Below are 121896 nucleotides of genomic sequence, written 5' to 3' on the forward strand. Positions count from 1 at the left end.
GCTCTGTCTGCTACCTGTGGCAAACATTCCATAGGTTCATCATCAGAGATCTAGGAGAATACAATACACTAAGGAAATATCAAGAAATCATCCCTCTTTCCACTACTATACTGTATATAAACAACCAAAAAACACACCCCACTGTTTCTCACATTGATAATGTTACAGATAGGCCTCAACTTTGACTGTAATGGAGACTGTCTATTATGGTCATAAGTTGTGACAGTTGTAAAGTATGTCATCATGTGATTGACCCGATTTTACCATTTTTCTGTGGCCATTGTTGAGCAAATTATCATGACTATTAAATGAATCTGCAGTTGTTAAGTGAACACAGTGATCATTAAGCCAGGGGTGTCCAAACTTGGGAACTTTAAGACTTATGGACTTCAACTCCCAGAATTCCCCAGCCAGTCCACAAGTCTTAAAGTTCCCAAGTTTGGACACCCATGCATTAAGCAAACCTGCTGTTCCCTATGGGGCTGTTTTTGACAACAACAACAACAACAAAAACCCAGAAGTAAATGCCATTTTTCCAGCAAAAAATGTTTCAAATTGTGTCATGAGACCATAGAACACTGCAAATGGCCATAAATGCAGACCAGTTACTGGGTGCCCATAATGTGGTCACTGAAGGAATGGTTGTTTGTCAGAACTTCGAAACTGGATTGTAAGTATATTTTGGGCAGTTTGTTGTAACTTTGAATGATTGCTAAGCAACTGGTCATTTGTTGAGGACTTGTCTCTAAAGCGTTTCACCATAGTTTGAACTCTATGGAAGGGATTGTTTCCTGCAATCCTGATTAATAAAAAACAAATAACTTGATTGTAATCATAAAATGTAGATTTTCATTTTTACTATTTATTATTGAAATTATTTCATGCATTATTTCATACATTATTTTGCATTAAGAGCACAGTGGTTAAATGCAGTATTGCAGTCTGATTCTCCCCACTGCCAGGAGTTCAATTCTGACCAGCTCTAGGTTGACGCAGCCTTCCATTCTTCAAAGGTCGGTAAAATGAGGACTCAGATTGTTGGGGTTAATATGCTGACTCTGTAAACTGCTTAGAGAGGGATTTAAAGCTTTATGATCTGTGTATAAGTGCTATTGCTATTATTTCACCAATTTGATTACAAATTAAGGGAGCCAAGGAAAAGAAAGAATCTGAAATAGGTAAGGGTAATAGTATATGAGCAGACCCAGAAACTTTAGAAGAGAAAAATCTTTGGTGGGTAGGAAAGAAGCATTACAAATTTGGCATAATTTATGGTGTGACATGCAGTTGAAATATAACTTTATGGTTATGCAGTTAAAACATCTCGTATACATTTACTGAAGACTATCAATTATCTCCTCCTTCCATCCCCAGTCAGCACATGGAAATGATTGCACAATCTGATGAAATTTAATTGAATTTAACCGGAGTAGCTTTCATGAAAGTATCTATAGGGTTACAGTTCAATGTGGTACAGAAATGGTAAGGGACAACTGGAAAAGGGAGGCAGAAGGAGGGAGTACAGAAAGAGGCAGATTGGCAGAATAAAAATATAGATTTGAACTGCAGATCTTGATCTGAGTGTTAGAGCTTTCAGCAAAGCTGTGGGCTAAGGTCATCATCTCCAGAGAAAAGTTGACACCTGTGATACACAGTAGTAGCTGTTATTTTGCACTACATGAAAGGATGAAACCTTTTGTCATGCAGAGGCAAAGATGTTTTTAAAAGCTACATGACAGAGAAATCTAAACTCTCCTCCAACAAGGACCATCTTGATGCTAGAAAATGTTCTTGAATATTAGCTGGTTTTGTAGTCATTGAAGTGCACTTACACCGAGATCCTCTAAGAAGTTTATTTTTTAAAACAGGAGGTTTTGTTAGGAATTTAATACAGGTTTTTCTGTGGCAGGTTAGAACAGAGGGAAGAGTGTAATTCACAGGAAGATTTCCCCCCCACACCGTTCCCTGTTTTCACAGTGAATATTTTAACATTTTTCTAGCTGTCACTTTTGTAGTAACATTCTTTGGCTCACAATTCACATCATCTTTAATGTATATACTCCAATACGAGTTTTGCACAAATGAGGTTCTCAGTTTGACATGAAAACTTGACATGAAGGCAACATTATGACTGCACTTGAAGAAATACTTTCTAAAGTAAGAGGTCTCAAAAAAAATTGAACCATAGATAACATTTCAAACTAAATGGAGTTTAAAAGTTTGCTTCTAGAGCAGAAAGTCTGAATGATTTTATATTTTGATAAGGAGAGATTTAATACTCCTTCTGTGTCTGTAACATTTATCTAATTATAGGGTAAAATACCTGTTCCCTGATGAAATGGCAGTCATGGACATCCATTGGGGGTGAGGGAGGGAAAATGACAAAGCATATATGACGATGTCTGCATGCAAGTACAACAACTTACAGGCTCGAATCTGATGTCAGGTCTCAAATACATAATTAGGACATGTACATTAGAATGTCACCATGCAGGCATAGTCATTTTGGTGTCATGATGTGTTATGGAAACCATAATCTACTCCCACAGACTGATATTCTCAGATACCCACTGGTGCTCATATCTTTAGGGGAACCACTGAAACATATAAAATGTCTTTTCTACTGAATCAATCTCATGATAGAACTAGATAAATGTTATCTACAGCAGAGGCTCCAGGGTTACATGGAACCAGAGGTGGTATTCAGCCGGTTCTCTCCGGTTCGGGTACACCGGCAGCAGCGGCTGCAGAACGCTCTGCCTACCTGCTCTGACATATTGCACGAGAACTGTGCAATAAGCAGAAGGTGATGCGCATGCGCAAATGCGGTGCATGCGCCCACATTTGCAAACCAGTAGGGAAGGTAAGTGAATCCCACTGCTGCATGGAGCCCTTAAATGGTTCAAATTTGCTCCTCATAAAGAAACTTAAAAAACTATTACCCAAATAATACCCTATTTTGGGCATAGTAGGCCTCCCTGCAGCCTCCTGGGAGAAAAAATGGGCCACTGGGGCGCACCACATCCCCCACGCCCCATTTTGGGCCAAGTAGACCTCTCTGCACTTCCCTGGGAGCCAAATGGGGTGTGTGGGGACTCCTGCAAGGGGCAGGGTAGGAAGAGGCAGGGCCAGCCAACAATTTAACAACTGGTTTGTCCGAACCGGCCCGAACTGGCTGAATCCCACCACTGATTTTATCTCCCTTCCCTTATTCTTTTTCCCATCTTGAAGCTTTCTTCAAGACTTTAACCAACTTCTTTTCTAAATCTTGTAAAAAAAAAATCTTATCCTGGTAAAAACCATATTTCTATCGCTTATCCAGCTCATTTTCTTGACATTTGTACCTCCACTTTAGTTATTTTGTCTGTCTTATAATGCTTTTTATTTTTTATTTTAAAAAAAAACCCGCTCCATTAATGTTCTGATATTTCTGCATCAGGCAAAATTTGCTTCATCTCTTCATTTTCTATATCTTCCAAGATGTCCTCTTTCACATCAGTAATTTCCTCCTTAATGTTTTTAGGGCATAGTATATTCATAGAAGCATGAGGATGCTATTTTTGACCCCACTCTTTAAAAATCACATGAAGTATTTGGAATGTAAAAGCATTTCTGTTATTTTACAAATTCCAATGCTGATCAAAGACACAAGACAGACTCACTTTTAATTTTATTTTCTCTTTATTCCTGGAATATTTAATCACCTCTAGGGCTCTGTTTCTATAACATCAACTCTCAAAATGCTGTTTTGACTGAAGATAATAAATAACTTGGTTTCACAAATCTACTGTTTATTTATGTAATTATTTCCAAAATCTTTTAGAAAAAGTCCTAATGTTCTATTATTCAAAGTTTGTTTGATCCCTTAATTTATTTATACCTTTTTAAAACCAGATTCTTATTTAGCTTTTTTCCATTTATTTCTAATTCTCTACATTCTTAAGCTTGTAGTTAATTTTTATTTTATTCAGGAACAAAGGAAAACTTACCAGATAGTGTTTAAAACAAAATCCTTATGGTCATTGAATAGGTAATTTTCAAAAATGATTATAAAATAACTGAGCTCAATGTTCTTTAAAACAGCAGTCCCCAATCTTTATTATGGGTTGGTGGCCTGGTGGTGGGGGGAGGGGAGAGGAGAACCAGCCTGCACAAATCAAGCTGCACACTGGCATGTGCACTGGTCTGCCAATTGTACATGTTGAGCTGTGAGTGCATGTGCGCCAGCTTACTGCTTGTGCAAGTTGAGCTGCAAGCAAGTGCCCACCAATTGTGCAAGTTGAGGTGTGCATGCGTGCATGCTGGCCCACTGATTGCACACGTTGAGCTGTGTGCATGGGCACTGACCCCACACTTACACAAGCGAGGTATGTGCATGTGTGCTGCCTCCCCCCCACTCACACAAATTGAGCTGCACACATGCAAGTCAAGCTGCTTGTGCATGCACTAGCCCACCACTCACATAATGGGTGTGTGCACATGCAGGCACCAGCCAACCCTTAGGCTCGCCAACCTTGGTTCTGAACTGGTAGTGGCCCATGGGCTGCGGGTTGAGGACCCCTGCTTTTAAAAGGCTTTGATGTACTTGAAAGTATGATGGTTCCTTTTGCCTTATGGTTCTCAAACCTACAGGAAACTGCTGTCCTGTAGTCTCCTGAGAGGAAGCCATCTGGAATACAACTGAGTGACTTCCCTTCCTCCCCTTATTTGGAGATTTTTCATAAGACCAATTAGTCACTGGTCCTTCGGTCTTAATCATGGTCATCATCTCTGCTCATTCAGAGATGTTTTAGCTCAATATTCCTCACCCTGAACTCACTTGCGTATACTTCTTTTCCTGGTGCTTCTGGCATCCAACCAGGTTAAAATCTGAATTTGGGCAGACAAATAATATGTATGTCTTGTCCGTGCAAGCTAACAGTTACACTTTGAAGTTTCGGATAGGATTGCTTTCAACATTATCTATATTTGAGCTACAACTGAACTATGACTTTTGTCATTGCTGATCCTTGTTGTTACATCTTCATTTGTCCTCTCTTAGTAAGGAGAAAGAAAAGAATAATCTAACTACCAGACTTGGCCTCTTTTTCTGACAATAAAGCTACAGTGTCTTAATGACAGGGAAAGCAAATGGGAAAAATTGATAACATTGGTAATAAGAAGACTGTCCACTCAGTGAATGTGTAATAGGCAGAAATTCCATAAATAACTCTACAACCATATTTACATTGAAATATACATGCTATCCATTCAGTACACGTTATTTTTGTGAATCTTTTGTTTTATAACAATCAGGGGAAATTGCTTGTTTCTTGCAGGAGCAGCATGGTGGAGGAGATGAGTCTAGTTTCAAGTAAAATTTTAATTAATTAATTTGTTTGTCAAACATGTACAAGGTAACAGGTACAAGTAGGAACATAAATATGAACAAAGGAAGTAGATGCAGATAAATGGGGACAGTAAGACAGGGACGGGAGGCACACTGGTGCACATATGCATGCCCCCTTTAAGGACCTCTTAGAAATAGGGTGAGGTCCACGGTAGACAGTTTAAGGTTGAAGCTATGTGGGTTTGAGGATGTAACAATGGAGTCAGTAGAGCATTCCAGGCATTGACCACTCTGTTGCTGAAGTTGTATTTTCTGCAATCGAGTTTGGAGCAGTTTACCTTGATTTTGTATGGATTGTTTGCGTGTATTATTGTGGCTGAAGCTGAAATAGTCTTTTACAGGTAGGACATTGTAGCAAACAATGTGTACTATGCTTAAGTCTGACCGCAGGCGGCACAGTTCCAGATTGTCCAACCCAAAATTTCGAGCCTGGTGGCATAAGGGATTCTATTGTGAATAAAGGAATGGAGTAATCTTCTCATGAAATACCTCCGGAGTCGCTCAATCGTATTAATGTCTGATATATAGTATGGGTTCCAGGTGGACGAGCTGTATTCAAGAATTGGTCTGGCAAAGGTTTTGTATGCCCTAGTTAATAATACAATGTTACCAGAGAAGAAGCTTCGCAAAATAAGATTAACAACTTTTAATGCCTTTTTGGCAATGCTGTTACAGTGAGAAAATTGTACAGAAAAGTTCTAAAGTCATACATTAAATACTATGTTAAATATTTGTTGAGCTTTATACTGATGTTCATTCTGTCTCTAAAAAGTTAAGTAAAGCAATGAAAAAACTTGAGGTTTTTTTTCAATAGCAGAGGATATTTTAATTGCAACATGTGTGAGGGTTTTTTTTTTTTTTTTTTTTGCTTATAGGATATTTAGGAAATCTAGTTATTCTGGGGATGTTATTTTAGTTGTTTTGGCAGCTGCGAAATATAATCCAAAAGTAGTCTGTTTCTTTTTCTCTGCAATGTTACTGAATGTTCAGTATCTGATGAGGACGATAGATTTTAAATTCAAAAAGGTTGATACCTAAGTGGGATCATTTCCCAATACAGTCCATTGATAAGGAAAGAGATAATCATAAAATATCCCTGGTTTAGATGGTCTTAAAAACTTCTTATTCGGTACAAATCCATGTCAGCTTCCTACCCACAGATTAATATAGCATAGTTTAGACTATAAGTTAAGTTACAAGCAATAACAAATGACGTATTCACAAAGCAAAAACGTTCAGGTAATGGAAACAGATGGTCAAAGCCACAGGCTACAGAGTTAAGTCAAACACCTGATGCCCACATATGTGGTATCACCCTTATGCCATTTAGAAAACATTTATCCACTTGACAGCTGGGAAATACCAAGCTTGGGACAAAGTCCTGGGGAGTTGGTGAATCTGTGACACAAAATTAAGCATAAAAAGAAATAATCACCCCCTGGGCAGTAAAAATGCTGCCAAATTAAAGTGAAGTTAACAGCTTCTTTGCACCAAAGCTATTTTAAAAATGCCAATAGTATCAGTTGAACAGAAGTGTTTAATAAGTGTCAGGAATTCAGCAGGAATAGAGAGGAATTGTAGTTCCTTTACTCCCCCCCCCCCAAAAAAAAATCAATCCGCTGGCCAGAGAGGTGCCAGAAGAGTGATCTTAGGACTAGGTAGGCCCCCTTGGTCACCGACTAGGGCTCTTTAATCTTATTTGCCATTCTTTATTCTAAAATGAAAGCTATAATCTGAGGATGCAGGACTATGGGCAGCCACAAACCCCACAACCCAACCAAAAGCTGCTAGTGAATCAAATTTTTTGATGCAACAAAACTGTCCAGTGATGATGCTAATTTTAGGTTGATGTTTTTTTCTTCTATAGCAGGGGATGACAACCAGTAGGTTTCCAGAAGTCACTAAATGATAAGGCCAAGAAGAACCAGCATGGCCAATGATGAGAAATTCTAGCAATTGTAGTTTTATTTAGAAAATTGTAGCTTCCCTGCTCATGTTTTGACAGAATATATTAAAACTTTACTTGTTGATTTTCAATTAAAAATAATGTTGCATTTTATCCAAGATATTCCAAACTGTATTTTAACTATGTAATAAAATTGTAATACAGTTTAAGCTGCTATATAGATTTGTAATTTCTAGCCACAGAGCTACTATATGAGTTTTCCCATGGTCTGTCCATCACACAAGGTATTAGGTCAGCAGTCCTGAATGTCTTTTTGGAAGAATTTAGCAATTGGCTAAACAAGGAGCATATCTTGTCCATATATTTTAATTTAATCATTTCTTCTTATTATAATTTAGAAAAATGGCAACAAACCCTCCCAAATGTTTGGACAAGGTTGGAACAAATGAAACTATACATGTTAGAAACATCTATTAAATTATCTCATTTGGAAAGACCAACCCATCCCACCCCTTAATTTCTTCATTGAAATTTCATTTCATTTTCTTTTCTATTTTTGTTTATTATGACTACCAGAATTTTCAGGAAAGCAAAGCAAAGTCAGATATCTTATCTTATTTCCAGACAAATGAGTTGGGGCAAATATAAAGAATAGAGACATTTTCTGAAGCCATTCAGTACCCACTCCAACCTCTGGTTAAATAGTCCAAGACTGGATGATTTCAGCAAAGAGTCCTGAAGCAATCTAGTCCGGAAATGTCCAAACTGAGATGAGAATTATTCTCTTTTCTCCCCCTGCACGGGCTGAAATGCTTCTAGGCTGGATAGTATCAGGAATTCTCAACAATGGCTGGGAAGGATGAACGAAGACCAGGAACACTGATAGTCTAAGTGGGAAAGAGATGATAGGGTATGCATTATCAAATTATTTCTCCCATAACTGGTCAGAAATATTGATCTGCTGGAAGAAGATATAGGTCATGCCCAATCAACTCACCTGCATGAGCTGGTGAGAACTGTTCTAAAGTCTGTAGAGATTCTCAATTATCCAGGTCATGGTTGTCCCAAAGGTTCTTTTTCAGGAGGCAACTGGACTTTCTTGTTTTTTCTTTCAAAATTTTTCACTTCTCATCCAAGAAGCTTTTTCAGCTCTGACTGGATAGTGGGGAATGGAAGGATTTATATTCCTTGCAGACAGCTGGTCATTTGCATCCTTTTAGAGGGTCATTAAAGCACTTGGAGGTTTATCTGTGTCCTCAGGGTCACCTGATTAGTGCTCCAGGTTCCTGTAGTCTGCAATTTTTTCTCTGGAAATCCATTCCTAGTCTCACACCATTCAATTTCATCCCAAATTGTATAGCTAAAAGTCTGTAGAGATTCTCAGTCATCCAGGTCATGGTTGTCCCAAAGGTGTTTTTTCAGGAAGCAACTGGACTTTCTTGTTTTTTCTTTGAAGACATTTCGCTTCTCATACAAGAAACTTCTTCAGTTCATGTTGATGATTCTGAAGCAAGGAGACTGCATGGTTGCCTCCCTCCCAAATGCCAACACTTCCAGATAGCCTAAGGAAGGGAAAACAGTTATGGAGCATGCATTGATTCCTTTTTCCTCAGGCCATCAATGCATAAACCAGAACACAACTCAACTCAACTCCTCTTAGTGTCATTTCTATATCTTCTACAGGGATTGTTTCTTACTTTCTAGTTTTTTGGCGCGGATGCCTGAACTGCAGCATAAAACTTTGGAAATCAACATAGACATATGGGAACACCAAAGGAAATGTAGGTAAACAGGTGGACCAAGCATTTTAAGGATTAACAACATTTGTTTCAAAGGAAATTGTGTTAACATCTTATCCCTATCACTCTCCCAAAACATTTTCTAGTGTACTTGCAGTAAACATGCTGGCAGGCAGCCTCACTAGAAACTTCCCAACAACCCACTGAGTTAGTAGCACAGTCTATTTCTTAAATATGATCAAATGAAAAACAAAATGTCTTACACTTCCCATCCAATTAATGCAAGTGAGGACATCTTTGGTTTTCCAGATCTACAGTTCCTAGCATCCGTGGCGGCTAAATGGTTAGAATGCAATAAGTGGTGGTGCAGTGCAGTAATGGTATCCTCTTTTCTTCACCACTGGTTTGGTAGCGGGAGCATGCATCTGGGCATGTGCCAGTGGTGGGATTCAGCCAGTTCACACCTGTTCGGGAGAATCGGTTGTTAACTTTCTAAGCGGTTGGGAGAACCAGTTGTTGGAAGAAATCCTATTTTGTTTTTTTCCACTTTACAGGGCTAATCATGTAAGGAAGGCAGGAAGGAAACATTCTGATGTGGCTTCTAATCTAATCTTTATTGCCCTGCTTACAGAAACTGCCTCTCTGGTTAACCCGTATTAAATTGTAGCAGCTAAGCCGAAGCCCCCATCAACATGAGTGATGTTGAGTTGATCACGCCCACCCAGTCACATGACCACTGAGCCACACGTACCCAGCTGGTCATTAGGGCAAAGAACCAGTTGTTAAATTATTTCAAACCCACCACTAGCATGCACAGAATCTTCTGGGCATGTGCAGAAGATCTGTGATGACATTTGGGTGGGTGGGTGGAGCCTTATGCCGCCGCCACTACTGGTTCAGCCGAGCTGGTGCAAACCAGCAGAATATAAGTTCTGGTGCAGTGGTTAGAAGGCTACTTCTGCTGACTGCCAGCTGACTGCAATTTGGCAGTTCAAATCTCTCCAGGCTCAAGGTTGACTCAGCCTTCCATCCTTCCGAGGTCAGTAAAATGAGGACCCAGATTGTTGGGGGCAATATGCTGACTCTGTAAACCATTTAGAGAGGGCTGTAAAGCACTGTGAAGTGGTATATAAGTCTAAGTGCTATTGCTATCCCTCCCATTAGCTATCCTGACTAGAGCTGCTGGGGGAAAGGAGGGATAGGGTTTGAAAGTATTTAAAGGACCACCAGTTTCTCATCCCTGCCTTATGCATATTCTAAACATATAGTTTCATATCTGAATCCATGAAGGAATGAACAATGCAACCAACTGCCTTTTTGCTGTGTTTTGCAGACCTATAGAAGAAGCTGCCCTAACACACACACACACACACACACACACACACACACCAATTGCAAATTTGCTCATTGCAAATTCCTGTGCACATTCAATTTAAATGAAACAGACACTCCTACATGCACATCGTTTCTCCCACAGAAGTCAATGGGAAACTGCTTCCTTGTTGTTTCGGATTGGAAAATTGCCTTTAAATTTTAATCAGAGAACAGCAGTTGCTATTGTGGGATATGAATAATCGACATAGACTTCTGCTCCTTTATCGTTGCCTGAAAGTTATATTGGAATATGGTGGCTGTACTCCAGTACATTAGACTCAGTTCCACAGGCAGGCAGAACATTTTCCCTGTGTTGCTGCCATTTTCCCTTCAGTCCGCCTATTTCCATGTCATTATTTCTGCTAGCTCTAAAGAAATACATTTTGAAATGTGTCTTAATAGTCATTATAATTCTTGGCCAGTTTAAACATTAAAACAGAAACATCTTTTCTACAGTATGAGTTGGCAACTAAATGCAGATTAACCAAAAAATTGCAAATGAACATATTTAACAAGCATCACTCATTCTCAGAAAAGAAAAATTGCCTAAACAGATGTAAAAAAAAATGATGTGGGAGGAGATGGTAAATTGCAGCTGGCAGAAAATATAGGAAAATAGATTATTTTAATTGTACGATGTAGCTAACCAATACAAAGCAGCAAAAGTTAGTTTGGGGGGAGGGGTGTGAGGGTTGCGTTTTATTAATACAAAGCATTGGATATTCAGAAGAGGATAGTGAAACAACAAAACTGCCTGCCAGACAGATTTTCTATACAGTCTGTGGGATGCTGGTGGGTATTTCTTTTGTTAGATTTTATCATGTTTAGTCTCCCTTTATTTCTACATGAAATGTGTAGTTACCTTTTGCTTTTGTAATATAGATTTTGGTGTTTCAATATTAGTTATATGTTATTAACATATACCAAGCATACAACCATGTTGATGATAACTTCACTTAAGTTGGCAACAGTGGTAGGATTCAATTTTTTTACTACTGGTTCTGTGGGCGTGGCTTAGTGGGCATGGCAGAGGAAGGATACTGTACAATCTTCATTCCCTCCCGATCAGCTGGGACTCGGGAGGCAGAGAATAGATGGGGGCGAGGCCTTTCAGAGGTGGTATTTACCGGTTCTCCAAACTACTCAAAATTTCCACTACCAGTTCTCTAGAACTGGTCAGAACCTGCTGAATACCACCTCTGGTTGGCAAGAAGCAGAAGGATTCTGGTAAAGATATAGAATCATTGTGAAATATATGAAGGTACAGGCAGAGAAATTGATATGTGTTGTCATTTCCCTCATATTGTTTTTAAATCTTCCTCTTCTGTAAATCAAGGGATCTTCAAATCTTTTAAGTCCTTTCCACTAGAGATAATTGAAACAGAACGGGGTAAGACTTGAGGGGTTCCCTCAAAAGAGCAATTATTTATTTATTTATATGCCACTTTTATTATTTTTAAAAATAACTCAAGGAGGCAAACAGATCCAACACACCTTCATCCTCCTATTTTCCAGACTTCAACAACCCGGTGTGGTGAGTTGGGCTGAGAGAGAGTGACAGGCCCAAAGTCACCCAGCTTCCTTTTATGGCTAAGGGGTACTAGAACTCTGTCTCCTGTTTTCTAGACTGGTGTTGTTAGATTGGGTAATGGATAGGCACACACAGGCTAACGGTAACAGCAGCTCTTTATTAAGTACAACAAGTGAGAACAATCCAGCGAAGGTTGAGTCTGACAGCAGCCCTTTTATAGGGAGCTGTCAGACCCTTCGACCAATAGGATTAAATCTCTGTTCCCGCTGGAACAGAGGACCTTGGTGGAAACCACTATAGTTAAAGCAAATATCTAACAGATGTCTTAGCCAAATCCGACATTTTCTTTTCCAATTGACCTCCGAGCTTAGCTTCTCTCTACAAACCATCTTCCTCCTTTCTTCTGGCTCTTTTGAAATATTACTGAAATCTCAGCAACCCAAGCCAACATGATCAATGGTGAAGGATCTGGGATTTGTGGTGGACAAATATTAGAGGGTTACAAGGTCTTTATATATATACCACAGCAGCAAATTCCAGTGGTATGTAATCATCTTTGGAAGACTATTATTTCCAAAAACCGACTGAAATATATTATGGAAGGGAACTCATTGGTTGCTGTTTATTGTGCTAATGCAGTGATCTTTTAACAAGATGTGACCTGGAGATACTCGGCTGAAACAGTAAACATGAACCATTAGAAATAAATATAAGAATCTTACATCCTGTTCATTTGAGGTCATTTGGGGTCATTTCTTATTTCTGGTTAAAACTCATGAATGTTAGAAGGGGAGGGAATGATAAATAACAGATAAGGAATACCAACTACTAGAATATGAAAGAATAGGAGGGGAATATAATTAGAACAACTCTGATTTTGACCTCTCCAATAGTTAGCTAATAATACCTGTGAATTCCTAGAATACAAGTGGTATAAGCAACAAAAACATGTCAGATAGAAAAAGATAATTTTCCTGAACATTCTTTCAGAAAAGCAGTAGAAACCACTAAGGCCGTGATGACAAACCTATGATACGCATGCCACAGGTGGCACATGGAGGCCTCTCTGCTGGCACATGAGCCGTCACCCCAGCTGAGCTCCATATTTTTTGGAGTATAAGACTCACCTTTTTCCCTCAAAGAAGAGGCTGAAAATCTGGGTGTGTCCTATACACTGAATACAGCATTTTTTTTGCCTCCTGAAACCCCGTCTCCTTCACCAAAATGGCCGTGCATAGCTTGTAGGAGGCTTTCAGAGAACTCCTGGGGGCTGGGGAGGGCAAAATGATTTCCCCCCCCCCCCAGCCCCCAGGAGCACTCAATAAGCTTCCAAATGCTTTTCTTTTTGACAAAAAACAGGCCAATTTTCATGAAAAATGGGCCATTTTTAAAAATTTGCCTCTTCAAAACCTTGGTGCGTCTTATACTCCGAAAAATATGGTAACTATATACATTTAACAGGAAGTGCCTCACAGGAGCAGATAGAAATAAATCCTAGCGATGCAGGGAATGCATCACTGAACAATGGAGATGAATGCTAGAGAGGAATAAAGCAGCTTACAAAGCAGACATAATACATGTAACAATGTAGGCATGCAGGGGGGAAATCAGGGGGCAGCACCCACCCTGCATCCCTTTTTTGGTTCCAGGAGGCTTCAGGGAGGCCTGCTAGGCCCAAAATGGGGCCGGGGAGGGTCGTGCATGCATGCGCAGGGGTGGGGGAAGCGCAGGGGCTCATGTGCGCATTGTATTATGGATGTGGGTTAAGGCATTTCACTAGCCTAGCTCAGATTAGTCTGTAGCCCCAGTAGTGTTGAATGCTTTTTCAAATGCTATTAGAAAGTATTCGTTTCTTGATATAATGCTGTGAACCCAGTAATTGTAGTCAATATTAAGTTAGTGATTCTCAGCGTTTCCTTTTTGCTATTTCCTAGCTTAAAATTAATTCAAATATATTTCATTGTGCATTTATAACATCTCAGAACTTAATGGGCCTTATAATTCAAGGTATTATTATAACAATAGAGTAGTACATTGCAAAACTACAATTAAATATTTCTATTGCTTGTTCAAATGAAATATGATTTAATTTGCAATTAGCTTTCCTATCACCAGTTTCTTCTGGTTCCAATTCAAGATCCATGTAATATTTTTTCCAGGTCATTCTGCTATTTCAGGTTCTTTTTAGAAGTCAGTATATTCAAGGATGCATGGTTATATTCAGGAAACCTGCAACTAGTCATTGCTAACCTACACCTGAGCACAAAGTACTGTCAGCCAGTCAGTGATCAGTTGCTGCGAAGATGCATGCTGTATTGTCCTATTTCCCCTCTTGAAAGAAATAAAAGGGAAAATTAAGAAAATTGGACCATTGCTTCCTGCTATCTTGTCTTCTTTTATCATTGGACTCTCAGAGAAAATAGTCACTTCCATTGGACTTACTTCAGACGATATTTGATCAATTGAGAAACAGATTTTTCAATCACTTCAGGCTAAATGTATAGCTTTGGAAAATAAAATAGTTGGCACATTTGGGAAAAAACTTGTAAGCTCTGTAAGGCAAATATCTGGACATGCAAAACAAGTTCATTAGAAGATGGGAAACGTGGGAGAGTAAAACAGAGGTCATTGGTATAAAATGGGAGAGAAAATTGGATAATTTGGCTCTACTAGAATTGAGAAAGAAATAATTTTGTTTGAGATTTAGTTATGCCAGAAAGCTCTGAAGAATGTATTAGAGAATTATACAAGCTTTGATTAGTGTTTTGACTAGTGTTTTAGATTTGAAGGAAAATGATACTGAGGCAGAGATTGATAAAGTTTATGCAATAAATTCACAATGTGCAAGAACAAGAATGTTCCTAGAGATGTTTTGGTGCTGATCGCTGCCACCGCCGATCACCGCAGTTTGCCACATCTACCGATCGCTGTCGCCTCATTTGCTGCTGATTGCTGCCGCCAAATGGCAATCGGTGGCAATTGGCGGCAGTGATCAGCGATAGGCAGCAGCAGCAGCAATCCCCACTACCTAGAACAGCTGATCAGTGGTATTCCGGGAGGCCGATCCAATAGCTCAGCAGAGAAGGCGCCAGCGTTCCCCGAGGAGGGCAGCAGCACAAGGACGCTAGTCAGAAGAATACCAGATGGATTCTGGGAAATAGAGGCAGATTATTTTTTCTTGTTTACCTCCTCTAAAGCTAATATCCGTCTTACAGTCCGGAGCATCTTATAGTGCAAAAAATACGGTAGTTATTCTAAAAGAAATTCTTATCAGACCTCAGCATAGAAGGAAATACTTGACTTACTATCTGGGACCAGAATTTCCATTGTTAGCAAGGTTGCTGTTAAGTAATTCAGGCCCAATTTTATGACCTTTTTTGCCACAGTTAGTAAGTGAATCATGTGGTCATTAAGCAAACCTGACTTCTCCTATTGACGTTGCTTGTCGAATGCCAGCTAGGGAAGTTGCAAATGGGTGATCAGATGACCTTGGAATTCTGCAACCATTGTGAATACTTGTCAGCTGCCAAGTGTCTGAATTTTGATCATGTGACTGGGGGGATACTGTGATGCTTGCAAGTGCAAAGACCAGTTGAAAGTCACTTTGACAGCACCATTGAACACTTGCTAAATTAATGGTTGTAAGTCAAGGAGTACCATTTTTGATTGAAAAATTAAATCAGAAAAAAAGATTGTGTTTTGCTGGGATAAATTTGCAGTGATCATTTTTACTTTTAAACGCAGAATTTTGACCTTTCAAAGGGTAAGAAACTTTTGAAAAAATATAAAGCAGAGTTGGAAGAAGAGCAAACAGAACTTTCAGTAGAGTTTTCAGAATAATTAAAGCATATGTGAAAGGACACTCAAAAAGGACACTGAATGGAACAACTAATACTGATTTTCTAAACTCTTGGCTTGACTATAGTTTACAAATGTCTTATATGGAATATAAATAGAGCAAATGCTCCCCAAAAGAGAAAAAGAATCCTATTACTTAAAAAATTGAAACAAAATATAATTTGCTTAGAGGAGACTCACATTAGGAAGAAAGATATAAAATTTGATTCATAAAAATTTGGATGAATAATTTATTTCAGCAGGATCTTAAAAAAATGAATGTTTTGTTTTTGTTTAATTAATTCTCAGCTAAAGTCAAAACATTTATTGACTGATAAAGTGGCAGATTAGTTGTATGAAACCTGTGAGAAAAATACTTAAACCATTCAAGGTAAGTTGCAAATGTCATCATTTTTATTTGACATATTAGGCTTGTGGAGAATCTTTTCTTTTGGGACTGATCCTTGGATAAAAGGATTTATCCAGAGTGGAGGAATGGGTGTGAAGATGATTGAGATGGCTAAGTTGATGGATTTTATTAAAAGACAGAAAATTGTCTAAGTTTAATGCTGATTGGAAAGTCTTTTTTGACTTTTTGCATGAAATTGAAAAAAATGATATATGGTTTTGTTGATTAGAGAAAAGAAGATTATAAAAATATAAACAATGCTGTAACTATAAATAAGGGATTAATTAACATTTATAATAAATAAATATATAAATTAACTTCTTACTTTAGTGCTGGAAAAGAAAATTGGAACTTATTCTTTTTATTTGTTTGTTTGTTCTTTATTCTTTATTTGTTTTAGGTTTGCTTCTGTTTTTTTCTTCTCCTCTTTCCTTTCTCTTCTTTTTTATTATAAATAGTAATTTTGGTTAGTTTTAACCTTTCCTCTTAACATTTTAATAAATGCACATAAAAGAGAAAGAGAAGAGGTACAGTAATTTTAGAGAAGGAAGTACATTTACAATTATAAAGGTAAAGGTTCCCCTTGCACATATGTGCTAGTCATTCCCGACTCTTGGGGACGGTGCTCATCTCTGTTTCAAAGGCAAAGAGTCAGCGCTGTCCGCAGACGTATCAGTGGTCATGTGGCCGGCATGACTAAACGCCGAAGGTGCACGGAATATTGTTACCTTCCCACCAAAGGTGGTCCTTATTTTTCTACTTGCCTTTTTACGTGCTTTCGAACTGCTATGTTGGCAGAAGCTGGGACAAGTAACGGAAGCTCGCTCCGTTGCGTGGCGCTAGGGATTCGAACCACGAAACTGCCAACTTTTCACTTGACAAGCTCAGCATCTTAGCCACTGAGCCACCGAGTTACAATTGTACTTTATGTATAATTGCTATAAAGAAGATTGGGAACCCTTTCTTTATATCTTCTTTCTTTTCTATTTTTTCTTTTTCTTCTAGCTTTCTCTTTTATTTTCACTTTTTCTTTTTTCTTTTCTTTTAGTTTGTATTACTTTACTGTTGTTTTTAAAACTTTAAATAAAATTATATTGCACTGAGATAAGTTCCAAAGTTACAATACATACATTTCCCTTTTTAGACATTTCAACAATTAGGTCATCTTGGATCAATTTCAGTAGCAACTATAAATATCCTTTGCTTAAGTGTGTTAGTTCATGAGATATATGAATTTTCTCACCTTTATCCAGCCTCAGCCAAAAGATTATGTTTTCACAAACCCTTAACTCAATTTTCTCATAACTAAATAAAAGGACCCTAGTTACTTCTACTGGAGTGAATTTTTAGAAGACATAAAGACCATAAATATCAGATTCTGCATCGTCGCCTTTAAAATTGGAATATAAGGCTGTTTATACAAGCCTGGAAGTTCATGGTTCTGCTATTGTTAATGGATTCTCTGTTTTATGTCCTGCTGAACAGCACAGAATAGCAAAACATCAATATACATACACTCTGGCTTTGACTTGAATCTCAGGTCATTCCATTATCCTCAGTACAATATTGTTGTCCTAATGGAAAAGACAAACAAAGCAGGGTACATTGGCAGCTGAATCTCTCTAAAGAACTGATTTATTGTTACTGATGCAGCATGTGATACTGAAATATTGTGTTGTGATTATAACTAATATTTTTTCATTCTTTACCCAAGGAAAGCTATGCCCCTGACTCAAAAAAGAAGAAAAGTGAAAACTCAGTAGGCTTTCCTAAATACAAATGAATATCCAGTTTAACACGGAGAAATAAAACTTCATTCATTTTAGGTTGAATTTAAGGAATAAATCTATTGACTGAGTTCTCTGTATTCTCTATACAGAGTTCTGTATTCTACAGAACTATTTTCAGTACAGTATTTGTTCTTAGTTGAATATTTAGAGACAGATATCAATGTTGTCTCATATGAGGGTGAAATGGGTGAAATTAATAGGGATTATATCCAAAACCAAAATAAATTAAAATACGCAGCTCTCGACTATAACATCTTAAGCGACTTACTACTTTAGAGAACTACTGAAGTCCCACAGTCAGTTTGGATTTATCCTACTAAAATTAATCACCCAAACCAAACGTAAGGTATTCACTTGAAAACAATTTATGTTTACACTTAGGAAATTCTTACTACCTTGATCTTAAATTCAAAACCCTTCCTTATGATTCAGTTCCCCAAAATGTGTCCCTACTCAGTTTTAAGACTTGAAGCTAATGTTCCAAGCATTATATCTCAGGACTGACTCGAAGTCAGAACTCAAAATCACGGTCTACAGGAACTGTTATCTTTGCTACTATCAGAAAATTTACAAGTGTCATTGACATCAAACTTGCATGAATGAATTATTTAGTCTTGGTCTTTCTAATTTAGGACAATTAAACCTTGTGGAGGGGTAATCAATGGCAAAGGAATGAATTAGGATAATTTATCATCAGAATTATCTCACTTGAATTTTATCTGCAAATGTTAGACGGCCACAAATCCTCTTCTCCATATTTATAAATTCTAACCAGAGGTGGGTTGCCTCATTCTAACCAGTGGTGATTTGGCCTGGGTCGCACAACCAGCAGCAACCCAGGCTGGCCACGCCCCCCTCTTCTGCCGTTGCTGGCATGTTTCTGGGCATGAACAGAACAATTAACAGTCAACTACGCATACACAAACAATGCATAGCAGGCGTGCACGTGAGCATGAAGCGAACCCGTACCAACCAGTACAGGACCCCCCTGATTCTAACCCTCAGGGGTCCTAGTGGTTCCAGAGAGGTTGAAACTGTTCCCTTCAGAATCTCTTATATGATGTCCACTCTTCTCTGTCCAATTACTTCCAAAGTTGAGAACCGTACAGTTAAATCTTAAACTCATTTTTTTTAAAGAACGTTAAGTCTTTATTCAATCTTAGTTGCCAAAAACCTTTGTTGAGTCATACAATTGCACAAGATATGTTCCTTAACTGTTTTATGTTTTTTTTAATACTGGATTTTCTGTAGCCATTTTTTCTTTATTTCTAATGTTGGTTAAAGAACAAAAAAATTGATTTAGTCAAAAAGTGAAGACATGGGGCAAAATAGCTTGAGTATAAATGGTGAAATTATAAATGTTTAGAAACTTTTCTTCATTTAAGTTCCTCCCATTTCTAATATTGATGCTATAGTACACAGCATAGTACATAGATCATTAAAACAATTTAAATTAAAAGACACCAGATGCAAGCTTAAAATTACTGGCCAGAGCTCTTAGTTAAAATTTAATGTAGAATAGTTTTGTCCCCAGACTGCCATTGAATTTAATAGGTATACAGTAGGTGCATATTGTATGTATACAATTTAGTTATGATATATTCAACCATGTGTTCCGGTTAAAGCTGCGCCTTTGCATGTGTAAGCCCAATTCCTATTAGATACACTTCAGGTTTTCCTTCTCTGGCAGGCAGAGCAGGAAAAATATGTAAGTTTGGCTTAGCCATAATATATACAAAAATTTAACATCCAGTTCTCATGAACCAGACTTACATATATTTTACATGTAAGAGTTTCCCAAACTTCCTCCAATTCTTCATTTCTGAGTATATGCAGATGTATCTTTGGTGTCCTATTTAAAAATACTGCCCACGTCTTTTTCCTGAGAATTTCTATCCATGGGATTCTGTCTAGGGTTTCTCTATGCTTGTTGGAATGACCTTTTCTGAAATCTACTACCCAGTCACATTAATTCTCCAATTTCTCTTTCAATAGTATTTTGAATTCCAAAATGACATGGTTACTACCTAGTTCCAAAGTTTCCTTTACTTCCCCCCCCCCCCCCTGGAACCAGCTCTTCTCTATTATTTAGATCACATGTAGGAAAATCAATCCTTCCTCTCGTTCACCTTTCTGAAAACGAAACATTACAGAACTTTAGGAAAGTTGGCTGAATTGGTCTGGGGAGTCCCACATTATCACGTTTCTCCCCCCTGCATTTATAATTTGATCGATAGGAAATTTATCCATCTCTTATGATTAGGTTGGTTATCTCTAGCACATTAAATTGGTCTATGTCTGGTGATTAAAGGACCCAAATGGCATCCAGAGAGAGCTGGAGGTTATTTTTGAGAATCTGCTGCATGGTTCAACAGAGGCTTTGGCCGTTATTTGGAATGCAGTTGAGGCTTGGACTGGATCACACCTTGCATCCTCACTCTTCCCATGAATCCTGTGGAACTCTGTGGAAGAACTGAGGGAAATGAAATGGGAGATGCCTAGAGCAGGGGTCTCCAACCTTGGCAACTTTAAGCCTGGTGGACTTCAACTCCCAGAATTCCCCCAGCTAATTCCCCCAGTCAGGCTTAAAGTTGCAAAGGTTGGAGACCCCTGCTGTAGAGTGTTGTTTAGGTTAATGAAAGATGAACTCAACCAAACATAAGTATGAACTATTAGGATCTACCTTGTGGTGGTAAGAGTGGCAAAGTGTCAATATCTCTCCACCCTTATTGCATCTAGACAGCCATTCAATGGCCATGTTTCAAGCCATTCTAGACAGGGGGACTTTCTAGATTTATCCACATTACTGTGCAATGAATGAATGTTCAAAATCATCTCCAGATACTGTATGACAGGCTTGATTTAGATTCTGTGTAGTTGCCTGAGGCACAGTCTTATTCTGTTATCTGGGAATGGTTTGAGCCTGTTGGGACTGAGAAAGTTAACAGGTTTTTATGATTGTGAGGTCGGCCACCTGCCCATTAGATCCAGGCCTGTCCTGTTTGGCTGAGGCTGCCTCTGTGCATGTGTGTGTGCCTGTGTAACATGTAGTTGGACTTTAGTTCTCCTCCTCATAAGGAGGCATTGGTTCACCCTTCCTCAAACCATTTTTGGATCTCACCATGCTGGACAATTTTTATCCAGAACCCAACCTCCCTTTTTTAGGGATGGTTGGGAGAGCAAGTAATTGCACAAACTATTTCAAGGGACTCTGGATTATATAAATGACTTTGAGTTGGTTTCAGGCTTGGGCATGAGACAGAAATGGCACTGGTCATGCTTTTGGGTAATGTCTGGAAAGAGCAGGATGGGGGTAGTGCATCACTCCTGGCTCTGGCTGATTTCTTCCAAATGTATCTTTCAAATACATTCATCCTACCACATCACATTTTGGGCAGCACACCTTAGCTTGGAAATACATAAACCATTATCCAAAAAGCTTTCTTTGGTATGATCTTTGTAACCAATTGTTCATTTCCAGTATTGTTTTTCTTTCACCAGAAACGGGTGAAGACAAATCACCTGTTGTTAGATTGGGTAATGGATAGGCACACACAGGCTTAACGGTAACAGCTCTTTATTAAGTACAACAAGTGAGAGCAATCCAGCGAAGGTTGAGTCTGACAGCAGTCCTTTTATAGGGAGCTGCCAGACCCTTCAACCAATAGAATTAAACCTCTGTTCCCGCCAGAACAGAGGACCTTGGTGGAAACCACTGAAGTTAGAGCAACTATCTAACACCTGTGATCCAGCATCTTCACCCTCCTGCCCATCGCTTCACATCCCCTTCCAGTTTGAGTCTTCTTGTTCATGTAAAAAAAAGTCTTTTGTATCACTTCTTCTCATTAGATAAGACTGATAAGTGAAACTCATCATCCTATCTCCCCATCCACAGTTTCCTAATTAATATTACAGTGCTATTGGGCAACCATGAACCAGTGTGATCTTTTAAAAAAAAAGAATAGAAAAATAGAAGCAGCTCCTGTACAGTATAAACCCAATGACCAACCTATGGCACACGCTGGCCAGCTGACTTCGGCCTTCTTTTGAAGCCATTTTTCATTTGAGATCATTTTTTGAGGCCTTGAAGCCTCCGGAGTGTGAAAAACCGGACCTATGGGCAAACCAAAAGTTCGGGGATGGACTTCCATTTTGGCCGTAGGGCCATTTTTCGCCCTCTGGAGCCTTCAGGAGGCTTCCTTGAATCTTCCGGAGCACAAAAACGGACCTACAGAAAAAGGCTCGTAGGGCTGATTTTTGTTCCCGGGAGCCTTCAAGGCCTCCTGAAGGTTCCGAAGGTCAAAAATTGGCCCTACAGACAAACCAGAAGTCACAATTCCCGAACCTCTGGGTTCCCTGCAAGTCCACTTTTCGCCCTCTGGAGCCTTCAGGGAAGCTCCTGAGGCCTCTGGGGGGGAGGCATGGGGGTTGTTTTCACCCTCCCCAGGCTCCTAGAAAGCCTCTGTAGCCTCGGGAGGGAGAAAAAACCATGCCAAAAGTGGGGGGAGCTTTGCTGGTCACGTGCATGGGGGGTGTTGTTGCTCGCATAGCATTATGGGTATGGCACACCTCCACACGACCCCCCCCGAACTCGCTCCGCTTTTGGCACGGGAGTTTGCTGGTATAAACCAATCTACTGAGGAGAGTGCATTTTGTTGCATCACGTCCCATTAAAAAATCTAATGGGTCATGAAGGTCTTTGGATGATCTTATATTGCTTAATGTGAAGGATACTATGTTAAGAAAAGTGCTGAATTTATTCATAAAGGGAAGGCACCCAAATGGTGCCTATGGTGGCACCCAAATGTTGGAATGCCAAGCTTGGTGCATTATTTTCAATAACGCATTAAAATGTTCCTGTCTGCAGTCACATTTTAAGAAATTGAAAATGAAAATGAATATGCAGTATATTCATCCTTGATTTTAGTTGCTTTGGAATATAAATAGTGATTATCCCAGATTTCATTTTAGAGTTATACTGTTTTGTAGTTTTCATCTGCACTCCTATGGGAGAATTTGAAGGACACACATATAAATTATAATACAAAATAAACCTATGCACTTTCTGTAAAGTTAACAGAATTCCAAAACAATACTTTTTGATTCCTTGAAAGCTGAGAACTGTCAGTAATCAAAGGTCGCCACAACACTGTTTGTAAATCTTGACGTCACTCCTTTTGTGGTCTCAAGCAAGTAATTAGTATGATTGCTGCTCTTACAAAACGATTTGTCTACTCACAAAATGATTTTTTTAAAAAAAAACACCACAGACATTTGATGAGAAGGAACCCCCTTTCCAGGACGTAGATTTTCCAATTTGATATTGTTAATAGAAGAATTAAAAATGGAATCAGCCAAAGGGAGATGGTAGAATCAAGGCCCTGAACAACATGCCACAACATGGACACAACATGGCAAAGTTATACAGGCTGTTGCACAATAAGTTATTGCATCCTTAGTGACTGATGGTTTTTTTGATGCTCATTTGCTTATGGAACTCTATATTTAAAAGCTGTTGTAAAATATATCTATTTACCATTTTAAGGTGGTTTTTAAAAAATAATTAATGCATGAAAAATATTGTATTATAAAGATCTGCATTAAAAGGCTCGATCTGACAAACATCACATCAAATAAATTTATTCCTTTCATAAACTCCACATTGGACATATAATTAAAAGCAATTTTTAAAAATAAGAAAGTTTCATAACATGAGTTGAAACATTAATATACATGGCATTAGAAAGCTTTCAATAACGTAAAACACATAATAGCATTCTCCTCATGATGTGGCAAAGAGGATATTGTACTTCACATTTGAAATAATTCATTTTCATGATCTCTGCCCTGTTGCCCGTAACGCCAAGGAATGTTCTTCTTATGCGTGATTTGAAATAAATTCAAATAGGTAATGTTATACAATATTTTACAATAGTACTGAATTATTTTAGTTTTAAACAAGGAATTAATCATCACATTAATGACTATGTGTTTTAATGATTCTGAATAAAAAATACGGACTGTTTTGTATGCCAACTTTCAAGAAGTTTTTGTTTTAATTGCTAAATAGTTAACCCAGATGAGGTAGGAGATACATGGAATGGTAGGAGATACAATAGTTTTAGCTATTTGGGTTTTATACACTCTGCCATCTTTTTCTTTTCCCATTTGTACTACAAGAATAAAAGGAGGAATGCAGAATATAGTAGGAAAATATCCAACTAAATTAGAATAAAGCAGACACTATACCTTTCTTGTATGAAACACAATTTATTGATAAGGGGGAAAAATAGCAAGAGTCTGTTCTGAAAACTTATAAGGAAATAGAGCAAATTTCTACTAAACATTAAAACAAATAGAAGTAGACTCAGTATACTGATCTGGATTTACATAAGGGAGGTAACTGAAAACTAACTACAGGTAATTCTTGATATACAATCATAATTGAGCACAGAATTTATGTTGCTAAGTGAAAAAATTGTTAAGCGAGTTTTGCCCCATTTTGTGACTTTTCTTGCTACATTCATTAAGTGAATCGCTGCAGTTGTTAAGTTAGTAACACAGTTGTTAAGTGAATCTGGCTCCCCCATTGACTTTGCTTGTCAGAAGGTCACAAAAGGTGGATCACAGTGACCCCGGGACACTGCAACGGTCATAAATATGAATCAGTTGCTTCCAAATATAAATCACATGACCATGGGGATGCTGCAATGGTCATAAGGGTGAAAAATGGTCTTAAGTCACTTTCTTCAGTGTCATTGTAACTTTGAATTGACCATTGGCTAAATCAGGGGTGTCCAAACTTGGGAACTTTAAGACTTGTGGACTTCAACTCCCAGAATTCTGGGAGTTGAAGTCCACAAGTCTTAAAGTTCCCAAGTTTGGACACCCCTGGGCTAAATGAACTGTTGTAAGCCGAGGATTACCTGCAGTCGGTAAAATAGGATATTTATCAAAATAAAGCAGTTGCTTTTTGCAATGAATTTATGGTAGGGGAATTATCAGTGAGAGAGACATAGAGGGCCAGAAAAAGCCTTTTTTTATGCACCGTGTAGTAGAATGAATGTATTACAGAACACTTTAAAGTGCATGAAGACTAGAGATACATAGTCCCCTGAATCCTCTTGCATAAAGCCTTTATAAAACCACATAAATCATAATATGAGTTTATGAATTTGCAGTCTAATCTGGAATGCTTGGCAACCTGTAGTAAAAACGAGAACACTACATATTTCAAACCATACATTTGCATGACCACAGCAGTGGTGGGTTACGACCGGTACGCTCTGATATGGGTGTACTGGTGCCTGCCGGGAGCACCAGGTACCGTTCTGGTAGGGTGCTCCGGAGGGCCCACCCGCCCACACTCCTTACTGGTATTTGAAGTTTTCGGAGCTTCTGCGTAGGTGCACGGAGCACACAACGCCTGCGCAATGCTCCACCAAGCAGCTGGAGCGTCGCAGGTGGTAAGTATACATGCGCGCACACTGTGTGTGCTCATGTGGTGGGCACGGGCCCCGTTGCACCGTACTGGTTGCATCGGGATCCGGAACCACCACTGGACCACAGGCTATAAAAATGGGGGGGGGGGAGGGGGAGGATGATTTATCAAAACTGTTATAGGTTGACTCCTAGCTTTATGAATATTAAAGGACTACATTCAACAGTATAGAACTTGGGACTTATGCAACTAATATTCAGCTTGGCCCTTGCATTTAAAAGTATTTTAAAGAAGATGAAAAGAGAAAAAGATACGTGGACTACAATACAGATCAGCAAAGAACACAAAGAATTACAATATATACAGCAGATTTACTAACAGCAAGTGGGTCAACGGGACTTTTGTGACCATCTGAATTTGTTGAAAATCAACCTTGTATTTAGGAATAAAAATTAATTTTTATTTTTAAAGAAAAAGGAATGTTATACTAAGAATATCTGTTCACTTAAGACCACATCCACTCATATTTATAATATATAGGCATAAATAAAGCTTATACAAATTGTTCCTTTTAATATATTTCTTTGTGTATTTATCATAAAAAAATCTCAAAATACAGTCATGCAAAAAGTAAGTACACCCTATTTATTTATTATTTTTAACTTTTTCTACATATTTCCATATACATACAGTATATTTCATTTTCACTTTAACAATATTGATAAAGGGGATATCCTACAACAAATATCAAACCTCATTTACATTTTGTAGTTCAATGTGTAAGTTAAATAAATATAAATTCAAATTTTACATGTGGAGAAAGTAAGAGCTTCCCTACATTTAGTACACCCTCAAATATTTAAAGTTAAAAATGGCAAATGATTAGAAAATAATTGGAGAGGACTGGGAGGAGACTCTTCCATTTAAATCCCAGATATTCTGTTTGATTTGCTTTTCGTTACTGAAGTATATGGTATCATCACACTTATGAGGCATTCATAAAGATGGTTAAAGATGCCTGCAATTTGGCAGTTCAAATCTCACCAGGCTCAAGGTTGACTCAGCCTTCCATCCTTCCAAGGTGGGTAAAATGAGGACCTAGATTGTTGGGGGCAATATGCTGACTCTGTTAACAGCTTAGAGAGGGCTGTAAAGCACTGTAAAGCAATATATAAGTCTAAGTGCTATTGCTATTATGTGTCTGAAAATGGATTTCAAAAGATCAACAAATATGATTTTATTGTTCAGAAGATTTGTAGGTGGAAGAGTTTTTAAATAACTGGCAACATAGCCAGATCAGGCTGTTTCCACAAGTTCAGCTGACAGCAGAATTCAAGATGCTGAAAGAAACTTCTAAGAACCCCAGAATTTCATTGTATGACATACATGTACCTCTTGGCATGATTGATCTCAAAGTACACGAGTGCACTATTATTTATTAAATTTGTTTGCTGATTATCTCACCAGGAGGTGATTCTGGGTGGCTTACAAAGTTAAAAAGAATAAAACTATACAAAAACATGTATGTAACAAAGAATAAAATATTATAAAAATACAAATTATCAGCTCTAATTAAAAGATAGGGAGGAAAGTAGTAGGATGAGCAAGGGTGGTAGTGGGATATTTTGTTAATCTGTCAACCACCTCCAGTATGAATTTCCCCCATTGGAACCCTAGGCGAACTGACAGAATCAGATCTTCAAGCTCTTATGGAAAGTCAGGGCGATAGAAGCTGACTTCACTCTGGGCCACACAATGTTCCAAAGGGCAGGAGTTAGAGCAGAGAAGGATCTTCTCCTGGACCTTCCCAGGTGGAATATCCTGGCTGACGGGGACTGCAGCATGCCTCTTCTGCTGGCGTTGCAGGGTGGAATGGGAAGGGTGCAGCCAGTGCAGCTCACAGAACAGCAGTGCAACATGGGCCACTCTGGGGGTTCCAAAAGCTGCCTGTGCCACTACATTGTGCACCAGATGTAGCTTCAGAATGCTCTTTATGGCTAGTTCCATGTAGAGCAGGTTGTAATAGTCCAAATGTGAAATGATGAGGGCTTGAATGATTTGAGCACAGGGACTCCTGATCCAAGAAAGGCTGCAAAAGGTGCACAACCTGGAGCTGTGCTAAGGTTCTTCTAGCTGTGACTGCCACCTGCTCTTTGAGCAGCAGTCATGAGTCTAAGAGAACTGGAAAATTGCAGACCGGGTCTCTCTAGGATAGTGCCACCCCATCCTAAGGATGTCAAAGTCCTGGTTCTTGGGGCTCCAAGCACCCATTCAGTGTTGCCAGAGTTCAGCCGAAGCCTATTGTCTCATCCAGCACCCAAAGTCTCCAGGCACTGCAAGACAGCAGCAATAGTATCACTTGGGTCACTAGGGGTGGAGACAGAGTATCATCAGTGTACTGATGCTACCTCAATCCATGGTGATGGATGACCTCACCCAGCAGCTTCATGTAGATGTTAAAAAGGAATGGAGACACCACTGAGACCTGTGGCATATCCCAAGAAAGTAGTCATGGGCTAGAACTCTTATTCCTCAGTATCACCAATTGTGACTGGTTTTGAGAAAGGAGCCAAACCAGTGCAATATTTTGCTGTCCAGCTCCAACTCGGGACCTGTCTCGTTCAATGACGTTGCCCACTTTTCTGCTAAAGACTCTACTATTAAGCAGATTCTGAACTGGGTGTGGAGGGGGTGGCCCAAGGGGCCTGTTGGGGCTGAATTTAAAATGTTTTTTACTAAACGAGATGAGTTATTGGTAATCAAGGGCTGTTTACTGTGGGGGGACCGGGTAGTTGTTCCAAGCAAACTGCGAAAGGCAGTATTGGAGGCATTACATGTGGGGCATCCTGGCATCGTCAGGATGAAATCCTTGGCTAGGAGCTACATCTGGTGGCCTAACATGGACAGGGAGATAGAAGAGTGGGTGGCTACGTGCACTCCGTGTCAGGAATCTAGACCAGCTCCCCCAGAGGTGCCCGCTAAGGAGTGGGAGTGCCCTCAGGCAGCCTGGTCTAGGGTGCACATTGACTTTGCAGGCCCCGTTCATGGCCAAACATTCCTCATAGTTGTGGACGCATATTCAAAATGGTTAGAGGTAGCCCTGATGACCTCTACCACGGCAGAGGCGGTCATCAAGGTGCTACGGAGACTTTTTCCACGCACGGCCTGCCCGACATCTTGATCTCAGACAATGGGCCCCAATTCACGGCTATGAAATTCGAGACCTACTTAGCTAGCCAGGGAATTCGGCATGCCCTGGTCGCGCCATTCCACCCGGCTTCCAATGATCAGGCAGAGAGAATGGTGCAATCGGCTAACGAGGCCCTCGCCAGAATGGGCCCGGGTGATTGGCAAACATGGGTTGATCACTATTTACTAATCCAACACATTATGCCAAGCGCTGCCACGGGGAGAAGCCCCTCTGAGCTTCTCATGGGTCGCCGTCTAAGGTCCCACTTAGACCGGCTACACCTAAACTACTCTGCCACATCGCCCACAGACTCCACAAGCAAGATTCGGAACTTTAGCATAGGGGATTCAGTATATGCCCACAACTATTCCGGGGGGACTCTGTGGATTCCTGCTACTGTGATAGGCATCACCAGGCTTCGCTCTTACTTATTAGAGCTAGAGGATGGTAGAAATTGGAGGAGGCATATTGACCAACTCCGTGGTCGCCTCTCCCACTCCAATCTTAGGGCACCAGACGAAATTCCAGAATGAAGCAGCCAAGGCCCTACCCAAAAGAAGCAAACATTCACTCCTTCCACAGGCAGCTCAAACCCGCAAAGTCCAGAAAACTTATCTGAATTTGTTGCAGGCCCACAGCGAGCTCCATGTGAGCAAAGCCAGGGAACTCCAACCGCGGCCTGGGGTAAGTTCCAGCAGGTTCCACAGAGTGGAGCTGGAGAGCAGACAGGTCCGCCGACCTGCCTGAAGAACCAGTTCCAAATGAACTGCGCAGGTCTGGTAGAGCGAAACAAAGACCCGCCTACCTCAAGGACTATGTGACCAATAGGAACATCCCGACCAAGAGGGGAGGGGTGTTAGATATTAACACTAGCTACTATGGTTTCCACTCCGGTCCTCTGTTCCGGCGGGAACAGAGGTTTAATCTGATTGGTTAAGAGGTCTGACAGCTCCCTATAAAAGGAGAGCTGTCAGACCGAACAGTTGCTGGATTGTATATACTTGACTGTTACAATAAAGAGCTGTTGTTGCGTTAAGCCAGAGTCTGCCTTCTAATTGCCCTATCTAACAGTTAATGATAACGAATGTTGCTGAGAGGTCAAGGAGAGCAAGGATGGTTGTTCTACTATTAGAAAGAAGCAAATTAGATCTACATGAGATGTGCTACATAGGAAATCTTTACTGTCCAGAAAGAACATTAAGTCAAGACTAAAGTTTGCTCACAAACACTTGATAGGCAAAGACCAGGATTTATGGAACAATGTGCTCTGGACACATACAAGCCAAAGATACTTTTATTTGATTACCATAACAAAAAAAATATTTGGCACTAACCAAAGATAGCATTTCACCAGAAGAATCTAATAATGAACTATAAAGGGTGCTTGAGGCTGAAAATCAGGACCTGGGCAGCTCATCACCACAAAATCCACTATGAATTCTTCATTGTAACAAAAGGTGTTTGAGAAAGAGCGTTGGTCCTTACCTGAACGCTTCTTTTCAGTAGCAAAGGTGGGAGGGGCTACAACAGGGTTTGTTACAGCCTGATTGGTCCAAAGACTGAGGGATTTTTCTTTAAGTATCCTCCTTTCCCTCTTGGCTTCCAGTTCCCGAGGTTGAATGGAAAAGCTGATAGTCATACGTAAGGAAATAACCATACAAAAAAACAGAACATAACAGGCAACAAGAAGCATCGACCACCCCGAACCCTGAACCTGCTCTAGGGTGGGAAAGTAGCCCCTCCCACCTTTGCTACTGAAAAGAAGCATTCAGGTAAGGACCAACGCTCTTTTTCCAGTAGCTTTGGTGGGAGGGGCTACAACAGGGACATACCCAAACTAAGTCCCAGGCTGGGTTGAACACTACGGGGGAGGGGGGTCGCTACCTGTTGAAGCACCCTACGGCCGAAGGCCGCGTCCCCTGAAGCGAAATGGTCTAGACGATAGTGTCTAACAAATGGCGAAGGGGAGGCCCAAGTGGCTGCCCTGCAAATATCTTCCAGAGGAGCCCTGGTAGCCCAGGCGGCAGTGGTAGCCGCCCTCCTGGTGGAGTGGACAGTGATACCCTGGGGTGGAGTCAGGTGCACAGCCTGGTAGGCTTCCGTGATGGCCTGACGGACCCACCTACCAATTGTGGCTGAGGACACCCTAGCCCCCAGGGACCTGGGCAGGAAGGCCTCTGACTGTCTAAACGAGGAGGTGCGCCTGAGGTAAATGCGCAGTGCACGTCGGACATCCAGACGGTGCCAACTGACCTCCCGCTCGTGGACAGGAGATGGACAGAAATTCGGCAATATGACCTCCTGTGACCGATGGAACACGGAGTTGATTTTAGGTAGGAAGGCTGGGTCCAGCCAAAGGACGACCCTGTCCTGGTGAAACTGGCACAAGTCCTCCTTGGACGATAAGGCGCCCAATTCGGAGATGTGTCTGGCCGAGGTGACGGCCACCAGGAAAACTACCTTCAGGGTAAGGAACCTAAGATGTACTTTCCTCAGGGGCTCGAAGGGGGCTCCTGTCAGGGCCCTAAGGACTAGGGCCAAGTCCCACGTGGGAAACCTATGAATTGGGGAGGACACAAATTTGCTGTGCCCTTCAGAAAACATTTCACCAAGGGCGACTGGGTTAATGTCCCTCCAATGGGGAGCCACTGACAGCTGGACAAGGTCTGCGAACCATGGGCGTCTTGGCCAAAACGGGGCCACCAGGATGACTATGGCCCCCTCTAAAACTATCTTCTTCAGGGTGCCCTGGATCAGGGGAAGGGGAGGAAAGGCATAAAGCAGGCTGGGAGGCCATGGGCACCTGAGGGCGTCCGTGCCCTCCGCGTATCGAGCTGGAAAACGGGAAAAGAAGCGGGGAAGTTGCGAGTTGCTCGGGCTGGCAAACAAGTCCACCAGTGGATCGCCAAACTGGAGGCAGATCCTGTGAAATATCTCTGTGTCGAGCTGCCACTCGCCGTGATCTATTGTTGCCCGGCTCAGCCAGTCCGCCTGGTGATTGGCGACGCCCAAGATGTGTTCTGACAGGATTGAGTCCAGGTTCCTCTCCACCCATATGCCCAGCTTCTGAGATTCCAGCCACAGCCTTCTGGAGTGTGTCCCCCCTTGACGATTTATATATGCTTTCGCCGCCACGTTGTCCGTCAAGAGGAGGACATGTCGATTGGAGATTGAGGCCCAGAAATGAAGAAGGGCCAGGCGAGCCGCCTTCAGCTCCAGCCAATTGATGTTGTGGCGCAGGTCGGATTTGGACCATCATCCCTGCGCCAGGCTGGACTCCATCACCACTCCCCATCTGAAGAGACTCGCGTCTGTCGTGATGGTAATGCGGTCCGGCTCCCAGAACTCGGCCCCGCAGTTTAAGGACGGGGACAACCACCACTTCAGGGACCACCGGAGGTCTGGCGGAATCCGGATGGGGCACGGAGAGTTGCTCAGTTTCCGTCTCTGGAATGGAATGAGAGTCCACTGAAGTGTCCTGGAGTGAAGACGCGCCCACGGCATGATCCTGATGCACGACACCATCTTGCCCAATAATTGTGCTAAGGTCAGGATGGAAGCGGACCGACTTGAGTGGACGCGTCGTGGGAGCTTCTAAAGACTTGATAGCTGGTCTGGAGAAAGCCGAACCAGACCCGATCTTGAGTCTATCACTGTGCCCAAATGCAGGATTGTCGTCGAGGGTGAGAGATGGCTTTTGGGAAAGTTGATGGAGAAGCCCAGGGATTGCAGCATCTGAATGGTGGTCTGTAAGTCTCGTACTGCTTGAGACTGGGACTGAGCGAGGACCAGCACGTCGTCGAGGTAGCCTCGATGTAGTCTCACCGGCCTTGAGTGCAGGTGAGCCGCCATTGCCGCCAGGACCTTCGTGAATGTGTGGGGTGCTGAGGCTAGGCTGAAAGGAAGACCCCTGTATTGAAAGTGCTGACCCCCGTGTGAGAAATTTGCGGTGGGATGGGTGAATTGGAATGTGCAAATATGCTTCGGTTAAATCTATTGAAGCCATGAAATCTCCCCGTCTTATGCCGAGAAGGATCGATTTGAGGGAGGACATTTTGAAATGGTAGACTAGGTAAGAGTTGAGACACTTCAAGTCCAATATCGCTCTCCATCCCCCGGAGCTCTTCGGGACAATGAACAGATTGGACTACACGCCTTGACCCCATTCCCCCCGAGGGACCGGTTCGACTGCCCGAATTTCTAGCATATGTTGTATTGCGAGGAGCATCAGGTGCCGTCTCTCCAGATCCCTGGAGGGGGGGAAAGTCCTGAAGAGCGTCGGGGGAGGGGCGAGGAACTCCAGCCGGAGTCCCTCCCTGACTGTCGCTCTGACCCAGGCATCGGATGTTATTCGATCCCACTGGTCCGCGAAGGACGCCAGGCGGCCACCTATGAGTAGACTCGGGTTTGAGTCATTTCCCCCTGCGGAAGGGATGCCCCCCCCCCACAAAAGGGCCATTTGGATTGGCTCTGGAACCTGTTCCTATCCTGATAGTAAGGGCGTTGGCTCTGCCTATCATACCTATAGGGAGTGTACCTCTGTTGTCGGTAATCCTGATCCGACGCTCTAAAGGAAGAGGGCCTACGGTATGAGGATGGGCGGATGTCCGACTTCTTTGTGTTGGAAGGAAGGAGCTTTTTCTTATCCTTGTTTTCAACAAGGATAGGATCTAGAGAGGTCCCGAAGAGGTTGGGACCCGAGAAGGGCGCCCCCGTCAGACTCCATTTGGACTTGTTGTTCATTTGCCAATTTCGGAGCCACAAGAGCCTCCACACCGTCACAGAGGTGGATAGAGCTCTGGACGAAAATTTAATGGAATAGAGGGTGGCTTCCGCCGAGAATTGGGTGGCTGAGATAATTTTGGTGAGGTTTTGGTGAAGACGCTCATCCTGAAGTGGTATGCGGTCCTGCAATTGCCGGAGCCACATGACCGTGGTGCGGTTAAAGTAGGAGGCTGCCGCGGCTGTTTTAATAGCCCAGGCAGAAGCGTTGAAGTTTTTACGCAGAGTAAAAACCGCTTGTCCTCCGGTTTTAGTTTGTCAGCCACATCGCCCGTGACTACAGAGGAAGCGTTGGCCAGCAGGGCGACTGTAGCGTCCACTGTGGGCATCTGCAGCGCTTGCACAAAGGCATGATCCATGTTGTAGTAATGCTTGTCGTTACCACCCAGGTTGGGCAGAGAAGAAGGTCTAGCCCACTGATTCTGAACTACCTTCAAGATCCGGGCATTCCGATTCCCAAATAGAAGGCTCCGAGGGTTTTAGCCTCGCAACGAGCCGAATCGGATATCTCCAAGAATTTCTGCTCCTGCTTCAGCCGCCTCGCCGACTGCGAGCGGCACTTGTTGAGGAGCTAATCGACGCGCGGCAGCCCTTTGAAGCCGCGGCGAGTGATCGGCAAGATAAGCGCCGCTGCGGGGCTTTGAAGCGGTCGCAAGGCTCCACGCAGCGCGAAAACACCGATCGAGAGCTCTCCTTCAATTACTGCTGAGAGCCTCAGGGAAAAAAGTGCCTATTTATTTACTAGCGTGCCGATTGCAAGCTCCTGAGGAGCCACCGCTCTCAGGAAGCTCCTGGGAGCGCAGGAAAAAACTCCCTGCTCCCTCAGTGAGACAATCAGTCTCCAAAGTTTTAAGGCAATTTAGAATATCCAATTAAATTAATAATACATACTAATAATCAACCTCACAGGAGCCATAGCTAACGCTTGGACCAAAGACTGAGGGAACTGGGAGCCAAGAGGGAAAGGAGGATACTTAAAGAAAAATCCCTCAGTCTTTGGACCAATCAGGCTGTAACAAACACTGTTGTAGCCCCTCCCACCGATGCTACTGGAAAATAATGTGATATCATCTTGCAGAAGACTGAAAGTCAAGCATAAGAGAAAGAAAGAAAAAGAGAAAGAAAGGAAGGAGGGAAGGAAGGAAAGAAAGAAAGAAAGAAAGAAAGAAAGAAAGAAAGATAGGGAGGGAGGGAGGGATGAATGAATACTGGAATGGCCAAGTCAAAGCATAGATCTAAATCCCACTCAGATGCTATCAGGTGATTTGAAATTTGAAACAGCCCAAACACGGCACAGGTGAAAAAAAATCTGCAAAAAAGTAGGGAAAAAATTCCTCACAGTGCCAAGCCTGAAAGCCATCTTTTCCTTTTCGGACTTTAGGCCTGCCACACTTTCTATTATTCTATTATACATTTTCTATTATGGGACAATGGGAGGTGGGATTATATGGAGTTGGGTGATATGTAGTCATAACAAAATTCTTTCTAGAAAGCCAAGGTCATCCTTTGTCTCTACACCTAGCCGGAACTGGATGGGTGGAAACTGCCAGTGTGGCAGGAGAAGATTGGACCATGTGATGGACTTGTGGGTGTAGGGGCAGGATCTTGAACTTTCAACTGGGTGGGAAAACCTGGAAGCTTTCAGATTCGGGTTTTCCCAGATGTGCCAACATGGCTCTCTTCATAAATTGGAACTTTGAGGAATTATTGGTCTCGGACTCTGATTTACTTTTGGATGCTACTTGGAACCCTGACACCCAGGCAATGTCAGGCAATAGTAAATGATTGATTGAAAAATAGTTAAATTGAGGTTGTTTCTGTCAAAGGGCTCTACCAGGTACAGTATTAGAGCCACAGATGTACTTAATATTTTTCATAGAAGAAAATGGCATATCTTTTAATTTTCTGGTGAAAAAAAATGACTGCAAAGTCATTTTTTTTCTTTTTAAAGTTCATTTAAGCCACCTTTATATATTATTTAAATTAAGAAAAATATTGATATTTCCATATATATCTTAGAGAAAACTTTACATGGGGTGTACTTACTTTTTTCACATGACAGTATAGATTGAGAATGCAGTTGTTTTTAGAGAACAGTGAACAAAAATTCAAGAAAGAAAATCATACAATCTATCATGCATTACAAATATTTGTATAAGTGGTCTCCTAGAAATCTCTTCTGTGACCTTGAGATACTTTCAAACATCCCAGTGCTGGCTTGGCTAAACTTTTTTTTAAAAGTGGGGCTGGAGTTCATCAATTTTTAAGGTGCGGGCAAGAGGATTGGCAAATAAATACATACATACATTGTTCTGGAAGGAAAGGAGAACCCTTGAGCAATCCCCACTTCAGCAAAACTGAAAACAAACAAACAAAAACCCTGGCCCAGAGGTGACAACAGCCAATGTATCAAGATTGTGATGTCCAAAAGTAGTCCCTCATGATGTTTGGTCTCTATGCAAAAGAGCATTTTCAAGATCCTCTGAGAAGTGCAGCACTAAAGAGAAAGTGGACCAAGAATGTCGTGGTTTTTGCTCTCATCCATCTGTAAGGAAGGGAAAGGGGGAACCTCACGTGCATACACTTACTTCTCTTTTAAAATTACTACAGCTGCTGTGACTATAAAGTTACATCAGGTAAGCCATTACAGCACTTTTCCAAACATGCAGAACAACTAATTTCCTGATTTTATTTCTCTTTGAGTAGTGCATCTTCAAGGCCACGGTGTATCAACAAAAGTCTCTCTCCACTTGTTTCCATATCCATAATTGGATTCAATTACCGCATAACCAGTGCTGGAAAATAAAAAAAACAAAATCCTTATTCAAAATATGAGTTTTCTTCTTTTCTTTCTTTTTACAGCTACGTTGAGCATCTTGCTCATGAATTACTTTTATACCTCCAGAATAAAAGGAAAGGCGAAAGGACAACTGTAACATTGTCATTTCATAGATAACTCTCTATGTAAAATTGCACAAAATTTTCACAATTATTTTCAGTCTCCCCAGCATATATTTAAATACATTTCTCATGTGTGACAAGATAAAAACATACTGGATCATCTTGAACGATAAAAGGAACAAAGGCTCTTTGTTTACATTTAGGGAAGGTTTTTGCATCTAATGCTGAGTCATGAGTCTCCTTTTTCAACCAGATTAAATGTTTGTCAACTTTCACGGGCAGCATTCGGCAACCTCAATAGATTATTATAAGAATTTAAAACCCAATGGGCATATACGTTATTGCATGATTCTTTAGACTCACCAAATGTATTTAAATTAACTATAAAATTAGATAAGGACTGTGTTACCAAATTTGAGTAAATAAATTTATTTTTTGACTGAATCTAAAATAAGAATTTGCATGTGGAACAAACTGATGAAACACTTATCATTATCCAACTGATTAATTGCTTGACTGCATAAGACCTAATTACTTACTAGTTAGGCCACAGTGAAAGATTAATTAATCTCGATCCCCATGTAATGACTTTAGTATAAAATAAAAATCAATGAAGTCTGAAGTAAATAGTAAGTCAGAGTGGAATGCTGCACACACAATATGAACATTTATTCAATTATTTTTTCCTTTCAGCTGATTGATGGCAAATATGGCATTCCCTACTACTATTAAGCCAGTAAAGAAAAATACATTTTACAGATTGTGTGCTTGAGTCACTGCAGTCAGCTTCATAGCTATAAATTAGTGAAATGGATCTACGTTACACAGATCTTACGTACATAAAAAACAAAGAGGGATACAGTCATTTTGATTTATATATCTTTGTTTTTTATGTCTGTATATTTCCATAGTACACAGGTTTGTCTTGCAAACACGACTGGTTATGTTACTGAATTTATTAATCAAAATGGCAGGTTACACCAAGTAGAACCCACAACTTAAAATTAAAATGTAAAAGGCTCCTATTCATATACAATTACCTAGTCAGGTTCTTTAACCTATGATATTCCTTTCACCTCTGTATCAGTCATCATATACATTCAATTCTTATTATTATGTGTTTGAAATCCCTGTTCTCCCAAACCCTATAAGTTTTCAAACTTCTTCAAAAGTTGGAGTAAGTCTATTGACATTTCTCCCTTTAAATATAGGTAGCTCGGTTTTGGTCTTGAAAGGCATAATATTCAGAGAGTTAGTTTCTTCTAAAATAAATAACTTTATTTGCTTTAGACAGTGTTCCTTATCCTTTGCAACTTTAAGAAGACCAGACATATCTTAAAGTTGTTAAAGTTCAGAAACATTGTTATAAGACATCAGATCTGATTTCAAGTTTTAAAAATATAATGAAAATATTGCAGAGGAGAGATTATTAATGTTTTCCTTTAAACATACAACTGTATTGTTATAAATAACTTTGAGGACTATGACAAGAAGTAACAATCAGCACTGCAATATTTGCTAGCATGAAGAATTAACTTCACACAAATAATTATACAGTTTAAGTTTTGGACAAATCTTTTCCCCAGTGCAGAATTTCCCCAGATACCAACTTCACAATTTTTCTATTGATTAAAACATACTAAATCTTTAAAAATTGCAAAAGCTCTGAGGTTGTGATGTTCTGACTAAAATCCTTTCAAATCCTTTTTTTTGGGGGGGGAGGGGGGATCCAAAGTTTTGCACTCTTTGGTGCTATATTGAGATCTTAGCTATTTTAAAATTACTTTATTTTATTTTGAGGCCCCTTTCCTGCTTGACCATGGATAGAAGTAGCATTGTTAGCCAAACATTATATCTAATGTGATACAGCCTGGAATACTTCAATATATCTAAGAATTTATATTAAACCTAACAACATAAATTTTCTCTGTCCAAAATGGCAGTAAACACCCCATCAAACTGAACCATTCGCCTCAAATTCCTTATATATTCTAAAGACTTGGGAATTTTTTCTTTACACTAGTTTAGGAACAGACATAAGCACTTCAGCATTATTTTCATGTGGAGTTTTGAAATTCAAGAGTTTACAGACATATTGGGAGATAATTATGTTTTCTTGATATGCCAGAGGGACAACAGGGACACTTACTTTAACAAACATATTTCTGGAGCAATTGTGTCAAAAATAACACTGAACAACAAAGATTTTGCTTCCTGAACACTTTTGGGCATATCTAAGATTTTTGGCAGCTAATCACATACAGGTGAAACTCGAAAAATTAGAATATCGTGCAAAAGTTCATTTATGTCAGTAATGCAACTTAAAAGATGAAACTAATATATGAGATAGACATTCTTTCACATTACATGAAAGAAATGGCTACTCCAAAAGAATTTGGTTCTAGGCCAGAAAAATGTGAACCACTTGTTGACTCCAAAAAATATATTTTGGCATCCTCTTCATATAAAACGTGGACTGAAGAAAAAAAATTGTGAAAGTAATGGAAGGTGCAGGTTTTCGTTATTTGAAACAGATGTTTCCATGAATAACTGATGCTAAGATTAAGGAAAGTATTTTTTGTTGGTCCACGATCTCTAATGGAAAACAGTTCGAAGATCTGTCAGTAGCGTGAGCCAAAATCACCTGGAAATCATTCGAAGATGTTGTTGAGAATTTTCTTGGCAACTGTAGAGCACCAGACTATATTCAGTTGGTTGACAAGTTTCTTACAGCATACAAGATTGTAAAGTGTAACATGTCACTGAAGATTCATTTTCCGCAACTGAAATTCATCATTGCTGGCTGACTATTGTTGGATACTGCAGTGAAATGCATCAGACACTTAGTACAAGTGAAAATTAGCAGCAAAACACTTTTAGGCTGTTGAACTCGTGCAGTATGTTGGAAAAATTATGCAATTAAATAAATTATAGTCAATAAAAGAATTTTATATTTGTCAAAATTACTATGATTTCAAAATCATATTTGTGTTCAGACCTGAAGGGGGTCTAATCATAACCATCAAAAGATTTTCAGGAAGCAAAACTTTTGAAAAAAAATGTGCAGTGTAATATGCGCCAAGATTCTGAAAAATAAGAAGAGCAATAGTTTGCAGTTCATTGCTGCTGCACATTAGAAAAGAAACAAGGCCTATGGTTGTGAGATATAGGAGCGTAAGTCATAATGTAAAGTCCATATCATAACTAAGCTGACAGCTATTCATGTCTTATTGGGATAAGACTACAATACTAAATCATGTATTCCAAATTCTATTTTAGAAGTATGTGGAACAAAAGAAAATGTATGTCATGTTGACAAAAATGCACCCAAAATACAGACAATGGCTACTCACCATCATCATTCTAACATTACTCCTTTTGCATCTTTTGAAAAAGCAAGCAAAGAGTTAGTAATTTGTCAAACAAGAACAGAATAGTTCAAGCATGCCATCGTTCCAGTGACGTGCGGTGAGGTTTATGGCTGGTGAGGCTGGTGATATCATCAAATTATCATCATGAAGGGAGGACTGTGACAACTTTCTCACTCTGTGTGTGTCTGTGTGTCTCTCTGTCTGTCTGTCTGTCTCTGCCTCTCCCCACTCTATCTCTGGGCAGCTCGACGTGATTAAAGCCGTTCTGCTCCTCCTTTGCGCTTCTTGCCCACGGGCATGCGCTGCCCTCTTCTCTCTGATAGAGCCCATCCGCAGGGGGAGGGATCCCCCTCGCATTCCTCATCTTCTCGGATGGGCTCCGGACCAGCGAAGCTGCTTCCTCCTTTTTAACCAGGCGGCTATCAGAGAGAAGAGGGCAGCGCATGCCCTTGGGCTTGTGCAGCAGCCAAATCCTCGCCTCCTGTTCTTCGGCTGCTGCACAAGCCCAAGGGCACGCACTGCCTGGTGCTTGCTGAATCCTGTCAGAAAAGATGGATTTCTTCCCCACCCCAATTGGAACAGAGGTGGCTGTCAAAGCAAGGGGCCGCCCTGCTGCCCCGTGCTCTGCTGGGAAAGTCTGGGGAGGTGCTTTGCTGGTGGCCAGGCCATGCCACAAGCTACTGCTGCCCTGCCGCCCGTGCTTTGCTGGGCAAGCAAAATACCCCAGGATCACGGTGGTGGGGACAGCAACTCCTTCCGCTGCGCTGTGGAGAAGAGCCACAGGAAGGAGGGGAATGGGACCACGTGTGCAGGAGGCTCCTCAGCACCAGCCTCAGATCAGCGCAAGCTGCGGTCCTCTTCCCCTGCACACGTAATCCCATTCCCCTCCTTCCTGAGCCAACATGAAGGGAACCGTGGCTGCGCTGATCTGAGGCTGGCGCTGAGGAGCCTCCTGCACACGTGGTCCCATTCCCTTCCTTCCTGAGCCAACATGAAGAACTGCCTCCTGCACACGTGGTCCCATTCCCCTCCTTACTGTGGCTCTTCTTCGCAGTGCAGCGAAAGGAATTGCTGTCCCCGCCACCGTGATCCTGGGGTATTTTGCTTGCATGCGCAAGAAAGAGATGAAAGAGAAAAGGGGAGAATTTTTTTTCTTTTCATGATGAGAGCGGTGAGGCTCTGCCTCCCCTGCCTCCCCTGACTGCACGTCACAGCATAGTTCCATGTAACATGAAAGGAATGGAAGCACCAGCGTTAACAAAAATACCCCTGGATAATCCAAAAACAATTAGCATTCCTCTTGATTTTACTTCAGCAGAAGTGCTTTCAAATCAGCTGAACCAAATAAGAAATTGGATATCCAATAGCAAACAAAGAAAAAGAAAAAAGAAAAAAGCACAGCATAATCCCAGAAATTCATGCACCCCATGCAAAAGGCAGGGTAACATCTACCTTTAAGAAGAAATCTGCTTTCACATTAAGAGACTGATTCTTTTGGCCAAGCAACATATACGGTCACTATCCCATTTATCCTAAAAAAATACCATCCAGTAGACATACCAAAAACTACTGCATCGCAAAGCATTTAGTAACACCAGAAGATCACCAGTGATTTGATGCCGTGATTCATGTTACATTATCCTGCATCCATGTCTATTTCTAAATGGCACCAACAATCATTCTCTGATGTCAATCAAACCACCAATATCAAATCTCCCAAACTAGACAAAATTACCACCTACCATTAAGGGATTCTTCAACAGCTTTCTGTAAAATATTTAAAATACATAAAGCTTTCAAGTCTAGTTTGGAGGTCCAAAATTTAAACAACTCTAATTGATATATACAATAAATAGTGATTCTATAAAAGAAATAAAAGAGGCAGCAAAACATTAGAAAGATTAGTGACAGGTTTGGTTATTTCCAGGCTATAAATGATGACATGCCTGCTTCAGAAGTACTTCAGTGGCAATAGCTTCTCTTTGCAATTTAGCAGTAATGCAGAAAACAAACACTACAAAGAACAAGTAGCTGTATTCAGCAAGATCGTGTCTGCAATGATAACTGTGGAATACATTTCATTTAACTGGTAGCAAACTGCAAATCACAGAAACAAGCTGAACAACCAAATATTTCAAACACATCATCAAAACTTTAACAAAGATAGTATCAGTTATATTTATGTCAAAATATTGGAATACAACAGCATTACTGCTTTATCGGTGCCCTTCCCCCCCCCAAAAAAAAGTACAGTTAAGGAAAGGGAGGTGATGACCTCATCAGGAATATACAAATGCTGTAGCTGAAAACTACCAATATGCACCCCTTTTTCTTTTTCTTTCAATATGTTCATTATTTTTTTAATGACATCACTAAAATGCCCCCAAAATAATCTAGATACCAAAATAATAATCTTAGGAATGCTTTATCTAACCACATTCATTTTGGCCAGGCACTAACTATTTAAGCTGGACTAAAGTTTGTCTATGTATCTTGCATGGGACACAAAGCATAGATCTCAGTGCCTAATTTCTATTTCTATTTTTTTCCCAGCCTGAATCAATCCACTGGCCTATTTGTTCATCTAGTCCAGTAAAGGTTGGTAGTTATGTATTTTCTACTTTCTAGTCTAAGGCTGAGAGTGAGTGACTGGCCCAAAATCACTCAGTTGGTTTGTCTGGCTAAGGGAGGACTAGAACCTGGGTCTTCCCAATCTTAGTCCAGCATATTTCCCACTGTACCACACTGGCTCTCAGAGAGATAATAAGTTATGTTGGTATATTGATAGACAAGACATGCACAAACACACATGCTTTATGCACACAGAGAAAAAACTGTGTCTTTACCAGTTAATGATTGTATTTAAACGTTTCTTGTTTTTCTGATTACTGAATTGTACAGATAATTTAAGAACTTTCCAGAAAAAGGGCACACAATAGAATAAGATATAAATCATTTAAGAACATCTGGTTAACCTAAACCAGGATGCCCACAAAAACTGTATTAAAAGGATTTGTATTGCAGATTATATTTTCATGTATTGTTAGAAAACTAGTAACAATAGACTAGAAATCAGGTTTAGGAATTATTTCAAACTTAACGAATCTAAAGATTTGGCCAATACCATTGTAGACGTGATACCATGCTATGGTTAAAGCAAGCCAGAAGAGATGGATTCACAAACAGGTGTAAGAAATGTATAACCCAATTTCTGTTCTGCTATTTTAAAGTTAACTTCTCCACCATGTCTGAGTGCAAAACTCGACACACCCACAACAGTGCACTGCACATTACACACCTGCTTTAAAGAAAAGAGCTAGAAAACTCATTTGTTGCCAGACTAATAAAGAAACCAAGCCAAAGAGTGGCTGAAGTTTGATGACTGAATTACAAGTAGTCCTCGACTTACAACGATCATAAAATCTGCCCATTTTCATTTGTAAGTTGTGAACTTGTAAACTCTTGTGACCAACCCAATTTTGCAATTTTTTTTTGCAGTGCTCTTAAAGTGGATGTTGTGATCACAAACCAACTGCCAGGGTTGGTAAGCAAATACCACGGTTGTTAAGCAAACCAATGATTTGTTACAGGTTGGTTTTGTTGGAAACCAGAGGTAAATGCTGTTTTTCAGTACAAATGCAAAATTCAGTTTATATGACTGCAGGATGCTGCAACTGGCTATAAATACAGAATGGTTTCCAAGTGCCTGACATGCAGTCACATGTTCATGGGAGAGACTGGCGGCCATCGGAAAGTTGGAGTCATAAATATCCGAGGAAGCCTATTGTAACCTCAAATGGTTGTTTGTTAAGAGACCAGTCATAGGTCAAGCAACTACCAATATTAAAAGGATTTGTAGTACAGCTTATTTTTTCATGTACTGTTGGAAAACTAGTAACAATAAACTCAAGTAGCACACTGAGTTACAGAAAAGGCCTAGAACACCCTACCTACATTTTATTAGACACGGATTTGCAACAATGTTCACAGGTTCTTCCTACTTTCCATGCATATCAAAGGGAAAGGAGCATAATAAAGGCAGCATCGATGAAAGACAGTAGAGATGGCATCAGTAATCATCTCAGGCAGCAGGTACTCTTGGGAAATTTTGCATCGTAATTAATTAATTAATTAATTTCTATAGCCACCCATCTCAATTAATAACTCTGGATGGCTTACAATTCCAAATCTTGTGATTTCATGAGGTCTCATTAATAACCAAACAATGTTGTAATATTTCAGACGGATCTTTTTGTTTCTGGATGGCCAGTTTAGCACACCTTCTGAAGCTGTCCATAGATATGCATTAACCATCACTATTGTGCAGTCATGCTGTCACCTATAAATCATTTCTAGGAAAAAAATTTCAATATAGTGGAATATGCACATCTAAAGTTGTAGTTCATAAAGATCTTGTAGTATAGAAAAGTACCTATTAGAAAGCAAGAAGCAAGGCTTGGGATCCCTTTGGACATGCACACAATTATTTACTAATCACTTCATAGTATGATACTGACTTTCTTCAATCATCCAAGAATTTATAGGGGATCACGCAAGACAATAATTCACATATAACATATTTGCATTGCCTGTACCAGTTATCCAAAATTTAGCAAAATATCTATCTTAAAAATGCAAATGTTCATCCAAATCAACATAGCAGTGAATCTTTTAAATGTGTTTAATAATTAAATTATGAAGTGGAGATACACAGCAGAAAAAAAGAAATATAGGGAATTAACCCAGAAATTGATTTAATTTGTTAAATTCTATTTTAGTCAGATGCACATTTCACTAAACTCTTATTTTGTCCAACTTCTCTGTATTAGTTTAGCTACTTTTTTGATTTGGCCACTGACATGCCACCCAAAATTGGCCTCCAGTTAGACTGGGATGGAGTGGGGGATTACATTAGGCAGCACTCTTAGAGAATATATATTGGTTTAGCTATTCATTCATAACTAAGCATGAATAAGTCAACTGCAATTCAATTTGGTTCAAACCCTAAATTAATTATCACGACTGTATTTTCCCAGCATTTTTGGATTTTGTTTTCTAAATGGCATTTCCTCCATAAACGGTATTTTAGTTTTTTATTGTTTTAATATAAAAAGAAAGAAGAAAAGATATAAAGAGACTGTAAAGAGACTGTATAATGACACACAGAGGAAAAAAGGAGAAAGAAACCAACTCAAATGAGTCCACTGGACTTGGATAGCTTATAGATTCAAATAAAATTGAATGAATGAATGAAATGTAATTAATCTATTACATGCAGATAATAATTCAACCTAATTTTAAATACCTCATTAAATCTTCACCATATGGAATAATATAATAATACTGATCACCCATTGACAGAACATCCTGATTCCAGTGGATAACTGTTCAAGCTGCAAGTCAAGTTTGCATTTTGCAGTTTCAATATGAAACAGGGTAAGAAAAGATATTGCCAGAAAGACTTCTTACAGTGTAGAATGAAAAATGTGGAAACCCAGGTTTAATGATTTCCAAGATAGCTGGTACTGACTTGATGGCACATAATCAGTAAAGATCCTTGAAGAAAATATAGATAGCCAGTTGCTGACAACACACAGTTTTCTGTGGGTTTTGCTATCTACCAACCTGCAATTATGAAAGCTCAGCATCTCATTACAAATTTCCCCGAGCCATGTAGACACCCCAAATACATTAATGGTAAGCTTACCCTTGGAGGCTGATGATCTTTCAAGTTGGAACCTAGGTTAAAAATATAGAACACATTTTCTAATTAGATAACCAAAGCACAAATATCTAATCACTTTGCATGGGTGATATCATCAGAATTTAAACCTAGTGTCTCATTAATTATTTTTAAATGAGGGTTTATTTCTATCTTTCAGTTATTACAATATGACATCCTTCATAAGCTAAATTAAGGTGGGGGGAAGTAAGAAGCAAGCCACTGCAATATTAAGGGAAACTCTGTATAGTTGAATTGCCTAAGACAGGAATGAGACTTAACTGAAAACCAACAAACTCTCCTTCTACAATCATTTTTCTAAAACATAGTTTGTTGTTGTTAGTTGTGAAGTTGTGTCTGACCCATTGCAACCCATGGACAATGTTTCTCCCAGCCTTCCTGTCCTCTACCATTCTCTGAAATCCATTTAAGCTCACACCTTCTGTTCATTTTCTTGTATCTGGAGTATAAACACTGAGTCACCTTACAGAAGACATAGGAAGAAAATTGGGCAACTGAAACCATTCTAATAATGGAAGATGTGATACTGGGATACAGGAATTGAGGATGATCCTGGAATTACTATCTAATCTGACCACATGAAAGAATTATTTCCTGGTACAGACTATAGTAAATCTATAATATCCTTTACCTCTGATCTCCTAGAATTCTAAGCATGCAGATAGAAAATAAATGTTGTGTTAAAATCGTCTCAACATTCTAAGATCACCCCACATATTTTGTCCCTTTTTGGTGTTTGCATGAAAGGGAAAAGAAGAATTTTTGGAAGAAAATACAAAGTTGCTCTTTAGATATGAGAAATCTATTAATACAGTAAATACTAATTACAGACATTGTACAACAGAACTGCATGTGTGAACTGGTTTTCAGGAATACACCAAACAATGCTTATTGTAGACTGTCATTCTTGATTTTTTTCTCTCTGTTGATTGAAGTTTGTTTTTTCACACTATAATTTAATCATTTGATTTATACAGTATTTTCCATTAGGTGCAGCTATTTGTAACAAAACAACAGGATATAAATATTTTTAAACTAACCATGACTTCATTCCAGCTGGCACTACATATAAGGGCAAAAACTCTCTACATCAAAGCTGACTCAAATCATTTATTATTTAATGCAGTTTTAGATTGCTTTATTTGTTATTTCAAAGCAGCCTTTTATCAGCACTTTTGTACACTAAAATCTTGCTGTTTAAATTAAGATATAATAATGGGACATCAAAATTAATTCTACTGTAGAACAAAGGGCCACGTAAAGCGAAGCTCTGGGATTTGTATGCAAGATAATCAGATGTGAGCCATCAATTTGCGTTCTCTGAAGCTCCTTTAAACTGTGCCACTGAAATTCAATAGCAAAACGACAATTTTATTGGATTTTTAACTAACTGCATTTAGTTTAAACTGTTTTAAACTAAAATAGAGTTTGTTTATTTATTGATTGGACTTCTGTGCTGCCCATCTCAATAGTCCAGTGACTGTAGCCAGTTTACAATATAATAAAAGTTAAAAAGTGCAAAAATCAATTTAAAAAGAGTACAAATTAATAAAAAAAAATTAAAACCAAAATTATACACAACCTCGGGGAAAGACTCTTCTCTGTCCTATCGGGCACCCCTCAATGAAGAGGACCCTAGGAGGGCCACAGGCCAAGCAGCAGAGCCAGGTTTTTAAGTTCTTCTGGAAGGCCAGGAGTATGGGAGGGATCTCACCTTTGACAGGGGAATATTCCAGAGGGCAATTATATCATGGATTATATCATGGGTAGAGTTATTTCATGCATGAGCAACCTTGCCCTACATCTAAGATTCCAGAGTACCTATGGATTGCACTATATACATTTCCTGACAACTCTTCCAATATTATTTGATGTAATTTTCTCAAAAATGGCAAAACAGGTTTGGTATCTTAAGCCATTCAACCTTGCACACTGAGTATGTCCTTCTAGAAAAAACGTTTGGATTTCATTTGATTATTCTTCTGGTTTAATATTAGTACTCTAAATACCACACTGTCCTTTTGCTCTGGTCACTATCCTATTCCCTCTAGCCTTAGCCAACATGAGGGAAGCTGATCATCTGCAACAGTACTCATTGCAACAGAGAGTACTAAGATAGAAAAGATCAAGTGGCTTGAACAAAAATAAAGCAAGTTGCAGTACTTCTGTCTGCTGACTGAATGCACAAATGTATTATAATTATAATTAAGTTCCTAATGGGAAATATATAACTTATAAGTTGTAGGGTTACTATTAACCCAATATAGTACACCTTTTTCTCTTTGTACTATAATAGAAGTAAAATTAGGTACCTGATACACCTTTGGAAGATTGTAGCATACAAATCATATATGATGAGATATGCCTGTCACTGAAAAACATGCATAACAACGCAATGCACCAATAAATTAATGCAAAACATATACTAAAAAGTAACTCTAAATGTAACGCTTGAGTAGATAATTCTGGACTCAAATACTTCTCTGTATTTGATACAACTCAGGATTAAACAGCCACTATTGAATAGTGTTTGTTTGACTTTTACTTGTTTAAATAGTCACAGTCATGCCTTCGCTTATATTTCTACCTAGCATGATCTGTTCTCTATCTATGCAGCAGTGAAGATTTATGCACAATGAAAATCATCATTGTCTGAAGTAACTATTGAGGATGAAAGCTCCAGTCACAGCAGGTTCTTCATCATACATATTACAAACATTTTCTATAGGCACAAATTTAAATATTCTATGAACAGAAACAGAATGGTTGAAATTCACACACTAATCCAATATTTTAAATATGGCTTGCTAAACAGGCCATAGTGTCCCAGTCTACACAAAATACTATGATGTTATCTCATGACAAAACATAGGCTAATAGCACATTATGCTTAGCACTGTATCTGAATCAATTAAAAATAGTAATTCCATGCAAAGTAAAGAAATAATTTATGGCGTTGAATACAACGATAATACAGCAGTCATCTTCAATTTTTTAAGATACTGATTATTAGACCATTGGATAAATGTTCACAATCAGCTGATCATCTATACTCCTCTTAATGATGTTGAATCCTCCTTTAATTTTGGCAGCTTTTAATTAATTTAAGTCATAAATTAATACCATAAATGCCATAATTTTTACTCTTTCACTCTAATCTATTACAAGTTTCCTAATTTTGCCCTACTTGCTTGAGGCTTCAAATATTCAAATGTAAAAGTATGGCATAAGTAATTTAAAAAAATGAAATGTTCCTGATAAGGGGTATATTAAAGCATATTCCAGTTGTGGATCATATGAAATATATCACATAACTGTTAATTCAGCTAAAAGTCTTAAGTGCTGTTGTGGTGTTATTGAGTCTGTAACCAACCAAACAGTTCTAGACTACCTTTCCCAATAACCAAGGCTACATTTTCTAACTGCATGTTCATTAAGCAATATCTTTTGTCAGAAGAAACTTAGCTAAGTAGCAGAAAAAGCATATATTAAGTGTGATTTATTCAGATAGTTATATGCCTAAGCATAGATATATGATAATTATTTAAACTAAACTAAAAAAACAACAACCACGTGACCCCAGATGATTGACTGGATTTAATTGCTGTATATGTGAATTGCATACAGGAGGGGAAAAAGTAGGGTCTGTGGACATTGATTAAAAACAATAACCTTGTAAATATAACATATGACCGATGTGCCACGATAGGAAAGGCCACACATCGTATTAACTTTCTTCATTCACAAACAATACTATGATCCAAATATTTGTTTTGTTAAAAAAAAAGATTGAATAAGAATTTCTTTTTAAAAATTGATAATTTTCTTAACTGAATACTTATATCTTATGCCTGTTGTGCCTGTTCCTCACTGTTCAGACAATCACTCACAGCCTAATCACCTCATAAATGGGTAACTAAATTTGGTCCTCCACATCAGGCTTTCTGTAAAGGCCACCCAGAAGCTACAGCTGCCTCAGAATGCACGAACACCCACAATTATAAGCCTGCTCTATTATGCCTATGTGATGACAGAACTGAAGTCCAATTCCAGGTGACAGTTATTATATAAAAAGTCTATTATGACATATAGTCTGGATATTGATGCTGAATGTACTTCATTGGGTTATAGCTGAATGTTTCTGCTCAGTGTGATTGGGCAGAGTGGGATGCCTTCAATGAAACAATATCATCTATTGGGAACTAAGAAGTGCGTTCTTCTCTAACAACACCTGCCTTCTGGAATAGCATCCCACCAGCTGCCACCGTAATGACATTCAGAAAATCTCTGAAAATATGGCTACACATCCAGGTATAGAAGTAATTGAGTTGGATGTTGTGCCATTACACAGTTTGCCTTCTGGATGCTGATCATCTGTTTATGTTTTCTTTTTGTTGGGGTGTGTGTGTCATAATTGGTTGTTTTTTTTAAGAAAAGTAACCTACCCAGAATAATCTGGGAGCAAATAATCTTAGTATGAAATAAATGAGCAAACGTTTTCTACAGAAATTACTTACCAATAATAATAATATAAATTAAGCCAATTGCTGCTACAACACTAATAATTGCTAAGCCTGCAATCAGAACAGCTCCTTGTGTCGGCTGACATGCTGTTGAGAGAAAAAAAGGTGATCATTTAAGTTAGCGGTGAAAGATGATGAGACGGAAGGCTGGTACTTTCACCAGCTCTGAACAACACTGTATAGATCAGGGGTGTCCAAACTTGGGAACTTTAAGACTTGTGGACTTCAACTCCCAGAATTCCCCAGCCATCTGCTGGCTGGGGAATTCTGGGAGTTGAAGTCCACAAGTCTTAAAGTTCCCAAGTTTGGACACCCCTGGTATAGATGGTTTGAGTGTCCACATACTTTACATTTTTCAGACATGATAGTAGAACATGCAAGGACATGTTGAAATTATACACATAAATGAGGCTTGATTTTTTTCATGGCTTTGCTATACAAAAGTTAGGACTAACAGAATTTTATTTTTATTTTTTTATGGCAGAACAGTTTGTGCATGAGTCTGCTTAACCTGTATAGGGAAGGTTGTATCAGTTAAAACAGTTACATAACAATTAAACACTTTCAGTTGCAAGAAGCAACCCACAACCCAGAGGCCTGGCAGGCATATCTGGAATTTTAAGAGAACTCAAACTCTTGCAAATATATGCCATGAAGGAAGCCTGACATGCATGACAAAATGTCTGTCATGGTAACATATCTGTTCTCACAAACACTGATTCATCAGATAGCAGGATACAGTAGTCCACAATAGTGAACAAAACTGTAAGCTCAAAAATGATGCTATTTAAATCGTATCAAAATGCTTCACAGTTCATATTATACAGAACTTCCATATCTGGGCTTCAACAAAAAGTGCAATAATCACTAGGTGGCAGCAAAGAGAGTTTGATCTGTTATTTGGAAATTTACAGCTCTGATATGGTAGCCCCATATTAAGGCAGTATCTTTATTTATAGCTTTATGTGTTATATTTGTATATCCCACCTGTTACACAGGCATTCAAGGTGGGAAACATGAAAGCAATGCAAAAGATATAAAATACTAATCTTGGTCAAAAGAAACAAATCGTCAAATGTAATATTTTTGTCCTCTTTGGCAGCTCCTTAAAGCATCCATGTCTTTTCCCAGAGTTGAGTATCAGCTGCAAACAGCTGCTGCAGCAAAACCCCAGGAAAATCTATGCTTGGCTTTAGAAGATGCAATGGATGCTTACATGCAGGCCACTGTGCAAAGTGCCTTTTCCCTCTTGAAACTGAAGCCATGCACAACCATAGCACGTAGCAACTAGAAGGAAGGGAGGAAGGGAGTGACGGAAGGATCACACTGAAATGGGTTAAGAAGGTAGGAAGGAAAGCAAAAGGGGGAGAGGGGGAATAAAATGAATAAAGAGAAGGTAAAGGGGGATCATTGGGCAAGGAAGGGGAAAAAAACAGAGACAGCAAGCTACACAAATTAAGCTACAGCTAAGCTAATCTTCAAAGATATTCATTCTTTTTAGCAGTGATGCTTGCGATAATTTGCACTTTTGATTTATTACCTTCGTTTCAAGACCATGGAAGATGATGCTGAGCTGCAAGGGCCAGCATTCTTTCCCATGCTAACTAGGACACTGGAAGTCCAGAAGCATTTGATATGGGTTGATAATATCTGAAAAGTATTGAATTTGATATAGACATATAGCTATGCTTTGTTGTCATTTTGTTTTAGTTTGTGACAGCCACAGTAGAAAAGTTAAGTAACTTCTTCAGAACCAAGCTGTAACACATATTATTACTTTGATAAAGTACAGAGTTTACCTGTCACACACAAAGCAAATCCAGCCACAGCAATTACATATCCAAGTGCTTTCAGAGCTAGCAAAATAACTGCAAAAAGTGGTTGCTTCTCAAAAACTAGGGAAAGAACAATAATGTTACTGAGAAAAGAACATATTCAGAAACAAACGACAAACAGAACAAGTCAGGATCTTTTAAAAAATAATGTAAACTTGTACAAATATGTCTCTGGTATCAGGTATGAAGCAGATAAAGATATCGAGATGGACGAATGAAATAATCCCAGGGTAACTTTTTTTATGTGCAATCCCAATTATTTTTTTCTTATGTTCCAATTGTATCCGATTCTCAAAGAGTGCCAGGAGAAGTCCCTAAGTTTTCTTGGCAAGGTTTTTCAGAAGAGGCTTGCCATTGCCACCTTCTTAAAGCTGAGAGAAAGTGACTTGCCCAAGATTACCCAGGTAATTTTGTGCCTAAGGCAGAACTACAACTTCTGGTCTCCTGGTTTCCACCCTGATGCAATTACTACACCAAGGAGGCTCTCACAACTCTCAGTATAATGTAGTAGAACAGAATTTGGATACTAAAGGCCAACAAACAATGCTGGCTGGCACAGGACTATATGCTAGGCCACAATGACTTATGGCTCCATCTTCTACTGATGCAAAGATTTCTATATTTAAAACGATTGGTATTGGTAGTTTCTAAGCTTTGGTGCTCTAAGCTAGTGCCTACTTGGCCTTAATGCCAACCCCGACCACAAGTACAGTCCATAAACAGCCCATCCGTTATAGTACATCTACTTATAAACAAAAGTTTTGTACATTTTCTCCCACTGGGTATTTTTAGCTCAAATTCTTCTCTCCCAAAGGACAGTAAAAGATCATCACTTCAAGGAAAGTGATACTTTGATAGATCAAAGGAATCTCTAACTGATGGTTTGACATATCAACCAAAAAAAAAACCCAACTCCTTGGCTATGTCACAAATTGGTACTCTGGTACCAATTCAAAATTCTGAATCCTTTCCTCCTTCTCCCCAAATGTTGTCTAAAACTCAATGAGAATACTGTTGTTCAGTACCAATAGATCTCTACTAATTCTATGATTTATTTCCCTTCTGCATTCCCCCTGCCCCTTCAGCGTTACATTTAACTTAGTCTCAAAAAAGAAATACAGTGATCAAATAAATTAGAAGATTCTTACCTGATGTGAACAAGAAGTATAAAAGAGGCACTACGATGATTGCAGGAATGACAATGAGGCCAAAACCAGTTTTAACCAATGTTGTATATTCACCTGGATGAGGTCAATTTTTAAAAAAATCAATTCAGTCTTTACTGTCAAGCTATTATGTAAGAATACTATTTATATTAAGAATAACTGCAATGGGAATCACAATAAATAGACCATCAAGTTTAAGCCAAAGGATATTTCTGCTTTTCCCAAGTTTTTATTTTATTTTATTCCAATCATTCCCCACCATTAGCCATACTGGCTAGGAATAAAATTGCTACATCTGAAGAAAAAGGTTGTCCCTTAGCTCTGAAATGTGCAACTAATAAAGCTACAGTTGGAAAGTAAGAGAGGGAACAAATTTGAGTTATGACTAAATATATACCTTCATCAATTCATATTTAATCCATAGAATTTTTGGATATGTCCACTAATTATTAGTTCTTAGCTAGGATGCAATATTAACATTGGAAGAGAACATGTAAAATAGCTTATTATAAGAGTTTCATCCTTGGAAATAATTGTGATGATTGTATTCTAAAATTAGCAGAAAATTATGAAGGTGACCTACTTAAGTGCCTCCCGGGGGGAAGAACAGCAGAAGAGAAATACCATTTTCCTGTTAAATGTTTACCCAATAGTAAGGGGAATGTATCCTACTAATACAGGATGAAAATATTCATGCAAATATTTTTAAATGACAAGAATTAATACTGGACATGCTTCATCTATATGAACAATTCTATATTTTAATAAAGGATTTCTACTCTTTCTAGTCTCAATTTTGGCTGTTTATGACTGCAAATTAGCTGAACAAATAACAATGCATTCAAGATTCCATTTATTTTATATTTGTGGTGATTTATTAAACAAGAAAAATAAAAATGTATGTTTTGTATAGTAAGGTAAAAATCAGCAAGGGCAGGGAGAGGTACCATGACCAAATATTTCATGCCCTCAGAGTTACCTGTGTTTTTATAATATTTCTAATAAATAAATATTTAATATGTAGCAAGAATAATATATACCAAATATATTCAAAAGATATGTTGAACATATAAAACCAGGACAGTTACAATAATAGAAATAGAAGTAGTAATTTAATCAGGGTTAGGAATAATATCTTTAATTCACTTGGTGACATTTTGAATCTTTCACACATTAAATTGCCTGTTTTTATGTAAAAACTATCACATACTGGCTATTATCAAATTCAGTCTTGCTATATGTAGCTTAAGGCCCAATTTAGCTTGATGGAATACATTTATTTATTAAAATTCTTACCTCGGGCATACAAAATGATACCAGTCACAGACAAAAGTGATAATAATAGTCCTGTAACACTTAAGCCAATTTTCTTTTTTACTGGGATGTCAAACTTTGTAGCTAAAAGAAAAATAGAAGATAAAAACAACAATTAGAGACTAAACGCTTAAATAAATACATGGATTTCAAATTATGCTTTTGAACAGCATCAACTGAATATGAATGATGTATGTTTATATAACTTTGTTTAGATTACATTCCCATATTATTTATTTATTTAGACCCAATGTTCCTATGGTTTTACAAACTATAGGAAAAAACATGAGAGCCCACACAAAAATCAATGTACACTTCCAATCTGTATATTTTTCTATTTATTTTCCTCTAAGGAAATGATTTTAATCTAGTACACAATATATTTTTGCATAATATGCTTTGATTTAAAATTTAAGTCAGTTTAGAAATTTATCCAGAGGTGTGGAGGAGGTGCAGGGGTCTTTCTTTTCCTGGAAATGCTCTAAAAGAAGCAGCTGGGCAGGCATCTGATGGGGTTGCTGTGACCTGAATTTCTGCACTGAGCAAGGGCTTTGGACTCAATGGCATGTATGGCCTCTTCCAACTTTATTTTTCATCCGCTTTGCAAAATTCTGAAAAGCATGGATTTAAATGAAATCCAGGTCACACGTAGGTTTGGGAGGTGCAAATTGTGTATCTCCAGCTTTAAAACAATCCAGAATTAATTTTGTAAGGCAAAATAACTCTTACACTGCCAGAGATCTAATCTTAAAATATCACACATAAGGAAGATTAACAAGAAAACAATTAAGACAACCACCTAAAAGAAAAGATAGGCGGGGGGGGGCACCACACTCAAAAAACAAACAATTCTTAGGCGTGCCTGCTCTTTGGAAGAGTACCCCCCCCCCCGAAAATTCTGTATGATCCCAATCTTGCTGTCTGTTGGGAGAGTACTAAAACCATCCTAACTAAAGCTCTCACAGGTTCTGCTGTGACATTAATCACTGCAACTATTTAATTGTTCCACGTTTTATCTCTTTTTTTCTTGGTGTGGTTATCTTTTACACTATTCTTTCCATTGATTTTTTTAACGTCTCTGGCAGAAATCCTGGCAAGTGGGCAAGCTTTAGAAATTGATTAAACAATAAAAAATAAATACATTCAGCTTCCCCATTTATTATCCGACACTTAGCATTTCCAACTGAAATCGTCACATAACCTAGGTAGCAGTCATGGAAAAACTTAAAACAAAAAAAATACAATTAAAAGCCAATTATCTAGGAAAATAGAAAAATCATGGAAAATAGAAAGGTCTTGACCCAGCACTGAACAACGCCAATGTGCGTGCTAATGAAACCTTTCTGGAGTGGGGATTCCACCAATGAGATGTCACTTCAAAAAAAATCCTAGGTTCTAAAGGCCATTAGAAACTACGTAAAATTCCAACGCCACTGTACTTGTCATTAAATTATACCTCTCTTGTCTAAATCTAGGTAAGGCTTATCTGCTAGCTAACACTTGTTTTGGTTCTTATAATCCAGCAAGATGCAGTGTATCAAAGCTAGAAAGAAAGACAAGGAGAGCCAGTCTTAATGTAGGCATCAAGCTGTTAAGTGTGTTAAACTTAAAAAAAATTAAACAAGTTTGCAAACAATTTATTAAGAAATTAATGCAAAAAACAAGGAAATATAATGATCTTGTTTATTATTTGTATGGAATGATAGCAATTGCAGTAAATATAATGAGCAGCTATGACTAATGATATAATGAAAACATAAAAATATATAATGATCAATTTATAATCATGAGTAATAATAATAATAATAATAATAATAATAATAATAATAATAATAATAATAATAATAATAATAATAGATCTACAGACACACTCATGATTTGTGACTGATACAGCTGCAAAGGCTGTAACTCTTTAAGTAGTTCATAACTCTTGTACTTTAAATAGTTTATAAGCCATTGTGCTATTCCATTAAAGGGAGGAACTGAGATCTAGGTTGGGAAAAAAGAGTCCCTCCTCCCATCTTCATCCAGTCCAAACTACTGATCCTGGGATACTGTAGAAGTTTATTGGTTTGACTTGGGATTTGGATCTTCCACCTAAAAGCCTTGGGAGAACAATAAAGCTGCCAAAAATACAAAGGCATAGGTGCTTACCTATTTTTAAACAGTTCCCCCCCCCCCCTTAGCTTTATCTTTGCTTCCTTTACTTGTCTTTCTGTTTAATTGTCTGATCTGTTTAACGTTTAAAGATTTCTAGGTTAAAATATAATATAAAGTTCCTATAAATGGATCCACAATGGAGCTTGTTTCATCACTGGTATTTACTTAATTTCCTGTAAACTGCTTCTAGTACGTGAGTCACTTGCTCTTTGCAAGCAACTCTGGATTTTTTATGTTGTCATGGTTATGATTACAGGATCAAAGCTACAATAACTTGTACTTCCCTCAAATAAAGGCAGCTCTAGTTACAAGATGTTAATATTGTGAAATTTACTTCAACTGAATTTGGTTGGAACTGTGAATGTTAATAAATACCTCAGACTAATTTACGCTGGTTTGAATGAAATATTGCATAAGGCAGACATACAGTAGTACAGGTTAATTTAAAATATTTATTTTCTAAAATATAAGATTCGTATTGTTACATATGAGCTTCAACTACAGTGGTTTCCACGAAGGTCCTCTGTTCCGGCAGGAACACAGGCTTAATCTCATTGGTTGAAGGGTCTGACAGCTCCCTATAAAAGGTTTGCTGTCAGACTCAACCTTCGCTGGATTGTTCTCACTTGTTGCATTAAATAAAGAGCTGTTGTTACCGTTAGCCTGTGTGTGCCAATCATTACCCAATCTAACACTGGCGACGAGGATGGAATTGGAAGGCAACTAGGTGAACCAAAACAAGAGCGTAGCAATCCAACAAGTACATCCAGCCCGGAGCTCAACGCGGCTTTGAGCAGCCATTTCTGAGCGGCAAACATAAAATGCCCTCAGAACACAAAATGTACAATCAATAAAGCGTTACAACAAAGCGCTTATCCTGTACAGCACTTACTACATTCTCTAGGCCCCAGCAAAGTATTCGCTAAATTGGACATTGCGCAGGCATACCAAAAATTGCCTGTAGATGGCGTTACGGTGGAGGCCCAAACCATTGTGATGCACAGGGGTACATTCAAATGTCACCGCCTGCAATTTGGTGTTAGTATTGCCCCTGGACTGTTCCAAAGCATCATGGAATGGCTTTTGCAGGGGATTCCAGGAGTCGTCCCCTATTTCGATGACATCTTGATATCGCCTGCAAATGAGGTGCAACTTTTCAAACGTGTACGAACTGTTTTGGCTTGAATTAGAGACAAAGGCCTCCGTCTCAAGAAAGAAAAATGCCAAATTAATGTGCCAAGGGTTGAATTCCTAAGGTACCTAATCGACGGCTCTGGGATTCACCTGACCTTGAAAAAAATTAAAGCAATTCAGGACGCCCCTACATCTCGCAATCAAACCCGAGCTACAGGCGTTCCTCAGGCTCCTTAATTTCTACAGCATCTTTCTTAAACAGAAAACTACCGTTGCTGAGCCCTTATACCATCTTCTGGCTGAGAATACAAAGTGGTCCTGGGGCAGAGCCGAAGCCACCACATTTGCCACGGTAAAAAGACTTCTCTCACTGGACACTTTCCTGGTGCAGTACAGCCAGACCCTGCCACTGGTGTTGACCTGCGACGCTTCATCGTTCGGCGTCGGAGCCATCTTCAGCCACTGCATGCCCAACGGAACCGAGGCTCCAATAGCCTTTTACTCTAGGACCTTGTCCGCTGCTGAGCGGAACTACAGCCAGCTGGACCGTGAGGCTTTGGCTGCAGTGGCCGGAGTAAAAAGGCTCCATGAGTACCTATATTGCCGTGATTTTGAACTCATTACAGACCACAAACCGCTACTGGGCTTAATGGCTGGGGACCGTCCTACCCTTGTGTCATTATCACCGCGGATGACCAGATGGACCATCTTCCTTGCTGCCTACTCCTACCATCTCATCCACTGACCAGGCTCCACTTTGGGGCACGCTGAAGCTTTGAGCCACTGTCCGCTGCCAGAACTTCTAGCTGACCCTATCCCCGAGATGCTAGTCCTTCTCATTGACTGCCTAGACATTGGTCCTGTCTCGTCCAGTGACGTTGCCCGTCACTCTGCAAAGGACTCCACCATCAAACAAATTTTGAACTGGGTATGGAGGGGGTGGCCTAAGGGGACTGTTAGGTCTGAATTCAAAATGTACCATTGTAAACGTGACAAATTGTCTGTTGTTCATGGCTATTTGCTGTGGGTCGTTGTTCCACCCAAACTGCGCATTGCAGTATTAGAGGCTTTACACGTAGGGCATCCTGGAATTGTCAGGATGAAGTCTTTGGCCAGGAGTTACGTGTGGTGACCTAACGTAGACAGGGAGATCGAAGAATGGGTGGGTACCTGCACACTGTGCCGGGAGTCCAGACCAGCTCCCCCAGAGGCACCCACTAAGGAGTGGGAGTGACCTCAAGCACGTGGTCTAGGGTGCCCATTGATTTTGCTGGCCCAGTTTATGGCCAGACTTTCCTCGTAGTTGTGGACGCATACTCAAAATGGCTAGAGGTAGTCCTGATGACCTCAACTATGGCAGAAGCGGTCATCAAGGTACTTTTCTCCATGCATGGCCTGACCGACGTCCTGGTCTCTGACAATGGGCCCCAATTTATGGCCATGCAATTCGAAACCTTCTTAGCAGCTCAGGGAATCAGACATGCCCTGGTCACGCCATTCCATCCGGCCTCCAATGGCAGAGAGAATGGTGAGATCTGCAAAGGAGGCCCTCACTAGGATGGGCCCAGGAGATTGGCAAACATGGGTTGACCACTATTTGCTAATCCAGCACATCACATTCAGTACCACTACAGGGAGAAGCCCCGCCGAGCTTCTCATGGGTCGCCAGCTAAGGTCCCACTTAGACCAGCTACACCCAAACTAGTCTGCTGCATCGCCCCCAGACTCCACAAGTAAAATTCAGAACTTTAGCATAGGGGATTCAATTTACGCCCACAACTACGCCAGGGGAACTCTGTGGATTCCTGCCACAGTGATAGGCATCACCGGCCCTCGCTCTTACCTCCTAGAGCTTGAGGACAGTCGGAATTGGAGAAGGCACGTTGACCAACTCCGTGGCCGCCTCTCCAACTCCACTCTTAGACAACCAGAGGTAACTCCTGCACGAATTAGCCAAAGCCCTACCCAAAGGGAGCAATACGCCACTTCTTCCACAGGCAGCTCAAGCCCGAGGGTAACGGGGAACTTATCTGGTTGTGTTGCAGGCCCGCAGCGAGCTCTGAGCGAACCGGCTCTAGAAGCTCCAACCGCGGCCTGTGAAAGTTTCCAGGAGCTTCCACCAAGCGGAGCTGCGAAGCAAACAGGTCCGTCCAACCTGCTCAAAGAACACCCTTCGACTGAACTGCGCAGGTCAGACAGAGCTACTCAAAAGCCCGCCTACCTGTGTGAATACGTGACCAGTAGGATTGTTCCATCTAAGAGGGGAGGGGTGTTACATACTAGCTTCAACTCCAGTGGTTTCCACCAAGGTCCTCTGTTCCGGCGGGAACAGAGGTTTAATCTCATTGGTCGAAGGGTCTGACAGCTCCCTATAAAAGGGCTGCTGTCAGACTCAACCTTCGCTGGATTGTTCTCACTTGTTGCATTAAATAAAGAGCTGTTGTTACTGTTAGCCTGTGTCTGCCTATCCATTACCCAATCTAACATGTATCACTTATTTAAACAAAGATTTTAATTTGAAAGAAAGACATAGGAAAATCAATATTGCCACTATATGGCGTTCACAATTTTTTTTTGCAATGTAGTTCAAATTATGAAACATGTTTTTTCCTATATTTTATACTACCAGATTATTGCTTACTAGAGATAACCTATCCAAACTCCCTTGACTAACATGATTTCCCCAACAGCTATGTAACTCTGCCTTTTTTACCAGCAAAAGCAAGGCTTTTTAAATGGACTATTCTAACTAGTGGTTGTTAAGGTCATGTAGCTCCTAAAGAGAGGTATTTGGAATTACCGAACACTATTACCAACCATTCTTATTTTTGCCAGAGGCTCTTTTAACAAAGTGGCAGATACATTTCTATTCTAGACACTACAATTTTAGATATTGCATGAACCAGGAGACTCAGCACGATTTTTGATATGTAGGAGAAAATACACCTTATAAATCAATATTATCGTTGTAGCTGTTGCACAAGGCGAAAAAACACAGCATGGTTTTTGATATATAGAAAGCAATCAGTTCTAAAGAACAACTTTTAACAAATGAAAAGCTACTAATATTTTTTTTCTACCACCTATTTTTAGATGTTTTTCTTGCCTTTATAAATTCTTATAAATGACTCAAGGTGGCAAACATAACTAATGCTCTTTTCTCTTCCTATTTTCTCTGCAACAGCCCAATGAGGTGAGATGTGACTGGCCCAGAGTCATCTTTTATGCCTATGACAGTCTCCTGATTTCTAGCCTGGTATCTTAACCATTGGAACTGGCTTTTTTTTTTTAAGAAATGTTTGAAAATTAAAGTGATATGGAAGTGGTACCTAACACCAGGTAAATTAAATGAAATAGATGGTAAATATACCAATATTTGTTGGAGGTGCAAGAAAGAGGTTGGAACATATAAACATATGTGGTGGGATTTTGATAGTGCACAAAAAATATGAGACATAGTATTTAAAGAAATTATACCACTTTTGAATATAAATGTAGATATGTCCCTGAGGATTGCATTACTGACTGGTGGAAAAATGGGATATAAATGAAACAAAAAAGGAATTAATTGTAAATTTGATGATGGCAGCTAGATTAGTGATGGCTAAATATTGGGGACGAAATTGGAATATTCAAAGAAATGAGTGGTGTAATGAAATTTGGAGTATGGTAACAAATGATAAATTAACAACAGAAATTAAATTTAAAAAAGGGATGATTAAAGCAAACAATATAATGAAATATGAGGGGATTTTATAAAAATAATATTAGTGAAGGGCAAAGGAAATAAACCTACTCAAGAATATATGTTGTTTTGGAGGGCACAAAGGCACAATTAGAATATATTGTATATCTTTTAGTTGTTATAGAAAAAGAAATATAAGGAAAAATGTTCTCGGGGGAGGGTGCACTATAATATTTGTATTTTCCCCCCTTTTTGAATTTAGCTTTATATGTACTATGTTTGCATTATTTGTATTTAAAATAAAAAAAAATCTTAAAAAAAGAAATGTTTGAAAACATTCAGTTTTGTTTTGATTTACATAATCAGTGAGGCATGAAGTAAGGCCAGTAGGTATAGAGCTAGCATCTTCAAGAAAGATTATACTGCACAGATATAAGAAAAATATAAAGCAATTAAGATATTATACAGTTAACATCATAATTAATAAACCTAACAATAAATATTATAGCAAAATAATTTGCTACTGCCTTGGATATGAAGATTTGTGACTCACATTTTAAATTTCTTTAATGTCTACAAATGATTGTATTAGTGTGTTAAGATATTTTAAATGGTCAAAGTAGTATAAATACAGTAGCTTTTTTAAGAGCTCCACTTATGAACCAAAAGCAAAACGTATCTTTTTATTTTAGATTTGTTTTATAATATTCTTAACATACTAAGTTTTCTGTACCATTTTGTGCTCCTAGTGCAGTACAGTGTACCTACTACAGTGCAAATAAAATTAGTAAAATAGCCAGCACGGGGAAATGTATTATAATTTAATTTGTGTGTCACCCATCTCACCACAAAGTTTACAAATATTTCTAAGTAAATTGGAGAAGGATATTATTTAGTAAGTAAAATAAAAAACTTGTTCTTTCTCATACAGTATATGCTACCAATTAGAAATATGATTCAGTATAGGATGAAAAGTATATTAAGATTGGCCATAAAATTTTCACTCAGAGAAATGAGTGAACATTTCCAACAATTGGGCTTGAAGATTAGCTTTATTTTTTCTTTCTTTCATCACCAACCTGATTTAAATGATATCTTTCATTTTGATATTTGGAGTTAATGCCACATTATTCTACTTAATCTCTATTGATTCCATATAGATATGAATGATTACTATGATTTTTGCCATCGAATCAGATTTGACGCATAGGGATTACGTAGACAAATGTATGCAGTTTTTAGACAACATTTTTGGAAGTGCCATTGCTATCTATCTAAGGCTGAGAGAGAGTGACTGGCCCCAAAGTTAACCAGTTTCTAGTTTCTGTGCTTATGACAAGACTAGAACTCTGGCTTCTCCACTCCTATTACCCCTTTAACGGCTGAACCAACCAAGCTCTCATGAATATGGTTATTCCATCTTTAATAAAAATTACCACAGGATTTACAATATAAATCTGTTTACAAAATAAGCCAAAATTATATTAAGGAAGACATTCTTACTTAATGTTGATAAAATGATAACATAAACGTAAAAATGTATCTAAGATTAAAACAAAAGAGCTTCAAAGTAAGTTCTCTTAAAGAAAGCATTAGGCCAGGGGTGTCCAAACTTGGGAACTTTAAGACTTGTGGACTTCAACTCCCAGAATTCCCCAGCCGGCTGGGGAATTCTGGGAGTTGAAGTCCACAAGTCTTAAAGTTCCCAAGTTTGGACACCCCTGCATTAGGCATTCGACTGCCCCCACTCAACACTCTTTCAGAAGGCACTGAAGGTTCTGTCAGCAGACCAGGAGAACCCAGAGCAGGATGGAGAACATTAAATTGTATGAATGTGTGTTGTTGCTGGGGTGGGGGTGGGGGGGTTATTATTTTAGCAATTTATTATTTTATTATTATTCTTTTTATTTCTTTCATATACTTTTTATATTAGTGTAAGTTGTGTAAGAGTTGGGAACGACTAGCACATGTGTGCACGGAGAACTTTTACCTTTACCTTAAGCCCGCTTGAGCCGCCATGTGTGAGTAGGGGGCAATATAAATTTTCTTAAACAACTAAGTAAAGAAATCTTATCCTCCCCTGATATGATGTGATGATGGAATTCTGTTGGTTATATTTATTCTGTTTTAATGGAATTTTTTGCAAACCACCTAGGATTAGCATGTATAAGACAGGCAGCTAAATAAATAATTGTTCAGCTTGTTTATACCCTCAAATATATATCGTATGATACAAAAATACTGAAACACATTAATCTGATCTAATAAGAGAGCCCTCGTATTCACAAAACAATCTGAGCAGGAAAATCCTCAGATCATGAGCCTTCATTTAACTGTAAATGAACAGCTCTCCTTCAAGCCCTACAAATTCAAAGAAATTATAATGGCTTTATGATCGTTATTTACTGACTAAACTCCATTTCTTTCCCATAAGGTAAAGGTTTCTCCACACATGCGTGCTAGTCGTTTCTGGCTCTAGGGGGCAGTGCTCATCTCTGTTTCAAAGACAAAAAGCCATCGCTGTCGGAAGACATCTCCATGATCATGTGGCTGGTATGACTAAATGCCGAAGGTGCACGGACCACTGTTACCTTCCCACCAAAGATGGTCCCTATTTTTCTACTTGCATTTTTACATGCTTTCAAATTGCTAGGTTGGTAGAAGCTGGGACAAGTAACGGGAGGTCATTCTGTTACACGGCACTAGGTATTTGAACTGCTGAACTGCTGACCTTCCTGATTGACAAGCTCAGTGTCTTAGCCACTGAGCCACCACGTCTTATCTTTCCCATATCTTTCCCGTAGAAAGATATAAATGTAGTATTTACTTAAACTGGGGGGAAATATACAGCAAATAAAGCAAAATCTATGTTTGGATGATATCATTTTATAAGTATAACATGAAAATATAAACTAAATGGCATAGCTAAAAACCTTATAGAATAGATTTTTATCAAATATCAGAATTTTTTTTTTAAATTAAATGAATAGTCTCCTCACACTATGTTTGGAAGCTACCATATAGGAAAGGACTAGATATGAAACAATTTATCCAGTTCCCAATCTAAAGAAACAAGTTATATCATTAATGACATTAAAAGCCATTAAGATATGACGCTGAAGCAAGAGAATTATAGTTGGGCCTTCCTTCTTGCTTACCTTCCTGCCTGCCTATTGAAGTACCATGTTTCTCTGAAAATAAGGCAGGGTCTTATTTTCTTTTGACCCCTGAAATAAGCACTTGGCCTTATTTTGGGGGAGACCTTATTATTTTTGAGGTGCAGGAGGCAGTGAGCATGGCCACCTAATGGCTGCTGCTTGTTGCAATATTTTCAGGGAGGGCTTATTTTAGCGCATGCACTCAAAAGCCCAATTGGGCTTATTACTGGGGAGGTCTTATTTTTGGGGAAGCAGGATAGTACCTGATCAAAGTTCTAGCATACATCTTAATTTCATCCATAAATCATTAGAAATGTATATCATAGGACACTCCGTAGCATATAAGTAAGTTATATTATCATCAGGTAATAGTACCACTGGTTTCAGTGAAACATTAGTTACTTATTAGATCTTCGTGATCACACCCTTTTATATGTTATTAGAAGCCTGAAAATTCAGGATTGCAAAAGAATATATCCATCTGGATGCAAAAGAATATATCCATCTGGATGCAAAAGAATATATCCATCTGGATGCAAAAGAATATATCCATCTGGATGCAAAAGAATATATCCATCTGGATGCAAAAGAATACATCTATCTGGATTATTGCAAATTTGAAATAATATTGCATAAAATATTGCATAAATATAAAAATAAATAATAAAAATAAAATTTGCCCAGACTTATGTGTATATATTGTCATATTAAAATATGAAGCCTATTTTGAATTAAGTTCCAAAATATTCCATGTTTTATGGGGATTTTAATACCTCAAGAAAATGGATACTATCTATACCTCTGGGTGGAGGCTGTGACAAAGAAACCCACATGCTTCCTGGGTCCCACACGACGGCAACATTTAATAGATGGGACCAACAGAGAAGGGGCACTAGTAGCAAGCATATTAGGTAGGCAGAAACAATGGGAGACCTGCAGTACCTGAGGTGATCTCCAGTTATCTCAGGCATGGGGCATAGCAAAAAGAATTATATTAAGAAACTAACAAGACTCCCAGAGTGCACTAGACTGTCTATGACAAATGATCATTGAGCCTTTAAAGAACTCAGTACTAACTTCTTCACTTCAGGTGGCAACCTGTTCACATAGCTCATACAGTTAGGCAATTCCTACTGAGCGTAGCCTGAAGCACTTTTCATTGCTTCTGGTTCTGCCTTGTGCACAAAGTACGGTAAGTCTACTCTCTTTTCAATATGACATTCAGTTCTTCAAACAGAAGTAGAACCATTCATTAGCATTATTTGGGCATGATCACTCAACCAAGTCTTTTTAACATTTTACCATTTTATTAAAGAAAATTTCTGTTGAAGACCAGGAACTGAGGTCCAAGTACTCTCAACAAAATTGTCCTAATCCACTAATCTAGTAATTCTTTAAAGTAAATGGATTTGCTCTAGCATTGCAGCAGACACATACTGATTCCTTCTCGCTGTAGCATATCTATCAATGTTCAGAAACATATTGCTTTTATATTATTAATATAAAACTTAATTTATAGAAATAATGACATTAAAAGAAATGACATTTTCTACAGAATGAGTTGTTTGTATTCAACTTGTGTCACTCTATGGCCAAATGCTGAACACCCACAGCCAAGTACAAACTTTTTTTTAATGCAGACTGTTATAGAAGGTATTAATAAATACTCATTGATGTCACAAATGAAAGGGTAGCAGTTTTTAATTAATTACAGTGTCACCTTTTATTCTGTTATTTCCGCAGTCAAAAAAACATTAGTAAGCAATTATACAAACTGCTCAAAATGAAGATGCTTACATAAGTTTTTAATCATGTAAAGCACAAACCTATTTTGCATTATTCCACACATATTCCAAACACACACACACAAACAAACTTTATTGATATCAGTATTAATAAAGAAAAAGGAATTTAATACTTACCTACTGTAATGAACTGGCACCAGTACAAAATAACAATCACAATTATGATGGAAATGATAGAGAACCGCTCCATAGGCTGAAACCAAGGTACTATAAACAAAACAAATAAAGTACAGCTTCAGGAATGAGTGCATATTTATAATATATTTCACATTATTTTTGTGCTGACCTTTTGGACATTTCTTTATCATCATAGCAAAAAAACCCAAATTATTTACAGTACAATTGTTATAGGCTTCCACATTAAAAGCATAGTAGGATTGAGTATTTCTTGATATCTTAAATAACTTCTGGTAGCAGATTCTTTGTCTAACCAGCAATGCCCTATATTTAGGGGGCAAGGTTTCTTCAAATCATCCATCCTGAAATGTGCCACTCCTCTACTAGTGTCTGTCTATCCACGACAATAAACATACTTTATCTAATAAACTTGTGTTTATTACATTCAATTTACAATTTTTGTGAGTCCAAGCATAATGTATGAGAAGTTACTAAAAATGTAAGCAATACTGAAGGACTGGCAGCACGTAACAATACCTTTGGCATCTGCAAGTGGCATTTGAAAAATATTCTCAAAATAGGTCACAACAAAACCAAGATGAGCCGCTCACAAAGCAAAGTGGACCTTTGTCCTAACATGCAATCTATTGCAGACAAAAGCAAGGCTTAATAAAACAACTCAAGTTGTCATTTCTATTGCCTTAGTTCAAACCATGGAACAACTCAGTCTTTGGGTTGTGTTTCAAATTATCATCCTAGCACTATCATCAGAGGTGGGTTTCTCCCGGTTCGGCACAGATCGGGCAAATCAGTAGTGGCGGCAGTGGGAGGCTCCACCCACCCGCTTCTGTATTTGTGCAGAAGCGTTGTGTGTGCACACAAGCATGAGTGAACCGGGAGTGCAGGGATTTGCAACCCACCTCTGACTATCATCCTGAAGTTTTGGAAATCTGTCCCCAAAGTTCTTGCGCATTTATATTTCCTTCACCTTCCTGCCCAGTCACAGACTTTGCTTATGAGAATTAGCATTCTACATTCTATTAATTGCAACTTTTGCATCCCAGAGGCTTTGTAATTTTCCACTTGTGACCTTAAACTCTAACTGTAGTCTTTTGTCATGGCATTAAAAAGCACTTTCAATAAATATTTGGATGTAAATATAAAAACACCAGCCACATTCTTTTTGGCTGCAAACTGTGGTCTGCAGAAAGGGTTGCCTTCTTAGATTCTTATTTAAAATCTAAAAATTATGGGGGTACCCAAAAGTGTTACTTTTTGCTATTTTCTATAGCATTAGTAAGACTATACTCTTTATTTCAAAGGCTCTTTTGAAAACTGTCGAAATAAAACTTACTATAAGCATGTCCTATTTTTTATCTATCTGTTTATTAGTTTATATAGTTGATATGGTCAAATGACTTAATCAATAAAGACTATATTCTCTTCCCTTCCCTTCTACAATTTTAACAAGGGAATGAAAACATACGTTGTCTTACCTGAATGTTGTTTCTCATGGATCAGCAGGACGGCTCAGGAGTGGGTAGTCTCATGCCCCAATTGGTCCAGAGACTGAGTCAATAATTCTGAAGCTAGGCAATGACTCTCCTCTTCCTTGGCCCCAGTTTAACAAGGACGTAGCTTCAAGGATCTCAAACAAATAAGGGAAGGCAAACAAGGGAGCTCCTCCCCACCAACTAGCTAACCATCAGCTCCAACCATTGGGAGGGACCTGAGCCATTCTGCTGATCCATGAGAAACAACATTCAGGTAAGACAACGTATGTTCTCCATAGATGTAGCAGGATGGCTCAAGAGTGACCGGTACCAAAGTTAACGTCCTGATGGGTGGGTCACTAAGACTGTTCTGTCCGTCTGGATGAATGTACTTGCTGAAGCACTCTATGGCCAAACGACGCATCTGCTGACGCAAATGCATCCAGCCAATAATGCCAAATAAATGGAGACGGCGATACTCAGGCCGCCACTTTCCAGATATCCTCTATGGGGACACTGGTACTCCAGGCAGCCAAGGTGGCAGCACTCCTCATGGAATGCGCAGTGATTCCTTCTGGGACTAGGAGGTGGCGTGCCTCGTAGGCCCTCACAATTGCACCTCTTAACCACCTTCCGATTTTGGACAGGGATCCCTAGACCCCAGGGAGGAAAGCTGGAAGGAGACAAAAAGGGTCTCCGATCTTTGGAATGGGGCTGTCCTTTTCAGGTAGATTCATAGAGACCTACGGACATCTAACCTATGCCATTGACATTCCCTCTCCCCAGATGACCCCAAGCAGAAGTCTGGGAGGACCATATCCTGAGATCTGTGGAAAAGAGAATTGACCTTTGAGAGGAAGGTTGGGTCCAATCGAAAAACCACTCTGTTCTCGTGGAAGGTGCATAGGTCAGGTCGTGAGGAAAGTGCCCTAAGTTCCGAGATGCACCTAGCTGAGGTGACCGCCAGTAGGAAGGCCACCTTAAACATTAGGAACTGGAGTGAGACTGTTCTAATGCGCTCAAATGGTTCGCCCACTAGGGCTTGTAGAACCATGAAGAGATCCCATGAGGGGAATCTGTGGACCACCAGGGGCCACAGATTGGAGGCCCCTTTCAGGAAATGACAGTTGATCGGCTGTTGGGCTAAGAGTAGAAGATGACCATCTTCCAGAACTGTGGATAGTGCGACCACCTGGCGATGGGGCGTGTTATGCGATAGGCCTCTCTCAAGGCCATCCTACAGAAACTCCAGGACCTGTGGTGGGGATGCTATGATGGGATCGATGACCTTCCCCAAGCACCACCTAGTGAACACCGACCAAATCGCATTGTAGATGTGAGTTGTTGAGGATCTCCTGCAGGCCTCGATTGTCGAGATCACCTTATCCGAAATGTTGGCCGCCCTCAGGATCTGCCTTTCATGTGCCAGATGGTCAGCTGGAACCACTGGGGCTCCGGGTGGAACAGGACCCCTTGATACAAGACAATTTGATCCCAAGGAATCTTCCACGGTGGAGACTGACAGGCAGAAGAGGTCCACAAACTAGGCCCTCCTGAGCCAGTGTGGAGCCACTAGTAACACCTCCATCCCCTCTACCACCAGCTTCCTGATAACTCCTGGAAGGAGTGGGAGGGGAGAGAAGGCATAGAGAAGGCCTGCCGGCCAGCGGCAACAAAATACATCTATGTCCTCTGCTGTGTGTATCGGGAACTGGGAAACAAATTGTGGGAGCTGGGCGTTCACCAGCATTGCAAAAAGGTCGAATTCTGGCGTCCCAAAGAGATGACAAATCTTCTGGAACAGCTTGGCCTGCAGCTGCCACTCCCCATGGTCCACCATGGCCCTGCTGAGCCAATCAGCCTGTATGTTTGCCATTCCTGAGATGTGTTCCGCCACAATCGACGCCAGGTGTCTCTCTGCCCACATGCTCAGCTTCAGAGCCTCGACCCATAAGGCTTTGGAGTGGGTGCCCCATTGTCGATTTACATGGGCCTTCGCCACCATGATGTCTGTTAGAAGGAGCAGGTGTTGGCCCCTGAGCCAGGCCTTGAAGTGGAGGAGTGCTAGATAGACTGCTTTGAGCTCCAGCAAGTTTATATTGTGGAGGAGGTTGGCCTCCATCCACCGTCCCTGCACGAACTGGTTTTCTAGCACTGCTCCCCAACCATAAAGGTTGGCATCTGTGGTGAGCATTAGGCGAAGTGACTCCCAAATCTCAGACTCTACGTTCAGGGCTGGGGACAGCCACCATCACAGGGAGAGAAGAACTTATGGAGAGATGTGTAGCAATGCTGTGGATGCGCTGGTGCTCTGGCGCTGGAATGGAATTAGCACCCACTGCAAGGTTCTGGTATGCAAGCGGGCCCAAGGCACAATGCCAATACAAGAACTCATATTTTTCTAGGAGGCTGGACAACGTGAATACCAACACCGACCGAGCCCGATGTACCTAGCATATTAGCTGGACGAGGCTGTCTCTTCAGTCCAGCGACAGGAAGACCTGCCCAACACCTGTCGATGATAGCCCCCAGATGAGGTGGCTCTTTTGAAAGTTCACAGAGAACCCCAGATTTTGCAATGTCTGTACCGTCAACTGCAGGTCATGCCGTCCCCGGGCCACAGATGTTGCTTGAACCAGGATGTTGTCCAGGTAGCACTGGATCCTCAATGAACTGCCCGAAGATAAGCCGCCATCACTGCCAACACCTTTGTGAAAGTTCTGGGTGCCAATGCTAAATCAAACAGGAGTGTTCTGTATTGGTAATGTATGCCTGCATATGAAAATCTGAAAAATTCCCTATGATCTGAAAAAATCAGGACGTGCAGGTACGCCTCCGTTAGGTCAATGGAGGCCAAATAGTCTCTCTCCCTTAATGCCCGCTAGGATTAATTTCAATGATGACATATTGAATCTGCAATACACCAGATGACGGTTGAGGGACTTTAGGTCTAGGGTAGCTCTCCAACCCCCTGATGCTTTAGGGACCACAAAGACGTTGGAGTAGAACCCCAACCCCTTTTTTGCTTCCGGGACCTGTTCTATTGCCTGAATGTCAAGGAGATGAGAGATGGCCGTTCTCATGAGCTTACGCTTTTCCTTGACCTTGGACATAGGGAATATTCTAAAGCAATTGGGGGGAAATGAGAAGAACTCGAGCCTAAGACGCTCACATACTATGCTACATACCCAGGCGTCCGTGGTGACCACCTCTGAAGAACCCACAAAGATGGCAAGGCAACCGCCAATGGGAGGATCCCTGAAGGAATTACTTCCCCCTGCGGAAGGAACAGCCGCCTCCCCTTCGAAAGGACGTTCTGGTCTGCGACTGATAGTGGGACTGATATTGAGGCTGGTACCTCTGTTTGTCCCTGTTAAATCCCCTATCCGTCTGTCTATCCAAGTGAGGCTGGTAATACCTATGAGATGGTGTTTCCTGGTCCGGCAGGTGGTAGGCCGGTCTGGGGTAGTAAAGCGCCGTCCGTTGTTCCGAATGCTTGGAGGCTGATGTGGGAAGGACTTTTTTCTTATCCTTATTCTTGACCAGTATTGGTTCGAGGGACTCCCCAAATAAGGAAACCCGAGTAAAGTGCAACTGCTAACCTCCACTTGGATTTAGCATCCACCTGTCAGTTGCACAACCACACCAATCTTCTGGTAGCAATTGATGAAGCCAAAGCTTGGGATGCAAACTTCACCGCTGTAAGGGTGCTGTCCGCTGAGAACTGAGTCACAGCCAGCAGTTTATTGAAATCCTGCTGAAGTCGGGCATCCTGGGGGGAGATCCTTTCCTGGATATGTTGTAACCACAATAAGAAGGTTCTATTAAAAAATGAGGCAGCTGAGGCAGCTTTAATTGCCCAGGCAGCCGATTGGAAGTTCTTCCGAAGGGTGAGTTCTGCCTTTTTGTCCTCCGGTTTAAGATTGTCTGCAATGTCCCCTGCCACTAGGGTGGAAGATGTGGCCAGGGCTGTCACTGGTGCATCGACTGTTGGGACCTGAAGGATCTGAGAGAATGCTTGGTCCATGTTATAGAACCGGTGGTTATTGCTCCCTGGTTCTTTACTATTTCGGAAAATGATTGCGGGGCAGGAATTTCCTCCTTGTCCAGTTGGGCCTGAGTAAATAGGGTACCTCCCCAAGCCAACTGGGAAGGCTGAGTTACTGGTGTCTGGGCAGATGGAACCTGGGAAAGTATCTCTAAATCAACTGTTCCCCGGGCCTTGTGAAGGAGGGACATAAGCAATGAAGGAGGAAAGCAACCCGAAAATGCAGAGGATCTGGTTTGGATGAATACTCATCCTCCAATAAATGTAGGTCCCTCTGAGGCTCCTCCCCCAACAGAAAACTTCACTAGCCACTGAAGGTGAAGCAGGCCTGGCCTCCATGGGAGCCCTGGCCTCCCTGCTGTAGATGGAGTTATGACATTTGTTCCCAAGTTGCTTGGCTGGGGCCTTGTCCTTCTGGCGTAAGCCAGACACAATGTCATGGGAAATGCTTTGTGCAATGATTTGCTACATGCGCTCAGGAATGTTCTGCATGAAGTCCTTAGGGGGGGATTCATGTCTGGGAGAAGAATCATCTCTAAGGATTGAGGGTTCCTGTGGGGACAAAGGAGCATGTGGGATCATGTTGGACACAAAGCAACCAAATGGATCCCCCTGGAGTTTCCCCACATCTCTCCCAGACAAGGGAAGAGACAATGAAATTTCCCTTCCCCTCCTGAAACATTGGGGGGAAGGAGAAAGGGAAAGAACCACCCTTCCCCTATCAGTAGATCTGGATCTTTGGACAGGTGGCTAACACTGCCGTTGCAGAGGCTATTTGTATCTCTGCTCTAGCTATCCTCTTTTCTAGGCCCCTCTTCCTGAGTTGTTCATCCCTCTCCACTGCTCTGGATTGGCGTTGAACCACAGGTGCCCTGACTAGTTTGGACTTGGACTTGGACTTCCTGGGAGGGCTGCCCTGGCTCTGGGCGCTGGAAGTGCCTGCCTGCATATTGGAGCTGTTGTTGGCCATGGCTGTGCCTGGCTCTCCACTCATGGTCCTTTGCATTAACAGCAGTGCTCCAATGATGTCCTTGGCTCTGGCAGCCTTCTGCAGCTCTCTCTCGCCTCTCTGCTTGTTGCCGCCGCAATTTCAAAGCAATCAGCTTATCTCTAAGCCAATTGCAGTGCTTTTCATGTGGCAGAGCTTAAAATGACCACCGTGAGGTGGTCAGGCTGTCAGAGCTCCAAAATGGCCACCGTCCATTGCTGTGAAGTTTGCTGAGGCTCCTCTGCGCGCTCCTGCTGCTTGAAGAAGCCAAATGGCTAATTTAAAGAAGCCACGCAACCTCCGCTAGTCCGGAGGATTCCTCTGCTCCCTGATGCCAGTAAGGCAAGGGGTTTCCCCTTTTGGGGTAAGGCAACCCCATAGAACAGGGGGGCTGTGTTAGACTGCCCCTCTAGTAACTCCCAATATTGTTAGAATTTAGTTTTACAAATTGATGTGATTTAAGTTTTAATCCAAAGACTGATGAATAATTCAGAAGTGGAGCCAAGGAAAATAAATCCTCTCTTAGATCAGACTGAGTTAAACTGGGGCCAAGGAAGAGTAGAGTCATAGGCGTGGCTTCAGAATAATTGACTCAGTCTCTGGACCAATCAGGGCATGAGAATAACCACTCCTGAGCTGTCCATGGAGAAAAGGACAGACTCTTTGGACATCCTTTTCAAACATAGTGCTACGTCCTTCCACAGAACATAGCAGTGCTCGAGCTAAATCTACTGTGCTGCCCAAGGGCTGACAAAGTAAGCCTTACCGATTCTCTGCTGGCACAGGGATCAGGGGATACCAGGCACTTCCTGCAGGAACCAACTAGGGCTTCTGCATTTCCTCAATTGCAGATTTTGACCTAGTTGATGTGGTAGTATATGCTATTCATATCACAAAATATGATTGGGTCAAATATGCTTTTTGAATTAAAGAAGTAATGTGTTGATCGCCCAATTCTGCCATGACAATATTGAGTACATTATGATCCCATTCTTAATTTCTTTTTAGCAGCAGCTGCGAAATCTTAAGAAGAAAGGCTGATGTAGTTGCCAGGCTGACTGAAGTGGGAGGACTAATTCAGGAAAATTGTCAGAAAGAGTGAACAAGCCTTTTGTGCAGCTTCATTTTCCAGATATTCTTCTTACCGTTTTCTGATGACTTATTTAGGTAGGCTGTAAGGGGAAAAAAAACAAAAACAGGGACAACTCTAATTTCTATGTTTGGATATATTATGCCATGGTTAACATAAGGTACAATTAATTAGCCCACTGAGTTTCCCACCACACTTTGTCGCTAGAAAAACATGGCCAGTCTTAGGCACAGATAAATCTATATAATCTTCAACTTGTCAAACTAGTTTTGACTTCAAATCTACTATTTAAAAAATAATAATAATAATAATATCTGGAAGTGGGCTACTTTTACATTAACTGAAGCTATCTCCATTTAAATCCTTTTACTTTTTCACTTCACTTATCTTATTTGTCGATCTAACCTACCACCAATTAATCTTTGCATAATTCTGGATCAATATATAGATTCAGGCTCAATTAACGACAACGTTCTAAGCTATCTCCATTTAAATCCTTTTACTTTTTCACTTCACTTATCTTATTTGTTGATCTAACCTACCACCAAGTTAATCTTTGCGTAATTCTGGATCAATGTATAGATTCAGGCTCAATTAACGACAACGATAGAAATTCATCTCAAATACTTACAGAACTGACGTTACCACAGCTTTCTTAACATCTGATACTTTCTCTATAATATCACTTATTCCATGAAAAATGCAAGACCTTAAATAAACTACAATAGATGAAAGATATGAAAGGGAAGTGGAAGAGGGGACCAGCTTCTGTCTATTTATTATGATGTAAGAAGAATATACCGCATAGAACAGGGGTGTCCAAACTTGGGAACTTTAAGACTTGTGGACTTCAACTCCCAGAATTCCCCAGCCAGCTATGCTGGCTGGGGAATTCTGGGAGTTGAAGTCCACAAGTCTTAAAGTTCCCAAGTTTGGACACACCTGGAATAGAACCTAATAACAATTCATAAAATTCCACATATTACTTCTATCTGTTTGGGTGGGTGGATGTAACTTTTTTATTGAAGTTTTGTCTTTGTAAGCTGCCTGGAATCACCAAGAGCAAGTTGGATGGCCATTTATTTTTCTTTTAACAACCCTAAAACCCTTGCACTGGGGTGGAGTTGGGGTGACTGAATGGGATTAAGAGTTTAAATGGCCTGATGTTTACGCGGAGCTCACGGCAGATATATTCTCATTACGGCCGGAGAGAGAAATATCTGCTGCTACCCGGGATCGAACTCACTGCCTACTGATTGTGAGGTGAGAGTTTCACCTTTAGGGGATGGCCACATAAATGTTCTTAAATAAGATAAAATGTCAGCAAATAACTCTAGCATGCAAATAAGTAGGATGGAATGTAGATACCTCCAGACAAGACTTCAACTGAACAGTCATTGTATCCTCCTGTCTTTGTCTTTTTTTTAAAACTGAAAGTGTCCTGTTTTTCAGGAACACAACCAACCCAGAAAAAACAGTGGAGGCTTTTATGCTTTTCACTATACAGCAGTTATCACTTAACAACTGTTTCAGACAATGACCCTTCACAATTGTGATGGTGATAAAGAAATAACTTCACTACCAATGCCTGCATTGATGAGCTTCCCAGGTCTGTAAAGCAGAAGAAAGATGAGTAAGATCGTAAGTACTATTGAAGTCACATAATATCTCACTTAGTGACTGCATTGCAACTGTGGTAGCTAAACAAGGACTACCTGTATATAATGGGGTTATTTACAGCAGGCACTTACAAAAGATATGTATTATACAATACTGGTGTTCACTTGGTGTCAATTTCCTTCTACTCTATCTCATAGAGTTTCTATTGTATTCTGATTTTTTAAAGACGACTTTAAGTGGTGTTTCGAACTTAATGTATCCCAATCAGAACCAAATCCATGCAAAATAGAAAACGTTTGGTCCTTCCAATATTCAAGTTTTGGGATGAGGATGGCAAGAAATCTGCTAATTAGAACCATGCCGAGGGAAAACTCTGAAAATATACTGCCCAGTGTCCCCCAGGTGGTGTACATATGCCTAACTTTACTCTTTTAATCATGGCACAGCACTATAATTTTTTAAAGGAGGACAATTGTTTTGTATATAGAGGACAATTGTTGGAGTTACTGTTTTTTATGATACATTTTTTCATCATTCCAAAGCACAGCTGGCTGCCCACACTTCTCTGTATGAAAAAAGCACAATGGAAGATGTCCTTCATGGTGGTGTTTAAATGAAGTATGGAAAGACAAAGAGGCTGTACACCTTGGGCAATGGAGCAGGATATTTTCAACTCTCCCCTACCATCTCCTACATGTTAAATAAAAATATAACACATTAAATTCTTAACACTCAATATTTCACTGAAATGTATTTATTTAGGTAAAGGTAAAGGTTTCCCTCGCACATGCATGCTAGTCGTTCCCAACTCTAGGAGGTGGTGTTCATCTCTGTTTCAAAGCCGAAGAGCCAGCACTGTCCGAAGACTTCTCCGTGGTCAAGTGGCCAGCATGACTAAATGCCAAAGGTGCATGGAACGGTGTTACCTTTCCATCAAAGGTGGTGCCTATTTTTCTCCTTGCATTTTTACATGCTTTCAAACTGCTAGGTTGGCAGAAGCTGGGACCAGTAATGGGAGCTCACTCCGTTACTCAGTGCTAGGGATTCGAATCGCTGAACTGCCGACCTTTCTGATCGACAAGCTAAGCATCTTAGTCACTGAACCACCAAATGTATTCATTTAATCCTAAAATACCCGTGCTGCTCCATTCCAGACTAGCCATTTATTTCTGCTTCAGAAACAATTTAATTTGTTTCAATTTACATCAGAACTGATATTTTTTTTAAAAAAATTCCCTGCAGAGTACCATGTTTTGTATTACTAAAGCAAAAACGAATGAAAAAACAATTAGAAGACTCAAACAAGGACCCAATCTCTTGCCTCTCTCAAGATTAGCAACTATCAGATCTAAACAGGTGGTCTCTGATTGGAATGAATCAAGAAACCCACAGAGGAATAAAAAAAATCCTATCCACATGAAAAAATTATTCCTGGGATAATACTATGTTACACTACAGATGATTGCAGAAAAGCGGTTTAAGAACAGTCATCTGAGTTCGCTTTCTCGCTTTCCTTTCCCTTTTAAGCCTTTTTCCTCTTTTCTGCCTCATCTTTTACCTTGCAAGCCTTCAGGCAGAGAATGTCGTCTTCTTCTTTTTTTACTGACTTTATGTAAGCTCTCTTGGAGCCTTTTGAGCTGAAGAAGATATAAATACTTTAAACCAGGGGTAAGTGCAATCTGTGCTCTTAATCTAATTTCAAATTTCTGGCCTACTGCACAGAATAGGGAGAATATATTAGGAAAAGAGGGTCAAAAATCAAGATGGGAATGTTGTGTTCAGCAGAGATTCTCAAAGTCTGTTGAGAATACCTATACTAATATAATATACATACTGATATATATTTACTGATCAGCATATGGTTTATTTGCAAGCCTGGAATATTGTTGTTCTTTAAACTACTAACTTTATTTTTACGGTATTACGTCTCATAGGACACACTTGAAAGTCTTTTCAACAATAGCATGAATTCCATTTTAGCATTTAGAATTCCATTTTAACATTTCATGTCTTTTGCTTGCCTGAACCTGTTCTTCACCAAATCATGAAACAGATTCCTTGTCCCGAAAAAAATACTTTTGATTTGGCTAATGTGAATTCCTAGCATTCACATCCAGCAAAGTCCCCCCAAACAGTCTTTCAAGGGTAAATTGCAAATACAGACATTATCAGTCCTTGGATAGTTGCCAGGCTGATAGCTTCCAGGCACAACTCTGCACAATGAAATACTTGGCAAGGAGCCTCTGTGAGGCACAGACTCAGATAAGCAAATATTCACACTAATAAACGAACTAAGTCTCTCCTGCAAACACCACTCCCTTTTTGCTCCTATCTGTTTCCTATGGGAGGCATCATTTAGCATCCACTTGTGCCTTTACTCCCGAATCGATCACTGTTCCTTAACTGTTCCCTTTCCCTGACAGCTCTGAGCATGCACACATCTGGGAGCAGGTTCCAGCTGTTCTTCTGCCCCATTTATCTCCGACTCTAAAGGTAGCTGATAACTGTCAGATGGCCCTGGCCCCTCCTCTGCCTCCAATGCAGAGCACTCCTCAGAGCCTTCCCCACACTGCAGGACTGGCCCAAGTTTCTCCCCAACCTCCTCACTGTCCAAATCTGCCACCAGCTCTGCTGACCGCTAGAGGGCCACAACAGAACCACAGACTATATAGGAAGCAAGAAAGGACTTTGGGAAGAGCTAGCTTTCAAATGCGTAGGTGTTTCTAAATGTCTGAAGCATCCTGTGGCCAACCTGCTTCTTACCTTTTCAAATGTTGGTAGAAGAGGCCAAAGACTGAACCAGACACACAGTAACACGGATGAAGTTTTATAAATGAAAACTTATTTGCATTGGACCCAGAATCTGCTGCATCAGCCCATTCATTAGCAAGAAGGCCAGAAAATGCAGATATTCTGATAACTGCCAAAGGAGAGGGCAAGATGAGAGATTCCATTAGTTGGCAATAAGAGCCTCATGTTTAATAAGACTGCCAGCAGAAGCGAAGAATTTCCACTGTTTCCATAATTGTTCAAAATCATGTACAACCTCAAACATAGATCTAGCATCAGTATATATACTGGCCCTGCAATCTTCAGCAATTTTACAAGGCCTATTAAAAGCAAAGATGTCTGCAAATTAGACAGCCAACTGGCTACATCAAAGTTCTCCCCATACTTTAAAAATTGCTGAAAAGTGATTAGCTGCACCCTTTAATTCAGGCAATAAAAAGACCATAGGGCCGCGCGTGCCAAAAGACGTGGAGAGGGGATCCCGGCCGTCGCTTAGTAGAGCAGAGCTGTGGTCGGGGTTTCCCTCCCTCCCTGCCGGAGTGGGCTTCTTGCGTGGCCCTCGCCCTCCAGCCCATGGCTCATCTGCAGTCCGAAGGGCTTGGCTGGCTCGGGCACTTCAGAAAAGCAGCGGCAGCGGCAGCCACAAGGGGAAGGGCAGGAGCAGCCAGCCGGTCCCTGCAACCACTCCCACACCAGCCAGAAGCGGCACTGTGATAGCCGCCAGGGCTTCCCTCCCTCCCACCCAAGTGGGCTTCTTGCACGGCTCCAGGCTGCGCCTCTGATGAGGATCCGCGTCCAGAGTGCTGCCGCTTCCAGCGGGATATATTCTGCCAGGCCTGTTAGATATTAGAATATATCGTGGCAAGTCTCCCCTCTGGTCCGCTGCTACAGCGGGAAACAGGTATCATTCTGATTGGTCGAGGGGCGTACCCGATCCCTATAAAAGGGGAACCCTCCGACCACAGAGCAAGCTGGATCACTACTACTACTAATAAAGAGCTGTTAAGTCACTTCGTGTCCGCAGTCTGTCTCTCGTTGCACAGATCTAACATTGGCGACGAAGGTGGGATTGAGAGACAGATAGAACGAAGAACGCTACCTTCAGAATCTCCGGATTTGATCCAGCCCAGGAATTCGGCAGAAATTCCGGCAGCCATCTCAGGTCACCGCAGCGCGGCAAATTCAAGCAAAGAAGATGGCGATGCACGCTCCCCCCGCTCCATTCGACCCAGCGAACGACGAATGGGAAGCCTTCATGATTCGTTTCGAGTGTTTCCTCGAAGCGAACGAATACACGGGAATCACCGACGCCAGGAAGAAAAACATCTTCCTCGGCTACTGCGGAAAAGAAGTTTTCAACACGGCAAGAGACCTCACCGCGCCTACTCCAATACAGGCAGTATCGTGGACGGCGTTGCAACAGGCACTGCAAACTCATTACGCGCCAAAACCTTCCCGCCATGTCTGCCGCAAGGAATTCAACACGAGGAACCAGAAGGCGGGAGAATCCATCAATCAATATGTTGCAGCCCTACGAAAAGCAGCAACTCACTGCGAGTTCAGGGATCTGGACGAGCACATCTTAGCGCAGCTCATCTGTGGGTTAAGAGACATTTCACTACAAAAGAAGCTGTTGGCAAACCCGAATTTAACCTTACAGATAGCACTAAATGAAGCAAGAGCGTCAGAGTCAGCAGAGAAATCATCGGTGACCATACAACGAGGGGCCAACGTAAATCAGCCAGCACCAAGGCAAACCAGAGTACACTACGAGGACACAAGCCCCGACTACGAGAATCCCGAGTTCGAGGACAGTCACCTGATGCAGAGCAGTCACTTGAGGCCTGGGGGGAGACCCGGATTCCGTTTGCCGCCCTGCGCAAGCTGTGGAGGGAATCACCCCAGGTCTACTTGTAGGTTCAGGAACGTTGTTTGTTCGCACTGCAACAAACTTGGGCACATCGCACGAGTGTGCCGGAGCGGAGTCCCTGCCTCACGGCAGCCACCCATGTACCGCCAACAGAAGCCCAACCCAGGGGCTTGGCGAAATCAAAAAGGGCGCCCAGAGAGAAATCCACAAGTGTTTACCCAGAGAGAAAATTTCCAAAGAGCTGAACGAGCGTATCCCCAGAGAGATTACTCACAAGGAGCTGAGCGAGCGTATCCCCAGAGAGAATACACACAAAGAGCTGAAAGAGCGTTCTATCAAGACGCTCAACGAGAGTATTTTCAGGATGTAGACGATGAGATAGAGTTGACCCAGAGAGAGGAGTTGCGAACGTATCTCACCACAATACATCAGGTCCGCCCTAAGCCGCCAAAAAGGCTGAGAGTCACAGTCCTCTTGGAGGGCTCACCTTGCGAGCTAGAAGTTGACACAGGATCGACCCTGACGATTATTTCATGGGCATCCATGAAACAGGCTATCCCTAGCCTCAGAAAGAGCCAACTACGCGCTCCATACGTCCTGCTACGAGACTACCAGGGGAACCAAGTCCCCATCGTGGGCCAAGGCACATTCCAAATCCGTTTCAAGGACATCGAAGCCCAGCTGCCCGTGACCATCGCCAGCGCGCCATTACAGAACCTTCTGGGGCTTGATTGGTTTGAAGCCCTGGGGTTAGAAGTCACCGGAATCAACGCCGTGAGAAACAGCAGCGCTGAACAGATTTTTAAGGAGTTCGAGGATGTGTTCAGCCCCGGTCTTGGTAAGTATGTAGGTAAACCAATATCATTCAATTTAGACCCCAAAGTGGCGCCAATCCGACTTAAACCGAGACGAGTGCCTTTTGCACTCCGCCCAAAAATAGATAAGGAAATAGATAAGTTAGTGGAGCAAGGAATCCTTGAGCCGGTGGATCACGCGCGCTGGGAAACACCCATCGTGACCCCAGTCAAACCAGACGGATCAGTCCGCATCTGCGCGGACTATAAATGCACAATTAATGTCGCGCTACAACAGAGCGCATATCCTGTGCCTGTAGTACAGCACTTATTGCACTCGTTGGGGCCAGGAAAGGTATTTGCTAAGTTAGACATGACACAAGCTTACCAGCAACTGCCAGTTGATAGCGCCACAGCGGAGGCCCAAACTATAGTGACGCATAGAGGAGCATTCAAATGCAACCGGCTACAATTCGGTGTGAGTATTGCCCCAGGATTGTTCCAGAGCGTCATGGAACGACTTTTGCAAGGGATACCGGGAGTCGTCCCCTATTTTGACGACATCTTGGTGTCCGCTGCAAACGAGGAGCAATTAAATAAAAGAGTCAGAACTGTTTTGGCCAGAATCAGAGAAAAGGGTCTCCGCCTCAAAAAGGAAAAATGCCAAATTAACGTGCCTAGCGTAGAATTCCTGGGTTATAGAATCGATGGTCAGGGAATACACCCCACTTCAAAGAAAATTAAGGCGATCCAGGACGCCCCCACACCACGAAATCAGACCGAGTTGCAGGCCTTCCTCGGACTACTTAACTTCTACAGCGTTTTTCTGAGGCAGAAGGCGACCGTTGCTGAGCCACTACACCGTCTACTCCAGAGGAACGCACCATGGAAATGGGGACGATCCGAAGCTGCAGCTTTCGCCGGGGTAAAGCGCCTGCTCACCACTGACTCACTGCTTGTCCAATACAGCCAGACCCTACCGCTGGTATTGACCTGTGACGCATCACCCTTCGGAGTTGGAGCAGTCCTCAGCCACAGGATGCCCGACGGAAAAGAAGCGCCCATCGCCTTCTACTCCAGAACTCTTTCATCGGCCGAAAGGAATTACAGCCAAATGGACAGGGAAGCACTGGCTGCTGTAGCTGGAGTAAAACGTTTCCACGAATACCTCTACGGCTGCGATTTTGAGCTAATTACAGATCACAAACCGTTGTTGGGACTTTTGGCGGGAAACCGCCCCACTCCGGTCTCCCTTTCTCCACGCATGACCAGGTGGACTGCTTTCCTGGCTGCGTACTCATACAAATTGATTCATCGACCGGGCTCCACTCTCGGACACGCAGACGCACTCAGCCGTTGCCCATTACCTGACATTCTGCCAGACCCCACTCCAGAAGTACCGGTATTGCTCATTGACTGTTTGGACTCTGGACCGGTTTCTTCATACAATGTTGCAAGGTTCTCCTCTAAAGACAATTTAATAAAGCAAGTTCAAACTTGGGTTTGGAGGGGGTGGCCGAAGGGAAACGTGGGCCCGGAATTCAAAGTGTTTTGGTCAAAACGGGACGAACTCTCAGTGTTGCAAGGTTGTTTATTGTGGGGGGGATCGAGTTGTTATTCCGTATGTTTTACGTAGGAATGTATTAGATGCTTTACATGTGGGTCATCCGGGGATTGTTAGGATGAAGGCGTTAGCAAGAAGTTACGTTTGGTGGCCAAACATGGACAAAGAAATAGAGGAGTGGGTGGCCACTTGCGACCCATGCCAGGAATCGAGACCAGCACCCCCGGAAGCGCCCGCCACAGAATGGGAGAAACCTAAAGCACCCTGGTCGCGAATACACATCGACTTCGCAGGGCCATTCCAAGGTCAGACTTTCCTTATAGTTGTGGATGCATACTCAAAATGGCTAGATGTAGTCCTAATGACTTCAACCACGGCAGAGGCAGTCATTAAGGTTCTACGGCGACTTTTCGCCACCCATGGCCTGCCCGACCTCCTGGTCTCTGATAACGGGCCCCAGTTCACGGCCATGCAATTTGAGACATATCTAGCAGGTCAGGGAATTCGGCACGCCCTCGTCGCGCCATTCCATCCGGCATCAAATGGACAGGCGGAGAGAATGGTACGATTCGCAAAAGAGGCCCTCGCTAGGATGGGTCCAGGTGATTGGCAAACACGCATTGATCATTACCTTTTAATTCAGCATATCACCCCAAGTGCAACGACGGGTAGGAGCCCCGCTGAACTACTCATGGGCCGCCGTCTACGGTCTCACCTGGACCGTCTTCACCCAAATTACTCTGCCACAGCTCCCCCAGACTCCACAAGCAAAATTCGGTCTTTTAGCATAGGGGATTCAGTATACGCCCACAACTATGCAGGGGGAACATTGTGGATGCCGGCAAAGGTCATTGGCATCACGGGTCCACGATCGTATCTGCTGGAACTGGAAGATGGGCGGAACTGGAAAAGGCACATCGATCAACTTCGGGGTCGCCTAGCACACTCAGACCTTCGAAACGAAGACAAGAGTTTCGCGCGGCAGCAAAGTGTGTGTGTGCATGTGTGTAATGGGGGTCTGGCTGGGACCGATCAGCTGAGAGGCTGGCGAAGAAGCGGCGCTCGGAGGAAGAAGGCAGAGATGCTGGCTGGCATTCACTTCCCTTACTTTTTGCCGCCACTGCCCTGGCAGGAAGGCGCATTACCACCCCCTCCCTGCTGGTTGCAGGCCAGGCCCTGTCTGCCCTGCTTAGCTGAAAGTGGCGAGGGAGCAAGCCGCGATGAGCAGGAAGGGAAATGAGCGCCGGCCACACACACACACACACACACACAAACGCCACTTGTTGCCGTGCAAGGTGAGCGCTGCTGGGGAGAAATCAGGGGGGGAGGGGGGAGAAGACCATCCCTAGCAGAAGATTGTTTTCTTCTCCCCCTCCCAGATTTCTACCCAGCAGCGCTGGTCTCGCGCGGCAACAAGCGGTGTGTGTGTCTGTGTGTGTGTGTGTGTGTAACAGGGGCTGGATGGGACCGATCACCTGAGAGGCTGGCAAAGAAGTCTTCCCCACTGCCACGAAAAGGCAGGGATAGTGGCCAGCGCTCATTTCCCTTCCTGCTCATCGCGGCTTGCTCCCTTGCCACTTTCAGCTAAGCAGGGCAGGCGGGGCCTGGGCTGCAACCAGCAGGGAGGGGGTGGTAATGCTCCGTCCTGCCGGGGCGGCGGCGGCAAAAAGTAAGTGAAGCGAATGCCAGCCAGCATCTCTGCCTTCTTCCTCCGAGCGCCGCTTCTTTGCCAGCCTCTCAGCTGATCGGTCCCAGCCAGACCCCCCCCCCGTTACACACACGCACATGCACACTTTGCTGCCGCGTGAGGCGAGCGCTGCCAGGGAGAGATCAGGGGGAGGCGAGGGGGGGCGAAGGCATCCCTAGCAGAAGTTTGTGTTCTTCTCCCCCTCCTGCTGATTTCTCCCCGGCAGCGCTAGTCTCGCGCCGGGGCAAGCAAGGCGGCTCTCAAAGAGAATGAAACGGGTGCAGCGCTCTTCCAACAGCAGAGGAAGGAAGAGGAGCCGGGCTTCAGGAAAGCCCCCTTGGAAAGGACAATAAACGGCCCCAAAGAATCTGTTTCTGCTTCCAGAGGACATCTAGAAGGGCGGGGGAGGCCATTTTTTCCTTCCCCAGGAAAGCCTCCGGAGCATGGGGGAGGGGGTGCATGCACTGTGTGTGTGTGTGTGTGTCGCGTGCGCATGCGCAGTTGGGTGGGGAATTGAGTGGGCACGCGGGGGGGTGCAGTAGCGAGCGTGCACGCAATTCTGGCACGCCGTAGAAAAAAGGTTCGCAATCACTGCCATAGGTCCTCAGCAAAAACTCTCACCTTACTGAGAGAAAGCCTTTCAGAAAGCCTTTTCTTGTTTCATTCTCCCAGTCTTTTTTCTTTTCCTGATAATCAAACAGTTGGGTAAACATTCAAAGAGTGTGTGTGCACACTGCCTGTCTTGAGTGGTAAAAGAGAATGGGTGAAAAGGGGCAGGAAGAAGGGAAGTGTATAAAAGAAGCTGAATTGTTTTTGGAGGTTTGACTTAACCATCTCTTCTTTCTCAATGTATTGTAGTTTTAAATTAGCATGTTTGCCTATTGTTTTTCAATTGGGAATGGCCTTTTTGGTTGCGACCCTGAGGATATTTTTTCAGATAAATAAGTTTTTGAACTTATAAGTTTTCTCCTTCGTGCACCTTTCGTTTAATAAATTAAAAATCAATATAAGTTCATTGCAGCTATTTATGTACAGATTCATGTTTCAATGTTTCTATCATTTGGTTGACTATGCTAAGTTTATGTGAGTTGTTTATATTGTATCATAAACAAAGTTTAATGATTAATAAAGTTGCGACAAGAAGCTTTAAACTTTCATCTTGGTAACTGGAAATTTGCACATGCTCAGCTATTATAATAGGGATTTTCTAATTGCCCCTCCCCCCAACCCATGGACGATTAAACCTTTTAAACCTGTGAAACCTCCTAAGAGGGATTTACTGCATACAATTGGATTTAATTTTGTTTTATTCTTGTGGGAGATATACTTAATTTTTTAAATTCATGTTCTCACTAAGAAGAAGCAATGGATTCTCCCAATGGATTCTTCCAGTGGTCACAGGAATATTTCTTTCAGACCCCACATTTGTAGAGATCCTCTTTTTTATATGGTAGTCATGAGATTCCAGCAAAGAGGAAGATAACACAAGAAAAGATTTCATCTCAGGAAACATTTTCAGTGTGCTCTTTCTCCCTACAAACGTCTGACATAGAGAAATCTTAATATTTACTGTTTTACCTTGTAATACATTCCTTCCTTCCCCAGCCTAGATGGGTGGAAAAGAGGGATACAATTTCAGGTTTGTATTTATTCATGGGATAAAATAATTTTAAAGTGGGTTTTAATTATTTTATTTGGGCTTAAAAATAATTGAGATTTTGATTATTCTTGAGAAAACACGTAACAACCTTACTTTGGATCAATTATATATGCTCTCTACTCAACAGATTCTAATTGGTAAAGTTTAGGCTAGGATGGGATTCTTGCTCTATTCTTTATTTCATTAAGAAGATTTACCCCAAATATAATTTCTAAAAACTTTAACATGTATTCCACCCCCCCCACCGCCCGCGAACAGTATGTCTGTTCTATATGAATGTGTTTCTACTCTCCTTTTCTTTTGCTTCCTCTATGTACGCCTATAGTAAAGGTAAAGTTTCCCCTCACACATATGTGCTAGTCGTTCCCAACTCTACGGGACAAAGCTCATCTCCATTTCAAAGCTGAAGAGCCAGCACTGTCCAAAGACGTCTCTGTGGTCATGTAAATGGCGAAGGCACACAGAACGCTGTTACCTTCCCACCAAAGGTGGTCCCTATTTCTCTACTTACATTTTTTTACGTGCTTTCGAACTGCTAGGTTGGCAGAAGATGGGACAAGTAACGGGAGCTCACTCCGTGAAGCGGCGCTAGGGATTCGAACTGCTGAACTGCCAACCTTTCTGATCGACAAGCTCAGTGTCTTAGCCATTGAGCCACAGCGTCCCTTTTCTATGTATGCCTATGGATAGGCAAATAATGAGTTGGATTGCATATTTCCACTTCTGAGTCAAAGGGCCAAAGAGGGAGGGGAAAAAAAGGATTACAATGGAGAGTCAATGGCAGCCAATTGCTTTTCCCATAGAAATACATTGGACTGTTGATCATTTCCAAAGTTAATATTTAGTTGGGTTCTTCCACCACATTGCTTCTGTTTTCAGAGAGTAATCCTGCTGACAGGCAGTGACCCAAGCTGTTTAAATTTTTTTATAACGTTCGGCTCTGGCTTCAGTGATTGTTTTACTTAAATCCTACTGGTAAGTCGTGCTGGAAATAGATAATAATGAATTGTTGATTTTTAAATTTAGTGATTATTTATTGATTTAAAAGATTTGTTTATGGGAAACTATGATATGCACTATGGGAGGTTGGAAAAGGTAACAGTTATGTCTGTAACTCTACAAAGAAGTTTGGAAATCAATTCTTCAGATATCTTTCTTTTTCTTCTTTTTTGTTATTCTTCAGTTTTACCTTTTGCATTTTTTCTTTTTCTATTTTTCTTCTATGTTTCATTAGTTTTTGTAATCTTTGCAAAATATTGTAATAAAATTATTTTAAAATACTGTTCACTCCTGTTTTAGATAAATAAATGTATTTCTCAATCATACAATTGATATATAGGTGTGGATTGACATGTAAATGCTTATAAGTAGCATTTACCATGCATATATAGAAAGAATAGGAATCTATTTTTTCTAAAGGTGAACTGGTAATGCAAAATTAAATACATCACTACATTTGCTATATTTGCCATTATAAATTGCTTTCCTTGCAGAAATTAGAGGTTTTCGAAATCAACTCCAAGTTATCATTATTTGATCATTCTTGAAATAGAACAATTATGGCATCAAGAAATACCATTATCACTTCTCTTTTACGAACCATAAAATGTGCTTTGTTTCCTTTGTGAGCACATTTTAAAAAGCTAAACCATTTCAGGAAAAGTGGCAGATATTAAACATTTAAATCAATTTGCTTTATATATTATAGGAACGTGGTGGTTTCCATTACCACTACAAACATATTAAAATATACATGTTAATTATCTAATTATCTGGATTCCTAATCTTTAACTTTAAATTGAATCATCTGTGATCAATATATAATGCATTCTTTGATGAAAATGCCCACTGAATTAACTTCAAAAACTTATTTGTTACTATTTGAATATATTGTGTCCCATCTGACTATGGGGTGGAAAGAATTTAAAAGTTTCAAATTATGAAACTTAAATTTAAGTGTTAGAAGTTATTTTTAACAATATTTTTTATTGAAGTTTTAAAATATAAAGGTTAAAAAAACTAATACAAATTAAAAGAAATATAAAAAAGAAAAATTACAAAGTGCAGAAAGGAAAAAGGGGAGGGAAATCTTTAATATTTCAATTCCAAATCTCCTTATCCCATATTTCATCTTTTGTCTTTTAGCAAACAATAGTATGGTCATATAAATTTAGCAAAACTCCATTAAGAACTACCACAATTTTAAACAAGTAAAACAAACATAGTTCTGACCTAGGCTTCCTGAGACAGTATAAATCACAATCTTAGTCCCCCAAACCCTCTTTTATTTAGACGGCTGTGACTTATGGTCATTCACAGCCTATAATGATTCACAAACAGCCTGTGAAGATTCCGACAGATGTTGCCACAATCTTTCAGGGTAATGTTGATAAGCACCCACCTTTATCTCCCTTGAAACGCTGCCAGAGACCATAACTGTGGATAATTAGTTTTGCAAGGCCAAACGTAGCACAGAGTCAAACAGAACTTCTCAGAGCTTGAACCGACCATATGAACTAATTGCATCCTGCAAAGGCTCACGTCCCTTTGCTCCTCTTTTATGTTTTATGGGAGGGGCCAATAATCTCCAAGCCTTACTCCTGAGTTGCCTTTTTTCCTTAATTGTTCTTGCCTTCTCTCACATTGTGTGCTCTGCGTATGCACACACTGGGAATAGGCTCACACTGTTCTTCTGCCTCGCTGATGTCAGACTCCGGAGGCTCCGGAGAGCCCTCGTCTGAGCCTTCCCCAGACTCCAGAACTGGTCTATGTTCCTCCCCAACCTCCTCACTGTCCGACTCTGCTGTCAGCTCCGATGACGTCTCTGTGGTCTTATGGCTGGCATGACTAAGTGGTGAAGGCTCATGGAACACTGTTACCATCCCACCAAAGGTGGTTCCTATTTTTCTACTTGCATTTTTACATGCTGTCTAAATGCTAGGTGGGCAGAAGCTGAAACAGGTAACAGGAGCTCACTAGGGAGTCGAACCTCTGAACTGCTGACCTTCTGATCAACAAGCTTAGCGTCTTAGCCACTGAGCCACCACGTCCCCGGTATAATGTTAATTATCATCAATACATTGCTGATACTCAGTTACACATCTTTATACATCTCTCCCCTGAGCTGCCAGAGTTATACTCTTGGGAATTCTCTATCGGTGTCTGGAAACTCTGGTTTGGAGTGGGAAGAACAGGCTTAAACAATAGCAAAAGCAAGTGGCTTTGAGCTCTCGGGACCCCAGATCTGAGAAATTTTCCAGTTTCTCTCCTTAATGACTAGCACTCCTGCAAACAGAATTGTGTGCACACCTGGGGACTTCCTGGATTTAGGCTCCTGTTAAGGAACAGTCAAAAAGATTTTTGAGCAAATTCATCTTACATGCAACTTTGTTTTCTTGGATCAAGGGGTACTGCTCATGTTCACTTATGCTCTGTTACTTCCTGTACTAGAAACAAGCTTCAATGGGAAAACCCTAGCTGCATTTATGTGTGTGTGAAGAGCGGAAGCTGGTGCTGGACCTGGCCGAATGTGAGGCAATGCAGCAGTGAGACTGGCAGAGGAGTCTGGAAGAGCGGACTCCTCTGGGCATCACTAGTCAGCTGGTGTAAGCTACTTCACCTCCTGTGGTGCACCAAGGATAGGTATGCAAGTGCTGAACTGAATGAACTAACAATTAAGGCTGCCAGGACTGCATTGTGTCCAGCATTTGTAGATTTCCATGACACTGCATGCCATATGCTAAATAAAATAATATTTTGTCCTATCATCTCTTGATCCTGGAATCTAAGTTAAAGTTATTTTCACATCACCCTACATTTTAGTATCTATTCAATGTATGTTTTTAGCAGATTCCAGATATCCTAGGTCTGAAAAAGTTAGCATATTATTTAAGTATATTTCTTAGCACTGATTTTGAGTGCTATATTCATGTAGTATGAATTCCCTATTCACATAATATGAAATAACAACAACAACAACAACAACAACAACAACAATAATAATAATAATAATAATAATACTTATTCATTAAACTTGAAACTCAGTCAACTGAACACTGAAAAATGCATCACAAATACCATTGACTGGTGCTAATGGTTGATACGGATTGCTGCCAGGGTCCTATCAGCCAAGTACCTTCTTAAAATATGCAATGTTCTGATTAGGGCAGTTTTTTGCAGTTCCGCTGGTGTTACTGCACGAAGCTGCAATTTGTTGATGTATCTTATAAAATTCTTGGACATGGTACCAAGTGCCCTGATGACAATGGGTGTTACGGTTACATGTTTAATCCATAATCGGGTAGTTTCGATGGCCAGGTTGTGAAATAATAATAATAAAAATAATAATAATAATAATTATTATTATTATTACTACTACTACTACTACTACTACTACTACTATTACTATTGCTATATTTGATAACATTCAGATTTCTTCCCAGAGGAGTTCACCCCTCACAAAATAACTTTTACACAAAATGATGAACACATTATCTAATGTCCAGAATTATTAAAATGTTACTATATCATTTTTATAATTATGCATTCATATTTCTAAATGCTACAACATTCGGTAGAAAATCAAATTAAATAAAAATAAAGATGTTCACAATCATGTAATTTTATAAGACTGCACATTTTAATCACAGGTGGGTTCTAGCTGGTGTTACTGCTGGTTCGCTCATGTGCGAACTTCACGCATGCGTGCGCGCTGGATGCATGCTGCGTGCGCATGCACATTCAATGGAAATTGAAAAAGACGATGGCAATGACCAATGAACCAGTTCGGGGTGTGGCCAGCCATGGTCACTGCCAGTTCTGCGACCCGGGTGGGCATATCACTACCAGTTTGGCCAAACTGGGCCAAACCGGTAGGAACCCACCTCTGATTTTAATCTAATAATGCAGATACAACCATAGTTTGAATAAGTGAAAGAAAGTCAAAAATCTAAGTTTTGCTCTTATCAATTTATTCATCCATAAAACTTATTTTTCTGTGTCCTGATTTTCAGATAGGCAAAAGGAAGCGACACAGCATGCATTAAAATCTCAAAAGACTTGAGGAAGTTCAAGCTTTGCAGAAATATAAAAGGACTTTTAAAATAAACTGGAATAAACAGCCAGCAGCTGCTGAAACACTTGCTTTATTCCTTAAAACTCCATAAAAATCATATTTTTCAGTTTTAGAAAAAGTAAGGGGGGAGAGAGAGAGAAAGAATTAAGGAATTTATTTCAAGTTCATTTAAATATCTCTAAAAACCAAAGATGAAACATACTTTAAGTTGCTCCCGGCTGCAAGATAATTACCTGCTTCCTTTTCCATTGAAGGTGAAAGTAGACACTAGTTTGATTTAAAGTTGACTCTTAGTGACAACGTGGAACTATTCACGTAATTTTTTTGACAAATATTCTGAAGCACTGTAGTTTTTGGCTGCTTTCAATAGGATGTTTTATAATCTTTAGATTCCATCCTATAGCCCAAGAATTAATGATAATCCTTCACCTAAATAATTTGACCATCTTAAAATTCTGGAAACTAAGTCATCTAGGTGCTGACGCCTGCTTTAAGCCTCAAATTCCAACTAGAGTTGGTTAATTAAAAAAATTAATATAATGAATGTAGATGGGAAAAAATCTTGTTGGCCTGTTATCAGAAAAAGAACTGGAACAGGAACTGAGCGCAAAGGAAGTTTTGCTTTCTTAACCCCCTTATAGTGTAATCTGCAGTTACCATCCTTAATATAATTGTTTCTCTTAGGACTGGAGGAATATACTATCACTTCTACATATATATAACCTTCTAAATATTATATGCAATTTATTAATCTCAAAAAGACTTACTTATCATATTTTGTATAATATGTGATTTCCTTCCTTGGACATGCAAATAGATAAATCACAAGTGCACTCAAAAAGATTAGAAATGGTTTTAAGAAACATCCAGCTGTAGGTCATTTATTTCTGGCCTTAGATACAGTTAGGATTAGATTCTAACATTAAGATCATTTAAGGTGTTCCTTAACACAGATTGTACCGCATGTAAATTAGATAATATTCCAACATTATGCTAAAATCATATAATGACAAAGAGTCAAAAGTTAGCTAAAAGATGAAAAGACTAAATGGAGCAAATGGATGATCAGATAAAGAAACAAATTTATGAACAAAGAGCTTTTATTTCTTATGATTATTAATCATAATTGGTGGACTGGTTCTCTCAAAAGTTAGCCTAACCATTTTCTTACCTATTCCAATGATAATTACACTATTGTGCAGAATTGCATTTGATCATATAATTAAGTATCATTAGTTACCATTTCCCTTCATTCTGATTCTTCTCTACTCATTCAATGTATTCCAATCTTTTAAGAAAAATACATGTCTCTACATATTTTCTTCATGTAATAATACTTATTTTTAAAATAACTAACTTTATTACTCTCAGAAATATTGATTTGCTTGGGAAATACATTGAAAATATTGTTCAGTTTCAAACCTGCAAAATTTTGTCATTCAATTCAGTTCTTCTCCTTTCGGTCTTTTAAGGTGCACATTCATCCTGTATGTCCAACGTACTATATCCAATACAATACTTCCTGGAGTAATTTCATCTTACCTTTATCTTTAAAGAACTGAACCTCATTCATTCTTTCAATTATGTGTATACCTCTTCTACAACCATTTCACCTTTAGGCCCAGAGTAAAGGTGAGTAACTTTTACTCTGAGTAACTGAAAACAATATCTGGAGAATATTGTGTCTATGATGGGTTTGATCTTCATCTCCCTAATCCCGGTTGAATATTTTTATCAGAGTTTTCTATAGAGAAGAATTTGTATTTGCTGGGCATTTTAATTGGCTTTTCTTTGCATTTCTGAAGTATGGCTACAAAATTATATGGCTGAGAATAACAGCATGGCATTTAACCACACTATTTTCCCCATCCAACAGATTGACCAGTACTTCAACATTTACCAAAAAGTTTTCTTCCTAAGTAAATAAAGAAATAATCCTATTGACTTGTGGGGGGAAATGCTTTTTTAATCTTATTGGAAAATGGCATGGGATAGTCTTAGCTAACAATTAGATTTTACGTCTATTTTCAAGCCTTCGTGGCGTGAAATGAAATGCCTTCACAATAGCCACTGTTCAGCTAAAGTTTTCATGGTTCTTTACAGTTCCAAAGGGGCTCAGGACAGCTAAAATTTGGCAAACCAAATACTTGAAGATGGAGAAGTGGAGAAACCTTATATGAGAGTACTCTAATATCAATTATTTGCTAATGATTCATTTCCAGTCAATTTTCCACTCTGAACAAATCTCCAAGGAGAGAAGATCATTTCAGAACCAACCAATCTATATTTTTGGGTTAGAGTTTTTGTTCACCACTGTTAGTTTACCTGTTTATATTAAATGCAACTCTTCATTCCATTGATCTATTATTAGACAACATGACTCAGGCCACGGAAAGTAGAAGATTAAGCCTGCAAAGTCAGACTTTTCAAGCAGAGTGTAGTGATGTCCTCTGAAAGGACAGGATAAAGGCAGTGCATATGCACAAAACAGTCTGCATGCCCTTCCTTTACAGCAAAAAGTCCTTCCTTTAGCAACATTATTTGGCGCTGCAAGGAAGACAAGAAGTTTCACTCTTAACAGTTCAACAGCTTCTCAAGCCACCTTCTCCTTGCCCTCTCTCACAGCCATAGGAACACATACAGGAGGGCAATGAAAACTAGGTATTTCTCAAAAACCACCTGAAAAGTAAATTGCATTCTGCTGTGAAACCACCAAATTTCAACTACCTAAGTGGAAATTTTTAGATTCTTTAATTCACATTTATTTCCCTGTCCTACTCATGGATATGGAGTGGTAGAAATTCTGAGATTTGAAAGAGAGAGAAAAATCACCTTACTCTGCCTATTTTATATACTTCTCATATTACTTGATACAAACAGGCTTCAGGGAAATGGATATTATGATTGATAAACCCAAATTAGGACAAGCTATATTAAGCCAAGCCTAACATCTGTATTCTTCTGATGATCGCACGATCTTCTCCAACATCTGAATAGTTAATGGATAGATTTTAAAAACCAAAGTTTCAATGGATTCCAAAGAAAATCTAAACAAGTAACTTACATGAATTCGCTATCAGTTCAAATCTTGTTTTTCCTTCTCTGTTTCCTTCTGTTACTTCACAAGTATAATTTCCGAGAAGAGCCTGCTTTGTCGATATATTAAGTGAAGCAATGCCGTAGGGTAGCATTGAGCGGTTGAGAAAAGTTGCAGTATTGAAACTACTGTTTTTGGTAATGTTATTATCACCACCATCATAAATGAAAAAATGATTTCCTTGATATTGCCATGACAGAAACATTGACCTGCTGTCATTCTGTTTCAGATTAGTTACCACACAAGGGAGGATGACATGGGGTCCATTGCAGTAGTTTATTTCAAGAAATGAGATACTCGCAAAGGACAACTGGGCTGAACCTAAAAGAAAGAGAAATAAAAATATTAATGTTTGTGTTTTAAGGAGGAAATGTGGCTAATGCAGGAGTACATGCATTTTATCTTAGCGCAGTGCTTCTCAATTATTTTCTGTCATGCCCCCCCTAGGAAGAAGAAAACATTTCACGCCCCCCGCCATAGAGGGACTACTCCCCGTAATCAGACTCACATAAGTTCTTATCCGTAAAATGCAAGCTAGCCAACAACGCATTCCCCCTTCCCTTCTAGTCAGCTTCTCCCAGCCGGCGCTCGGGGACTCGGCTCTGGATCCCACCCCTGCCTCCGCACCATTCAGCCGGAGCTCCCTGAACCTAGAAGCGGAACCTCTTCTGCAGATGAGCTGTAAAAAGCAGATTACGAGGATTCAATCCTGCCCGATGGGGGCGGGAAAAGACTGTCAGGACAAAAGGCACGTCAAGTGCCACTGTGATCGTCCTCGCCGCCCCCATCGGGAATTGACTGCAGACTCAGACTTCCTACCCAGTCCACATGCTGGCTTCGCGGCACTTCCAAAGGCGCCACCGCGCCACGTGCCTCACAAGCAGGACAGGGTATCCATCGACCCTTCAGAGGCTGTGCAAGGACCCGGTGATCGATCCGGAGCCGGCGGCCTGTCCCTTCCCCTTTCTTTTCTTCCCAGCTGCGCTGCGGCAGTCGCTGGACGGTGGTGGTGGAAGCCCTCCCAGCCAGCTGCTGCACGCCCCCCTTTATGGAGCCTCGCGCCCCCCCTGGGGGGCGCCCCCCACTATTTGAGAAGCACTGTCTTAGCGGAAGATGAGCCAAGAAGTCTTTTGCTGTAAGAGGCCATTCTCAAAGCTTGAATCTTTGCTTTATCTCAGCATAGTTTTTGAGAGCTCAACAATCCATCTGCTCCCACTTTGGTGAAGGAACCAATTAGAAGGCGAAATTGTCAAATAGAAAATGAATTTAAGAGTTTTAAAAGGAAGGGAAGATGCTGCAAGCAGAAAGGATAGTTTTCTTCTCTTTCATCAAACCCTATCTTTGAACACATCAACTACAAGCCATAGGAGACATTTGCTTCCAGTTTGACTAAAGAAGCTTCCCTTCCCTTAAGTTTCCTTCTTAAGCTTTTTTTAAAGGAGGAATTTGTTGACAGTGAGAACAATTAATCAATGAAACAGCTTGCCTCCAAGAGTTGTGGGTGAGAAGAAATTCCTCCATTGCTGAACGTTTTCAAACAAAGATTGGACAACCATTTGCCTGGAATGGAATAAGGACCCCTCCCTCCAAGGCCCCTATGACCTTGTTAGCAGTCCTATGAGTCTATGATTCCCCCCACCCTTTTGCCTCTCTTCTCCCTTTCCTATGCAATCTTCTCTTTCCTCTCCTTTCCCATTGATAGATATAGAACAATTAATCACCATTAGTTGACCTTCAGGCAGAGATAGAAATGATTCACTGTATGAAAAACATTTCTGAGCTTCAGAAAAGAAACAAAAGATTAATCCTGGTTTGGTTCTTGAAAAAGAACAAACGGGAATATAATCTAGATGTATACAAATTGGATTGCCAGAGTGATAAAAATATAGCATGCATATGTACAGTTGGGTGCATGTATGAATAAGTCATTGTCCCCAAGGGAAGGAAACGGCAGCTCCATGCAACAGGCAGAAGATGATCTGTACCTCACTGTGACAATAACACCCAAATGTGAGAAACTGACGATCTCCAGTTAGAGGGTAGAAGACTATCAGTCTCCTGGTGGCAAAGACTTATTCAGAGGGCTTGAAAGTGACAGCCCTCAATCGGAGTCCAGAAGATCATTAGTTCCTTGAGAGTAGAAAGCTGGTAGTCAGCACTTCTTGGCACCTTAAGAAGTGGGCAGAGGGCAGAATGTCCACATATAACCTGAGCCTTTTAAGGCTTTTCGGGGCTGTATTGGGCAATGTTACAAAATCTGAATGTTTTTAAAATCTTTTTTCTTAAAATGCTAAAGCAAAAAATATAAGGCCCCTGGCATACCTGTTCCCAATTTGTTTTATAAAAAGAAAAGAAAAATTTCAGCCCATCAAATTTTAATAGAGCAGTTCTAGACCTTTGGTTACATGCAAAGTACCTCTTGCCCATTCCTGTTGAAGTGTTTGTAACAGAAAAAGAAGAGTGTTCTGTACAAATATATTAAACATGATTTAAGAACAAATCAAGGAATGTTATGCTATTTATTTTAAAAAGGTTAAACCTGCCTTTAGTCAAAAATATGCTTAAGTAAATTATTTACAGGTCAGGGAATGGCAGAGTAAGACAATGGCTGGGTGAGAAGCCCAGGCCAAAAGAGCCTCTCCACACAATGAAAGAACAAGAGAGCATCCACTTATGCTTCAGACAGCTTCTCCTTGGAACCCAGAGTCGGAGAGATGGGAATAAGAGAAAAGTCAATAAACTCACACCTGCAGGTCTGTAAGGAAACTAGGTCCCCTAAAATCTCACTTTCTTAAGCATGTTTGGATTATAGCTACTTTACAGCTAAAAAAGATCTCTGGGACACCAGAAAAACAAAAGCACTCTTTATTCCAGATTAAAGATTAAAGAAAAGGTTGTAAAATGGGGCAAAACTCATTTAACAAGTGGCTCACTTAGCAACATAAATTTTGGGCTCAATTGTAGTCGTAAGTTGAGGACTACCTACTTTGAAAAGTTATTTTAGCTTTAACTAAAGAAGGCTTACAATAGGCTTATTTGAACTTTGGGGGCTACATAAGATTAAGCATTTGATTACTCTATTCAGGCTCCAAATTGAGATTGGTACAAAGTGGGATAGGTGTCAAATGGTTGTTATATACAACTGCTAACAAGCTAATGTCATATTATTCTACATGAAAATGGGGGAGAATATTTCATAAAAGAAAAGTACTGGGAGTTCAAACAAGGAAGTGTCCTTTGGTTGGAAGAGCCAATGAAAAAGAGAGCAGGAATAATTCTGCCAAAGGATGGATTGAGTAAAATGCCCTCAGAGGTAGCTAGATTTGTCAAAACAGGGACTATTCAACAGCATGACTGTCAGTCTTACAGTTAGATGCAAAACTTTAGGCACCCCTGGTCAAACTGTACACTTCAATGAATCCTTAAGTGAATAGAAGCTGACACAACCCCTACATAATACAAAATGAAGATAATTCACTCTTACAAAGCAGGGTGAGGGTATAAACAATTTTCTAAAGACTTCTGGCTACCAATTTCAGCTGTGACAAACAGAGTTAAGAAATGGAAGTTATACTGAACTGTTGAAATCAAGACAAGAGAAGATCTGGAAAATCAAGAGAAATCTTCACTAAAGCTACCTGAAATCTAGTTAGATCTACAAAGCAGAATCAATACAATACAATACAATACAATACAATAGTAGAGTTGGAAGGGACCTTGGAGGTCTTCTAGTCCAACCCCCTGCCTAGGCAGGAAATCCTATACCATTTCAGACAAATAGCTATCCAACATCTTCTTAAAGACTTCCAGTGTTGGGGCATTCACAACTTCTGGAGGCAAGCTGTTCCACTGATTAATTGTTCTCACTGTCAGGAAATTTCTCCTCAGTTCTAAGTTGCTTCTCTCCTTGATTAGTTTCCACCCATTGCTTCTTGTTCTACCCTCAGGTGCTTTGGAGAATAGTTTGACTCCCTCTTCTTTGTGGCAACCTCTGAGATATTGGAACAATGCTATCATGTCTCCCCTAGTCCTTCTTTCTCTTAAGCTAAACATACCCAGTTCCTGCAACCGTTCTTCATATGTTTTAGTCTCCAGTCCCCTAATCATCTTTGTTGCTCTTCTCTGCACTCTTTCTAGAGTCAACTCTGCACTCTTTCTAGAATCCACAGATCACGTCAACAACCTGCTCAAAAGTGTAATTGCATTGTAGTATATGTCTGTAGATACACAGTACAATACTGCCTATACACAATGAACTGCATGAGAGAATCTCAGTCTTTCCCTCTCCCTCTCTCTCTCCATCTCTGACCTCATTACAGAAGTTGTTTAAAATATGGAAAAGAAAACTTCAATAAGTCTGAAATAATTTTATCTGATTAAATTCAAATTGAAATGTTTGCCCACATCAAATAAGTTTGAAGAAAACACCATCTTGCCAATTGAAAGAACTACCAAGGAGAATCGCATCAACTCTGGAAGGCCAAGCTACTATATATAAATAGAAAGCAAACCTTACCCCCATTAGCAGTGATGGTGTTACCTAGTTAGGTAGTCTGCAAGCATACAACCCAGCTCAGAAAGCATCAAGAACTCAACAAAAGTTCTATTATGCTTTGGGGTTGTGTGACATCTAGTGTCAAGGAAATGTGCTGGTAAAAGGAAGAAATACATTCATCTCGGTATCAATATATCCTAGAAGTCCTTCAGGCAGGGAAGATACTGAAAAAAGGTTGACTATTTCAACAAGACAAAAATGTGAAACACATCTCCGAATCAATTGTGAAATAGGAAGGAGAGATAAAAGATTTTTGGATGTCCTTCACAGTTCTCGCAGTTGAATACTATTGAAAAATCTGGAGAGAAATATCAAACGTACAGCATAATCAAATAGAAGAACATTTCTGAACTAGAAAGTTCTCCAAGGAAGAATGGACAAAAAACCCCAAAAGCAAGAATAGAAGGATTCTTCTTTCACTACGGATATTGTTTGAAATCCATTAATTGTGCCAATGAAGAGTTGGAATTTAGTAAGTGAAAAAATGTCCAATATTCTGCACCTGCCATTTTACTTTTTCTTATCTGTAAACAACTGCACATAAATAGGAAGTACCGGTATATATTCATATTTGCATAGAGACGTCATGCTTAATCTTGTACCATATAGAGGTTATGTCAGCTTCTATTAATTTAGGGATTGACTGGAATAAGCATTTCAAAGAAGGATATCTAAACTTTTGCATACAACTATATCTTTTGTTTGTTTGAGCTGAGTTGGAATGATACTTCTTTACATTTTCTTGTTGTCTGGCTTGAGGTTTTTTCTTTCTTTCTTAGTATTCATAGATCTGTGTTTAGGTAGGAAGCAGATTCTTCTTTAAATATCCAAATCACCCTCATCCATCCTTTTCCTAATACTTTCTTTCACTGGGATTCTTATATTGTGGTAAAGTGATATTAGATGTTCATTTGTTGGCCAAGCATCACGACGATTAAGTCACTCGTAATATTAAGCTTTAAACCATTCGTTCCAAACTGAATAGCTGAATGTGCATGTCTTAATTCGTAAACTAAAAAAAAAAAACCTCAATTTAGCAGAATATTGAAATCCAGTTTTTGTCTGTATTATATAGAGCACAACAACTGTCCTCCTTCTTTGTTACTCTTCTGCCATATTGTTCTGTATATTTACAGTGATGAGAGACAGTTTGTGAATGTTTGTGGCCTGCAAAATTCAATATTGTATTGAATGCCAAGGGCAAGTTTGTTAGACAAACAATCCTGGAAAGAGTAACAGTGGCACCACGTTTCTCCATTTATACACACTCTGCTAGCTGATAGAGCATTTTCTTTGGCAATGATTTTGTAGGCTTTTTCAGCAAATTGAAATTCAGGACCTTTTTTCTGAGCTCCACAGAAATATTTTTGATTGGGGCATGAATTATTTTTGATAGAAGTACACATCCAGAAACCCATGTTGTGCATAGTAGATTGCAATGGTAGAAACCAATATGTTTTGTTTTATTTAATAAGAGAGGGTTCTCCAAACCACAGATACAGTATGTCAGAACATCTGTAAGTAGTTCTCAACTGATGACCATAGTAACATTTGAACAATTATAATTGTAATTACCGTGTTTCCCCGAAACTATGACATGTCCTGATAATAAGGCCATTGCCATATTTTTCCTGTGGGCAAAAATATACGCCCTCTCCCAATAATAAGCCCCCTGGACAACCTCTCCCTCCAGCCAGGCAGAGTACCACTCGCCAACCTAGCAATATCCCGAAGGCGCCAAGCCGCAGAAGCCGGGTGGGAGGAGGGCCAAAGGCCCTCACATTGCTTGCCGCCTTTGGGATATGGCGTTGTGTCTTTGGTGAGCGGCGCGGTGCCTAGCTGGAGCGGGGGGGTTGTAAATATGGGTGAGTTAACAAATGCCCAAAATGCAGTATATGACTGCAGGGGTGGGGTGGGCAGGTCAGTTTCTGGAATCTCACAACTTTGTTGTAATCAGATTTTTCAGGATCCATCATAACTTCAAAAGGTCACTAAGCAATCAGTCATAAATTGAAGGCTACCTGTATCTCAACTGATCTCTTGCTGATTATCCCTGGGTTTTACATACCTTTTCTAATAATAACATAGTGAAAGTTGGTTCAGTTTCAATACGGAGATGGAATAATACATTGCTTGGGACATTGTTTACTTTAACAAGAATATCTTTATGTATATGACTTTATGATGTTTGTATCACCTTGCAGGTCACACTACTACACAATAGTTTACCATTATTTTCCTCCATGCTATATTAACTTGCTCTTTAGGGCTAATTTTTTAATACCCTTCTCCCAAATACTGCTTGGGTTTTATCAAAAATGTCAGAAAAAAGTGTCTTTTTAATTCAATGCAGTTTAAAAAGGTGGGTAAATATGGGTATGTGATCAAGAGTGTTCATATCACACTTATACTAGAAAATAAATTCACTTTCTAGGTATTTTATACCAGTTCTTCACTTCAAGGAATCACCACATAACTTCTCAATTCAGACACAAAAACTCATCAACGTAATAATTAACTTTTCAAGCTATTAAGTTGTAATTGTGTCCTGGCACTGTACACATTTAAAATTCACGTCCCAAACTTCCTTCATAGTTCATAGGAGGGAATGGAGATTTTGCAGTATCATTCCCCTGCCACGCCCACCAAGCCACACCATACCACCAAGCCACGCCCACAGAAACTGTAGTAAAAAAAATTAATTTCACCACTGCTCCTGACTCATGTTTCTCTATTGAAACAACTGACTAATTTCCTATTTCGATATCTCGTTCTTATAAAAAGTTCCCGAAACTCTGACCTTTGGACTGGCTGATAAACTGACTTAGAGGTTGGACCTTTAGCTTGGATTTTTATTTTTCTGTGTGCTCCCGTTAAAAATGAAACTGCTCAGGCAAGCTTTCTTTCCAAAAGACTCTGTTTTGATATAAATCCCTTTATTTAGTACTGTTTATCTACCCAGCCTAAATACTAAATTGCTATTAGCAATAGCACTAGCACTTAAGACTTATATACCGCCTTACAGCCCTCTCTAAGCTGTTTACAGAGTCAGCATATTGTCCCCAACAATTTGGGTCCTCATTTTACCCACCTTGGAAGGATGGAAGACTAAGTCAACCTTCAGCCTGGTGAGATTTGAACTGCCAAATTGCAGTCAGCTGGCACTCAGTAGAAGTAGCCTGCAATACTGCACTCTAACCACTGTGCCACCATGGCTCATTATCACTAACAAAGGTGTCTGAAAGTTTAAAACCTAAAACAGGCCCCTGGAATCCATTCAACTAAAATACAAGAGAACCATGTCTCATGCTTTCCCTATAATGACATTTCTCCAGCAGCAGTTAAATTGTGCTCCGGTAAAGGGAGAATGAGAAATTATTGGCTGAAATAAGTCTACAAGCATGTTTTAAGATCAGTTTATCCTAGATGAGAAATTCATCTGTTCTTGGAAGAGGCAAATAACCGCTGATTTAGCTAACGAGGACTCTCACCTCAACTTCTGCTTATGATAGCAACAGAAAAAGAATGGCTGAAGGCAAGAAAAGAGTATCCAACTCAGATCTGCTAGCCGATAAAACCAGTTCCTCACATTGCTGCTACTTTACTTTCATTGACACGCTATATGCCACTCCCAAATACCTCTACAATGTCCTCCGTGCCTAACAAGGAAGGGCATTCACCCTGGCAATAGTTGATATCCTACCTTCGCAAACAATAGAGGCCCAGTTTAACAATATCCCTTTTCAAAAATGCATTTGCATCTATGCACAGTGCATCTTTTTTCTAAGCTACCCGTATCATTGTTTGCAATTAGAATTAATGACCACACAGATTAGCTGATGCTTCAAATGGCTTCCCTCTGAAACTGTGCTTTTTCCACTAAGGGATGAGTCCGGGGCAATCACCACAAAGATCATAAAATTCAGCACTATTGAAATTAGAAGGCAATAAGTTTAGCTTGGAGCCCAATTGTAGGTATTTGACTGACCCTTCACAGGTAGTCCTCGACGTACAACCACAATTGAGCCTCAAAATTCTGTTGTTAAGTGGGACGTGTGTTGTGAATTTTTCCCCATTTTATGACATTTCTTGCATAGTGAATCACTGCGGTTATAAGTTAGTAACCCGATCGTTAAAAGTGAATCTGGTTTCCCCATTGACTTTTTTTGTCAGGTCACAAAAAGTGACCACATGATCCCGGGACCCAGCAATCGTCATAAATATGAACCAATTGTCAAACATCTAAATTATGATCATGGGGATGCTTCAAAAGTTATAACTATGAAAAATTGTCATAAGTCACTTTTTTCAGTGCTGTTGTAACTTTGGTTACTAAATGAACTGTTCTAAGTTGCAAGTTGAGGACTACTTGTATGAAGTCAAGCTGGGGTGAAGTATGGTATATAGGTGGTCCTCAGCTTATGACTGGTCACTCAGTGACTGTTTGAAATTATGATGGACTTCCCAGAACGACCTAGTTCCGACGTTCCAAGGTCTGCCTCCCCAAGGTCACATGACCACATCTTAAGCACTTGGCAATCGGCCCACCCTTACAGCTGTTTGCAGCGTCCCATGATCATGTGATTGTAAATTCATATTTTTGCTGAAAAATGGCATTTACTACGTTCTTTGGCAAAACTGCCCCATAGCCAAACAATCAGTTTGCTTAACAACTGTGGCATTCACTTCACCACCACCACAAAAAAGATCATAAATTAAGTCAGTTACATGACTTAATGTGTCACACTTTATGACCTCAGGACTTACAGCCATAATGGGCAGGCTCCATATATCATAGGGCTTAATAATGTGTAAATGACATGAATGGCCAGAAAACATGATTTTCAAATTTGCAGACAATACCTTAAAGCAGGGGTTTCAATCTCGACCACTGCGGACCGGGATAGCAGAATCAGGGTTTTGTTTGCCCTTGAGAGGCTGGGGTGGGCATGGCCTGGTTGTTGCAGCCAATTGGGTGGACACGGCCAGGGTGGGCCAGGGCCCAGGCGGCAAGGGCTGGGCCTATCACAGGCCTGATCTGGCCTAAGGCCACGTATTTGACATGTCCGCCTTAAAGGATACGACCAAGGTTCAAGAAAAGTTTGACAAGCTGAAAAATTAGGTCCCAAAATAGCAGAATGAATCTCAGTTCAACAGGGACAGTGTACAATATCCCAAATTTGTATAGGAAAAATCAAAGGCATGGGAATACAATGAGTGACATGTAATAGTTGGCCATGCAAAAAGGTTCTGAATATCTCAGTGCATAATGTGAGCCCAATAGTGTAATGCAGCTGCAGAACTAATTAAATGTGATCCTGGCTGAACCTGCAATTCAGGAAGAACATTAAACAGGAAGAACATGTCCAGAGGAAAACAGTCAAAATAATAAGAGACTAGAAAAAAAATTATATGAATTATCTAATTATCTTAATATCTACAAGAACCTGAGGAGGCATCATGCAGCACCTGGTGCTCTCCAGGTGTACTGGACTATAGACCCATTATCACAATTAGTTTTGTTTGGAGACTTTGAAACTGCCAAGTTATAGAATTGGTACGGGTAGTCCTTGACTTACAACCATTTGTTTAGTGACCATTTGGCACTAGAAAAAAGTGACTTATGACCATTTTCACCCTTATGACCATTGTTGCTACATCCCTATGGTCACATGATCAAAATTCAAATGCTTGGCAAGAGGCGTGAATTTATGACAATTGCAGTGGTCCAAGGTCATGTGATCACCTTTTGCTATCTTCTGAGAAGCAAAGTCAATGAGGACACCATATTCACTTAAAAACTGTGTTACTAACCTAACAACTGCAGCAATTCACTTAAGGTCATAAAATGTGGCAAAACTCACTTTACGCCTGTCTTGCTTAGCAATGGAAATTTTGGGCTCAATTGTGGTCATAAGTCAGTGGAAACAAGGTGTATACCACCTGTAGTATATTTCAACAGCAAGTCCTATCTTGAATATATCTAGTAAAGATCACCACCCTACTGATTTATTGGTTCCATTGTCAAACTACTGTAGTCTTAGCTGTGTTCAACGTATCTGACAGGAGTAACAAGCTATGGAGATCAATTCCTAAGGTGACAATCTGGTGGTTGCCTTTCATTAGAAGAAAAAAAGCTCATTGGCATTTCCAAATGATAGAAATAAATTTTGGGGGGAATCTGAAACTGATTTGTCCAATAAATAAAGCCAAGTTGTCAATAAATCTTTAAAGATAAATGTTAAAAGTACCGCAGAACGCTTACCAATTTCAGTTATTCTCAAAAAGCTGGAAAGAGTCAAAGATAATTTATTACTTCCTTTTCTTACAGAAGAGCTGTGTGAAATGCATAACTTGAGCTTTCATAATCCCCGCACAACTCAACAATCTGCTTGCAACAAAATTCTTCATTAACAGTCTGATTAAAAAGTATGCTAGCGCAATGTTGTCACTCTGTATGATTCATTTAATCTGGAAAGCTAGGTTTGGGGATTACATTAGTCGCATCCTGAGTTGCTTTGAAATGTGCTTTGTACGTGCAATACTGCAAGCCTGAACTAGATTATTCAGTTTTTCTGCTCTCTTTCCCACAACGGTATATGGCAGTGGCCCAGGTGAAAGGAAATGCTGGTTACTTTCACCCACCAGGTTACTCTCCCTGTGTATATCGGAGTGTGTGGGAAGTTGCTGTGCACACGTGCTCCGAAGTTTTAACGTCAAAAAGAAGAGGCGGCTTCTACACTGCCACAATCCTTGAGCTGGGTTCTTCCAAGGGCAGCACAAGCAGCCATCAACAGAACCGGAAGGGAAGGGGGAAAAAACAAAACAAAACAAAACCAGGACTGTCTCGCAAACCAAACCAACCAGAAGGTGGGAAAGCGGCACCCCAGAAAGGTCTTCGGCATATTCCGAAGCAGGGCGAACGCCGGAGTCACATTCAACACCCCCCCCTCCAACACACACACACACGCATACACCCGCCAGCCTGCTGTCACTTCTGCCACCGCACATTCGGAGCAGCAGGACTCCTGAAGCGAAGCGTATGGGAAGCATCAGGCGTTAAAAGAGGTAGCCAATCCCAGAGCTCAGCACCCTACGCCTGTCGAAATAATTGGGCTCGCTCGGGGGGACAGAGATGGAGAGGGGGGAGAGGAGGACGTGTGGTGCAAGGCAGCGGCACACTCCAGCCAAACAAACCCCAAAGCCTCGTCAGCTTCGTGGCGCAGTCAGTAGGTAGGACGGAAAGCTCAAAGTCTCACCGGCCCCCGGGGTGGGGGGTGCGGGTAAGGGAGGAGGCAGTTTCTCTCCCTTCCTCTCCTATTCTTTTAAAGAGCCGCATTCTATCGTCCTTGGAGCCCCAAAGACAACCCAGCTCCCCCTCCCTCTCCCGGGGGGCTGCAGGACGCGGCCAAGCAGAAATGGGGGAAAGGAACCGTGCAGCTTACTCCAAAACCGCAGCGGAGCAAAAAAAGCGCGGGGTATCTGCTAGGTCTTTTTTTTTTTTACTCGGGGGGAAGGCGAAAGGCCGAGAGAGAGAGAAAGCGCGAAGCGAGGGGTAACAGCAATTGGAGCGGGAACAGCGCCGGCAAGGGCGGGAGCAGCAAAAGAAGCGAGAACCGACACTCACCGGCGCCCAGAGTGCCCAGCAGCACCCACCACACGCATAACATCCACATGTCCAGGCTGCCGCAAGGGAGGGCGATCCGCTTTCTTGCCGCGACGATCCTCTCGCAGACCAAAGGGAAAGACCTGTCGGGGGGGGAGGGAGGGAGGGAGGAGGCGATCCGGAGCGCGGACCCGGAGCCGCCCAACCCGCAGCCTGACAAGCTTCGACGGTTCCCTCCAGCTGCAGCAAGCGGGGCGGAGCCACACCGGCTTTCGCTTTCGCTCTCCGCCGCAGGAGGGGAGACGAAGGCGTAGGTGGAAGAACGTCCCCACACCGTAGCCGGCTGCCGGACTGATGCTGCGCTCTACAACTTGAGAGCAGGTGGGCTTTCTTTCGTGAAGAGCCGGCGAAAGACCTCCAGGTGCTCCCCCTTTTCCGGCTTGGTCCGCGGTAAAACCCAGGGAGGAGCTACGGTGGTCCTCGAGAACCGCCGCACCCCTTTAGAAGACCTTGAAATCGTCCACCGAAAGTTTCCAACCTGGCAAGGCGACGTTTTCGGCAGCCGCCGTGTCTTCTAGCGACGCAGGAATTGCGCAGACTTGGAAATGAACGCCGGGCTCTTGGCGTGACAAAGGAGGAACTCTGCGTCATACTGAAGCTTGCGATCGTCAGGGAAAGCCGACGCCGCCAACGAGAAGTCTTCGCCCATCTTATGTACTGTACAGTATGTGCAAGTCTGAGATGGCGCAGCAGACTGGCCCCGAGGCTCCGGAGAAGCCCGAAGCCAAAACTCCCAGTGAAATCTTTACAACGCTCTTCCATGAGCGTTTCCGCTCAGCCTTATAATAAACCTTATAATAAGGCGGTGTTATGAAGTAAGGTTTCTGGAGCCTTGAAACACGCACAGTTGCAGGAAAAGCACTAGCTATAAATAAGAGATGTGTGAGTTTCCTGGTCTCATCTGAGGTTTCTACATCGGGGAATTAAGATTGGAGGTTGTTTTTTTTTCCTGCTGGTGTCTTTTCAGCCCCCCTGCCCCCACTGTGCTGGTGCCTATCATTTTTCATAACGTATATAATAAATGCATCATGCTTTAGGAACATTTGAAGTTAAACCCATATAATCATTATAGGAGCTGGCGTTTTAAATTCAACTATAAATCACACTAGATAGCATCACAAGTAAATTAATTCAAAATAACAGAGATAAATATGGCCTTTCTACAGCCTTTTCAATATGCTGCTATATAATAAATACCATGCTGTCAACATATTAGGACTTACACTCAGACATGTGGAGAGAATTGGCCATCTTTCAGAAAATCATTCTTGATGCTTCCTTCATCAAGAGCGATTATTGGTGGCAATGTTAATAATAAGCCAAAGCAACTGCTCGTTTAAATCATAGCATATAAATAAAGACAAATTAAGCAATCCAGTTTCAACAGAATCTAGAGGCAACCTTATCTTCTTTTTAACCCAGAATATCCTGGATTTTTTAAAATATCTGTCTTGTTTGAAGAACACTAGGGAAATCATTTCTTCTCTAAATGCTCCTAACTTGAATTTTTTTTTTTTTTTGGGTGGCTTTGGAGAAATTCAGGATTAATAGGCAAGATCACAGAGATGTACAAAATTGTATCATTGTTTAAACAATGACTGTGACAGGTGCCTATGTTTGGATATCCTTTCAGTCTTGACTTAGTGAAAACTCCTTTGCCAGAAAAAAAAAACATCTTCTGGGCATTCCTGTAGACAACTGACAGACTATTTTTGCTTTAAAACTCTTTTCCTTGCAAAACTCTAATAGCCTGGAAATATTGTTACGTCTCTTTACAACTCCACGCAGATGTTCACACAATCCAAGTCTGGGGATTGTGAATGTTATTCCAAGACTTCATATTTCCTTCATGAAATTACATCCTGGTTAAATTGGAGATACGTTTCAGATCATTTTCTTGCTGAATATCCAATCTACTTTCAGCTTCATTTCCCACCCCCACCCCCACCCCACTGACTGTGGGACTCTTCCCTAATTTTAGAATTTAATTATCTTATCTTGGGACAAGGACAAATATTTCATTGAAAACTGATGCCTGACATGATAGAAAGTTTATTTATTCATGGCGTTCATATCTTACGCTTTTTTTCTAGTAAAACTCATTAATGTGTGTTTCTCTTTCCTTTTTACATTCTCAAAAACTAATATGAATAATTTGCAAATGAACTAGAGCAGACCTATTTTTATGTTCAAATAATGCCACATTGTCTTGTAAATAGCTTCCTTATACTAGATGGATATTTGTTTACACCTGGGAACAATCTATTTATTCATGCAATTTAGCTACTGCCTTAATCCTTATGGACTCCAGGCAGTTTGAGATATTAAAATATTAAGAATAAAACACATTTAAATTTTTCAATAATAAATTATAACAAGAAATAATAAACATTCATACATGCATGCACTCATTTGCACACAAAGAATAAATTGTGGCTTTATTATCAGTTCCCAAAGGCATTCTGGAAAAGCCAGGGTTTTACTAGCTGCCAGAATGCCATAAGGATGGGGGTGGATAGTCACCTTGAGCGAGCAAGGTGTTCCATAGGAAGAAATCTACCCTTGAGAACACCTGATGTTATCATCTTCTCTTGCCATATTTTCTAATAGATGAAAACTCTTAGAAGAGGCTATTGGGCCATCTGGTTCAATAGTTCTGAAACTATTTTATAAAGGGCATCTCTTAGATACCCTGGTCCCAAGCAATATATGCCTTTAAAAGTAGCAACCAGCACCTTCAACTGCACTCATAAACATGCTATCAAATAGTGCAGCTCCTGCAGCAGTGGTATGACAATACAGATGCTGTATTAGCTTTTGAGTATGTGGAGCAGAGTGATGTGGCTAGCTGAAGGTTCTAATTGATTTTCATCCTGTAGAGCAATTTACAATAATCTAAACAGGAGATAACAAAGACATCAATGGCTGTGTTCAGAGCCTTGGCTTTTTTATTATCTCACAAGATGTTTCTGCATCAAAGAATGTACTGTGTTAGATGAGGTCAGTTGAAGATGATAGAAGTAAGGCGTGTACATTGATAACACAGAACACAATATAATTAAGGATAATAAATTTTCTAAATAAATCCTAACAGCATCAAATATTTGAACTTAGGAAGACTTTGGGAAACCAGTGTGTTTCTATCCAATAGCAATTTGCTCTGATTTCTTACTAAAATAAAGTTTGTTAAAACACCTGACCAAAAATATTGACTGAATTTTCTTCCCCAATACATTAAGGTGGGTAAATTTTGTATGAATAAATCTGTAGCTTCAGACAAAAATCTATGACTCCGTGATTTTTTTTTAATAGTCCAAACTTTTGTGACCAGCAGTCTACTTAATTAAATTCATGAAGAGCAGCTTTCTCTAGCTAAGGATAGTCATGCATTTTTTGAAGCTGCAGTATTTACAAAAGCTTATGCGACAATATATTTTCTATCTATAAGCTGCCATTTTTAATTATTTCCAAAACAAACTGTTAGATACTAGCTTCAGCTATAGTGGTTTCCACCAAGGTCCTCTGTTCCGGCGGGAACAGAGGTTTAATCTCATTGGTTGAAGGGTCTGACAGCTCCCTATAAAAGGGCTGCTGTCAGACTCAACTTCGCTGGATTGTACATACTTGTTCTGTTACAATAAAGAGTTGTTGTTGCCTTTAGCCTGAGTGTGCCTTTCCATTACCCGATCTAACACAAACTATTACGTTTAGAAATAGGATAAAATGAGTTCTAACGCATCAGGCTGGGCTCAGCCCTGAAACTAGTCTTTATTTCTAAAACAAAGAAGTCCTTTCAAGTAGATAAAATATTCTATTCCCTCACTGAGCATAGTCAATCTTGATCCTTAGCAATTAATTGTTGCTTTTAGGAAGATTTTTAAAAAACTAACAGCTATAATTTCATCATGTTTTAATACATTCCTTTATGCACATCTTTGCTGGAATATATTTACATTTATCTCACTTACACTTCTATACATCAGAAAGCTCCAATGGACTTAATTTTCAGTCACAACACATAGCCCACTTTTGCAAATGTGCCAGGCTGCCAGCAGAACTCAAATACTTCTGTGAATATTCCCACTTAACCTTCTTCAAGCAGAAAAACAATGAAACGGTACTTATTTTCAATATAACTCTTAGCATACAATTTGATGATGTAAAGTGTGTGTGTGACTGTGTGTGTGTATCTATCTGTGAAGGAATATTCTATTCTCTGTTCCCATCTAGTAAATGCTTTGAATCCTTCTGTACCTTGACCCTAGACATAACATACTTTCTACCTGAAAAGCCATAACACAGTCAGAAATCTGCCATTAATCAGATTTTCCTATAGCAGTCCAATCCAGCTGGCTGTGGAAAAGAAATCAAATAGAAAGGGTAAAGCTTTCAGAGTGGTGGAGGCAGATACAATACCCAGCTAGTCTCCTCTCTGCAGAGGGAGTCAAAAGGCACTCATTTATAGCCAACAGAAACTAACTGAAGCTCAGGGAATATACAAAGGGAGAAATTCTTGATTCAGTTCTCTAGATAATAACCGAATAGACTGAAACACAGGCTGGCTTCTTTCTGGCAACACTGGCCTTGCATTCAGGTGCACAGTGTCTGAATGTGCAATGACTGTGCAATGCTACCTCTGCGCTGCTGAGTCCAGATCGTTGCAGCTGCAGCACACCCACTCATTTTTTGGCTGCCAAGGCAGCTCTCAGAGCACACCCACTCCCGGCTGCCTAGTACACCCACACTCTGCTAGAAGCAGCCATGGCATGTACACACAACCAGTTACTGATGCTGCCTCTCAAGAGGATGTGCTGCGTAGGAAAGCAGAGGTGTAACAAACATGCTGAGTTCTCTGCAAAAGGAGGAGGGGAGTGAAGCTGTATTGTGACAGCTACTATGGGAAGATGGTATTAGCAGCAGCATTTGTTCTGTATAATACTGAAGTTGGTTACTGATTTCCATCTGGTTGTTGTTGTGAAACTCTGAAACACAGCTCAGTCAATCCAATGAATATAGACCTAAACTTAAAAAGGAATGCATAATCACAGCATCTGATCATTACACTCAAAATTTTGACAGTGGAGCTTTGGACAATTGCACATACATGTCTAAAACTTCCTTTACACATAGAGCAATATCAATCAATGTGTGACAGATCATGTTGGCAAAGATAACGGGGGGGGGGGGAATAAGGAATCTCTGCACCATGGTGAGTGGTAGGTCATGGTAATTATACCTACATATCCAGGACTCAGTTTTTAACACAATAGAACTAAAACATGTCCAAAGCTCTGCATATATAAGGCACACCATCAAATATGGTATGACAAACCTATTTCCTCTGTATGGACTATTGCATATTACAGGTTCACACATCCATGAGAATATTGGTAGTGTGCTCAGAAGTAGAAAAATTCAACACTATCCACCATAGAAAAATGTTTGGTGAGAATGATGAAAGTTGCAGAAATAGCTTAATTACTTTCTTGATTAGAGAAAAAAATTACATTTATGGTTGATTACAAATCCTGTATTGCATACACTTTTGTATGAAACAAAAAAATGCACAGATGATTTGCACTTTTGATGAATGGAAAAAATGGTAACACAAGATAGTGTGTATATAGTTATAGTCATAACTATAATTATATTTACTGCAAAGGAAATTTTAAGTTTCATCTATGTATATCCTTTCTGTACTATTTTTTTCATTTCTTTGTTTTATTTTATGTTAGGTTATGTTAGTTTTCATGTTTGATATATAGTTATCCGTTTATCCATTTTCTCATACCAAATTGGATCAAGCATTCAGATCTACTAGTTTTACCCATTGCTGAATTGTGAAGTCTCTTTCACTACCAGTTAGTAGTGAAAAGTCTTCACAATTCAGAAATAAGTAAACCTGGTAGATCTGCATGCTTGTTCCCTCCTGGTATCAGAAAATGGATAAAGAGGGTGCCCTTTATTTCTCTATTTCTTTCTCTCCCCCCCTCACATACATATTGAGATTATTACAACCCAGAACCATCAAGTGATACTAATTTATAGAAGAATACCTCTTCACCTAACACATAATTAACATTTGAATTCTGCAACAGCGAAGTATATACAGTACTACCCATCAGGTTGGATGGTTTCAAAAGGAAGTCAAATTCAAGGAGGAAAATACTAACAACTACTAATTATGATGACTAAATACTGCTTCTGATATAAAAGACTGGGTCCCAATACTATTTATTAGGGAATATGAGTGGGAGCATGCTATCTTAACATACTTTTGAACTTCCCACTGGTTTGGCCCCTGTGATAAAACAATACCGCGGTAGAAAGGCTCAAGATGCAGGCCAGCAAGGCTTCTTAAATGTCATTATTCAAGGAAGAAAGTAAATGATATTGATAGTTGATTCGGCTGTAGGTGAAGAACTGTAGATGACTACATTTTAAACCCCGAAGGCTCGGAAACTAAGATAATACCATAAAAAGGAAGTGAGAAGTCAAAGGTGATGGAACAGAGCTATGTTATACAAGATGTTCTCTTGAGGAGCACATAAATCGATGGGAAGATACCATGCGTGCTCATAAAATCAAGACATACTTCACAGCATAAAAGCACTTGAGAATGGGTCTTAGCAATTTGACAAACAACAAATAGCAGTTAAATAGCTGCTTGGCTTAAAAAAAATACTGAAAATGGTCCCAGTCACTCAGATAGAATTGAACATTAGATTAGCAGTTTTAGTAGGTGAGTTTAAAAAATTACATTTTTAAAATATTGTTCAGGTAGAAGAAAAGAGCATTAGTTGTTAAGACTACAGCAAAGACCTGCTGGATCAGGTCACCACACCATAGGTTCAGAGACCAGTTGATTAAGAGTTATTGATATACTTCTCTTTTTAAGGTTATCTTAGCTGGATGAGGGGGAGAAATCACCACACTTTTTGGCAGTAGGTATCATCAATCAGAAAGCATTATATGTAGGATTGATTTATATTCTCATTTCTTAATTTATTGCCAGCTTTACTGGATGACTGTAACCTGGTGATTACTTTTATTCCAGGTAAGCATTATTTTCTAAAATTCACATTCCTATCACAGTATATTGGATCCTTTTATACATAGTTTTGTTCCTTAGCAATTTCTCCCTGTCTTCCATTCTCTGCAATAATTTAAACGCACATTCCTGTGCTTAGCCTGAGATTTCAAAGAAACTAGTTTATCGTAGGAAAGTGGTTACAAAAATCTGAGAAATCAGCAGCCGGTCTTCAGCAAATTATAACAGTCAGAGATTGTTTTAATTGGGTGATAGTCTGCTGAAAGAAAATGAGGGAAATAAACCTTCTCCTGCTCTTGTCTTCTGCCAGCTTGCCTGCTTTACGAATGCCTCACTGAAGAAGTGAGTTAAAAGGCAGCTGCATTTTAGTGTTTTCAGTTATTACTTCCCTATGTAGCTTCTGTCAAAAGGAAAATAAGTATCTTACAATTATAAACATTGCATTTCCAATATTTTTCATGCTACTTCTGAACCACTTGTTTTTGAAACAGTTAGCTAAGTGTGTCACAGGGTAGAGGTGAATAGTGTAATAAACAGTTCTGTATTCACACAATGTGAAGGCATTCTATAACAATTTAAGTACTAAAGAACACTTATAGTTACTGTATTAGAACAGTCAATCTTACCAACAGGATGACTCTCTTATATCTAATAGGTTGCATGTGATTGTCCATCTTCAGATCCTAGTTTTACAGAAAGATGTTGCACAGATAGCACCATTGAAGACTATGAGACATTCTGACATTCTAGATACAGAGCCTATATGAAACGGATGGAAGGATCAGGCCTGTGAAGGGTGCATGTGAATTCATGTTTGCCTAGTTATAGCTAAGAGAAGATTTGCTGATTCAAATCTCTTTATTTTTCTCTTGATGAATGTTGGCATCCCTAACCACAAAATGTCCTCCAGCTGTTTTCTTCTCTGCACAACATTTTGTAGTCAAGCATGCAATTGTAAATGACTGCATGGATGAGTTTCTTAGTATACAGAGCCCCTAAGAATCCCATATACAACAAGAGGCATGCAGGTGCTTATGAGACTTGTTTGTGTGTGAGAAAGAGAGGGGGGAAGAGAGAAAGTTTTACCATACATTTTAACCACTCCACATCTTTTTGTCATGCTAACATACGCATAATGTTAAAGAAGTAGTATTTTGGATCCCCCCCTTCTCTCTCTCTCTCTCTCACACACACACACACAGAGAAAATACATTCTCAGCTGGAAGAAGCATTTCAAATGCTAGTAGCATTTCTCTGCCTTAGAGCTCATTGTAAAGCAAAACAACTTCCCCTTTATTTGCACTCAAAAATATCAGCACTCCAATAGTACTGTCCCTGCCCTGGGAAGCTTCTCCATCTGTAAAGAGGACAGAAAACTTAGCAGCCTGACAGGCCAAATGGGCCTTGGACAATGACAAAGGTTCCTTCTTGTGTAGCATGAGAAAGCTCTGAAAAGAAATGTGCTAGGCAAAGGAAGACAAGAAATGTCGGTACAGTATTAAAAAATAAAAGGAAATAAAATATTAAGCTGCTGCTATAAGGCTCAAAATTATTACGAGACTTGCTTATCCTGGTTCATGCAATACTTTGTTATTTGGAATGATAGAACATAGCCTGTGTGTGAGAACTTTGATGGGAACAATTCTAGGATTAGCAGCAATAACAACAGCTCTGTGTGGCCCTTATTGCAAGCACATTGTTCTAAGTTGCTGCGCACACATCAGACAAAAGTTTAAGCCAGAAGGTGTTTCTCATGTAAGCTGTGTCAGGAACTGATAGTAATATTTCTACAAATGTATCTGCTCTGATATGTTAATGTGTGTCTTATTGAGCCATTTTTTCCTCAAAAATCAACCCAATTGCCTATCTTTGCATCACATACAGAACCATAAATTAATTATACTGGCTAGGTTTTTACCACACACTGACCCACAAACTACATTGCCACATTTTAGCCTTCTGTGTTGAGCAAGCTCTGTCATAATAATGGCATCAAGAATCATGCCTATGGTCTAATAAACACTTGGTGAACAGTGTGAAACCTAAAATGTATGACTTTTTGTGAGCCAAATAACATATTTTAATGTTTAAATTATATAATTCCAAGCTTCAACAGCTTTAGTTTTTTTTAAAAAAAATACTAAACAGAATGGTACACATTCAATTAAGATGTAATTAAATGATTACATTTCATTCAAAGTCTCAGACAGCAGTGTCCTAGGTTCTCTGAATGTCTTATTTGACCACCACAGCCTTTGGATATTATCTTACAAGTCATATAGTTCTTGCTAAGCAAAAGAAAAAGTACTAAGATAGCTGGTACACACAGAACTAGGCTTTAGAATCAGTTGAATATTCAGAATAGAATAGAATAGAATAGAATAGAATAGAATAGAATAGAATAGAATAGAATAGAATTCCTTATTGGCCAAGTGTGATTGGACACAGAAGGAATTTGTCTTTGGTGTATATGCTCTCAGTGTACATAAGATTAAAATAAATTTGTAAAATTGTGATTCAATATATTCTGTGATCCACCATTATCTTAAACTATAATATGGATTTGTTTGTTTGTTTAGGAATAATAAGATCTATTTTGGTAACTCTTTGAATTTAATTTATTTATTTAACATATACCATTTTTGGATAGTTGTTTAAAAGCCACTCAGATCCTAAAGGAATCTGGGAAGTGAACAGAGAAATGAAAATTACATTTAGAAAACAGAAATGAGAAGATAGTCTAAAGAATCTTATAATATGCACCTTCAATGAGCTATCAAATATGTTATCGCTTCCTAGTCAGGGGGTTTATCTCAATTAGGCAACAGTCAGTTTCAGCTTCTTTTCTTCCCTTCCTCTCCAGATTTTGTTTGAAACCAAAGTATAATATTTTGCCTTAGCACCCAGGCATATGCTCATTAAACAAAGCCAGTTCATTCCTGTTCTTTTTCTTCCCCCAACCGCAACACAGAAGAGTGATTCAAGTACTGATTCTTTTCCCTGTCCAACCCATGCAAATATGAAGAGATTGAAAACTCTTCAGCAGCCTAGTAAAAAGATAATTATTCTAAGGCACACTGCACATGACCTCCCATCATGAAGGACCTTCCTCCTGCAATAAGCAGAAGAAGCCTAGAAGACAGCCCTTGGGTTACCTGGATCATACACAAAGGCTCAGCACCAAGACTCAGTGTGATCCCTCTCAGGCAGAAGCCTAGCAGAAAAGAGCAGAAGACATTTAATAACCAATTCTTGCAAACCAATTAGAATTATCTAGGCAGCATTCTCAACCTAATCAGAAGAGAAGCGACATTAATAATTTCAGTCCCAATTCTGTGTGGCCCTTGTTACTTACCTCAGGATGGCTTGCCTAACTTTTGACAAATCAAAATGGATATTTTGAGCAAAGGCATTGGGAAAATGTACAGGGAATATAAATGACATAAAAATACATGAACAGAGAGCTAGCATGCCTGAGCTGTTCTGAATCACAGCGTCAAAGAACTTGCCATTTAAACCATTGAGTCTTCTCAGTGAGGGAATCCAAATTAAGGCATTGCTGGCAGGGAGCTGTCCAGCTTCTGCCTGAAGACATGTAGAAAAGAGAAGCTCACTATTCCCCTTAGTAACTGGCTGCAGTATTGAACCGTTCTTATTGTTGGAAGGCTTTTCCTAATATAATCTGCCTTCCTGTAACATAAGGCCATTATTCCACAATACTGGTGTTTGAGACAATAAAGAAGAGGCCTTGGTCCTCAGTGATACATGTTTCAAGTGTTTGAAAATGGGATCATATCCTTTTTCAGTGATCTTTTTAAAAGATCAAACACACCCAGTTTTCTAAGTGTCCTCTCATAAGTCTTAGTTTTCAGTTCTCGTTTTCCTTTCTTTGCCTGAGCTCCAGTTTCTCATATGGGTGTTCTTGTTAGAAACTTAGAGCAGGTGAATAGAAGGGGCCTGGCATATCTAGAATTATATGCAGGTGTTCTGAACAGTACTGATTATAGTGATAATGTTATTTAGAAAGCTATATGTTTACTTGATACAACCAAAAATCATATGTGCAGCATATCAGTCTTTCTTGTATTGAACTGTACTCAAGTTTGCTTTCTAGGAGAAAAGGATATCACAGAATCAGGAGTGCAAACACAGACAGAGAAAGTTGGGAACAAAGCAGCTGTACAAGCTTTGGAAACAACATGGCTCCTTTCACCTTGCAAAAAGAAATGCTTCATTAAGTTCTTCAACATTGATCAACATTCCTTTGAATCTTTTTCACAGACCTACTGTGAAGAATGATAGATTTGGTACTTAGACATTTTACAAAACTATCCGTTCTAACCTGATCGGTTTAGCTAGGTAGCTTCTCATTAAAGTGTCCAACGACTAAAACAAGAGACTTCATCTCATGTATTTCCTCCTGTGAACTTCTGCTACTTTGGTGTGATTTTTCTGGGGGCGGTCTTTAGAACATATTGTGCGTCTCTGGACAGTTTTATAATGTTGATGGTCAATGGGCATATGTGGGCACTCTGACAAAATGACTGTTGTACCAGATGTGACTAATCATCATTTTATCAGAAAAGAAATGGAGAAGCTCTGTAGTTAATCTCAGCCTTTTTTCCGAAGTAAATGGGCTTCCATACAAAATCTTAGAAGCAATTACTTCCACTTATAAACATCAGGCCCAGGGGCATCCTTGAGAATAAATAATGCTTTTAATTAAAAACAATATCTAGAAATATTTTTAAAAGTCAGGTGGAACAGCACTATTCACTGAAGTATCTCCTGCTGTCACTGATGTTTTTTTTTCCCATCACTATCAGCACATCATGAAGTATAATAACCCTGGATATTTTTTTTCTTCACTCTTCCAGACCTGACAACAGCAATAAATTATAAGTAGTCTTACTATAGATTAAAATTAACTGCTCTGTTGTCATTTCATGTTTAAGTTAGCTGTAATTTTTAAAATAAATACAAAATATTGTCTTGGCCTCATTTGCATGCTTAGTCATATTTATTTAGGCAAACAGATTCATTATTAAATTTCCTTGTGCTTAGTCACTTCTCTCAAACTTTTTTTTTAAATTTAAAAGTGCTTTTTTCTGACTTTTAAAAAAATGTTGCCTTAGTTACTTGTTTTTTTTTCTTTCTCTCATCTCCCTCCTCCATCTCTTCTTGGCATGGTGTTTAATTGATTATAATGTTTGAAAATGCTTGGCATGATTCACTCAAATAGAGGAATAAAACTGAGTGTTCCTATTTTCCCTTCCTCCAAGTTAGTTTACAAAAATGATTGTTGCTTATGCCAAGCAGGAAATATCTAGATTTTAAAATTCTAAGTAGGATCAGTGAGCTAACGATAACATGAGCCATTGTTCCATCAATAATTTTATCTATTGTTGCCATGATTCAACTAGGGCGAACCACTTTTTCAGGCAAGTTTCTACATGCCTGTTATTTTCTGGATCAGAAACCATCACCGTAAATTAATGGTTATACAGTCACAGATGTCAGCTAACTAGAGTGCATTTGTTTCAAAAGCATGCACATTCTACTCTGTGTTTAAATAATTGATCTTATCAACTTTCTGGCACAACTTTCTAGAGTTGCTAGCACTGGACTGAAATGGAAGCCAAATACACATTATAAAGGGCCTCTTTGCATAACTGCAAGTTCATGCTCTGATGCAAGAAAGAGCCATATCAGTCCATGTTAAAAACTTACATATGGAAAAAGCAGTATATAAAGAATGCTGTTTGTGTAGAAGTTCAGGTTGGCTTTTGCACATTATTGCAAATAACTGAATACTGTTGGAAGAAATGCCCTCCTTGGTTCAGTTCCAAGTGGGAAAAAGACACTGGAAACATGGAGGCTGCTTGGAAAGATGGTTTTAATGGTGGACAGGACCACATGGTTTGAGATCCTGGGGAAAAAGGTGATCACATGCTTCAAGATGTTGGGTGAAGAAGAAAAAGGGCCAAGATGCTGAAAGTCCCTGGTTTTATGCTCTCTCTGGGCTGTGAACTTGAGCTTGTATTCTGATTGGTTGTCAGACTCCATGGGGCCACGCAGGAGCAACTCTGTAGGCTGTGTTTTGAATCCAAGTTTGGTTGAGCATCGCTTCTTCCCAGGTGCCATGTAGTGAGATGAGTAGAAGGCTAATCCTATTTTTGTTATGCAGAATAGACTGGTCTAGGCCTCTAATGGCCCATTGACAAAGGTGATGGTGGCAAAGTTTCTACTTCTTGAGTTTTTATTTCTCTTTTTAGGGGAAATATTCTGCCTTTTTAATATTTCCTAGGATATTTCATTCTTCTAGGAGAAGAGTGGATGCTAACTTCGTACAATACCTTATATAGTGATGATAAGAAAACAGATCAGATAGCATTACTAAATGTACTGCATGCATTTAATTAGCTTAGCCAATCTTTATTCAAGTGCACACAGGATATGTTTATTATCAAGAGAATCAGTTGTGATGGTAATAGCAATTATTAAGAATGGGGAAATGCTACCTTCATTGAAGCTTACTGGATGAGTGTCAGCTAGTCTCATTCTTGAAATCATATCTTCATAACAAGACCAGACTTGTTGTGGAGATAAAATCATGCATTCAGCCTTGAGCTTCCTAAGGTGGACTATACATATAACTCATGGATAATAAACATTGCATAAATTTTCCACTTTGTTGTTTATAATTCATTAACTATGTTACTTGGCTCATTAAATACATGAAGATTCTATGGACTGAATCTGATTCCCTTCAGTGTGGAAAATTATGTATTCTATCAGTCCAGTATAGTTTTTCCCAGTACGTATTATATGCAACAGATAATATTAAGTTAAACGTAATTGTTTTCTAACTCCTTGTTAAATTAGTTAACAAGGTAATTTAACAAGACTTTCTAAAAGTCTGAATCTATTCCTTGTTGGAAGAAATGTCCTTCTGGGTTCAGTTGCAAGTGGGGAAAAAGACACTGGAAACATGGAGGGTGCTTGGAAAGATGGTTTAATGGTGAACAGGATCACATGGCTTGAGTTCCTGAACAAAAAAGATGATCACATGCTTCTTCATGAAGAAGAAAAGAGGCTGAGATGCTGAAAGTTCCTGGTTTTATGCCCTCTCTGGCCTTTGACCTTGATCTTGTATTCTGCTTGGTTGTCAGACTCACATGGGGCCATGTTGGGGCAACTCTCTAGGCTGTGTTTTGAGTCCAAGTTTGGTTGACCATTGCTTCTTCCCAGGTGCCCTGTAGTAAGATGGGTAAAGGGCTAATACGATCATGCCTTAATCCTATTACCTTAGAGCTGAAGTGGGAAGATATTTGTTATGTAGAATAGAATGGTTCAGGGCTTTTAATGGCCCATTGACAAATGTAGGGGCTGTTAAGAGTGAGTCTGTTTCCTGCCTAAAAACATGTTTCTCCATTTCTTATCCAGGGAAATATAATATTCTGCCTTTTCAATATTTCCCAGGATATTTCATTTTTCTAGGAGAGGGATGGGCTTTAACTTCCTACATCCTAAAGTAAATAAATTAATAAAGCTGTTTTCTATTTACTTATAATCAAAAATTGTTCTTTTTCTGAACCAAACATTTTGAGTAGCTAAGTCCCTCCCAAAACAACAAAGCATTCCACTCCACAAAAATGAATTTTAATAGGAAGTGATTTAAGTGTGTAGCTTTTGCAAGTTGTCATGTTTTAAACAATATTTTTAAAGGAAAAGAAGTACAGAATGAACAACTGTTTTTTCTTTCTTTCTGTGTAGTGTTTTTGTCTGATGGCCCAACATAGTTAGTTCATTTGATGAGCTTTTATAACATTTTGTACAAATACTGTCAGATTGCATGATGGTAGATCCAAAAGACAGAATCATTTTGATCTTTTTGTTTTATTTAGTTTATTTTTATTTTATTTTTTATTTCTTGGTTTTCTAAACTCAACATCGACCTACTGGTTAGTAAATCTCTACATGATTTATGTAATTAATGGACAGTCCATAAGCTGAAGCTTTATTGCCAATTGCTGCCTTCCCTCCAAAGCCTTGGTTGTGCCCCTCACAGCCCCTTCAAAAGCTATTACAGTGTTGTCATATTTGGAGGCAATTCCATACCACAGGCTTTGCTGTTTTTCTCCCATGCTGCTTCCATCTCTCTAGAAGATGACTTTAAAAATTCCAGACCATACTGTAGAGCAGTGGTTCTCAACCTGTGGGTCGGGACCCTTTTGGGGGTCGAACGACCCTTTCACAGGGGTCACCTAAGACCTCCGGAAAACAGATATTTTCTATGGTCTTAGGAACCGAGATACCAATTTTATGGTTGGGGGTCATCACAACATGTGGAACTGTATTAAAGGGTTGACAATTCAAATGTTGTCTCCCCATTGGGAAGGTTGAGAACTACTGCTGTAGAGGGTGGGATGTCAAACTTGCGTCATCACAGTGATGTGTCAGGACTTTTTTCTCCTTCGCAAAACCGGGCCTGGACATGGCCAGCAAATGATGCATTTGGCCCTTGTGAGACAGGTTTGACAGATTCT

The 121896-nt window shown here is 40.2% G+C and overlaps 1 protein-coding gene and 1 long non-coding RNA gene across 4 annotated transcripts; both read right to left on the reverse strand.

The window, feature by feature from the left end:
• Positions 1-7859: 7859 nt before the first annotated feature.
• On the reverse strand, positions 7860-9423 carry LOC309391825. The gene is made up of 3 exons (XR_014175337.1): positions 9298-9423; positions 8293-8857; positions 7860-8182 (listed from the first exon to the last, which is right to left on the reverse strand). It is a non-coding gene; the product is annotated as an uncharacterized lncRNA (long non-coding RNA).
• A 14176-nt stretch (positions 9424-23599) lies between these two features.
• On the reverse strand, positions 23600-107311 carry CD47 (CD47 molecule). 3 transcript variants are annotated; one of them, XM_081951455.1, is made up of 12 exons: positions 106258-107311; positions 94043-94396; positions 73975-74001; positions 66301-66390; positions 54224-54325; positions 52910-53002; positions 51726-51821; positions 49921-50013; positions 45368-45399; positions 41403-41427; positions 39643-39673; positions 23600-36183 (listed from the first exon to the last, which is right to left on the reverse strand). In XM_081951455.1, exons 1-11 carry the CDS (start codon positions 106304-106306, stop codon positions 39648-39650), a joined length of 987 nt encoding a protein of 328 aa, XP_081807581.1. In that variant the 5' UTR covers positions 106307-107311; the 3' UTR covers positions 23600-36183; positions 39643-39647. The 3 variants fall into 3 exon arrangements, with proteins under 3 accessions (XP_081807581.1, XP_081807583.1, XP_081807582.1); XM_081951457.1 differs by lacking the exons at positions 39643-39673; positions 41403-41427 and having other exon boundaries at positions 106258-107308; XM_081951456.1 differs by lacking the exons at positions 39643-39673; positions 41403-41427; positions 73975-74001 and having other exon boundaries at positions 45286-45399; positions 106258-107307.
• Positions 107312-121896: the final 14585 nt, after the last annotated feature.

The sequence above is a fragment of the Natrix helvetica genome, assembly GCF_964273705.1.
Source record: "Natrix helvetica genome assembly, chromosome: 4".
NCBI lineage: Eukaryota > Metazoa > Chordata > Lepidosauria > Squamata > Natricidae > Natrix > Natrix helvetica.

Coding starts and splice junctions, on each gene's coding strand:
- CD47 (XM_081951455.1), bottom strand. CDS start 106,306: ATGTGGATGTTATGCGTGTGGTGGGTGCTGCTGGGCACTCTGGGCGCC. Junction 94,397..106,257: donor GCTGGGCACTCTGGGCGCCG/GTGAGTGTCGGT, acceptor TCTTTCTTTTAG/GTTCAGCCCAGTTGTCCTTT. Junction 74,002..94,042: donor TGAACTGATAGCGAATTCAT/GTAAGTTACTTG, acceptor TTCCCCTTACAG/CCTACCTAAATAAGTCATCA.